The sequence below is a fragment of the Panthera onca genome, chromosome B3 (genome assembly GCF_046562875.1).
Source record: "Panthera onca isolate mPanOnc1 chromosome B3, mPanOnc1 haplotype 2, whole genome shotgun sequence".
NCBI lineage: Eukaryota > Metazoa > Chordata > Mammalia > Carnivora > Felidae > Panthera > Panthera onca.
This window is the reverse complement of record NC_138344.1, coordinates 137,109,187-137,231,082: the sequence shown is the minus strand read 5'-3', so window position 1 is coordinate 137,231,082 and position 121,896 is coordinate 137,109,187. Positions and strand designations below refer to the sequence as shown.

Below are 121,896 nucleotides of genomic sequence, written 5' to 3'. Positions count from 1 at the left end.
TCCTGGTCTCTCCCCACCTCTCCATATTGCCAACATCTCCCACATCGCCGGGGAAAAGGTTTTCATCATTTGCTTTACTGGAAAATATACTCTCCTTAAATAGTGTTCTAATGTCTGCAAAAAAAAAAAAAAAAAAAAAAAAAAATTAGCAGCACTGTCTCTAGGGAAGCAGCCTTTGACTATTCAAACCTGGAAGAAATGAAGGGTTTTATTTGTGGAAATTGGGACATCCGGTGCTGTCTACTTAGGGAAGCAGATTTTTTTTTTTAAACCACCCATCAACACCTACACATACCAGAAAAAATTAATAAAATCCCAGAGAACACATTAATATTTTACATTATAGGTAATCTTCCAAGTTGAGGGACAATTTTTCTTCTGAGTGTGGTTCATTTTATGCCATAGAAATGATCTGAATCTTACTGAAGACTTACCGGAGCATCTCTTCTCTATATATGTGTCTTTGATCTCACAGCCACCCTGCCAGGCAGGAACTCTTTTATCTTACAGATAAAAGCACAGAGGCCCAGAGAGGTTAAGAACGTGCCTGAGGTCACACAGCTCAGACCATTACCATCTGCCCACTGTCCACCACACCACATATCTTCCCTCCTTTTTGCTCGAGCCTGATTCCTTCTGCTTCTCAGCATCTCCCTCTGCCACCAGCCTTTGCATCATGTCCTACGGGATTCCTGGAGGCAGACAGAAAACATTGGGAAAGAGTCAGCAGGAAAAAAATTGGCAGAGAGCTGGCCCTCCTAAGGCATGGAGGAGACCCTGACCCTTCTGGGGAGCCCGGGGCTCAAAGAATTTTACTAATTACTGGTTGGTAAGGCGCTTGGGTGGCTCCGTCGGTTGAGCATCCGACTTGGGCTCAGGTCACGATCTCATGGTTTGTGAGTTCAAGCCCCATGTTGGGCTTTGTGCTGACAGCTCAGAGCTTGGAGCTTGTTTCGGATTCCGTGTCTCCCCCTCTCTCTGCCCCTCCCCTACTCGTGCTCTGTCTCTCTCTGTCTCTCAAAAAGAAATAAATGTAAAAAAAAAATTTTTTTTTAATAATTAAAAAAAAATAATTACTGGTTTGGTGACGTTTAAATAGAACATGTTGAGTCACACACACCACTCATACGGAGGACCGTCCAGCGCCGTGTTGGGCCCTGGAAATACAAAGATGGATTGGGCGGCCCTGCTTACAAGGCCTTCCTGAGGAATTTGCACAATGTAGGTGTTAACAGACATGCGCAAATACTAGAAGCAGACGCCACGATATTCCTAAGCCAGCCACAGGTACGGTCAACTCCACCGTCTTGAACAGCCGGAGAATCTGTCTCTACAGCCGCTGCACCCCTGTGGGTTACCGCCATCTTACCCCTGTGTCCCTGAGACCAACAGGGTCCCGAGCTCCTAGCCTCCACCTCCGACTCTTTCTCCACACCACAACTAAAGGGCCAATCTGACCCAGTTTTGTCCTCCAAAGGCTCCTCTCGGCCCTGAAGACAAAGTCCAAACCCCTGAGCAGGGATTCACAGGCAGATTCTGGGGTTTGTCCACTGTTGGGTCCCAGTATGGGGCCAGGGCATGGGTAGTCATTCAGCCAGTGTTTGTTCAATGAATAAATGAGGCTGCGGTGGGGGGGGGCGGGGGCGGTCTTCATGCTACAGGGAAGCCTTGTGACATCATAATGCAGACCCTCTGCCCAGGAAGTATTCTTGGTCTTTTTGAAGAATCACCATTGGTTAACCTATCTAGGATCCACTATAGCCTCTTAACTGGACTTACTTGAAATTAACTTGAAATTCCCAACAGGTTTCATACGGCGGCGAAATCTTTTCAAAAATGTCACGTAAACACGACAATACCTAAGTATACGTGACTAATACCAAATTGCTAAGTGTTCGTCTGGTCCACAGCCCAAGTCCAGTCGCATGTGGGTGATGTGGGCAGGCCGTGAGAAGTATAGTTCAAAGTGTGCTTTTGCCCTACCCTGTGACCTTGGGATGGCGTCTGGGCCGCTTTAAGCGCCACCTAAAAATGACCCTGCTCGGTTGGCCTCATGAGGTCACTGTGGAGACCAGCTGAGCCCTGGCCGCAGAGGGGCCATCCAAACCCACAGTGCTGTCTGTGCACGTGTAACGGGTCACGACCATGACCAGAGAAGGCAGCTTCCCACCGGCTGGAGCCCCATCACACTCCTCTCCTGCAAGTGGCTGGGGGTGGGGGGGTACTCTGCGGTTATGTTGTTCTTAATCCTTCCTAACGGGGGTGTGAGATGTGGATGCGCAAACCCTCTGTCCAGATTATCTGCCAGAAGTTATGCATCGCCATTAACAGAAGCAGGAAGATCCCTGGGCCAGATGTTTTAGAGGTCCTGGGGGTGCCTGGGCGGCTCGGTCGGCTAAGCATCCAACTTCAGCTCAGGTCATGATCTCACAGTTTGTGAGTTTGAGCCCCTCGTCGGGCTCTGTGCTGACAGCTCAGAGCCTGGAGCCTGCTTGGGATTCCGTGTCTCCCTCTCTCTGCCCCTCCCCCACTCACGTTCTGCCTCTCTCTCTCTCTCCCCCCCAAAAATAAATAATTACAAAAATAAAAAATAAAAAAAAGTCCTTACAGAGGGAGGGAGGTTGGACTTTATCTCTGAGGTCCTATCCAGGGATTCTTTGCGATTCTCTGACTCCACGTCCTTTCCCTTGGCAGAAGTCAGTTTTAAACAATGGCATAGATTCTAGCGGCATTGGGCAATTTCTAGAAAATCAGTTTCTGGAAACTCCCGGGAAGCCAGGCCTTCAGGCAGAGTACTTTTCCTTCCCCAAAATAAAAAGGCAAAAGAAAAATAGAACTGTTAATTCAGGTAAGAGGCAATAACGTCAATGCCCATGGATGTCACATGACCTTCTCTCCCAGCTGGTGCTCCAGATACAGGAAGTTGTACACACCCAAGGAAGGTACAGTGTGGTACTTGCCTGGGGCCCGGCAATGTGTGCTTTACCCGCTGCCGGTATGTGAATATTTTTTTTTTACTGCCTCTGCAGAAGTTGACTCGAGCCCAGGACACGGGGATCAACTATTTGTCATTTGGTCCTTGCTTTGTGAGTTCAGGCCTATGCTGGATCATCCATCCATCCATCCATCCATCCACTCAACATGAGACCTCATTTGGTGCCAGGCAGTGTGCTAAGTGCTCAGACAGAGAAATTAATGAGACTCAGCCCCTGTTCTCAACGACACAGCTTACGTGGGGAAACCACCAAGTAAACATAATCATGATGTGACATCTTAAGATAGGGGTTCATAGGATATTATGAGATTGTGCTGAATATTCTGGGAATTGTAGGAGGTGGGCACTCAGCTGGGCTTTGGGGGTTTGGAGGAGGTTCTCTTGAGATGAACATGAGTTAGCAGTGGCGTGCTAGGTAAAGCAGGAGTACAGAGCAGGGGAGGGCAAGGGCATTTCAAAGGGAACAGAGTGAGCCAACGCCTGCAGGTGACTGGGGTGTGGCCAGACCCTGCATGCAATCCCACATCCTGGGTAGAAAAGTGCAAAACCAGGATTGATGGGCAAGAAGGCGGCACAGGGACCAATCAGGGAGGGCCAGGGTCCAGAGAGAATGAAGGAAAGAGGGGTGATATTGACACACAAGCTCAGTGAATATTCAAGCACCTGTTGGGGGCCAGCCTCGCACTTAGTGCTGGTTAGTGTGCTTAGACGGGTCCTACTCCGTCTTGAAAACCACCTAAAATTCTCTGCACCTTGGTGCAAAGAATTTCTCTGCACCGACATCTAGTACACAGTTGGTGCTCAATCAGTGGCGATCACGGCCCTTCCCTGCCAGGGAGTTGTTACTGCCTACACAGTGTTCCTCACACAAATGCTCCTCAACGATGCAGACTTCCATTCACATATTTGTGTCGTGACAAATGGCCCATCCCTGCAGCTTAACATCCCCACCTCATTGTTTAAAGCCTTCTGTTCCCTGAGACCCGCCTCTGGATGGAGAGAGTCTGATTCTGTTGGCTCTTTGCTTTGTAAAGAAAACGATTTTCAGCCGAACTCCCCCCTCCATAGCAATTATGGAAAATAAATTGAAGTGTAAAAACGGGAGGTAGCTAGCAGATGGGGCAAAATTAAGTGTCTGGCTACTAGCACCCAGCTACGGAGGACACAGAAGCAGACCTTGCTCCCTGGACTGTGAAATGAACACAGGCTCTCAAACCCGGTCGGGGAGAAAGCAGCTCCAGCCTCGAATCCGGGAGGCATGCGCCCAGGCACCCGTGAGTGCCCATTGGCTCCATGGGCCTCCACTGGGCTTCCAGAGCCGCAGATGAGGAGAGCTGGGACAGGCTGGGGACTCTTGGAAAGGATCTTGAGAGGTTAAAAAAGAATTTGCTGGTCTTCTGCCTGATGATAAAAAATATGTGCTCATGGTGAGAAACTTGGCAGACAGAACAAGAAGAAAGGAAAATCATTCCAGAGCTTCCCAACTTGACATTGCATTTCGGTGCATCCTCTGGTTAAACTTCCCCACTGTCTGGTCAGCTCATCTGGCTTTGACGTTGGGTCCCCGTTGGGGCCCTGGCACCTGAAGAGGGCAGCACACAGGAAGCCACTGGGGCCTGTGCCCACTGGCCCTGCCCAAGTTGCTTGCCCAGTGGTGTCTCCCCTCATCCTTCCAGTCCAGCTCTAAAGTCAGCCCCACCCAGAGATCTCTCCAGACCATTCCCTATCCCAACTACTCCCTCCAGTGGATTTTCTCCCTTCTGGAAGTCCCCTCCATCTGTATTTTTGTTTCTTGGTTGTTGGCTGTCCACTCCACTGCCTACCCCCCACCCACCCCAACCTCACTCAGGAGTCTGAGTCAGAGAGTGGATTCACTCACCTTAAGGCCCTGCCTCAAGGACACAGGGTCTGTGTACCAGTGGGGGCTGCATAGTTATTTGTTAATTAGGAAATAGCCCAACCATCTGGGTTCCTAGCAGTTCAGTAGCATGAACTTGGCAATGATGAACACAACCTATGTTTATGCCCGTTTGTTTTTCTCTTGTAATACCCCATATATAAGCCATTCTCTGTCTCTGTGTGTGCGCCCACGTGCCTTCCACAGTTCTCAGGACAGGGTCAAAGTAGTGAGCTAGGAGCTTGGACCTCATACCCCGAGATCATTCTTCAGCCTCGGGTAAATTCCAAGACCCCGGGACCTCACTTTTTCCATGTTTGTGAAAGCAGCTAGGAACTCTGCCTGAAAGTCTGGGTTGTGAGCCCCAAACAAGATAAGATCCTGGAACTCTCAAGAGTTAAAAGAAACAGTAACAAACACTCCCCCACCTCCACCCGGAAGGCCCTTACTCATTTTCAGTAAAGCCCCAGAGAGGGTGGCCCCCCGGCTGCACGGGGTGGTGGCGATGGGGGTGTCGGGCTTCTCCCTGCTTCCCAGAATCTGGGGTCATCTTTGGACGGGATCCGCAGGGAGAAGGTTTCCAATAGCCAAACCTAGGAAAGAAGTCTTTCTCGCTGCGGCTCCCCAGTCTGGAGGCAGAGGAGAGGCTCCCCCTTAACTCCATCTCTGCATTCGTTCGCCCCTACCCGGGTTCTCACAGTTCCCCCCAGGTGCCCGCGGGGGCGCACGGCCTCGCACGGCCCTCCCCTCCGCAGAGGTGGCCTCTGAATTGTGCGGAGGCCGGGGACCTGAGGTGGAGGGCTGTGTGCCTGGCCGTCCCCGGGACAGGGGTGCGCGGAGGGGCCGGGGGCCGGGTGGCAGGGGGCGGGCGGGCCCTCCCGCGGACCAGGCGCTGGGACCCGCGGGCTCACCCCGCCCCCCCCACATCCCCCCCCCCCCCCGCTGCGCGGCGTCGCCCCGCCCCCCGCCCCCTGAGACATCACAATCTGGGGGCCGGGACCCCGTGTCTCATCACCGCCCGTTTGCGACCAAACAATCCAAGCAACAAACACCCCCGGGGCGGGGGGGGGAAAGAAACCGGCCCGAGCCCAGCCTCCCTCCCCCGCCCCGCCCCGCCCCTCGCCCCCCCCCCGGGGCCCCCGCCCCCGGACGGGGGAGTGAGCGCCAGCCGGGCGCCCCGCACCCGCCGCCCCGCGCCCGCCCGCTGCCCGCCCGCGGCGGGGGCGGCCCGACCGCGCGCCCGCCCCGCCCGCCGCCCGCCGCCGCTGCTCCGGCTCCGCGGCGCCCTCGCCCGCCAGGCTCTCCGCCCGCCGCCCGCGCCCGGCCCCGGCGCCCCGGCCCGCCGCCCGCGCTTCATGGCTGCGCACGAATGGGACTGGTTCCAGCGCGAGGAGCTCATCGGGCAGATCAGCGACATCCGCGTCCAGAACCTGCAAGGTAAGGCGCCCCGGCCCCCCCCTCCACCCCCTCCCCGACTCCCGCCCCCCACCCCCCGGGGAGCGACGCCCGGTCGGGTGGCCCCTCGCCCGGCCGACCCCGCTCGTGTCACTTGCTGGGGGAGGGGGCCGAGACAGCCGCCCCCGAGCCCCCGCGGGGCCGCCCCGGCTAGATTTGCTGTCGCCCAGGGGGTGGGGCGGCACACGTGCGTGCGTGTGTGTGCGTGTGTGTGTGTGTGTGTGTTGGGGGTCCCGCTTTCTTTGGGGGGACGTCACGGCTCCCCTGAAGCCCCTGCTGCGAGTTTGGCCAAGTTTGAACGTGTGGGCTCTTGGGGGCGGTGGCCCAGGTCAGGGAGGGAGGAGAAAGTGCGACTGTGTGTGTGTGTGTGTGTGTGTGTGTGCGCGCGCGCGTGTGCGTGTGTGTGAGCTTGCACACCTCCCAAGTACCTCTGAGGCTCAGGGAACGGGCTGGGGGCGGCGCTTGAGGGGGTGGGCCGGGGACCCGGGGCCAGGGGCACGGATGGGTGGGGGGGCGGGCTCGGCAGGCTCCCAGCCCATTCAGGCCACTTTGAGGCAGGGAGCGGCCCCTCCCTTGGCCGAGGCTCCACTGGGGAGTGGGCGACAGGCCCCGCCCGCCGGCCGGGACGCTGGGACCCGGGCTACCTTGTCACAAGGTGAAAGAGAAACTTGGGAGGTCACTGAGTCCCGAGGGCTAGGGGTGGCTCCCACCACACGTGAAGTGTATTAAGAGTTTATTCATTGTGGAAACTTCGAAAGCACAACAATAGTTAAAGGGAAAAAGTCACCCACAGTCGCCCGGTAACCCGTTCACCCACCCACCCGCCCAAAGAAAGCGGCTTTTCCTGGAGGTGTGGTTCCAGCCTCTCTCTCTTTTCATACGTGGGCTTTGCTGAACTAGAGTTCCACTTCCGGCCTCTCTTCAGACACATAGACCTGGCTGGGCCGGGGAACTTTCTTTAGCAGTTTCCTGGGCTGACCTGGGCTTCTAGAGATTCCAAGGTTGGGGGCGCTGCAGAGAGAAGCTGGGAAACCTGGACAGAGAGATGATAAGGCTGTGGGGTGTCGTCCTTCCCCGCCCCCGCCAGCAGGTGCCTGCCTTTACTGCTGGAGGGTAGGGAGCCCCAGCAGGCAGGGTGCAGTCGGGGGGTGGCGGGGTAGTCAGTAGAGTTTAAACATTACACCTGATGGAATGTTCCCTGGGAGTCCATTTAGACCGGCTCCACCCCTAGGCTGTGCGAGGACAGTGCAAGCAAAGGTGACCCGAAATAGGGTGGTGGGGGGGGGGGGGGCTAGTACAGTAGACACTGGACCCTGAGTTTGCTCTGGGTTCCCCTGATCTCTTCTGGCTGTGATTTGTGTGAAAGAAGGAGGATCAGGCTGGATCCCTTTAGATAATAGGCCTCACATCTGGATCCTGTTGCCCCAGAACTGACATCCTATTTGGACGTGGGAATTAGTGTCTTTTGCTGAGATGGCTCGTGGTTTGGGCCGTCGTGGTGTGTTTGTGCGTGTGTCTGCGTGCGTTAAGCAGTCCGTGGGTGTTTCATAAACACATGCTAACCAATTCTTAATGTAACAACTTCCTGCCTTGCTCTAAGATCAGCTCCAGGCATACAGGGGATCGGGGATCGACTTTTGTGAAGGGATGCTCAGCAGTTTGAGCAGTTATACCTAGAATGATGAGAGAAGGCTTCACTGAATGGGGACAATTTGAGATGGGTTCTGAAGGTTAGGTAGGAGTTCACTGAATGGCCTCTTCTCTCCGCTCCCAGGGAACTGTCCTCACTTTTAGGCAATGCCAGTTATAATTTGAGCATCCAAATGGCTTTGCTATTTTAAAAGGTAAACTTTTAAATGTGTGTATATGTATTATGTATACATCTTCTACGTGGCTATGTGTGTGTATAAAATGTGCATTAATTTTTAGTGCGAGCCCAGCAAATTTTTGCCTCCGGGTAACCTGTGGTAACCACCATCCAGATCAAGATGTTAATGATTTCCAGTACCCTGGATGGGTGCCTCGTCGCTCTTCCCAGGAGGTGACACACACACACAGGGCCACTACTATTCTGATCTTTATTACTATAGTTTTGCCTCTAGAACGTCACGTAAAACAGAAGAGTACAATCCATACTCTTTTGAACTGGCCCTTTTAACTCCACGGGATGTTGGTGCAATTCATCCACGTCCTGGCCTGTATTTCTTCTGTTTTTGTAGACTATTAAGGTACGATTCACATATCATAAAATTCACCTGTTTTAAGTTTACCATTCAGTAGTTTTTAGTAAGTCTCCAGAGTTGGGCAGACATCCCAACAATCCAGTCTTGGAACATTTTCACGGCTTGAAACAGCTCCCCGGTTGTCCGCGTGTGCATCTGTTAGCTCCCAGCCCCGGACCCAGGCAACACTTAGTTCCTTGTCATTGGACACTTCTGTCGCCTGGAAGCACCCCACTTTGTTGGTCTGCTCACCGCCCAGGGACATTTGGGTTGTTTGCGGTGTGGGGCTCTTGTGAAACTGTCCGTCCCCTGGGGGGATGCTTGCGCTGTGGAGGCGCTGGCCTGCTGGCCCGTGGCTTTGCTGCCGTGGGACAGGAGGTGGGGCCCGGGGTGCATCCTCTCTCTCCAATGTTCCCTTGGCTCCCCTGTCTTTTGACTGGATGCTTAGCAGATAGTTTCGCTCCTTGTCTCCGTGGTACTCAAGAAGTCTCGACCAAAGGGCCACGTCCAGAAGGCCCCGCTCGCTGTGCTTCGAGCCTCTGCCCAAAGCAGCTGGTGGGTGTCGCCGGGCCCAGATATGTCTGGCTCACCAGCTATGTGGGCCACGGGCGGGGTGGGGGCGGGGGGGCTCATTCATCTGAACGCCGTGTGGGTGGCAGTCAAGGGAGGGCAGGAGGAGCCCAGGCAGAAGGGTGGTTTGCTTAAAGCTGTGCGTTTGCTTACAGCACAGGTAGTCAAGAGCTGTTGTGGCAATGGCCATGGGCATTTCACGAGTCTGTAATCGGAGGGACCAAGGAGGATGTCCAGCCTCCTTCTGCCCGTGGCAGCTGTTGCATGGTCAGGCAGTCCTATTCTTCGTACAAAGCTTTGACGCCTGTGGTCCTGGGGCCAGGTGCATTGCTCCAAAATGTCAGTCTTGAGGACGCTGCATTTCAGGGAGGATCGGTTCCCTAGCACAGCCCTGTGTGTACATCTTTCTATGGACCTACATAGTGAAATTGACTCAGAGGCGTCTCGACCTCTGCACGTTTGCTCCTCGAACCCTTCGTCTATGTCCCTGAACTGGAGATCAGGTGTCCAAGCAGAGAGGACTGTGATGTCACCAGATCATCTCCCACGGAACCCTGGAATGAACACTTCCTGACCTGTCTTTGGAGGTCGGGGTGAGCTGGATAGAGAGCACGGTCTCTCCCAAGAGGCCTGTCACTCAACTTGCTGTCCCCGACACAGGGGCAGACGAAGCCCTCGTTGATATGCTCCCTTTGATGGCGATGGCTCATAATAAGTGTTTGCAGATCAAGGACTCGGTGGTGGAGAGCACAGGGGGGTGTCCCTCTGGGCAAAGGCTGCCCGTGACCCCCTCACAGGGTCCCTTTCAAGGAAACGGAGGTGGCCCAAGCCGTTGACCTTTCCAGGGAGGAGAAAATAGACTTGTAGGATGCTGGCAGCTTCCGCCTGGTGGCCCCACTTCCTTGGGGCCTTGAGGGGTAGAACTGAGGTTAGAGGTGGCCCGTTAACCATCCTGTGCCTTAGCTCGTGGCCTGGCCGTGGGTGGTGAGGGTTCTGGTGCTCTCGTAATGACAAGGCGACTCTGGCTGCCCCCTTTCCCCCTTTGACCCGACCTCAGGGTCCAGCTGATGTCCCACCAGGTCTGACCATTGCTCAAAGATGGGGGGGGGTGTTGGGCCAAGATTCGGAGGATGCTCCTGTTCCGGTAGGAAGCCTCCGCCATCCTCAGAATTCCCAGCACGTTTCTGTTCTGTTCAGCAAACGTGTGCCCAGCACTGAGCCGTGTGCAGGCAGCGAGAAATTCAGTTGGTTCTCGTCCCTGCCTTTGAGGAGCCTGAAGCCAGACGGGGTCCCACCCGTCCTGCTTCCGGCTGTCTCCCGTTGCTCTGGCGCCTGTTGGGTCTGATGCTGTGAACCTTGACCCCGGCAATGCAGAACAGCTTGGTTAAGAACCTGTTACCCGGAGCTGGGGGGTGCATGGAGTCAGGTGGGCCTGGGCGGACAGAAGTCTCTCCCCACTGCTGCTCTGGGGGAACGTAGGGGCGATGCCTCCCCTCCCCCCACCCCCCTGCCAGCTGGGCCCTGCTGGCTAGCACCCCCGGAGCAGCGTCCCCTCCCCTGCCTCCGCGTCTCCCTCAGTCCCAATCGGTCGGGAAGCCGTCCCGCCCGGGCTTGGCAAATAGGAACTGCGATTTGGGGCACTTGGGACTGACCTCCAGACAGAAGTGGTAGCAGTCTGATGGCTCGGTCCCCTGACGGAGTGCCAGGCACGGTCCTAACTGCCACCTGTAATGTCTTCCGCCGGCCTTTGAGGTGGGTGCTGGTTTTCGGAAGTGGAGAGGTCAAATGACGTGCCCGAGGTCGCAGGCTTGTAAGTGGGGCTGGGATGTGAACCCAGGTCAGACGGAGCCCGTGCGTCCTGTGGCACCAGCTCTATGAGTCATGTGCACTGGGCGCCCAGGGAGGAGCTGGTAGCCTCAGGGCGGGGAGCTGGGAAGGCCCGTCCGAGGAGGGCGTTGGCGGTCAGACCTTGAGTGCCGAGCAGGAGGAAGCCTGACTGCACAGAGTCTCCGGGGCACAGAGCAGGAAGGAAAGTCAGGAGAGCCTGAAGGCAGGCTCTGGGCAGGACGGTGCCTGTGTGGTGAGAAAGATCGGCCCCCCCAGGTGGTCCACCCCCATCCTGTGATTGCGATGGCTCCGGCCCAGGAGCAGGCCCTCCCCATGCTTGCCTCTTTATGGTGACCTCTTTATGGCTCTGGGCCCTGTGTCACCTCCTCCAGCCTACCCAGCACTCAGCCACCCGGCGCACGTCCCCGCTAATCCCTTCGGCGGGTCTCCGGGGCCAAACTGTGGGCCGAGGGCAGCACCCCGGTCCATCCCAGGATAATAGCATCATTTTCCGTGGACGCGGTGATGTGAAAAATGCTGGGCCACACTGGCTCACGTGGTCAAGTCCAAGCCCCTTAGCCTGGCACGCGGGACCCTCTGTGGTCTGGGGTGGGACGCCCACCAGTTTCCTCTCCCTCGGCCACCCACTGGCTCCGAGCCCCCCGGCATCCTGCCCTCCTGGCGCAGGGACGCTTATTAGTGGCCATGGCCTTCACGCCATTGGGTCCCCCCAGAGCTGCCTGGGGTGGGCAGCCTCGTGAGAGAGGCCAAGCTCCTGCCTCGATTCAGTGCCCTGGGGACGCGGCCCCTTGCCCAAGAGGCCCAGATTACATTAACGGCCCTCCCTGACCCATGGAACACTCTGGCATTTAACTTTTGACTGGAACAGCTGAGGCACTGGGCACGGTCCTGCCCGAGCAGCCTGAGGTCACGTCTGCCCTCTTCAGAGGGGAAGTGAGAAAAAGAAAGTAATTGTCTTTTTAGTGATGGAACCGTTCAAAGTGAACTCTCTGTTCCCATAGAAACCTTTTCTTATTTCTCCCACCCCCTCCCTGCACATCCTTTTTTTTTTTTTTTTTTTTTTTTTTTACAGTGGTAGACTGTCACAGAAGGAATTAGAGGCGGCATCACAAATCACAAATGTGGCTTTAAAGAATCTTTGGTGGGTTTTTGTCCCCCCTCACCGGACCCTCCTTTTCTCTCATGAATTGTATCAGAGCAGGGGGCGTGGCACTCTATGGTTTGCAGGCCGAATCTGGCCCGCGGGCTGCTTTGGTGAATAAAGTTTTATTGGAACACAGCTGTGCTCGTTTGTTTGCGTACTGTCCAGGGCTGCTTTTGCACTACGACGCTCACTACGTCGTTGTGACGGGGAAGCACCCACAAGACCGAAAAGGCTGGGGCGCCTGGGTGGCTCAGTTGGTTGAACGTCCGTCTCTCGGTCGCGGGTCAGGTCGTGATCTCACGGTTTGTGGGTTTGAGCCCCGCGCCGGGCGAGCCTGCTTGGGACTCTCTGTCTCCCTCTCTCTCGGCCCCTCCCCTGCTCGTGCTCCCTTTCTCTCTCTCAAAATAAATAAACTTTAAAAGAGAACCAAAAACATTTACGATTTGGTTATTTAATCTTTGGACCGTGGGAAACCAGAGAGCTTCCAGTGGGATGGCAGGGACCTTTCTTCTAAACCCAGACTTGGCACAGGACAGGTAGGGGATGCTTGGGATGACATCAGCAGGGGATGCCTGTTGCCTGTACAACGGCCCAGGCTTGTTTCCTGGAGGGTAGGTTTGTGCCTGGGGCAGGTTCTGGCCCTGCCTTAGTAAAGGACTTGTCCTTGAAGCCTGGCCATTCAGCCAAAGAGCAGTTACCGAGTCCTCCCGAAATCCGGGGAGCTGGCACAGAGGGGTGAATGGGCCACTGCAGGAGTCCCCAGTGCACATCACGAGGCTGAGATAAGCCAGTTAGGACTGAGGGTGCTTAAGGGGGGGTGCTGCAGGCGTCTGGGGGTGAGGCGAGACCCAATCCAGGGGGGATGCTGGGGGCGGGGAAAACTCTGTAATTGCAAATCTGCAGTCTGTAGAGTGCAACCAGGGAGCAGGGGGGGTGTATGCCGGTGGGTGGGGTGTCGGCTCTTCAGTAGGATCGTGGCCGGGGTGGGGGTCGGGGGGGGAGCACAGGGAAGTGGTCTCGGAAGTAGCCCGTGCAGCTGACCTTTTCCTCTTCTTCTTCCCCTTCCCGAGCCCTGAGACACTGCTTCCGGGAGATTATAGTCCAAAGTCCCCCGAGGACGAGGACAGGCCCGGGAGGATCAGGGGGACCTACAGAAGCCCTGCAGTCACGTTGGTGTGCAAACCTAGGGGGTCTGATTGGAAGGACCTTTAGGGCTCTGACGACGTCATGCCCCACTCCTGCTTCTCTCTCCTGGGGGGCTCTCCATGTAGGCAGGAACCTCAGCGATATTTATATCCCTCTCCTCTTTTAAACTATTTTTAATCCTCGATGGTATGACATACTTAAAAAGCAGGGTTCTGAGGCCTTGTAGCTGGGAACTGGGGCGGGGGGTGGGGAGGGGCCCGGAGATGACCCTGCCGGTTGGGTGGTGAAGTCACTGAGCCCTCACATTTGCATCCTCCGCTCGCCCTCCCCTCCCGCGTCAGCCCTGGTCCTCTGGCCTTTCCCTTCTCACCTGCCTCTGCCAACATCCTCCTCCTCAACTGCTAGGACCACTGCCCAGCTGCCTCCAGCACCTCTAATCCCAGTTCATCTGGGCGGCCCAAGATCCTTCCCTGGTTCAGTCTTCTTTGCCCTCAGGAAGGAGCCCTGCTGTGTGCTCGCCCCCGCCCCCGCCCCCCCACCCTTCTCCTGTCCTTCCTGGAATGAACCAGACCCCGCTGCGCTCCCCCCGACCCCCACCCCAGGCCCGCCCGTCCTTGTCCCTGTACGTTTGTCTGCATGACTCCTGCAGAGAATGACCACGACCTGGCCTAGAGCAGCCTCCCGGAATCTCGCCTGCACCTGCCTGGGCAGAAATCACAGCCTCTTCCTCTGGACACGGGAGAGACCCCTGAGTGGGTCCCTGAGTGGCTCATCCTGTGAGCCCCTACTATGGATTAGGTCTTTGGAACTGTTTGCTGTGTTGCTGTAGGCTGAGCCCCGTGCCCTCAAAGACAGTCACATCCTAATCTCCGGAACCTGGGGTTACGTTACCTCACTTGGTAAAGCGACTCTGCAGATGCGATTAAGTGAATGTCGACGTTGAGATGGGGAGATTATCCTGGATTATCCAGCTGGGTCCAGTGAATCCCAAGCATCCTTAGGGAGGCAGGAGGGCCAGAGGGGGAGAGAAAGAGAGGGGGAGGGGGGCAGATGACTGGAAGCAGGTCATAGTGATGCCATTGCAGGAAGGGGCCGTGAGCTGAAGCAGCAGCTTCTAGAAGCTGGAAGAGAGAAGAAATGGAGTCCCCCCTAAGAGTTCCCCAGAAGGAGTGCAGTTCCGCTGAGAACTTTGATTTTAGTCCGTCAAACCCATCGCGGGCTTCTGACCTACAAAAATGTTAGATAATAAATTGGTGTCGTTTGAAGCCACTCAGCATGTGGTAATTTGTCACAGCAACAACAGGAAACTAATGCGCGAATGAATTGCAAATGGCGGCTATCAAGCCTGGCCGACACCCAGGCGGTGGCATCGAGCCCGAGCTGGGAGTGTAGAGACCGGGGCTCTGGCCACAGGGCTGCCACCAGCTGACTGTGGGACTTGGGGAGGCTGCCTGGCCGAGGGCAGGAGAACAGGGTTTGAGGGGACAGGAGAGGGGGCTGGCCTGAGCCTGCAGACTCCACAGGCAGTGCAATCTCAGCGTGATCTGAGATACACGCAGGGCTGTGCACAGCCAGGGGACCATGTCACGGAGCCCATCCTCTGCTCTGTGGCCCCGGGCAGTGTGGATGGCTGTGGCAGTGAGAGGGTGACATCCCGGCAGCTTCTAGGCACGAACCCTGTTCTTGGGATTCAACACACTCTGGCAGCTGTAGTCTCCGTTCTAATCTCCATGTTCCGGTCGGGTTGAGACACACGAGCGAGTGGGTCCGGGCCATTTGAAACGGTCTTCTACTTCGTGTGACATATCGACGCCTGCTGAGAACCCGAGAGCACAGCATTCGGGAAACGGCTGATTGGCAGTTCCCAACTTTGGGTAACATTCCGTCAGGGGTTAAAAGCCGCAGGCTGGGCTCACGTTGACCTGGCACCCGGGAAGGAAACTGGACCAGCCAGGCTCAAGGATGTTGGGCAGGAATCGGCCAGCTTTGGGTATTGAGCCTTACCCGAGGGGACTCAGCGACTCAGCCGTCTATGGTCACGTACCTACCAGGTTCTTCACACTGTGACACAGTCGAGTCCAAATTCCTAACTGACGGTTCCTGATTAGTGATTCCCGGGAGCAGAGCTGAGAAGAGCGGGTGCAGGGGTCCCATTTTGAGAGGCTGACAGAATGAAATCCTTGTAACCTTGAATTATGGCAGGACTGACTGGAGGCCGCCACGGGAAACCAGCCTGTTATCTTCGTCATGGGTTGTGATAAGGGCAGTGGCAGATTATAAAGCAAGGTCACCTTTACCATAGCCTTTAATTCCACCATAACCCCTGAGGTTGTATCCCCTCTACAGAGGCAGACACCGAGGCCCAGAGGAGGTCAGAAACTTGACCCTGCCCTGCAGCCAGACAGCAGCATGTCTGGGGTTTCGTTTCACATTGTGCCATCTGAGACCGACCGTGGCCCTCCACCCTCCACCCCCACCAGCACTTGCTGGGGGCCAGTCTGTCCGAGGTTTTCACTTCCCTTTCATGCACACAAGGGACTGTGGAACTCTCCCTTGGAGAGCTGGTCTGGCCTTTGAGCTTGACTCTGATCTAAAACAAAACAAAACAGTGATACCTTGAAAATCAAAGCTTGGAAGCCTTGGGCCCCAGTAGCAAAGGTGTTGGCAGGCCCGATGATGGCCTGTCCGGTTCCCAGAATTGCTGTGGGCAAGTGCCATGAAATGGCATGTGATGGCTTACCTGTAGGGGGCTTGGGGGGAGGGGGGCGTGGGGACCAGGCGCCATGATGCCACGGACTGATGATGGGCTAGCAGAGGGGGAAGCTAGGAATCAGTCAAGTGTTACCCTTGATAGACTCTGCTTGCCCAGGGTGGGCACTGCTGTACTGGGATCTGTTATTAGTGACGGCTCGTTGACTGCTGGTTGGCCCTGGTAGACCAGAAAACTCATTGGGTTGGGCACTGGGGCCCATCCTGCCCACCACTGTGTCCCAGGGTCTGTCTTCCTGTTCCAGGCTCAGCATGTGCTTGGCTCAGTTTACGTTTGTGTAGTGTGTGATTGCAGACTCAAAGGGAAAGTTCGGACTCCAGAGTCTGGCAGAGCAGGGTTTTTAGTTTCAGACTCTCTAGTAATGACTAGCTGTAGATATCAGAGGCTTACAGCATCTTTTTGGTGACAAAGAATATTCGGTGGCATCACGCCTCCCTCAACGTGTTTCCCTGGACCTTGCCTTTTCGAAATCACACATGACTCTAGTTCTCCAAGGTTTGCAAACAAAGTAGCAGTTCCCCCACGTTGTCCCCTTTCCCAGAGGCAATCGACTTGCAGATTGTTTAGCTGATGATTTTGGTATTTTCCTCTTGGTCTCTGAATAACATACATGTATTCCTTTGTCTTGATTTTTTGTTTGTTTGGTTTTGTTTTGGTTCAGGGCTCTGGTTTCTGACCGTGGAAGGTAAGGATATAGATCTCCTTTTTACCTCTTTTAACTTCCGATCTTTCCTGTCCTCCCAGCTGCCTGGTATATCTTCATCGTAATTTTGGTAAGATTAGTGACTGGAGTTTACAATGCTACTACTAGGCGGGCACTATTCGGAGCGGAGGCACGTAGTGACTTATGATCGCTCTCCCTTTCCTGTTCTACTTTTGGTTTCCTTGGAGTTCAAAACTGTTAGAATTGGCACATGTGCTCATTGATTCATCCCCCCAGCTCTGTTGGTGTTCTGGATATCCCCTCAAGTTGTTTGGCTGCATCAGGAAAATTCTCTCGGTTTCCTCTTCTTGAGCACATCAGGGTCCTTTGGTCTACTCCAGTAGATCTGGAGTCTGGCTGTCACCTGGGTGCTCTATCACTGTCACCTGTGGCCCCCTTACCTCTCTCCTGGGTTAGCTCTCCCATTTCCTGCCTTCCTTTTCTGGCTTAGTCTGTTGAATCCAGGGGCATTTCCTTCCTGAGAATGGGCGCCTGAGTGGTCAGTTTTCTGAGAACTTGCACATGGGAAAATGAATTTATTCTCCTCTGATTCTTGATTGCTAGTTTAGCTGGGCATCAAATTCATGAGTTGGAAATCATTTTCCCTTGGAGCATAAAAGCCTTGTTCCACTGTCTTCTAGCCTCTGGGGTTGCAGTTGAGAAGTGTGAAGCCATTCCCGATCTTTTCTGTGACCTGTTTCATTCTCTCTGGAAGTTTATAGGATCCTCTTTTTGTCCCCAGCACCTCGAAACTCCAGGGTGACCTGCCTGGGTGTGGTCTCTTTTCATGCATTGTACTGATCACTGAGTGTCACATTTCCATCTGGAACTGTGTCCTTCTGTCTGGGAAATTGTCTTGGATTTTCTGTTTTTTTTTGGGGGGGGGGTGGGTCATGATTTCTGCTCTTTGTTTTTCTCTAATCTTCTAGAACTCCTTTTATTTGGACATTGGTCCTTTTGGACTAATCCTCTAATTTTCTTATCTTTTCTATTTTCCATCCCCTTTGCTTTTTGCTCTACTTTCTGGGAGATTTCATCAGTGTTTATATTCCATATTTTAACCTACCACGTTTTTACTTTGCAAGAGCTCTTTCTTATTCTTTAGAGGAGCCTTATTTCAGGAATGCAATACCTGCTGTCACACACTGGGAATATTCACGATGGACCGTGATGGCCAAGGCCTGGAGCCAAATAGCCTGGTTCGAATCCTAGCACTGCCACTCACTTGCTTTGTGACCTTGGGCAAGTTATTTAACCTCGTTCTTCTCCAAGCCCCTCATCTGTGAAATGAAAGTAATAACATTGAGATCTGCCTCAAAGGTTGTGCTGATGACATGAGTGGTTGGAGGCAAAGGGCATAGAGCCATGCTGGTGCACTTTGGATGTGCTGCGTGTGAATGTTACATCTACCCTTCTCTTTGCTTATGTGGGCTTGTTTGGTCTGGAGCTTTCATGTTAAAGGCTTCTTTGTTTAGCTGGCTCATAGCCCTTGATTGTTTTCTCATATTTAAGAGTTGGGGACTGGGGCACCTGGGTGGCTCAGTCAGTTAAGCGTCCAACTCTTGATTTCCGTTCAGGTTATGATCTCACGGTCGTGGGACTGAGTCCCGCATCGGGCTCCGCACTAAGTGTGGAGCCTCCTTGGGATTCTCTCTGGCCCTCTCTCTCTGCCCCTCCCCTACTGCGCTTTCTCTCTCTCCAAATAAATAAACATTAAAAGAAATAGAGCTGGGGACTGAAAAGCGAAAGCTCAGTGCCCAGGGGGTGGGGTTTCTTGGTCAGAGCCTCTCTCAAGGGTGCCCCGCTGGGTTGTGTCATGGGGAACCAACCCCTATGTCCGTATCTTTAGAGCTTCCTTCCTGGCTGGTCAGACTGAGTCTTGCAGTCTTCCGTCCGGAGGGTCCAGGCCAGGGTGCTGGGGTGCGGGGTGGGGGTCTGAGAGCTGGGAGAAGAAAGAGGGCGGGGGGCAGGGGCCTCCTCTGCTTCCAGTGTGCAGAAGTCACTCACTGTGCAGTCCTCAGCTCAAGTCATACTCAGAATTTCTGCTTTATCCTCTTGGAAGAACAAACTTCCAGTCTTGTGCCTGATGGAGGATGGAACTGACACCTGCCAGGAGACATGGGGGAGGGGATGAAGGGACCCCGTCTTTTTATTGCATCCCCCCCCGCCCCAACCCCATTTCCAAAGGTACCTGTCACCACTAATTCCTGAACCTTCGAGACCTCTGGGTTGTAAACTGGGCTGGGTGCCACATTAAAGTGTGGACGTCTTGAGATGCTAATCGGTCACCACGGGTCTCCCTTCTCTCCACCCTTTGAGATTTTGTTGTTGTCCCTCCTTCCATTCTCCCCGTCCTTGCGGGTTTACACTCTAAATACATAGTGCATGTAACAGACTCCTCCTCCGTGTGGAGTGGAGGCCCGAGTCCTCTGCAGGAAGGCGCCCCCTCGCCTCTCCAAGCATCTCAGAACGGCCGGGGAGGAAGCTGGCAGATGCGGCATTCACCCCAGCCTTGAAGGCTTGAAGGGTGAGGATACTTGCTTGGCTCCGTTCCCTTCCATTTTGACTGTTCCCCAGAGGCTGCTGCTGAGCCCTGTTTACCGGGAGAGATCAGGGAAATTACAGAGGGGTCTGGTCATACCTGGTGGCTGTTTTCCCAGCCGCACACTCTGGTTACCTAGAGTTTCGAGGCCTGGGGGGTTCTGGGGTCCAGGTGGGGTGCAGCTCTAGGGATGGAGGGATCTCTTCCAACCAACTTGCCGTGGACCTCCTCCCGGGTCTCAAATCCCCAGCCAGCAGGCTAAATCCCCTCTCAGCCGCGCAGGTGGGGTTTTAGCTGGACCTCCACCCCCCTGCGAATCATCATGCTCTTGCTGTTGTGCAAATTTCAGAACCGGAGCCTGTGCTTGCCCACGGGGTGTACTGGCTCCTTGGGAGAGAGAAACCAGCAACGGGTTGTTTGGTCTCTACATCGTTCGATGTTGGAGCCCTGCCTGCTTTTATAAAACATCCCAAGCCCACGGCCACAGGCTACCTGGGGGAGAACTGGCGGGTGGCAAGCTTTGAAAGTTAAGCCAGTCTTCGTGGCGAGATTAAAGATTATCCTGCCTGAGCCTCCATCAGACACTGCTAGACCGACTACCCTTGACCTTGTAGAGTTTGGAGTGGGTTGGATTACCCAGGAGGAGGGGCACTGTGGAAGCACCTTGGAGATACCGGGAAAGACGGAGTCAATACGTGACCCTCCAGGCCCCGTGAAATGATGCCTTTTTTTTGTTTTTGTTTTAATCCTGCAGCTCTTATCGAGTAAACATAGTTGTTGAATAAGAACAAAACCAGAGAAAGGAGAGCCTGCCTGGTCTCCAGTGGAAAGAGGTGTTTGAAGCCAGGTGTGAACTTGAATTTTAGCTCCTTCGCTTTGTGGCTGCAGAACTTTAGCCACATCGTGTGTCCCTGAGGAGTTTCGACCTTTTCTACCTGTGCTGTGACTTTAAGGATAGTAATGCCCTCCCAGGGTTTTTTTTTTTTTGGAGGATTCAGTGAAGTCATGAATGCTGAGTGCCCAACCCTCATCAGGACTTTTTATTTTTATTTTTATTTTTATTTAAAAAAAATTTTTTTTAACGTTTATTTATTTTTGAGACAGAGAGAGACAGAGCATGAACAGGGGAGGGGCAGAGAGAGCGGGAGACACAGAATCGGAAGCAGGCTCCGGGCTCTGAGATATCAGCACAGAGCCAGACGTGGGGCTCGAACCCACGGACCTCGAGATCGTGACCTGAGCTGAAGTCGGACGCTTAACCGACTGAGCCACCCGGGTGCCCCTCATCAGGACTTTTTAAAGAAATGTGTTCTTTCTTTTACAGAGCAATTTGGGAGGGGGGTATGCTGGCGGATATTTTGCTACGGGGTTCCACTGAATGATGGGAATGGATTGATCACTTAGTCCACATTTCAAGCTCGGATTTGGTGTCTATACTTGGGATCGGTGAAGAGCCACAGGGCAGTGGTTGACAGGCACTCAGTGAGTTTTCTAGTTGGAGGCCTGGGATCTTTTGGAGATGGGAGACGTGATCGGGGCTGAGCCATTCAGCAAGGTGCCTAGGGCAGCCTCTTGTGTTGGGAAGGGATTTAGAGGTCAGTGGAGATGAGCAGAGATGACCTCTGCCGGGGTGGGGGGGGAGGGCGGTGAGGAAGTTGTTATGAGCCTAGGTGCAGAGGCAGGAACGTGCCGGAGCGTTCAGAAGGTGACTGGTCTGGCCTGGGTGAGAAAAGGGCCCAGAGTGGGGCAGTGCTGGTGGGTGCTCATTAGTAATCAAGCGACCTTTCTGACTCATTTCCCTCTCTTACTGTTTCTCCCTGGGGACATGGCCTCCTAGGCTGGCTTGGGGCCAGAATTCCTCAGTGAGTGAGTGCCGGGGGGACACTATTGGCTTTTGGCTGGGATGCTGTATATGTTGCAGGTGGTTTCACGTCCTTGACTGAGCCCACGAAACGCTGCTCATGGGACCGGCAAAATCTTCCTCCACGCTTCTACCCGGGAGTGGTAGCCACCCATCTGAGACTAACAGGGTGACGTGTCTGCAAATGAGAGGGGGAAGCCGTGCTTCCCCCGAGCTGTCTCCACTTGGGGACACAGAAGAGTGGCGGTGACGACCCGTGCCCCTCACTCAAAAGACTCTTTGATGTGAGGCTCCAGCTTTGAGGCTCTCGGAAAATCAATAGTTGACGTAACAGTCATTCCGTGAATCGTGTCCATTCTGACCCAAGCTCTCTCCAGCTGTTGGAAGAATCCGGCAAAGTGATCCAATACCCCATGACCCTTTTGGATAATTCCGTGGAAAATTACGTATGGCATCAGGCACCGGTGCTGCAACTTGTATTTCTGTTTTCTAAAATACTGCCCATCTTCTCTCCGCGTCAAACCAACCGGCGTTCTACTGGTTCCTGAGTTAACTTCATGCCAGGAGAGCGCCCAGAAGGTATTTATTGAGTGTCTGCTCGATGTCAGGCACTCTCCCGGGCACCAGGGAGGTACTGACTTACCCCTGTCCCGTGGCAGGGAGTCGATTCCCATGGTCCCATTGGGGTATAATGACGGGAGATTATTCTAAGCGTCAACAAGGGAACCCCGTAGAGATGCCATGAGGGACTTTCAGACGAAGTGACATTTTAAGTTGAAATGGGAATTAGCCAGATGGAAGCGGGGAGAGGAGCATTTTGTGCGGAGGGGACAAGTAATCCAGAGGCTGGGGTGGCGGGAGCATGGCTCACAGACACAGCTCTGCCAACGTGAGCCGACAACGATGGCCTTAGGTGCTGTGTTGGCCCTGGGGCTTCTGGATCTTTTCCATTTGGCACAGCTGATGGGGCTTTGAGCCATCATCTGAGGGATCAAAAGGTCTGCGATTCACTTCCTTTCAAGCAGGCTCAGCTCCAAAGACCTGCTCCCCACTACTGATGGGACACAGATCGGTCCTGGTGCCGGGCCGTGGAGCTGGGGTGGACTTTGTCTTACTCTTCTGTGTGCTTTGGGGCGCAGCAAGCACTGAGACTCTGGTGCCTTGTGGGGTGTGTTCTCTCCTCTCCCCTTGTCCATCTCGTTTCCTTCTCCTGCCCCTGTCCCAGGCCAGGCAGAGCCACTAGGAGGGGCTGCTCCGTTCAAGGGCCGTTTTTCTGCGTCGGGAGGGATTACGGCCTAGATGACGAGGCCGAGGGTGGTGGTAATATATTCACCACCTGCATCCCCGTTGTGTCCCCGGATTAATTACCTAACACTTGCCAAGAACTCCGTTGGGTATTTTATATTTCATTCACACGTAAGCCGGACGAGGAGGAGAACTGCTCATTTTCCGTATAGGGCGTTGAGGCTCGGAGAGGTCGAGTACCAGGCTCGCGGTCACACAGCTCGTTATGGTGGCAGGATATTTCTTGCTCCCAAACCTGTGCCCCTCCCACTAAGCCACACCAGTCTCCTGCCAAAGTCGGGTTCGGCGAGGCGGTTCACAAGCATGGGTGGCTCTGGCCCCCTTCGGTCTCTTTCTTTTGACCTCAGTATCCGCAGTGTCCCCCAAGGGCCCGGATATGTGCCGTCCCCCGTGGTAGCCACCAGTCATGTGACTACCGGGGACTTGTGTCTGGTCCAGATGGACGTGTGTAACATGCACAAAGTGTGAAGGCCCACTACGTCCTCATAGGGATGTAAAACGTCTCATTAACGGTTTTCAAATACACGTTACACGTCGGAAATACTTTGGATACAGTAGGTTAAATGAAGCACACCGTTCAAATGAATTTTACCTGTGTTGTCTGACTTTCTGTAACACGGCTGCTCGAGGTGACAACGTAATTTGTGTGGCCTGCATTCTATTTTGACTCAGCAGGACGAAGGCAGACTGTGATTTCTAAGGACCTTTTAATGCTGCAGTTTGCGATCTTGGTGCCTCCGTTTTTCCCTCCCTGCGCCGTGTCGCGGAGCCCCAGGCCCCCTTCTGAATCACCTGCCCCACGTTTGTCCCTGAGACCCTCGGGTGGAACTCCTACCCTGCCTGACCTCTGACCCCATCACAGGAAGTGCCCTCCCAGCATCGCCTGCCACCCGGACAAGTTATTCCACTGTCCTGAGTCTCAAATGCCTCATCTATCGAAGGGAAGGGAATCTTGCCCCCGCCTCGTGGGGTTGTTCAGGTAAGAGGATATCTATCCGTAAAGCCTCCACACCTGGCAGGGGCTTTCGGTAGCTGACGTCTGTCACCCTCGTGACAGATGGCGGTTGTTATTGGCGTTGTCCCTGCTGTCGGCGGTGGTCATTTCTTTAGCAAAGTTTGTCGGTGATGGAATGCTGCAAGTCAAATGAGCCACCCGAGTCCGCTGGGGTGGAGCTGTCCCAGGACGTCGCGGGGGGGCGGGAGGGGGGGGCTGGATTTGACTTTGTACACCTGGCTCAGGGAAATCAGAGCCCTCCGAGCAAATGGGTCAAGTCCGCAGCCGCAACCCTGTCTCCAGTGGCCCCAGATGGCTCACTGGGGATCTGTTTCCTCAAGCGGGCTCGGATCTAGAGACCCTGGGGTCAAAGCATGAAAATGGCGGTTGAAGGTACTGGTGGGGCCATTGTGGCTGGTGATGGTGGTGAGGGGACAGGTGGAGAGCAGAAGGCAGGGCAGGAGAGAGGGAAGTTGTCAGCGCTGTCCTGAGAGTATCCTGTCTGAAAACAGAGCCTTCCTAGGCCATGAAAGCTGTGGATTCCAGGGCGAGCCCACTGACCCCCCAACCCCCCCACCCCACCCCGCCGTCCCGTGTCCTCATTTGTACTCAGAAGAAATCCATTCCTGCCCTATAGACGAGGTTTGTGAAGGCCTTGACACAACACGGCGGTGTGGTCCACAGCGGGCACCCCTGGGGTAATCATCTGTGGCAACTGCCGTTTTTGTGTCCACGTGGTTATGGAAGTTATAGAACCACTTTTTGGGGCCCCCCACCCTCTTCTTCTGCCACTGTGACTACCGTGTCATGCCTGTGGTCTTTTCCACGAATTCGTATTTTCCACGCTTGTGCTCATTACCCGTTTGAGCCCTGCTTTCCACTTTTTCGCGTCCCGTCTCATCCAGTGCCTTCTTCCACGCTGTTGGGCGGCCGTCCTGGCGCCCCGCGCTGCGTGAAGCCCCTCTCTGTCCTTGTTGTTGTGTCTCAGCTCTTGTCACTTCATTGTCACACTGCTGTGATTTGTGACGTGAGCCCTTTGCAGGAGGGTCTGGTCTGGGCCCCCTCGGTGGGTCTGGCCTAGAGATGGCCCAGAGGTGCCCATAGAATGCACATGCCATGACCACTCAGCGCCCTGGCTGGACTTTTCTAAACCAGCTCCCCTGCCCCCGACCCACCCCCGGGAGAGCTTTCTACAAAGCACGCCTCCTGGAGCATCTCAGTCTGTACAACCATCTTGACTTTGGGGTGGTGTTTCCCGAGTCCCTGAAAAATGGTGACCAGGTCAAACCTTTTAGGACTCTCTATCGCCATTTGTGGTGAGATTTTTAAACTTGGGGCTGCCCCCCACCCTTCTTTTTAGGAGTGGGGTTCCGGGTCCCCTCCCACTCCCTTGGCTGGACACTCACACAGAAAAAATCAATTGTTAAGCCGATTCTAATGGGAGCAGGTGGGAACCAAGAATAAAGGGGAAACAGAGCAGTCTAACTTGGGCTCTCCCCTCGGGCCCTCCCCAGCTGGCACAGGTCAAGGGGAGACCATTTATGGTGGCCCCGGGAGAGCCAGGCATGAAAGCAAGTCCCCCAGGGTGGTCCAAGTGGACAGAGCCTCATGGGTCAGCTTTGCAAGGAAGGGGACTGTACCGAGAGGTGTAGCTGGGGAGGGAAGGAAGGGAGACAGCCGGGAGGGGCAGGCAGGGCTGTGGGATAAGGGTCACAGAGCCCGAGGGCCTGGGCTGAACCCCGGCTCTGCGTCTTAGGAGCCAGATGTCCTTGAACCTTGAAGCCCCTGTTTCCTTGTCACTAAAACAGTGCCTTGCTCCCTAAGGAGCATCTAGCTGGTAACTCCAGCCCTGCGGGTTACTGTCATTAAACACAGTTCCCCTGGGGCACCTGGGTGGCTCAGTCGGTTAAGCGGCCGACTTCGGCTCAGGTCATGATCTTACGGTCCGTGAGTTCGAGCCCCGAGTCGGGCTCTGTGCTGACAGCTCAGAGCCTGGAGCCTGCTTCGGATTCTGTGTCTCCCTCTCTCTGACCCTCCCCCATTCATGCTCTGTCTCCCTCTGTCTCAAAAATAAATAAACGTTAAAAAAAAAATTAAAAAAAAAAAACACAGTTCCCCTGTAAGATCCTCGAGGGAGGGAGTCGGCTTCGTGCCCCGTAGAGCGGCGGTTCTCAAAGTTTGGGTCAGTTGTCCTCAACGCAGGGTGACTTTGCCCCCCCCCCCCCCCCGCCGGGGACATCTGACAAGGTGTGGAGCCATTTCTGGTGGTCACAGCTGCGAGGATGCTCCTGGCTTCTGGTGGGCGGAGCCCAAGGATGCTGTCCACATCCTACAATGCACAGGTCGGCCCCCACCCCAGGGAATGGTCCAGCCCCGAGTGTCCACCCTGCTGAGGCTGAGGGACCCTGCCGTGGATGGGTCGGAATCGCCTGCGGGGCTTGCTGGACCCCAACCGGCAGACCCCACCCCAGTAGGTCCGGTTGGGGCTGAGATTTCGCATGTCTAGCCGGTCCCCGGGTGCTCCAGGTCCCTTGAGATTGACCCCTGACCCTGGCACACATTCACCACCCTGCTCCTGGCTAACTAAGGCTCTCTTGAGCTCTTATGAGAGCTTGCCAGGCGCTTTGTGAACGGATTACCTGTGTTTCACAGCCGTCCTCTGAGACAGCAACTTCTGTCAACTCCCCCATTTTCCAGAGGAGTAAACCGAGGCTCACAAAATGCGATCCACACCGAGTACCTGCACGCCTCAACCCCTGGCAGAGGGGTGAGCTCTCGCTCTGGAAGGACCCGCCCAGAGTGGGTGGTCCAGCAGCTGCCAGGAGACAGGGTCTGCCTGCTTCTCCTCCTTCTTCCCTTCCAAGTTCAAGTTCTGCTCATCAGCTTCACGGGGTGGGAGGGAAGGGTCCCTGCACGTTGGTCCTGTGTCCTGGAGAAGAGTGGGCAAGGGGAAGCCGCCCGGGACCACCAGCTCTGGCGACCTGTCTTCTGTCCAGAAGTGGCCAGGCAAGACCCTGGGACTCAGGTGGGGGCGTTCAGCCCCTTCAAGCCCCCTTGTGCCTGTGGGATTCGGTGTTGGGAGCTGCAGCCTGACGGGCCATCCCAAAGAGGGCAGGGGGACAGGTATATGGGGTGGCCATGCTGGGCACTGGGCTGCAACACTCATGCAGCCTGGACTTAACACCTTGGTTCCCCCTCTGACTTTGCACAAGGCACTTTTTCACGACAAAGGGGGGCAATTCTCATAGCCCCCCAGAACAGTGGTGTGGATAAGCTGATGCTCCCCACGTGTGTAATACAGCATCCCCTCCAGAACCAGCAGCCACTGATTCTTGGCTAGAGCCACGGGACCCTACCTGGCTGCGTGGTCCTAATCTCCTCACCCAAGAAGGTGGTTTGAAATGGCCGGCCTGTCTTCCTCACAGAGTGGCCCAGAGGGGTCCGACGAAGCCCGGGTGAGGCATGCCCCTCCCTCCATCCCCCATCTGTTGATCTTGCCGTTCACCACCTCCAGGCAGCCCTCCTTGATTCCCCAACCCCTATTTCCAGTACCCCGGCACTCAACCCACTTCCCCCTAGGGAGCGTTGACAGCTGTCCTCTGTGAGTTGTGAGTCCTCCTGGGCACGGGCTCTGCTGTGGTCCCTTGGGTCCTCCCCAGTGCCTGGTGCAGAGTGGGTGGTCAGCAAACACCGGAACTAACGCATGGGATGGCTGTGTGCTCGGGGAGCACTCTCGTGCCTGCTTGCAGAGCACCTCCTCTTGTGATGTGGCTCTCAGTGGGGGCTGGGCAGCAAGGAACCCAGAATATTCTCTATGGGCTCTGGCTTTCCCTGGCTGCTCACTCCTGACTTGGGCAAGCCTCTTTGGGCTGGGGGAGGGCCTGGGGGAACCACGGGGAGGACCCCGGGCAGCCCAAGCCTGGTCCATTCATGGATGTGTCCCAAAGGTCTGGAGTGGTGTCTGACACATAGAGGGCACTCAGTAAGCATTTGCATGAACGAACGAATGAATTCTAAAAGTTTCTGGAAGGCTTTCTGTGAGGCGTTAAGATAGCTGGAACCCGTGGTAACATAGGAGCTTTAAAAAGATTTTTTTTTTATGTTTATTTATTTTTGAAGGAGAGAGAAACAGAGGGTGAGTGGGGGCAGGGCAGAGAGAGAGGGAGACACAGAATCGGAAGCAGGCTCCAGGCTTCGAGCCGTCAGCCCAGAGCCCGACGCGGGGCTCGAACCCACGAACCGCGAGATCATAGCCTGAGCCAAAGTCGGACGCTTCACCGACTGAGCCACCCAGGCGCCCCTGGTAGTTTTTTTATAAAATGACACCTACACTACCATTTGCCTCAGTAATTTCCCCCCCTGGATATTTCCCAAGAGAAATGGAAACATGTCCATGTACACAACTCTCTCTCTCTCTATGTAGTCCCACGTCACTGTGTGTCCTGTCTTCACAGAAGCCAAAAAGTGGGAACAATCCAAATGTCCCTGAGCTGGTGAATGGATACCCAGAGCATAGTGCCTCTTACAGAGCTGTCTTGCTCAGTGGTGAGAAGGGAAGAAAGACCTTGCACGTGACCCAGGTGGATTGCACACGCATGCAAAGCGAGGGAAACCAGATGCTGTAGGCTCCCCGCGTGGTTCCTTTATATGACATTCTGGAAAAGCCGGAATCCTAGAACAGGAAAATGGGTCCGTGGTTGTCAGGGGCCGAGGATTGACCACAGTGAGGCCCAAAGGAAGTTGTTGGGGGTGATAGAATATTCTGTATGGCGGTTACACAACCGGACTCATCAGGGTTCGTGGAACTGTATGCACGAAAGGGTGCATTTTGCTATATGTAAGCTATGCCTCAATAAACCTGACTTGTAATGGGGGGGGAGGGAGAGAGAGAGAGACCATTAACAAGCTGAGAGTCTCCTTATCATAGGTGTTTTCATGATGCTGGCGTGTCCATTTAAACGGGACGCTGCACAAAAGTGGCAAAAGTGGCCTTTCTTGGTTCTGTGACCATTGATGTAGGTAAGCGCTTTCTAAACTGATCTTTGAAATCTCTTCCTCATAAAAGCCGCAGGAACCCCGTGGAGCCCCAGGCATAGATTTACCTTGTAAATGAGACTTTACAGAGTTCTTTCAAGCCTAGGAAAGTGAGACCTGCAGAGAGAGGCACAGGTAGGAATCTGGCAGCCTCCCTTTCACTCTGGCCCCCAGCAGGCACCAAGCCCAGAGCCCTCCCTGGAAGCACACTGGCTGGCCTGCTTTTGTCCTCTCCACCCCCGAGAGAGATGAACTTAGGGTTGATTCTGGAACAGTCGTGATTAGGTTTGGCCGTGGGTTACAGAAAGCCCCAAATAACGGTGTCGCAAACAGGTGCGCATTTCTGCAGGGATGGTCCAAAGCTGGTATGGCAGCTGTGCGCCACAAAATCTGAGGGACCCGGGCTTCCTCTAGCTCATCGCACTGCCTTCTCCTGGTATGGCTCTTGACCTCATGATCCGATATGGCTGCTAGAGCTCCAGCCATTACTATTAGTGTCTCAGGCAGCAGGACGGAGGAAGGGACAATAAATCAGGGTCAAGCAAGGGATGAATGCTAGATCTCTGTTGTTGTTTTTTTTTTTAATTTTTTTCAATGTTTATTTATTTGTGAGAGACAGAGAGACAGAGCACAAGCAGGGAGGGGCCGAGAGAGAGGGAGACACAGAATCCAAAGCAGGCTCCAGACTCTGAGCTGTCAGCACAGAGCCCGACGTGGGGCTCGAACTCACAAACCATGAGATCATGACCTGAGCCGAAGTCGGACGCTTCACCGACTGAGCCACCCAGGTGCCCCTAGATCTCTGTTAAAGGAAGTTTCAAGAAGGTAGCTCTTGGTGTTTCAGCTTATGTCTCATTGGCCAGCACTTGGTCACGTGGTTGCAGTGAACTTTGAGGCCAGCTAGGAAATAGGGTCTGTGGTACCCACCTAAGAATGGGGTTCTAGTTCTACAGAGGGAAGAGAGACCGGATGCTTGGGGTGAAACAGGAAACCACTGGTGTCCACGACCCCTCCGAGCTCTGCCACGGTTTTGCTGTGGGGCCCGGGACCAGCGTCTGACCTCTTTAGGTCTTAGTTTTTCTGTCCGTAAAGTGCTCACAGTAACTCCTTCTGTTCTTGCTTGTTACGGGAATTAAATAAGATGATGTGTATATCATCCCTGGGGCACTCAGTTTCCCCATGGTAACCATTGTTACTCCTGCGTTTTCTCTCGAAGTGGCCTCTGGTCCTTAAGGGGGCACTTCAGGGCATGCCATAAAAAGAACACACACTTTGAAGATGCCCAGGATCCAGCCCTCCAGCCGTGTTTACGCAGCAGTTAACTCTGATAGACCCACAGGACCAAGGGGCTAGCTTCCTGGTATCGCCACGAGCTTGCCAAGCACGGAGCTCGCCAAGCACGGAGCTCGGTGCCTCCCTGTGCCCTGAAGTGATGCTGTTGTCATCCCTGTTCGGCCTGAGGCACCGAGGGGATCAGAGACTTGCCCAGGGCTGGCATGATCAGCGAGAGGCGGGCTGGGATTTGAGCCCAGGGAGCGTGGGGCAGGGTGTGGGCTCCCTCGGTGAACCGCAGGTGCCCACGGCTTGGTGCAGGGACAGACAGTGTGCACAGCAGGGCAGGGCAAGGGGACGCAGGTGGAGGCCGGGGCCCGTGCCCGGCAGAGGGAGATGATGGCGAAGGTGAAGAGTGGGCTGTGCCCCCCGGGAAGGACCTAGATGAGGTCATGGCAGTTTATTCTGTTTGCTGTTGAACTGTTGGTTTTCTGAATAAGTAGCACAGCTGCGGGGAGGGCGCCGGGCGGTCACTGACACTGACTTTGCAGGGTGATGCAAACCCTAGCCCTGCCACTCGCCAGCCTTGAAACCTCTCTGAGCTTCTGCTTTGTTTTTCCTCCCGTCGTGGGCCTGATGCCAGGCCTGGTTGAGAAGACTGGACATACCCACTCCAGAAAGCGCCTGGCACCTATTAGTGGCCGGACCCGTCGTGACTGTGGCCCTCACAGGCTCTGTGACCTCCGCGCACCCAGGCTGAGGGTCTGCTCTGCAGACCGGCCTCCTTCAATGTCAGGACCCACCGGGTTCTTTGCTTTGGGAGCAGAGCAAGACCTCTGTCCTGCCTCTGAACCAGACTGCCATGTTTGGGTGGTCAGCACCCAGGTGGGTGGTCAGCGCCCAGGTGCTCAGGGTGGGAGGAGGGGCTGAGCCCCTCACTGTCACATCTGATTGCCACGGGCACCTTTTGTCGGTGATTCCTGCCCTCAGGAGAGGGGAGGGGAGCAGGTCCCTGCATTTAAAAGCCCCCTGGATGGACCCCAGGCCGCTGGCAGTGGCTCTCTCCCGGTGGTAGAGACACCAGTGGGCGCCTGCTGTTTTCCTCTTTCCGCTTCGTGTGTTCCCTAATTTTTCTAAAAACAGTATGTTGAGTTTTACTAATAAGAAAAAATGGTTTTCCAAGAATGAGCTTCCAGCATTCTGCCGGTGCAGGGGCGGCTCTCAGACGTTCTTTCCAGCCCTGCCCCCAGCCCTGCCTTCCCCGCAGACACATCCACCCAACTAGAGTTGTCTTTGTCTCCGTTTCAACCTACTAGATGCAAATGCAACTTCTTAAAACTCATGAATAATTCACACTACAAAAAGAGTGTTGGCTTGATGGCGATCTGCTTTTGGAGTTCGAGGTCCTTGTTTGACAGAGGCTGCCTGAGAAACCTAAAAAGTTAGCCAGCCAGAGGGTGGAGCCGCCCCCTCTGTGGGTCTTCAGCAGGTCTCCCTGGAGACCTTCACTGGAGAAGTGGAGGGTTGGATTTTGCTGCTGACTCTCATCTACTGGTTGTGACTGCCTAGGTCAGGGGCGGGGCCCTCTGGGCTCAGTGGGATGGTGTGCGGGGTTTGATTAGCAATGTCTGCCATGGTGCTGGATGGGGAGTATTTCACACAGAGTGGAGGAGTTACTGTCCCAGGGCTAGATTATCTCAGTCATCTCTGTGACAGTCTATCTATGACCCGTACCCGGGGCTGGCCACCTAACTGGTAGAGTCCGGCGCAGAATGATAATTGTGTCCTGGCTGAGAGTCAGAAGTGAGTCTCTCCTTCCCGGGAGCTCCCTGCCCCAAGCCCTCAGACAGGAGCTCCCTGGAGCCCAGGAGAGGACTGGCCCTGGGCCCTGCTTCCTGCTTGCTTAGGGTCATCCCTTTGGTGCCTACAGATGCCTGGGCCCCAGCCTTATAATGCCCTCTCACCCCACTCTCCTTCCACTATCTTGTCCTTGGTGCCCGTCCATTGTGTCTGGGTCGAGCTGTTTTTCACCCAGCTGGCTCCTTGTCTGCTGGCTCTCAGCTGGGCTGGCTCCTCCCTCTGTCTAATGATCCCTGACTGTGAACCCTCCTCCCTCGGCCCAGAGCCTGATTGTTCTAGGACGCCAACTTTGGTAACTTTAGGAGAAGGTTGGATTCAGTGACAATGGCCCACCTGAGGCAAGACCCAAGTGACGTTCAGGCTTTTCAGAACTGCTACTTCCCAGGACAGAAAGGAAGGTGTAGGGGGGAGGCGGGGGGGTGGGGGGGGGCTTGCCAAGGCTTGACTGGCGGCTCTCCTTCGCCTGCCCTCCATCCCTTCCAGCGCCCGTTTATTGAGCATATACTACGTACCAGATGTCGTTCTAGGTGCTGGGAACACAAGGTGGGCAAGACCGATAAGACCCCACCCGTCTGGAGCTTTGTATCCTCGTGGGCGAGATAAGCCATCAACGAGTGCATGAGTAATCCGAACCTGGGTGTTTGAAGTGCTTGGAGGAAAATCAGGGGCGGGGGGAAGGGAAGAGAAAGTGGTGGGTGAAAGGTAAGGGGAGTGTGGTAGTCAGTGGAGCGGCCCTCCAAACATGTCCACATGCTCAGGCCTAGAAGCTGCAAGCGTGGCTTTCCCGGGCACAGAGGCCTCTGCAGATGTGATTAAGTTAAGAACCTTAAATGGGGAGATTAGCCTGTATCATCCGGGTGGGCCGATGAGGCCCCGAGGGTGCTTCCAAGTGAAAGAGGCCAGAGCCGGGGACATAGCCTGAGAAAGCCTTGACCAACTGTTGCCGGCTTTACAGCTGGAAGGAGCCCGTGAGCCGAAGGATGTGGGTGGCCCCTACGAGCCGGAAAAGGGAAATGCATTTTTCCCAGAACATCCAAAAAAGAATAGAGCCCTTGGTTTTGGCCCAGTAGGACTCGTTTCAGACTTGTGACCTCTGGAACTGGGAGAACTTGTGTTGCCGTCAGCCACGACGCTTGGTGCTTTGTTACAGCAGCAACAGGAAACTCATCCAGGGAGCTATTCACCATCAGGGGAAGCCTCTGAGGTGGACAACGAGCAGGAGCCACTGTACAAAGATTTTCAGAGAAAAGTGCTTTGGAAAGAGGAAACGGCAAGTGCAAAGGTCCTGAGGCAAGGGTATGTTTGTGGGTCACTCTTCGGTTGTGGCCAGCCGTCGCTTTAAATGACGAGGTCCTTTGGACGGCATGAGAAGGCTGACTTTTGCCCCGCCAGGCGTCTCCCCTCCTTGTCTGTGCTCATGTTTGTCCCTCTGCCCTGAGTGCTCTTTAGCCCAGCAAACTCTCCTACGCGTTCGGAGAGGCTCTTCTTCGGAGAAGCCTCTCCTGACCACCACCCCTATGCGGACTAACAGCTTCTGCCCCCCTTGCAGTTCCGGGCTCTTATCACACTTAGCCCATTGTGTACTGGTTTACAGGCTTGTGTCGCCTCTGCAGGGCTGTTTCTCAGGAGTAGGGGCTCTTAGCCACCCACCCGGTGCAGTGCCTGGCCTGCAGGACGTACAGGGTGTGCGGAGATCGCTCTGACCTCAGGACCGATTGTGGCCTCCTGCTTACCCTTTCTAGCTAGCAACTCCTTAGATTAGACTGAACTATCCAGCTTGGAAGCATTGCAGCCCGAACACGTTTTCCCTGGATGGGGGGCGGGGGGATATCTTCCACCCTGCCATCATGACCCAAAGGATTGAGCTTGTCACAGGGGCTTGATCAGTCAAGAACCCAGCAGGGGACTCAGGGAGGTGAGTGCAGGGTGGGAGAAGGGCTGTTCCAGAGGCGGGGGCAGGAGAAAGGCCCCCCCCCCCAGCAGGGAATGTGCAGCACTCAGGGGGCTCACATCGGGGGGGGGCTGTTGTGGGCACGGAGAAGGCGGGGAGCTGGAGGAACCCCAGAAAGCCATTGCCTGGTGAGGGGTCCCCCCAGCAGGAGCCGTGGGCCAAGGTGGATGAATGCAGCCCTGGGCAAAACCACAGCTGGGGAGGTGAGGATGGCTGTAATGGGATCAATCATCTGACCCCCCCCCCCCCACCCACCCACCAGTGGTCCTGCCGGTATCTCCCATCGGAAGAACCTAGCAGGTGGCCAGAGGACAAGGATGCCCAGGGATGCAGCCTGTGGAGCGATCAGCCTCCTGCACGGAGGATGAATTGGTGGGAGGGGAGGTACAAGTGGAGACGGAGCCATGCAGGGACTTACATTCTACTCCTCGACAGGGCACTTTGAAATAAGTGTTCTTTCTGCATGTTTTTATAGACCATGAAGTAATTTACAAGCTCACACGGCTTAGAAGGCGAGGGAGAGGGAGAGGGAGCTGGGGTGTGGACACGGGTCTGCCTCCAAGGTCTTTCTGCTCTGTGTGACCCTTCCACCCAAAAGCTGGTGGCCTTGGGTCAACTTTGGTAGGTCCCTGAGCACCGGCTGTGTGCAAGGCCTGCCCCGTGCATGCCAGACAAGCACCTCGGCCCTTCTCCTTCCAGAGGTATCCTGGGGTTTGATCTCCAAGAGCCAAGCTTTTTTCTCCTTTATTGCAGCCATCACAGTTGGTAATTCTGTGGTTGTTTCTTTTTTTTTGTTTGTTTTTTAGAGAAAGACAGAGTACAAGTTGGGGAGGGGAAGAGAGAGAGACACACACACACACACAGAAACCAAAGCAGGCTCTGGGCTCTGAGCTGTCGGCACAGAGCCTGACGCGGGGCTCGAACTCACAAACCACAAGATCGTGACCTGAGCCGAATTCGGACACTTAACCGACCGAGCCACCCGGGTGCCCCTATGGTTGTGTTTCTTGATTAATACCTGCTTCCCCATGGCAAGCAGGGGCCATGCATCTTGCCTGTCATTGTAGCCTCCTCCAGTGCCTGGAACATAGCAAGTGCTTGGCAAATACCTCTAGAAATAGGGAGGTGTTTATGGACTCCTACCTGTTCATTTTAGATTCTTCAGCAGGCAGGCTGGAGGTTTGGGGAGGGGGTTGCCTGGGGAGTTACCCACCCCCCCAGCATCTCATGGATCTATTCCCAAGGAGGCTGTGGACAGCACCTGCTCCCTCTGTGTGCGGCCCATGCCCACCCTCCAGCCAGGCTGGGTCGGGCTCCCTCCCTGCTGGCATTCTGCAAGCCTTTAGCTGCAGCGTTAGACGAGAGACCGAGGAAGGAGTGGGCTTTTTCCTTCCTTTCTTTGTGCTGCCTCCTTTCTTACCGTTTCGAACACCAGGCCCGGTTTCAGGAGAGAACGGTACGTTTGTCTGATGGCCCCAAGGAGGGAGGGAGGCTCCTGGAGCCCACTCTCAGCCTCACCGGAAAAGCTCAGCCAGGGGATTTGTTGCTGCTACGGATTCAGTTTTTCATTTCACGAACCAGACGGGGCCACGTCGAGGGCCGTGCACCTGCTTGGCTGTGCCCCTTCGGCGCTGGCTTACTCCTGCCTGCGAGGTCAGACACTCCGAGTCAGCTGGAAACCGCTCCTGGCCTTGGGTCCAGAAAGGACAGAGAAGAGACAGGAGCCTGGCAGACTTCCCATGCAAACATGTATGTTTGTCTGATTTGATTTCAAAACAATTGAGAGCAAACTTGGGAGTAGAGAAAGAAAGGTGTCTTCAAGCCCATTCCTTCTGACGTAATCATTGCCGTCTTACGTATTTATGTATTTTAATGATCTCTCAGATACATTTATATTTGTTCTCACAGCCAGGAAAGGCTACGTGCAAAACTGCCTTCTCCTCTGTGCCACCTGCCTACCTCTTTTTCCTGCTGCCTGCTTGCCTCTGATCACGTTCGATGGCTGGTTGGGGGCGCTGGGTTGAATTAGCCATGTCCTTGGAGGTGCACAGACTCGGGGCCTCCTGTCCCCACGCCCCCACCAGCATCCCGTGTGTCCTCCCAAGCTTGTTTGGGTTAATCCTTGATGATGTGTCTCTAGCTCCCAGCAAATCCTGGCTCCCGGGAGAGCAGGTGTTTTCAGTGGGGGGCCAAGCTCAGTGACCGCCCCCTGCCCCACACACCCCCCCACCCCGCCGCTGCCCTGCCTCCAGCCTGGGAATCCAGGGAGCAGGTACAGAGGGTGCCGCCTGCCCCCTGAGAGCACGGAAGGGGAGAGCTGTTCTCAGGCTTCTTGACCTGAAGCTATTTAAAGTCAAGGGCACGGTCTCCCAGGAAGGAAAATCAATGTGTAAGACAGTACAGCTTTTGCTCACACCGCCCAGGGCTGTGGGGTCGGGGGAGTCCTGGGAGGGCAGATCTCCTCGCATTACTGGTCTTTGTTTGTGGTGTTGTTATTTAAACCATCTAGGGAAGGTTATGAAATCTCTGGAGCCTTTTAAAAATAGCCTGGTTTCTGGCTTTAAAATAGCCCATGTCCACTGGATAAAATATGGAAAATACCCAAAATATAAAGAAGAAAATAAAAATCATCCCCCCCCCCCCCCCCCCCCCCCCCCCCCCCCCCGCCAAGGCACCGCCGGGAAATGACTCCTGTTAACGTTTTGATACATTTGCTCTTTCGGCTTTTGTTTCCTGAAAGGTGCTGATGGTTTTAACCTAAATGGCTTCACACGCTGTCTTCTAGACCTGCATTCCGGTCCCAATGTCACTGCTTAGTGATCTTGGCGCCTAGCCATGTGGAGCTAATGACTTAGTCTCTCGGTGCCTCGACCCCTTCATCTGTGAAATGGGCCTGAAGTCGGGCCTTCCTCACAGGCTCGCTGCAAGGCTGAATGAGGTCATGTGAATACATGTCCAGCCCAGCCCAGCCACCCAGTGAGCTCGTGATAAACTCTCGTAGTCACCATTAGTGATTTCGGTCCATCAGATGTACAGTTTGGGGCCCTACTCTTACTCCTTTCGTATTATGCTCCCAGAATTTTCCCAGGTCTGAAATGTGGGGTCAACGTCGCTCTGTAGCCATGTGAGAATTCTCCTTGTGCTGTCTTTAGCCACCGTTTACAGTTCATCTCTCTGCGTTTTCACCCTTTTCCGTCCACCCTGTGATGATGGATTCCCTTGCACGCTGATTCCCATCCCCGGTTCTGATGATCTTTTAGGACAGACCCCGAGAGGCAGACGTATCGGGTCACAGGCTAGGGGAATTTATTTCGGAGGCTCGGGACAGAGACCAGATTGCTTTTCAGAAGGGCGACGACACTTCGCGTCCCCCAGCCGGAGCTGCTGGGGCCACCTCCCCCCCCTCCCCCCCTCACCGGTGTTCTGGTTGGGTCGATGTTTATTTGCCAGAGTGATCAATCCCGGCCATGCCTGTAACCAGGAGCCTCTGGGGATGAGAGGCGGCTACTCTGGCCAGTGACATTTCCATGGAGGGTGTGGGTGGCCGGGTTTTGTGTTTTTGGCGTGGGCAGCACCCAGTCCCGGTTGTCAGGCAGCTCTGAGAAGGGCAGGAGCCGGAGGACGCAGATTGGCGTGGGCGGGAGGAGGCATCTGTTTACAGAGCCATCGCTAGGCTGCCGGGCACCCAGTTAGCAGGGGCGCGGCAGCAGGTGGTTTCCTGGACGGCGAGCCGAGCCCCCGACAGACAGGAAGCGCTCGCCTCCCGCTCAACTTGGGACTGTTTCATCGGTAACCAGGGACACCACAGCTCCTGGGCTCTACAGCCCGCTAAAGCCTGTTGCACGGCGGTGTCTCTTTTAATTACTCTCATTCTTTGGGGGAGGATGAAATGCGCATCTGGACGCAAGAGCTTGGTCAGGTTGGAGCCTAGCAGGTGGCTGGGAGGACGTTAAGACCGGCTGGGGACTACAACGTCGGTAGCTGGGGGTTCAGAGGTAGTTTGCCGCACCCAGCCGCTGTCCCCGCCTTGTTTCTGGGCACCGCTGTTCCTGAGTTTTTCTTTATTTGGAAAAGAAGCATGGCGGGGGGTGGGGGGGGAGCCTTGTTTTAATGAAGTGCATAAAATCAGCCACTTTAAAGTGTACAAGCCAGTGGCGTTTAGCACACTGACGGTGTGTCCAGCCATCACCTATTTCCAAAACGTTTTCATCACCCTAAGAGGAGAGCCCCACGCCCCTTAGCAGTTCCTCCCCGTGACCCACCCCCCCACCCCAATCCTCGTGACCCCTAAAATCTGTTCTCCGTCTCTAGGGAATTACCTGCTCTGGATGTTAAATATAAATGGAATCGTACGATACGTGGCCTCGGTGTCTGGTTTTTTTCGTTTTGCGCGATGTGGTCTGGGTTCATCCACGCTGTAGTATGGGTCAGGGCTTCATTCCTTTTTTATGGACAAATAATGTTCTGCGGTATGGCTATTACATTCCTCCTCCCCATCCTCCTGCCTCACTATCTGGGACTTAGCATTTTAAAGTAAATGTCAGGGGCTAAGCATCTGACTCTTGATTTCAGCTCAGGTCATGAGCCTGAGGGGCTCAGGGTCGTAGCACGGAGCCCTGCGTCGGGATCCACGCCGAGCATGCTGATTCTCTCTCCTTCTCTTTCCCTTTGCCCCTCTCCCCAGCTCATGCTCTCTCTCTCTCTCCAAAATAAAAAGAAATAAATTTCAGACATTGCACCCATCCATCCACAGATATTTTAGTATGTTTCTTTAAAAGATAACGACTCTTTAGAAAGCGTGGCCGCATGTAAACCAATGAATGAGGGGTTCTGAATATCACCAAACGGCCAGAGGTTTTTGCAGCCTGGCTCTTGACACCCAAGCCTTCCTCATCCTCTCTCCTCCTCCTCCTCCCACAGATGGGAGATCTTGTGTAGACTTTATCACGTGGTCCCCTGTGGCTCGATTGTCAGTGGCTGTCTGGAGTGCTCCGCACAAAAGGATCTTGAAGTCAAGCCTGGGATCGGTGGGAAAGAGTGCTGTGGTTGATTAGCGATGCCTGCCATGGGCATGGGTGGAGCCTGCCCCTTGGCCACAGATCCCAGAGACTGTCTGCCTTTATTCAGGACTCCAGTCACCTATACACTTTCTGTGACATTCCACCTGCTCCCCCCTTACCCCCCTGCCCCAGATCTTTCCCTGTGTAATACCCAACTCAGATGTATGCTCTTCTAAAAGGACCTGATAAGTTCAACCACCCATCGTTAATCTTTTCCTCTGTTGGACTTCGTGGGTCTTGTCATTGGTCTCCAGAGGAGAAAGACATGGTCTACAAGTCATGCAGTGTTTACCAAGCACTGTGTCAACAGCACAGAAGAAGCTGCATTGTTTCCCAGAAGCCCCAGCATCCAGACATGGGCCCTGCCTTCCTGGGCTGATTCATTCTCTCTGTCTCTGTCTCTGTCTCTCTGTGTTTCTGTGTCTCTGTGTCTCTCTGTCTCTGTCTCTCTCTGTCTCTCTCTCTCTCTCTCTCTCTCTCACACACACACACACACACACACACCTGAATTTCATGCTCCCGTTTCCTGGAGAGAGTTCAGTGACCCAAAGGAATGAGTCTAATGGGTATAATTTTAGGCACCACTTAAGGACTGGTGGTTTAGGCTTTAAGTTTCCATCCAGTTCAAAATCAAACTCTGAGGCTATAGCATCCTGTGACAGAAAACAGCCCTGGAACTGAAGCCTCGAGGATGGGTCCCCCTCGGCTCCCCTCTGTGACCTCGGATGGGTCACTTTCCCTCCCCGGTTCCTGTGCTGCCCTGTGTACAAAAAGGGCGTGGGCTCTGCGCGACGCGATCCCTCCACCAGCTCAGCCTCTGATGGCTCTGCTCCTGCTCCAGCAACGTGCAGGCTGGTCCTGCTGAAGAGAAGACTTTAATAAGCAAAGAGAAAGCAGGGGGGTGGTTAGAAATGGCCACTGTTGTTCCTTTCAGGGCCCCCGTCTGGTCTTCTTGGTGGCTGGCTGTCCTCGATTGGGAGGAATGTAAAATTTCCAGCACCAAGGCGGGAAATGCCTTGGAAATTGGGTCTCTTAACTCTGCCCTGGGGTGGGATTCCCGCCCGGTGCCTGCCTGCATCCTGGACACAACTACCCGTTTAAGCCTGCAACACCTCACCCCACGCTGCCTCGCGGTCAACCCTGAACGAATCATGGGTCTTTCCTCAGATCTGACCCTTCCCCCCTCCCCCCCAGCCCCTGCTCTTTCAAGACCCCATCAGTCATGTCTCGTTTCACGTTGATTCCTAAATGGCTACTCGTTGCTCGTGTTCCAGTCTCCTCTCCATTTGCCACCAGGGTAGTGTTCATGAGAATTAAGTCTTGGCCATTCCCCATGGGGGAATTCCCCATGGGGGGGGGGGAGGGGCGAGGGGTGGAGCACCTACCTGCCCGCTTCTCTCTCCCCCTTCATCTGCCAGTGTTGGAGTAGCTCACCTCCGTGCAAGGACAGCACACTGTCACACAGGCTCATGGGAGGTGGCAAGTCAGAACTCCTCCAACTTGTCTTCCAAGGTCCCATGCGTAGAAAGATCTGTAGCTAAGAACGCAATCGAATGGGACTACCTTCATCTCAAGGCAAGAACTGTGGCCTTAGCAGATGACAAGGAGTGTCAGGACCGTTTCCCACACTTGATGCTGGCCCCGTGTGCTGGTGGATTGCACCTGTGGAGCATGAAATACCTGCCACCTTATTCCCACCCCCCCCCCCAAGCCCCGGGGCCCCTCTGGGTAGGGAGAACACTTTGCCTTTGCAAGGTTGAGGGATTCCTGCATCCGAGCACTGCCCTGGGGAGCACGTATGCGTCCCCAGCTCTGCCAGGCATCACCTCCTCAGGGAATCTTCCCTGATACCCCCAATCAAGGGGGTGAGGAGCTTCCTGCCACCAGAGTTGGTAGCTGGAGCTTATCCGCCTCCAGTCCGTGAACCTCCTGGAGGGTGGGGAGGGTGTGTTTGCAACCATTCTTTCCTGTGTCTAACACAGTGCTGGGCACAGAGCTAGTGCTCGGAGTTTGTTTACTGACCGATCATCCTGGACTTAGGGGAGATCGCCTCGCTGTCCCCTCCCACCCCCCTCCCCCAGCCCACACCTGTTTCGCTGGGTTTTGCCCTCATTTCCCTATTTCAAGGGTTCACTTCCGGTTCCTTCTCCTCATGAGCCTCACCTTCTCTCAGCACAGCCCTGAGCTGTTGCACCAGAGTCACGGCCACTTTATATCGGAAACATCAGAAGGGAACTAAGTGTGTTTACAAAGGTTGCCATCAGAAGAAGTTTGTTTGGATCACTGGGAGATGCAGCCTTGGTTATCTCGAACCTTCTCTGTCCCAGTAGCTGCCTACATGAAGTGCCGTTTCCTTGAGATGATTCAGAGGCGGCGCAGGTAGGACGTGAACTTGCACCTAAGCGTCCTGACGCCCTCTCATTGCCAGAATGTCAGTCAATCAAGAGTCTGGCTTCTAGGCTTGGTTATTCTTCTTCAGCCAGGCCTGGGTCCCCGGTCTGTGAGATGCTCACCGTGGCAGGGGACCGGGAGAGCTTCCTGGGCGCTTGGCGAAGCTTCTGGGCACCAACTCTATTTTATTGTGGGGCCACCTTGAGATGGCCTGCCCAAAAGGCCAGCCTTGGGCTAAGGCCTTGCTCAGCCAGGAAGGCAACAGAGTTGTCCCAGCAACAGGGGCCTCAGGGAAGGTAACAGAGTTGTCCCAGCAACAGGGGCCTCAGCGCTGTGACAGCCACTCCCTCCCGTGTCCCTGTAATTCTGGCACCAGAAGGACCGGTTTGGGACCCCAGGGGAGAGATTCCCTCCCCCCGCCCCCCACTTCTGCCTGCCGGGAGGGGATGAGAAAATTGACCCCCAAGAACTTTTCTTAGAGCTCCTGCATAGCTTAATTCCTATTACTTCTAAAAACATGATTCTGGAATATCTCAAGTATTCCCCAACATAGAACAGGACAGTGACGTCCCTGCGTCTTCACGCTTGAGCAGTAACGGAGCTGTGACCACTCCTGTGCCACCGGTAACCCGCCTGCCTGCCCTGGTTATTTGGAAGCTGATCTCAGACATTATATCATTTTATCCACAGACCTTTGAGTGCAAAGTCTAAAGGAGGAACGCTTTTGAAACTTAACTGCCACAACATCATCACACCTGAAAACCAAACAGAAACCCTTTAATATCACCCAAACCCAGCAGCGTTTCGACTCCCCCCCCCCCCCCCCCCCCCCCCCCCGCTCAGGATTGGGTTTTGGTTTTGTTTCTTGCCTTTGTTGTTTACGTGGGGATCCAGATGAGGGCTGCACATTGTACTTGGTTCTTCGGTCTCCCAGGTCCTAAGTTAGAAGTGCTTCGGGGGGCAGGGAGGGGCTTGGAAATTCTCAGAGGGTCTAGAGGGACGGGGTGCCTGCCTTGCCCCGCCCAAGCTCCTGGACCTCCTGCTTCTGTGTCCTTCGGCCTTACATGACAAGCGCCTCCTTACTCCTGTGTTTACTCTATTGCATACTTTTTTATTAAATAATTTTTTTAATGTTTATTTATTTTTGAGAGCGAGATCGTGGGAGCGGGAGAGGGGCAGAGAGAGAGAGGGAGACACAGAATCCGAAGCAGGCTCCAGGCCCTGAGCTGTCAGCACAGAGCCTGACGCGGGGCTCGAACCCACAACCTGTGAGATCTTGACCTGAGATGAAGTCAGACGCTTAACCGGCAGAGCCACCCACACGCCCCGATTTTATTGTATCCTGAATGTCCCCCCAGCATGCGTGGTCTGAGCTAGACACAAAGATGTAGAGGTGAGGCTCACAAAAAACACATAGGTGAGGTGCCTGATGTCTGTCAGAGTCTGTTCACCTGTATGCACGTGTGTGAGCCTACACACGAGTGTGTGCGCGTGTGTGACCATGAAAATCTGGTACGTGCTCCTTGTTTGAGTCTTTACCCAAATGTCACCTTTTCAGTAAGGCCCTCCCTAGCTGCTGTATGTATGTATTATATATGTAGTTTCTGAGAGAGAGCGAGAGAAAGAGAGAGAGGGAGAGAGAGCACGCAAGGGAGGGGCAGAAGGAGAGAGAATCCCGAGCAGGCTCTACGCCCGGTGCGGAGCCCAGCTCGGGGCTCGATCTCAGTACCGTGAGATCATGACCTGAGTCAAAATCAAGAATGGGATGCTTACATGCCTGAGCCACCCAGGCACCTCAGTAGCCACCGTATTTAAATCAGGGTTTCTTGACCTCAGTGCTGTGGTCGTGTTTGCTGGATAATTCCACGTCATGGGGGGGGGGGAGGGGGGGCTGCCCAGTGCAATGTGGGATGTTTAGCAACAACTGGAGGCCAGTAACGACCCTCCCCTCAGTTGTGACAATCAGCAACAGGTCTAGGACTTGCCAAATGTTCCCTGGGGGCAAAATCGGCTCAGATTGAGAACCAATTTAAATACGAATTGGGGAAAAGAAAAATCAGCACTTTCCACCCATTGCCGGCTCCAAACTTAATCTCTGTCCCCCTTCCTTTTTGTTTAAAATTGTTCTCTTTATCCCTTATCCCCGGCTAACAGAGTAGACGTTTTCCATCCCTATGCAGTGGATCATTGGCTTCTCCATCCTAGACCGTAAGTGCCACGCGTCTGGGACTTTTGTCCGTGTCGTCTGTCCGATACTCATCTTTGCGTGTCCCCCGTCACCGGCTGGGCCATAGGAGGGATCGTAAGGGCTGAATGAACAAGGGACTGTTCAGTGGCACTGCAGGACACATGTGGAAGGAGGAAGGCAGTCAGAGTCTCCCCTGTGAGGAGGCTTGGAGACTTCCTTCCGAGGCCACGCGCTGAATGGGACCGGCTCCCTGGGGGCTCTGGACGGTGGCCACGGCCATGTGCCCTGGTAGGAAGCGGACAGGAAGTGCACCTGGGAGCCACCCCTGGGCAGGGGTGAGTGTGCCACTGACCACATGGTGACACGATGACGGCTAATCTCGAGGCCATGATAACAAGGTTTGGACAGGGGTGGCAGTTAAAGTGTCGCCTGACTTCGTGGTCCTGGGTGCCACGTAGCCCTGGAAAGTTGACAAGGTCGCTGAGTTCAGAGCGAGCCGGTGTCGTGAGACTCTGAGGGCAGACGTGGGTCTGGTGGCAGGTCTTTGAGAGGTTCGGGAGGGTCACTCACGTGGTCCTTTCATCGTAGGACGGGCTGTGGCAAATAGTGAGGATTCGAGAGATCGTAGCTGTTATCACTGCCGTTGACCTAAGGTGCGTAGTCAGAGTGGAGATGAGGTAGGTGAGGGCAGAGGAGGTACATGCAGAACCAGAGATCAAGTGCACATGCACATACACCTGCCCTCCCTTCTCCACCTCCCCCAGCGGCAGGCTGAGACCTTCAAGGTTATGACCTTCCCGAGAGGCAGCCAGGGGCGTGGGGAGTGCGGGACGAGGGTGATTGTTATTGATCTGTCGCAAAGACCACTGAGCCTTTCGGGGCTGTTCCTGAACGCGGCTCATTGCATTGGGAGTATTATTTATTTAGGGGTGAGCCAACCTCAGGTTGACAGAGCGGGCCACGGGCAGCTCCTGGTTATAAGTGAACGATAGTGTCATAAATGCCGCCTCCTTCTCCTCGCTGATAAGCACACAGCCCAATCAATACCAGATGATGAACCCTCCCAAGCAGGGGTGAGTAACGGATAAGCTCACCCCGACGTCCGCAGGGTCTGAATGTCCTCTGGGGCTTTCCACCCGCTGGTCCCTCTTTCTGGAATGTTCTTCCCACCACCCTCTGCAGGAATGACTCCTCCTCCCCCTTCAGGGTCGAGTCCTTCCTTTAGAGTATGCTAAATTGAGGGGTAGGGAGGGTGGGTGTGTGTATATATGCATTTGTTTATAAAAGCCAAAAATATTTCTGGAAGAGATCATACAAACCACAGCGAAACTGTTTGCTTTGGGGAAAGGAAATTGGCTGGAGAGAGGGAGCTCACTTTTATTGTCTTCTTATTATTTATTATTTTTTTATTCACTGTGGTTATACATTTTGGATTTTGAACCGTGTGAATGTTTATTCAGATTTACATTAACATCAATGACAGAAGATTTTCGATAATTTGGCCCCAGAGGGTTTTACCTCTGGAGCCATATGAACAACTTACAATTATTTTATTGTTCAACTTGAGTTTGGCTTTTCATCTGTCCCTCTAGAATATGAACCCCACACAGGCAGGGCCGTGTCAACCTGGTTCTTTAGAATCAGCCACAGGGCTGGGCACACAGCCTGACTTAACTGTTTGGTAAATTAAGAAAGAGTGAACTTGAGCTTCTGGGTGGCTTAGTCGGTTCAGCGCTCTTTTTTTTTTTTTTTTCTTTTTAATGTTTATTTATTTTTGAGAGGGAGACAGACACAGAGTATGAGCAGGGGAGGGACAGAGAGAGAGAAGGAGACACAGAATCCGAAGCAGGCTCCAGGCTCCGAGCTGTCAGCCCAGAGCCCGATGCGGGGCTCGAACCCACGAACCGTGGGATCGTGACCCTAGGAGATCATGACCGAAGTCAGATGCTCAACTGACGGGGCCACCCAGGTGCCCCTCGACTCTTGATTTCAGCTCAGGTCATGACCTCACGGACTGTGAGATCGAGCCCCACGTTGGACTGCGCACCGACACCACGGAGGCTGCTTGGGATTCTCTGTCTCTGTCTCTGTGCTGCTCCCCTGCTTGCTCTCTCTCTCGCTCTCTCTCTCTCTCTCTCTCTCTCTCAAAATCTCAAAATAAATAAACATTAAGAAAATTAAAAAAGGAAGGAAGAATGAACTGACTCAGGACATAGGGCTTGATGATCGTAGTGGTGAACTTGAATTTGTGCTCGCCAAACTCCACGCTTTGAATGCTGCCCCAGGTGTGAAGGAACACGCAGAGTCTGATGAGTTTACTCCTGCCTGGCGCGTAGTAGGTGGACAGGAGAGATCTGTTGGGTGGTGCACGGATGGCTGACTGCTGTCCCCGGGCCCCACTGAGGCTGGGGCTTCTGTGTTACAGAAGCTAGCGATACTTTAATGCCTCCCCCTCTTCCGGGGCGCCCGGGTGGCTCAGTCGGTTAAGCGTCCTGCTCGCGGTTTCGGCTCAGGTCATGATCTCACAGTTTGTGGGTTCGAGCCCCAAGTCGGGCTCTGCGCTGAGAGTGGGAGCCTGCTTGGGATTCTCTCTCTCCCTCTCTCTCCGCCCCTCCTCCACTTTCTCTCTCTCTCTCTCGAAATAAATAAACATTAAAAAAAATACCTCCCCCTCTGCCTACGGTGCCCTCCCCCTCCCCTGCCACCAGCCACCTGCCACCTGGCAGACCCTCTCCCATCACAGCCCGCACTTCCTTCCTCCTGCCATGCCACTATCCATGAAAATATTCATATTTTTCTTTAAAAGAAGGCAGGATTAGTGTCTATCCCCAGGAGAACGGATAAACACATTGGGCAATAGTTATACGATGGAAGGATATACAGCAATAATAATTTTTAAAAGACCACAGTATCGGTTCACGTAATAACCTGGATGACTGTAGAAAACATTCATGGAACAACAACAACAAAAGAGATAGAGATCATATACTGTGCGATTCTATGTACACGAAGCTCAAGAATAAGCAAATTTAATCCAGGGTGACAAAAGTCCAAAGAATCCATACCTTTGGCCTGGGCCAGGTGCAGAGGGACTGGGAAGGGACACAGGAGAACTTACTGGGTAATGGAAATATTGTGTATTCTTGATCTGGGACGCGGTTGCACAGATATATACGTGTGTGCAATTTCGTGCGGCTATCTACACGTAACTTTTGCATGTGTTATTATACCAAGTTACGCCTCCGTTGGGGGAAATCAAGAAGAGCCTGTGTTTTACAGTTGCTCTGCTCCCTGATGCTTGCACTGCATCTTTGGAACGTTCTGCCATGCCGTAGACCTGCGTCGCGATTCTTGTGGCTGCGTAACATTCCGTTACGTGCGTGTCATTTGTACCCTCAGACCAGCTTTGTTCCCAGTAGAGCATCCGTTTTGAAATGATGTAAGAGGAGAGGGGGCGCCCAATACCCGGGAGGTCGTCCTTGTGCTTTTAGAGGATGTGGCCTCGGCAGACAGGGCAGGACTGTCCCTTATTGTTTGGGGATTGAATTGTTCCGAAGAATTTAGTTCATCAGGAATAACGTATGAAATGAAACGGGTACCGGGGGGTGGCTCAGTTGGTTCAGCGTCTGACCCTTGATTTCGTCTCAGGTCGTGATCTCGCGGTTCGAGGGTTCGAGCCCTGTGTCGGCTCTGCGCCGACGGCATGAAGTCTGCTTGGGATTCTCTGTCTCCCTCTCTTTGCCCTTCCACCCCCCCCCCCCGCCCCCGCCTTGAAAATAAGTAAACATATTTTTAAAAATGAAACAAGTGTCATCAAAATTAAACACTTTTGTGCTCCAAGGGACACTATCAAGAGAGTGAAAATGACTCAGAATGGAGAAGATATTTGCAAATCATATATCTGAAAAGGGACTTGCATCCAGAATGTATAAAGAACTCTTGTAACTCAATAGTAAAAAAAAAAAAAAAAAAACCCAACAACACAATTTCACAAATGGGCAAAACTTGGGGCGCCTGGGTGGCTCAGTCGGTTAAGCGTCCGACTTCGGCTCAGGTCATGATCTCGCGGTCCGTGAGTTCGAGCCCCGTGTCGGGCTCTGTGCTGACAGCTCAGAGCCTGGAGCCTGTTTCGGATTCTGTGTCTCCCTCTCTCTCTGCCCCTCCCCCATTCACGCTCTGTCTCTCTCTGTCTCAAAAATAAATAAACGTTAAAAAAAATTAAAAAAAAATGGGCAAAACTTTTATCTGAATAGATATTTCTCTAAAGGAGGTGTACAAGTAGCCAATAAGCACGTGAAAAGATGCTCACTATCATTAGTTATCAGGGAAATGAAATAGAAACCACAGTGAAATACCACATCACACCCACTAGACGGCTAAAATAAAAAAAACAAAATAACAAATGTTGGCAAGAATGCGGAGAAATTGGAGCCCTCAGGCACTGCTGGTGGGAACGTGGGTGGTGTAGCTGCTTTAGGAAACCGTCTAGCTGGGGCTCCTGGGTGGCTCAGTGGGTTGACCGAGCATCTGACCCTTGATCTCGGCTCAGGTCGCCATCTCACAGTTCGTGAGTTTGAGCCCCACCTCGGGCTCCGTGTTCATGGCGTGGAGCCTGCTTGGGATTCCGTCTCTCCTTCTCTCTTCCCCTCGCCCACTTGTGCGCGTGCTTGCGTGCTCGCTCTCTCTCTCTCTCTCTCAAAATAAACTTAAAAAAAAAGGACTGAAGCACTGATTTATGCTACAACGGGGATGCATCTTGAAAACATTATGCTGAATGAAAAAGCAAGTCACAAAAGGCCACATATTATGACTCCCATTTAAATGAAACGTCCTAAATCAAGGGAGAGAGTATAATAGTGTCTGACTGGGGCTGGGGAGGGGATGGGGATTGGGGAATGACTGCTACTGGGCATGGGAGTTCTTTTGTTGAGTATTCTAAAATTAGATTGTAGTCATGTTTGTAGGACTCCATGTATATACTAAAAACCTCTGAGCTGTGTTTTCAATAGGGAATCGCACGTGAATTATATTTTTAAAAAATGAATAAGGCACTTTGCAGACATAACGGGAACTAAAAGTTAACACTTAGGGTTTTTATTATTATTATTATTATTATTATTATTGAAGTATAATCGACGTTCAGTGTGAAATTAGTTTCGGGTGTACAACGTAGCGTGGTTCGACAGTTCTGGGCATCACTCAGGGCTCACCGCGACAGGTGCAGCTACCGCCTGTCCCCGCACGACATTATCACGTTATCGACTCTCTTCCCTGTGCTGTACTTTTCATCCCCATGACTTATTTACTTTATAACTGGAAAGCTGTCAATCTTAATCCCTTTTGTCTGTTTCTCCCATCCCCCCATCCACTTCCCCTGGGGGCAACCACCCGTCTTCTGAATGGAAGAGTCTGTTTCTGTTTGCTTCGTGTTTTAGCTTCCACACATGAGTGAAATCATACGGTGTTTGTCTTTCTCTGTCTGACTTACGTCACTTAGCCTAATACTCTCTAGGTCCATCCATGTTGTTACAAACGGCAAGATCCCATGTTTTTTTTTATGGCCGATTAATATTCCACTGGGTCTATATACCATATCCTCTTTATCCATTTACGTATGGGTGGACACTTGGGTCGCTTCCGTATCTTGGCTATTTATTGTAAATACCGCAGTAAACATAGGAGTCCATTTATCTTTTCGAATTAGTAGTTTTGTTTTCTTTGGGTAAATACCGGCAGTGGAATTACTAGATCATATGGTGGTTCTATTTTTAACTTTTTGAGGAACCTCCCTCCTGTCTTCCACAGTGGCTGCACCAGTTTGCATTCCCACCAACAGTGTGCGAGGCTTCCTTTTTTCCCACCGCCCTGCCCACACCGGTTATTCCTTGGCTTTTTGATATTGGCCATTGTGACAAGTGTGGTATCTCACCGTGGTTTTGATTTGCATCTCCCTGATGATTAGTGATGCGGAACATCTTTTCGTGTGTCTGCTGGCCATCTGGACGTCTGTTCAGGTCTTCTGCCCACCGTTAATCAGATTATCTATTTTGTGTGGTGCTTAGTTCTTTACGTATTTTGGATACTAATCCCTGGTCAGGCACGTCATTTGCGAACATCGTCTCCCGTTCAGCAGTCTGCCTTGGCAGAAGTTCATTTCTTACTCATGCAAAGTCCACCTTCCAGCCAGGATAGGGGACGGGAGAGCACACGGTAGGGGGTGTCGTGGCCAGGCTGGGAGTGACACACATCCTTCCATCCCATTCCATCGATCAGAACTCTGTCATGTGACCCAGCTAGCTAGAGCGGCCAGGGATATACTTGCCTCCTGCGGATGTCTCCACGCTTTGGAGGGGAAGCATGAACCTTTGTGGGCAGGCAGCCAGGTTTACGGATCCAGGTGGGGAGGCTGGCAGGGGGTCAGGTCCACAGAGCCTTTGGGCCAGTCAGGAGGCCACGTTACTGTCCAGCTGGACCATGGGAATAAGCCCTTTGATGAATTGGAAAGCAAGATAGGAACACAAAGCACTATAACCTTAACCATGGGTTGTGAGCTAGGATAACGTCTTTTGGGTTCTGACTTGGGTCAGACCGTCTGTCCACCTTTCAGGTCTGCCAATCAGAGGGGAAGCATGTTTTTACGTGAACACCTATCAAGTGCCTAACCCAAGGCTTGTGGCAGCTGGCCTGTCCCCCCTCCGTGCTGGTCTACAGCTGAGGCCTGGATGTGACCGTCCCGTTCCGGGGTCTGGTGTCTCAGGTGCTGGTGGCAGCTTCTCTTGTGGCCTGCGTGTGATGTGTTTCACCAGGAGATGGCCGCTTGCGGCCCCCTGGAAGGCTCGTGTTGTTGGGCCGTTGCTATAGAGAAAATCTGATTATATTCAAACTCAAATTCATTAAATCAGCATGTTCTTTTTCCTCGGGGCTGGAGAATATCACAGGGAGGCCCTTCCTCCTTCCTGCCTCCCCCAGGCTATTGGAAGGTGTAGGTTCAACAGTGCTGTGTCGGAAAGAATGCTCTATTCCTTCTGATCTCAGCTAGCCGCTTGAAATACGATTCACCGAGACATGGAAATGAGATTCACCGAGACATGGAAATGAGACGTGAGGGTTGCAAACTATTGCAGATAGGAGGTCTGAAACCCAGGTAGTGCCTTTCCCCACCCCTTTCCTGCCACTCATACGTGCCATAGTTCCTACCTGGGTGCGTTAGGGTTCTCCAGAGCAAGAGAACCAATAAGGCATATATATAGAGAGAGATTTATTTTAAGGAATTGGCTCATACGATTATGGAGGCAGGTGAATCCAAACTCTGCAGAGCCATCTGGCAGCCTGAGGACCCGGAAGGAGCTGCAGGTCAAGTCCAGAGGCCGTCAGCTGGCACGGGCCCTTCTTGCTCAGATGAGTGCAGTGTTTGTTCCGTTGAGGCCTTCAGCTGATTGGGCGAGGCCCACCCGCATCATGAAGAGTAACCTGCCTTCCTCAGAGCCTGCGAATTTAAATGTTAATCTCATTCAGAAAGCACCTTCGCAGAAAAGAATCCAGAATAACCTTTGACTAGATACCAGGGGGCATGGCCTGGTCGAGTCAGGACATGAAATTAACCATCACACTGTGCTTAATCCACCCGTGTTCACAGAAGCAGCAAACTGACTTGCAAAGTGCACGGATGATGGGAAGCCGGGGTGTGAACCTCTCCGCTTGAATTTTCTAGGGACGTGACTTTGACCTCTCTGATCCTCTGCGGCTTTGTGAACATGCTGGCCGTGGGTGGAGCCTGAGTGTGGCGGGTTCGTGATTCTTCCCCGGTTTAAAGGCAGAGGGCATCTTAAGGGACCGTCCCGGCCGTTGTATTGCTCAGAGTGGAAGAGGGGTGTGGAAGCCAGGTCTGGCCCAGAGGTCACGGTCTCCCCGCCAATACGCACCAGGCTGGGTGAGGATTAGTTCGATCAGATGCGAGTGTGTGCCTAGACTACCAAGCACAAGGCTGGCACCTGCCTGGCACTATCAGGAATAGGTTTCTTTTCCAAAAGGCCCCATCGGGAATGGTAGACTTGAAAGGCCACCTGATGATGGTGACGATGACAACGGCGACCAACGTTCCCCGGGCGTTTGCCGTGGTGGCCGTTTGTGCAAGGTCTTACAGGCACTGACCCATTTGGTTTTCCTGGCAGCCCCACGAGATGGGGGCAGCGATTACCCTCATCTTGCAGGGAATTGAGGCTCAGCTTATGTGACTTACTTGAAGTCTCCGTCTTCGCCCGGCACGGCCACCTCCTCGCCTGTGGCCGTGCCGGGCTCTGCAAAGCCTGCCTGTCTCGGGCTATAACGCAGTGCCACGGATGAGGTGGCTTGCAAACAACAGAAATGCATGTCTCATAGTCCTAGAGGCTGGAAGTCTGTGACCCAAGTGGCTGGTGAGGGCTCACTCGTGGCTCCTAGATGGCGTCTTGTCACCGTGTCCTCACAAGGAAGCTCTCCGGGGTCCCTTTTATAAGGGCATTAATCCCATTCGTGAGGGCTCCACCCGCACGTGACCTACTCACCCCCCAAAGGCCCCGCCTCCTAACACCACCCCACTAGGGGGAAGGTTTCAACGTGTGAATTCTGGGACATTCAGTCCTTAACATTGCCCCCTCCACCCCGGCCATCCAACTCTAATATGCAATTATTCTAAACGTGTGATCACCTCGCAAGTAAAAATGTTACGGCTTCATCACTGAGATTCTGCACTTGGGGTGAAGTGAGCAGACCTTCCATCCACACCGGAGCCCTTGTTCTGGATGTGTGTGGCTGCACCGTTCTCCCGTCGGTATCCGGGTCACTCGGGCCTGCAGGGTGCCTGGCCCCAAGGAGCCACGTGTGCACAGGGCTGCTGATTTAGCCGCCACAAGCCGAGCGGGAGTGGCACCCACTGCATGATTGTTAAGGGCCGGACTCGGGGACCCAGCCCTGGCTTTGCATCCCTTGTCCCAGAAGAGCAAGCTTTGTGGCCTGGGGCCCGTCCCCAGGCTCTCTAGGCCCAAACTTCCCATCCAGAAAAGGAAGAAAAGAGGATCACCCACCTCGAACTTAGCAAGATCAGGCAAAGTAATGTCCCTAAAGCACGTAGCACGGCGCCTGCGTGCCCACGGCAAGCGCTCAAGAAATGGTATCTATTTTTATTAGGCATTTAATAAATACCTCTTGGCCGACACTCTGCTTGTTCTAGATTATTTTTCAGGCCATAGCTTGCTGAGCTGTCCTCTGGTCACTGGAATGTATTGTTTGTCTTTTGCGGAGGGAGGTGGGGCTGGCCTTCTGGGGAGCAGAACAGCTGGAGAAAAGCTACATGTTCAGTAGCCAGGCCAAAAACTGGGTTAACCACGGGCCAGGTACAGGGCCCTGACCAATGTCGGCTTCCGGAGAGTCCCCCAGAGCCCGACTCTGAGAACAGGCGATGACACTTGATCGTGGACGCCCCACGCGTCTCAGGGAACACGTGGAGTTCACTGTGATCCTCTGGGATGTTTGGGAATGCAGACACTGACCCGGCTTCGGCACCTGTCACCCAGGGTTTTGATGCTAGCCCTCCTGAGCCATGGGCTGACCTGTTGCCCGGAGGAGAAAGTCCCAGAAAAGGCATCTGGGACAGGGAGTTACCTGCAGGTTGTCAGGATTCGTTCCTTCTCAGAATGAAGCCGATGTTTGCCTTCCTTCGGAGGCCAGGGCAGAGGGGGTGGGGGGACGGCGTCCAGGTCCTGGCGGTAGGTGGACAGGCCTTGGTGGGGGGGGGGGAGGGGTGTGGGAGGAGCCAGCACACCTGTGGGCGGCCACGGACAGCCACTGTGTGCTTCACTGGGTCCCGGTGCAGAGACGTGGGTCTCTGAGACCTCGGTGACCAAGGTCAGGGGGATGTCGTTAATTCCAGGAGACGCTCATTATTCGCTCATTCCGTATTTGCCGTTCGCTCCCTCGCTAACATTATTGGTAACCCTAAGATCAATAGTCGTGGTGCTCTCTTGGCCATTCACAGGCGGGCACGGTGGCAAAAAGTTTGAGTCATCTAACGCACGTGGCCCCAGCCGAGTCAGAACAAAGCGACAATCTGTCTTTTGTTTCAGCTCTCAGCCCGTAAACAAGTGTCTCTTTCGAGATCTAGTTAGTGTCACATTTTTAGCATTTTTGTGCTTTTTGTTGGCGATTTTGCTGTTGAAAACGTCCCTCCCACCCCTCACACAGCGCTAAAGTGCAAGAAGGCAATGACATACCTTACGGAAAAAATACTTGTGTTATGTAAGCTTCGTTCAGGCTGCAGTTATAAAGCTGTTGGCCACGAGTTCAATGTTAACAAGTGAACAATATACAGTTCACCCTCGAACAACACAGGAGTCAGGGGGCTGGCGCCTCGCGCAGTCAGAATTTACGTATGAATTTCGACCACCCCCCAACTTAACTGCTAATAGCCCACTGTTGACCGGAAGTCTTACCCAGTAACATAAACAGTTAATTAACACATGTTTTGTATGTTATGTATATTATATACCGTAATCTTTTTATTTTTATTTTTTTTTAACGTTTATTTATTTTTGAGACAGAGAGAGACAGAGCATGAACAGGGGAGGGGCAGAGAGAGAGGGAGACACAGAATCTGAAAGAGGCTCCAGGCTCTGAGCGGTCAGCACAGAGCCCGACGCGGGGCTCGAACTCACGACCGCGAGATCGTGACCTGAGCCGAAGCCGGCCGCTCAACTGACTGAGCCACCCAGGCGCCCCATACCGTAATCTTAAAATAAAGTAAGATAGAGAAAAGAAATTTGTAACTAAGAAAATTGTAAGGAAGAGAAACTACGTTTTCAGTGCTCTGCTGGATTTATTGGCAAAAAATCTGTGTACAAATGGATCCCTGCGGTTCAAACCCATGTTACGTATTGATCGGTTGACAAAAATGTTGCGACTAGATGTTTGCAGGAGCCCAACGCTGTATTTCTCCCGGAGCAAGCGTTCGGTATTTGCTAATTCAGTGTTTGAGGCGGCTTTCTGGAGCATCACTATTGTGAATAATGAGACTCAACTGTATTATCTTTAGTCAAAAGGGATAAAATGGGTCACGTAGTCACTCAAGACCTGACGGAAAGCCACCTCCTCCGGGAAGCCTCCCATGGTCTCTCCAGCCTCCAAAGATCTGTCCCCAAACCTATTTCACCCGACCACATGTTTATCATTGATTCAGCACATGATATAGACTGCATGATGTTGGCCATTATCCCCATACATTTATTTCTCCTATTGTGTGACAGTAGCATGCCCTCCCTGAAGGAGAATGTGGAACGTGGCCTTTATAATTCTTTGGACCATACCTTAGAGGAGAAAGCAGGAAAAGACCTCTCTGACCTCAGCCGTAGCAATCTCTTACTCGGCACATCCCCAAAGGCAAGGGAATTAAAAGCAAAAGTGAATTACTGGGACCTTATGAAGATAAAAAGCTTCTGCACAGCAAAGGAAACAACCAACAAAACTAAAAGGCAACCAACGGAATGGGAAAAGATATTTGCAAATGACACATCGGACAAAGGGCTAGTATCCAAAATCTATAAAGAGCTCATCAAACTCCACACCCGAAAAACAAATAACCCAGTGAAGAAATGGGCAGAAAACATGAATAGACACTTCTCTAAAGAAGACATCCGGATGGCCAACAGGCACATGAAAAGATGTTCAACGTCGCTCCTTATCAGGGAAATACAAATCAAAACCACACTCAGATACCACCTCACGCCAGTCAGAGTGGCCAAAATGAAGAAATCAGGAGACTGTAGATGCTGGAGAGGATGTGGAGAAACAGGAACCCTCTTGCACTGTTGGTGGGAATGCAAATTGGTGCAGCCGCTCTGGAAAGCAGTGTGGAGGTTCCTCAGAAAATTAAAAATAGACCTACCCTATGACCCAGCAATAGCACTGCTAGGAATTTATCCAAGGGATACAGGAGTACTGATGCATAGGGGCACCTGTACCCCAATGTTTATAGCGGCACTCTCAACAATAGCCAAATGATGGAAAGAGCCTAAATGTCCATCAACTGATGAATGGATAAAGAAATTGTGGTTTATATACACAATGGAATACTACGTGGCAATGAGAAAAAATGAAATATGGCCTTTTGTAGCAACATGGATGGAACTGGAGAGTGTGATGCTAAGTGAAATAAGCCATACAGAGAAAGACAGATACCATATGGTTTCACTCTTATGTGGATCCTGAGAAACGTAACAGAAACCCATGGGGGAGGGGAAGGAAAAAAAAAAAAAAAAGAGGTTAGAGTGGGAGAGAGCCAAAGCATAAGAGACTGTTAAAAACTGAGAACAAACTGAGGGTTGATGGGGGGTGGGAGGGAGGGCAGGGTGGGTGATGGGTATTGAGGAGGGCACCTTTTGGGATGAGCACTGGGTGTTGTATGGAAACCAATTTGACAGTAAATTTCATATATTAAAAAATAAAAAAAAAAAAAACAAAAAAAAAAAACAAAACAAAACAAAAAAATAATTCTTTGGACCCTACTCGTAGCAGGCACTGGAATCATTTGATTCTTTCTGCGAATATTCGATTCATCAATTTGAGTTGCGAGTTCAATTCCTCTTAACGAAGGACTACATGCGGGACCGACTGAACGAAGGAGGGAAGGAATGATGTGCTCCCTGAATGCCTGGTACCCATTATACCCAGAATCTTGGGTGCTGCCGAGAGTGGAGAGCAGAGAGGAGGTGCTCTCCCACCTAAGGACGGGCACAGAAGGCATCCTGGGAAATCGGACCGGCGGGTGGAGAAGTGCGGGGAGCGCGTGCCAAGCAGCATGGGCAAGCACGTGCAAAGGCCCAGAGGCGTGACCAGCAGGTGGTGAGGGGACCTCAGAGATGCGCAGCAGCAAAGGGGATGAGGTCCGGGGGTGGGAGTGGGGAGGGGGAAGGATGACGCAGTTGCACAAGCAGCGGGGCCGGGCCCCAGGGGCCGAGTGTTTGCACGGGAGCGGGTCCCGAGTTAGCAAGAACCTTTGAGGGGTTTAAGCGCTCAGTGGTTTGCGGTTGGACACGATACTTTTATCCTTAATTAGCTCAGCAGCACATGTGCGCAATGAGGAGCAGGTATCTGTCGCGTGCTGGCCGGTGGGAGGGCCCACGGGCACACGGCATCCTGGTCCTCCTCCCGGTCCTCCTCCCGGACCCCCTCCCGGAGCTCACACCCAGGAGAGGGCGAGCCGCAAACTTCTCTCCCAGCCCAGCCAGCGAGGCCTAAAAACAGGATCCCCGAACAGATCAAGATCTTGTTTTTCCGGCCCTTTCCCAGCGGCTCTGTGGGAACCGCCGCCATCTCGCTTCCTCTCAAATGTTTCTTGAAACCCCAGGAGGGCCCCGGCGGGGGAGGGGGGGTGTCCTTCCGTGTCCTTGTGAAGCACTCCGTTCTGGCACCTGCCGGGCTTTTCCATGCAGCACTTCCCCCCTGCGCCGTGCCTGGGGTCAGGCCTGGGGTGGGGGGAGCCGGTGGATGACGGGGGTGGGGGGGGGGCCCAGCCAGCCAGCCGTTGAGCTCTCCAGATTTGGCCTGTGTCACAGCCAAGGGGACACGCGTCATGTCCCTCCCTTCCTCCCCACAGGGGGCGCTGTGAGCTGCTCCCTCTCCTTCCCCAGCCCTGGTTGGCCCACCCTCATTGTTCCCGTGTCCGGCCCGTAACAGCCCCTGAACGCGCGTGCACACACACACACACACACACACACACACACACACACACGAGATGCACTGTTACCCGAGGCCACAGTGCCAACCCCCACCTGCTCCCTACTTCCTCAGAGATATTTCCTGTCAGCGCTTTCTTTTCCCCACTCTCTTTAGAGGGGGCGCCTAAAGATTCTGGCCGGTACCTGTTGCTGTCAGCCACGTGGACGCCCCCCTTGGATTTGAGGTCACCCCTCCCCTCCACGCCGGGCTCTTTGGGGGCAGCCAGTGAACCACGCACCCTTCCGTTCCCTCTTCTCTTGGGATGAGCCAACACCTGGCAGCGTTTCTGTCCCTTGTACGCAGAGACCCAGGTGGCTCTACCGAGAGCCCTCCGGACCCGAGCAGTCTCTTCAGGAGAGAGGGACCCGTGTCACCTCCTGAGACCTTGCTACCGAGGAAGCAACGGGATTCCTAGAAGGACTAGCAAAGGGCAGAGAAACGTCTGCGGCCCATTGGGCAGCGTCATTAGAATGTAAACAGCCACCGCCGACCGCACCCCGATGCTATCATTGCCTCGACGTCTGTTTTTTAATTCTTCCCACGACACCCCCCGTACCACGGGGCCACACGCATTGCTTTCGTAATCCCGCGGTTAGAAAGGATGGCATCTCTGAGAGCCCAGTAGTCACAGAGCGCCTCGTGCTTTCACAGGAGACATTTATTTACTCACGGATCTGGAGGTCCCGTCGGGGTTGGTTCCTTCCGAGGGCCGGGAGGCCTGAATCCATTCTAGGCCTCTCTCCTCGGATTGTAGACGGCTGTCTTCTCCCTGTGTCCCCACAGGCTCTTCCTTGTGTGCGTGTTTAAGGACACCAGTCATCTTGGATGAGGGCCCCCCGTAAGTGACCTCATTTTAAACCTAATTCCCGCTGGAAAGACTGTATCTCCAGGGCGGTCAGTTCTGAGGTGCTAGGGGTTAAGACTTCAGCATATGAATTTTTGAGGGGACGTAATTCAGCCTATCGTAGAGAGTTTGCCCTTGACCGCAGAGCTGGGTGGCGGGGCTGGGAGAAGACGAGCTTCTGCCAGACGTCAAAGGCCGTGTAGGGCCAGAGCAGCACTCAACGGTGGCCATCTTGACAAGGGCTTTGGGGGAGTGGTTGGGGTTGGGGGCACTTTTTAAAAATGTTTATTTATTTGCGAGGGAGAGAATGCAAGCAGGGGAGAGGCAGAGAGAGAAGGGGACAGAGAATCTGAAGAGGGCTCCATGCTGACAGCAGAAAGCCCGACGCGGGGCTCCAACCCACGGACCGTGAGATCGTGGCCTGAGCTGAAGTCGGGCACTTAACCGGCTGAGCCACCCAGGCTCCCCGGGTGGTTGGGGGGGGGGACTTGATGGGAAAGGATGGTGCTGAAGCCTCCCATCCCCGCCTTTAGTTCCTTGACTCCGGGGATCCCCCCACCTTCCAACCAGAATGACCCCTGGTGTCAGTCATGGAGACTGTTCTTTCTGTTGGATGTACCCAAAGGTATGTTGAAAAACGAAAGAGATTCAGGGGTCAGATTCCGGTTCTGAAACTTCCTAGCAGCAAGGGCTCAGGCAAGCATCCCAAGCCTTGTTTCTTCCCTGGTGAGATGGTGATAATTAATGATACCTGCCCGTTAGGATTCTTGATGTGAAGTGACAGAAACCTAACCGGAACTCACCTAAGCACAAAAGGGAGTAAGTCTGGTTATGGATTTCAAGGAGGAGATACTGATTGGGCCACTAGCAAACCAGGGATGTGGCTGGGCCCCAGGGGTAAAGGAAACCAGGACTCCGACATCGACAGCTGTTCCCTCCTCGACGCATTCGGTCAAATTCCCTCTTATTCTCCAGACCGGCTTTCGCCACCAAGTGGGAAATATGGCCGCCATTAAGCCCCAAGTTCACGTCACAACCCCAGTCATGGGAGACATCTCTCGTGGTCTCCGTAGTCCCAAGTCCTAAGCTCCCAGGAAACTGGTTGGTTGGCTCAGCTGGGGTCCCGTGTCCTCCAAGGCACTCTGTGACCAAGAGGGACCGGGTTCTGACATGGGGCAGGGTCATGGCCTAGGATGTGAGGTTCCCTTAAAACATGGCAGCTCCTTGGGGCGCCTGGGTGGCTCAGTTGGTTAAGTGTCCGACGTTGGCCCAGGTCACGATCCCGCGCTTTGTGGGTTCGAGCCCCGCGTCGGGCTCTGTGCTGACAGCTCAGAGCCTGGAGCCCGCTTCGGATTCTGTGTCTCTCAGTCTCTCTGCCCCTCCCCTGCTTGCACTCTGTCTCCCCAAAATAAATAAATGTTCAGAAAAAATTCAAACATGGTAGCTCCGTATTCCTCAGAGCCACACGGAGGTGGCCTGAAAGAGGGAGCTCGCTCACCCAGCACTGCAGGAATGAAATGAGTGGTGTTCAGGGGCGCCCTTAGCCCCCTGCCTGCCTCTGGAAATGTCGGCTCCTTTCTCCCCTACCCGCCCCTAATGGAATGCGAGTGGATTGAAGGAGATTAATTTGAATTAATGAGGTGCCGTTGAAATATTTTTAACATCAAAACATAGCTGTTCTATTAACACAATATTTTAAATGGCCGGTGCTGGGTCTCTGTCGGTGAATAGATACTTTCATGTACGGGTGGCGTCCTTCACATCCCAGAGAATGACTTAACACCCGTTCTTGGTAGAGGATGGAGACAGAAAATGAATAAAACCAGCAGCAAATCGCTCCTCGTCTAGACGCAGCTGGCAGCGGGTACTCGACAATTGTTTAATTGGATGAACGATGTATAAATCATCTAATTGACTCTTGCCTCTTTTGCCTTTGGCGTACTTCTCAAATTCTAACTAGCGTGATCTGCAACCCAGAATGAAAGGTCACACATTCTGATTTAAGGAACCCAGATAAAGAGTGGCCTCATTGTATATTTGGTCCGAAGGAACCCCTTGGGTGGCATTCAAGGCTCTCCCCCAGCGTCCCTCCTCCCCTACCTGGCACGGAGCTGGGCTTAGTGAGTCTCAGAACCCATCGTTCAGTGTTTATGTCATTACTGTTACCCCACTTCCCCATCTGCTGAGGGCCCCCAGGACCTCCAAGTCTATGCTCCAAATTCACTTTCCACCTGGGACATTCCTGAGGCTGGTGGCCCCATCCCCCGGCAGAGCCCTTCTCCTGCCGTCCACAGTTTACCAGTGTCCCTGCCCTGAAGGGTGTGGACTGGGACCCAGTATGTGGCAATTCTTCTCCCGGACCAGCAAACAATGCATGTTTGGGTCCAGGCCCTTGTCCAGTTTCATCTTTAAGTAAATAAACTAAGGGACATCTAGCCCCAAGCCACCCGCTGTTCTCTGGTCATTTAAGAGTCTTGAGTGAGTGTTTAAGAGATGGTTGAGGAGAGAGGTGTGGAGCCCTCGGGGAGCACAGGGCAAACGCCCTCCCCTGGCCACAGCAGGTGCGGTGTGCTCCCCATGGTGGCCTCTTCTCAGGGAGCAAAACTGTGTTCATAAAGACAGCGCTTTCTACAGGGTAAACCCTGCCATTGGCCTGCAGGTCGCCGCCTTCTGGCTGTGTCCTCACATGGTCTTACATGCACCTGCCCTGGTGTCTGTGTATCCGGATTGCCTCTTCGTATAAGGACACCAGGGCCCATCCTAACGGCCCCATTTTAATTAAACCGCTTCTTTTAAAGACTCCTATCTCCAGGGCGCCCGGGTAGCTCAGTCGGTTAAGCATCCAACTCTCGATCTCGGCTCAGGTCACGATCTCACAGTTCGTGAGTTCGAGCCCCGCGGCAGGCTTTGCACGGACAGGGCGGAGCCTGCTTGGGATTCTCTCTCCTCCTCTCTCTCTCTCTCTCTGTACCCCTTCCCCACCCCCACTCTCAAAATAAATAAATAAACTTAAAGAAAAAAAAGACTCCCGTTTCCAAATACAGTCACACGCTGAGGGCCTGGGGGTTAGGACTTCAGCAGAGGAATTTGGGGAGGACACTAGTCAGCCCGTAGCAACTTGTATCATTAGATGTGGATGCGTGTGGCTCATAGCACAGGCAGTGAAGAAGGTAGCTAGTAGATGTTTGAGGTGTGCACACATGAGCGTGTGTGTGTGTGTGTGTGTGTGTGTGTGTGTGTGTTGTGTATTCCCACGTGGCTCTATTTAACCGATCGGAGCTAAATAGAGCCACATAGGAACGCATAACACACACACGTTTGCATCAGCAAATGCAAAATTCGTGTCATCCTTAAACTGTTCCCTAACATACCCATCGCGCTGGCAGGAATTCGCCTTTTTAGCGAGCGTCACATGGGGACTGGCCGTACCCCCTGTCCTGCACGGCAAGTGCTATGTGCTGCTGCTCTTTGGGACTGACCGTGGCTCCTGGCCACGGTGCTGGCCGCGCCCGAGCGTCTCATCCTCGCTGCTGTAGGACAAGGGAGAACGAGCAGCCATAACTCCCACCCCCATTTGCATAGAGGGGGAAACAGAGGCCCAGGACCTGAGGCCTGTCCAACAGTTGTGCTGTCGGGGGTTTGCGGGGGACCCAGGCCCCTCTGATCGTGACAGCAGTTCTCAAATCTGCCCCTGCAAGAGACCCAGCCCACAGGGGATATTAAACCTGCAGATTTTCCCAGGCTCCCCTGTTGGCATTTGGATCCTGTCAGGGCCTGGGCCTGGGAAGCCCCCAGGTGACTGTCAGAACACGACCAGGCAGTGTTAGGGGACGCTGTCCTACTTCTCCCAGTGTGGAGGTGACGCTTGGCCCATATTCGCAATCGTGATGATTCAGATGTACGAGCCGACATTTTCCATGTGAGTGAGACCTGCTCCTGAGGGTGGGCCTGTCTCGCCCCCGAGCTGACCTCAGCCAGCAGAGGTGGTTAAAGCTAAGTGTTCCGGCCGTCGAGGTGAATCGTGTGCTTTGCTCCCTAGCTGTGGGCCCTCAGGCCTGGAGAGGTGAGCAGCCTGGAGAGGTGGGCGCGGTGGGTCCCATGTTACAGATGCATAGACCGAGGCACCCGTGAGTTGGCCTCTGGAAAGCGCTTCACTTAGCGCCGGCACGAGCTCCCTCGGCACCCTCCCTGCACGCCCCCCACCCCCAGCCCCATCCTTCCCAGTTTGGGTGGTTGGGAGTGACAGCGGGCATGGAACTCAGGAGGCTTGTGTTTTAGAAGTTTCCCAGGGTCGGCGGACTGCTGAGGTTGAGGGAGCGGTCTCCCCATAAGACTGCCCTCATTCCCGACACCAATCGCAAGTTCAAGGGGTTCCGAGAACCAGCCGCCGGTGGGATCATTCGTTAGAACAGCACTCGCTGAAAGCTGCCGCACTCACGTTACCCTCTGACACCGATGTGTGACCGACACGCAGAGCATTGCCCGTTAGGGAAGCTCGCTGAGCTGTGGTGCCCACGCTCTTGATCGCGGCACGACTGATTGATTGATTGACTGATCGCCCTCATTGGTGAACTCGGTGTCCAGGCCAGCCGATACTGTGTGACCCCCCTCTGTCCCACAGTCGGTCTTTCTGGCACGGCCAGCCCCACACTGGGATCGGGTGTAGTCAGCCCCTGCCCTAACCAGACACACTCCCGTCACATACACCGAGATCACCTCCCAGAAGCCCAGGGCGCACGCCAGACCTCTCTTTGGCCAAGGCCAAATCCTGTGCTGTTCAGCAGCGTCCCGGCGGGAACTGGCTTTGGCTGGTCTGGTGAATGTAAGTGCGGAGGGCTGGAGCTGAACCGTCCGTGGTCACTGCCATGTGGCAGTTCTCGGCCCTCTGTGAACTTTGCCAATCATTTCATCCTCCACGCCAGCGGCACGGGGCCGTAGACGAGTCCCCTCCACACACACACGCTACAGATGGGGTCAGCGAGGGGAGGGAGGCGCCTTGCCCCCCATCGCAGAACTAGCCAGAATGCTTTGACCCCTTCCAGTTGGCGATTAGTTTTAAAACTTTTAAAAAACATTAATACGTTGCTGGCCTCCTTCAGATGGCCTGTTCAGCACCCCCTGGCGTTCCTTGGGTAATTTCCGGCCCCTTGGAGAGGGAAGGACCACCCTGAGTCCTCCAGTCTCGGGGCCAGACTCAGCGAGAGCTGGAAGAGGTGCAAAGCCATAAAGCAGCCTGGAGGGAAGTTATTTTTCAATCAAGTTGGGCTTTGCTGCGCTAATCCTTCCCTTCTGCGGGGGCCAAGGGCAGAAAACTCTTCTCTGCGTGAAGAGACCCCAGGCCTGGCTCGGGCCCTCGGACCCGCGTGTGGAACAAGGGCCTGCAGCTTTGAGAACAGCGGCAGTGCAGGAATGTGTCTCAGAAGACCACCAGGCCGGAGGAGCCCCAGCTGCTCCTTCTGGAAGAAAAGAATGAATGCGGGAGGAGGGGCTGTTTTCCCACGAAGGCCCCACCAACCTCTCTCCGCGATTCCACCGCTGTGGAATCAGAGCGAATCTGCTCCCCACGTTGAGAATTTCCCTTCCTCCCTCTGTGACCCTGAGCACTACCTTCCCTGACCTGGCTAAGCCTCGGTTTCCTCCTCTGCAAAATGGAGAAAACAACACCCACCTGACGAGTACCCAGCACAGTGCACGCACCTTAATAAACTGAGGTTTCTGGTTTCCACGACGGAGGGGAACAGATGACGCTTGTGATCTCGACGCCAGGCCCTCCTCGTTCTGTGGCACATCAGTTCTGTTTCTAAAACTGAAGACGTTCGGAATGGCGCAGGTAGGGAAGCGAGGCGGCTGAAAGACGGCAAAGACCCCTCGACTGGGAGATGAGTCTCTGGTTTTATGGGGTCAGTTCCTGAGGATACGGGGTGCATCTTCCAGCCGGGGTGACTGGATCCCGTTCCCAAAACGAACATCAGCTGCACCAGGATGCAAGACGGCCGGTGGCGGTCCTGTGGTCACCGTCGAAGAACCAAGAAGGTGGACGTTGCCTCTGGCTCTTCAACACCCGCCCCCCCCACCGGTCCCCTTCCCCCCACACACGTGGGATCACTTCGTGCAGACGCCGAGCGCATATACCACATGGGAAATAAAAAGTGCACGCGGGAAACCCAGAGGTTAGAGGGGGTGATGTTTGGTTCCAGGTGGTCCCCCGACCAGATTTCCTGTATTGTCGTTAAAAGCCTAATGCCTTTTCAAGATCTCACGGTCTTTGCCACCTTCTCTAATACCTGTCCTTCCCAATGTCCCCCCCTACTCCACCCGCTCACCCCTCAACACGCAGAACCAATTGGCTCATCAGCTCCGAGGCTTTTGTCCAGTCCCCCCCCACCACCCCCCACCCTGCCCCGTGTTGTTCAGAGGCCCGAGGCAATATACAGTCCTTATGAATCCTTCCTTGTGTCTCAAGCTCTTGCATTCGTTCATTCGTTCTTTGCACCCTGCGGAGAGACACAGGCTTCCTGGCTTCTCGGGCCGACCTCCCGTAGGGCTAATCCGCAGGGGTTCAAACCTAGACGACGCGTCCCCAGCTCTTCACCGTCTGTAACCGTTTCTCGCGTCTCGCGTGGACGTGTGGAAGTTGGATGGCTTTTTGAGCACAACTCGGATGTGTGGGGGGCGGGGGGGGGGCGACATCAAGGAGAGAAAAGACATCATGGAGAACCCACTGCCTGTCATGTGGTCGCTGAGCCATTCTGTCCTGAATCATCTTCCCCTGGCTTCCCCACCGAGGACGGGGTACGTGTGTAAGAGTTTTGCAGGCTGTAAGGTGCTGTAGAAGCGTGTAAGGGCCCACGAGTGCTCCTCGTGACGGTGCTTATTCCTGAGGGTTAGTTTTTAGCAGCCCAAGACGGTGCGACTGGCCTCCCTGCCAACGAGGGGGACGCGGGTGAGTCAGCCCTGATGGGTTTCCGACGGGCTCGCGAAAGCGGGAGAACGCGATTTGCGCCACTTCGGGCCGTGTTGGGCCGCAAGTGGCAAAAACCCAACGTGCGGCGACTTCACCCAAGAGGAGCTGTCTATCTCGTGCAAGAGGAAGCCCAGAGACACCAGCCTGCCACCCAGCAGGTCCACGTCTGGCCGCTGCTTAACCAAGAGCTCTGGCCCTTGTGTTTCTAGCTCCATGGCTCCGTGACGGGAAGCCAGAGGGTTAGCAAAGAGGCAAAGAGGGCACACTCCAGTGTTCTCCGCTGACCTTCTGTCGGGCACTCCTGGAAACCCCAGCCTAACCTCCACTTGCACTTTGTGGGCCAGGCCTTGTCCCAGGACGGCCCCTGACCAGGGAGGTGGGGAAATGATCGTTTTTAAACTAGGCAGGGACAGGTGCCTGGGCGGCTCAGTTGGTTGAGCGTCCGGCTTCGGCTCAGGTTCGTGGGTTCGAGCCCCGCGTCGGGCTCTGTGCTGACGGCTCGGAGCCCGGAGCCTGCTTCGGATTCTGTGTCTCCCTCTCTCTCTGGCCCTCCCCTGCTCATGCTCTCTCTCTCAGAGGTAAATAAACATTAAAAAAAAAGTTTTTTAAAAAAATAAATAAATAAATAAAAAATAAACTTTAGGGGCACCTGGGTGGCTCAGTCGGTTAAGCGTCTGACTTCGGCTCAGGTCACGATCCCACAGTCCGTGGGTTTGAGCCCCGCATCGGGCTCTGTGCTGACAGCTCGGAGCCCGGAGCCTGCTTCGGATTCTGTGTCTCCCTCTCTCTCTGGCCCTCCCCTGCTCATGCTCTGTCCCTCTCTGTTTCTCAAAAAATGAAATAAAATGTTAACAAAATTTTTTTAAACTAGGCAGATTGCTGGCTCAGAGTTAGGATCCTGTTAGTTGAGAAGAGGAAAATGGTTACTGGGGAGGCACCTAATAGTGTTTGCTGCAGCCCTCCCTAAGCTGCCCATCATCCGTACACAGCTTCTCGCCCCATCAGAACTCATTCACCTTCCTCCAAGGGGAGAGCCACAAAGTTTCATCCTGCTGCTGCAGTCAGGGGTCAAGATCCAGGATCGGGAAGAGCTGTGGCAATTTCCACGCCAGGTTTGAACGCATCTGGTTCCTTGTGCCTATAAGCGAAAAGACAGGTTATCGGCCTGCTTCCCCTAACACAGCCAGTGGACAGTGATGGAGAGAAGGAGCGGGATAAATAATAGCGGCAACAATGAGTACCATTCAGGGAAGGTGAGAAGAGATACTGGCGAGGCCACACAGAATACCACACTGCAGGCGTAATATGGTCGAAATTATGTTCAAACAAGCAAGTGAAAATAAAAACCCCGTAGAAGGAAAAATGGAAGGAAATAAGCGGTCTTGGAATAATTCATGTTATTGACTTTTCCAATTTTTGTCTGTTACGGGTATTTATTTTATGAACAGAAGATCCTTCTGTCGAATATCACATTCGTAAACGTTTCACCCCGGTGGTATTGAGGACAGAAGAATAGGACGTCGTGCTATGCACGGAGTTGAGTACATAGCAGTTTTTTTTAAGTAAAACATAACATTTCTGTATTCTTTTTTATTGTGTTTATTCTCAGAGAGAAAGAGAGAGCGAGAGAGAGAGAGCAGGGGAGGGGCAGAGAGAGGGAGAGAAGAATCCCAAGCAGGGACTGTGACATCATGACTTGAGCCGAAATCGAGAGTCAGATAGATGCTTAACTGACTAAGCCACCCAGGCGCCCCAAACTTAAAATTTCTACCAGACGTAGGCATGTGGTTAAAAAGCTGAAATATACAGATGAGCTTGTAATGAAAGCTGTAGCCTTCTCCACCAGCTCTCCCCACCTTCTGGCCTGTTCCCATCGGGAAGCCCTTTTACAGCTCTTAGACTTTTAAGATAGGGTTTGGGGCGCCTGGGTGGCTCAGTCGGTGAAGTGTCTGACTTCAGCTCAGGTCATGATCTCACAGGTCGTGAGTTCGAGCCCCGCATCGGGCTCTGTGCTGACAGCTCGGAGCCTGGAGCCTGCTTTGGGTTCTGTGTCTCCCTCTCTCTCTGCCCTTCCCCCACTCACACTCATGCTCTCTCTCCCTCCTTCCCTCCCTCTCTCTCTCTCTCTCTGTCTCAAAAACAAACGTTTTTAAAAATTTTGAGATAGGGTTCTTCTCTTGCCCAGGTTGTGGTTCTGTGTGGAAGAACTGGGTAAAATATGTGAACTTGCTGATAACACCCCCCCGCCCCCCGCAAATACGCATCCATCCGCAGGGGGACCCGCCAAGGTGGCAGGCAGTGTGGCAGGAGGCGGTGACCTAAATTGCAAGGACTTGGAATAGTTTCGTTAATGATTTCTGTCCCGGTTTACCGGGAAGTCTGAGTCGGTCATGGGCAAGGTCAGGAGGCAGCGTCATAGTTAGGACCACAGGCTTTGGGACCAGGCCTGGGTGTGAAACCTGGCTCCATTTTTTTTTTTTTTTTTTTTTTACCAGATGGGGTGACCCAACCTGTCTCTGCCTTGGTTAGTGCATCTGTCGAATGGGAATCGGGGATGTTCACAGCAAAGACTCTTTGTTGTGGTTGTTGTTTTAACATCTGTTGATTTATGTAAATTCCTTACTTCCTCTTGCCCTCGTTTTGACATTCTGTGTTTTTCCAGGAATTTATTTTAGTTATGTTTTTGAACTTTGAAACCACAATTATTTTGTTTTGTTTTTAAACGTTTGTTTGAGTCGGGATCCACATAAGGGGCCAAACGTTGCATTTGGCTGGTGTCTCTTAAGCCTTTAAGCCTTTCTTAATCCATAGGTGTTCCCTCATCTCCTTCTTCTTCGTAGTTTGCTCGTTGAAGAAATTAGTGAGGATGCTTTTAACTGTAGCCAACGGAAACCCACGAGAGCATGAGAGCTAAGAAAAACTGCCTTTAAGAGAAAGGCAGGGGTCCACCGAATCCAAAGGCCAGGGTGTAGCAGAGCCTGAGAAAAAGCCAGAACAGAACCGTCCTTTGCACACTTTGCCCCACTCTCTCTTTCTCCTGACTGTTCTTTTTGCCCTCCAGTCTGCGTGGCAGCAAATGGCTTCCAGACCCCCGCTCCATTCAGGGGACCAGCCAGACAGAGGCTGGATTCAACCCCAGTCTGGATTCCCAAGAAGATGCTTTGATCCAGTGGCCGTGTCATTGGCCTCCAACCTTCCACTGCCCTTAGCCCCTGAATCGACGGCAGAGCGCTCAGGGTCTACGCAGCACAATGATCGTACCCGTCTCGTGGGGCCACTGGGTCAGAGAAAAGAGACGAGACATGCACGGTGTGGGGCACTTAGTGAGCCCAGAATACACGGCACCGTTAGCCATGAAAAACCAGACCACCAAAACCTCTCAGGAGTCATGAAGTTCACTTCAAGGGCAAGGGTGCTACGCGGCCCGGCGCCCTACTTCCTGAGAGCCAGTCAGACGCAGCTTCTTAATTGGCCGTTCAGTTAAGCCAAGTGCCCAGTGCTAACGTGGGCCAGTCGTGACCCTTGGCCGCTGTGCAGGTGGGTGTTAGGCAGTCAGGCTCATCCTCTTGGTTCTTGAATGGGTGTGCAAAACATGCCGGCCTGGGAGAAATCCTTTCGTGGCAGCTCGGTGCCTCCAACAACCCCATGGACTTAGACTCCAGCTCAGGCTCCCATTGGTAGAGCCTTAGTGACCTACCCTTCCAGGGCCAACACACCGCAGGGCTGGCCTCCTCACTGATTCCTGGGTATCCTCACCCGGGCTTTCTTGGTTCCGGCCCGTCGGGTCCACCTGAGGCTCTGGCTCACAGGAATGGCCTGAACAGTGCTGGGAGCTGGGAGCTGCAGGGAGCAGGTACAAACAGGGCGAAGACCCAGATTTTGTTCCTAGAGCCACGCAGGTGAGGGTCGATGGACAGATTTGAGGTCAAGGTTGCAGCTGGAACGTGAGTGATCCAGGCTATATCAGAACGGGTGTGGTGGTTTTGGAGGCCAAGTGCAATGAGCAGACTGGTAGATGGGTTTTCCACTCATTGAACAACATCTATACTCATGTGCCAGGCACTGGGGTGTGGCGGAGTAGGGGGCAGGGGCAATAATAATGTATGAGAATCTTTCTATTAACATATTTACTCATTCACGTGTTCATTCATTGAGTGTACCCTACCTTCTTTTTTAAAAAAATTTTTTAACGTTTACTTATTATTGAGAGACAGAGCATAAGCAGGGGAGGGGCAGAAAGAGAGGGAGACACAGAATCCAAAGCAGGCCCCAGGGTCTGAGCTGTCGGCACAGAGCCCGACGCGGGGCTCGAACCCACAAACCGTGAGATCATAACCTGAGCCGAAGTAGGACGCTTAACCGACTGAGCCACCCAGGCATCCCAACCCTACCTTCTTGAACAAAAACATGTAAGGTGGCTTACCCGATCCATAAAACGAAAGGAAAATCAACGGGGGCGCGTGGTTGGCTCAGTCAGTTAAGCGTCCAACTCTTGGTTTGGGTTCAGGCCGTGATCTCGTGGTTTTGTGAGTTCGAGCCCCACGTTGGGCTCTGCGCTGACAATGCGGAGCCTGCTTGGGATTCTCTGTCACCCTCTTTCTCTGCCCCTCCTCCATTTGCATTCGCTCGCTCTCTCTCAAAATAAATAAAATTAAAAAAAAAAAAGAATCTCTTAACAGCAAAGCGAATAAAAGGAAATATACCTGGCTGTGAGATTTTGGTTGCCCCCAACGAGGAAAACCTGAATATTTGCAGCAGCCCCTGCACCTTGGATGCGAAGCTGTTCCAGGAGCCGTTGGCGATAGGATCTGTCCCTTCTTTTGGTGGATTCCTGTGTTTTCGTCTGCTGCAAAAATGCACAGCTTCATTTTCAAAGAAAAATGTGCCCCTGAGAATCCTGTGGCAAGAAACCTGCGACCAACCTGTGCCCCCTAAGAAATCCTCCCTATCTGGATGGAGGAATCGTAATCGTTTTCAGAAGTAACAAAACCTTGTCAACCTCGTCGCTCACTAGGTGTTTCAGCAGCCTGAAAACCATCTACCAGGCTTTCTATCCAGTCAGCTGCTATAGAGTATCTGTGAGTTTTTGGTTTCTTTCTAAAATGCTAAGGTTTGAAAGACTGGAGGGGCACCTGGGTGGCTCGGTAGGTTGGGCATCTGACTTCAGCTCAGCTGGGAGCCCTTGGAGTTCATGAGTTCGTGAGTTCGAGCCCCACAACAGGCTCACCGCTGTCAGCCTGTCAGCACAGAGCCCACTTCGGATGCTCTGTCCCCCTCCCCCCTCTCCGTCCCTCCCCGGCTTGTGCCCTCCCCAAAATAAATAAATAATAGTAATAAAAGAAAGCCTGGAAACGTTTGGCCTCTGCTGGTGGCCCTTGCGCTGTTGGTCACCTCCGATGGCCTGCCTTCCTGATATCAAACTGAAGGCCGTCTATTTTGTTCTCTGTGTCCTCACTGTTGTACCTGCTGAATTTGCCCCTTTTCCAAAAGGTAGCTTTGAGCTCGTGGAAGCCTGCTTTTGGAGAGGTGCTGAGCACCTCGTCCTGAGAGGCATTCCAGTACACTCTGGATGACAGCCTTAACGACAGGGTTGGATGAGAGGCAACCTTCAGTAAGCTTATTTAAAGACCTCTCCAACCGGAACACTAGACTGCCCTGAGGAAGGAGTAACCCTGGATTCCTCTTGGTGCTCAGAACATGGGAGAGAAGATTACGGTCCTTGAACAAAACTTCATCTACTGAGAAACTTGACCTACAAGGTGGAGGTAGCCTATTTGATTAACTGCTTTTTTTTTTTTTTACCTGTTTCCATTTAAACTTTACAGAAGAGGAGGGGAAAAAAAATCAGCGATGATTGTTTGGGGCCCTTTTTCTTCTTGCTTCCTTGGGCTCCTCAGACAAAGGAGGCCTTCAGTAGGGGTGAGGGAAGGGAAGAGCAGGCGCTATGAGTCTTGGAGAAGGCTGGCTGCTGAAGAAGGAAAGCAAAGGCAAGAGGCACGTCCAAGTCTGGTTGCCCAAATGTTCTTTTTCTTTTTTCTTTTTTTTTTTTTTTTTTTAACTTTTTGACGTTTCTTTATTTTTGAGAGACAGAGCATGAGCAGGGGAGGGGCAGAGAGAGAGGGAGACACAGAATCCGAAGCAGGCTCCAGGCTCTGAGCTCTCAGCTCAGAGCCCGACATGGGGCTCGAACTCACGAACCGTGAGAACGTGACCTGAGCCAAAGTTGATGCTTAACACACTCAACTTGTCTGCTTCTTTCATTTCCCACATGCCTGCCACCCCCCACCCCCACCCCACCACGGCTCTTGAAGCCCCAAAGCGAATTTTAAAAGTTGGGCTGTGAGGTCCGGCCACCAGGAAGTCGTAGGACGGCCGCTTAAATCGGGCGGCGGAGCCTGTGCAGTCTAGAGCAGGGCTTGGCCGACCGCAGCCCACTGCCTGTTCATATAAATAAAGTTTTATTGGAACACAGCCATGCCCATTTACGTATTGTCTTGGCTGCTTTCCCACCAGGACCGCAGAGTTGACAAGTCGCTGGAGACCGTGTGGCCTGCGAAGTCTAAAACGTTTACCGTCTGGCCCTTGACGGGAAAAATTGCCAACTCCTGGTCAAGAGCGGTGACTCTCGGCCCTGGCTCAGTGTCAGCATCACCTGGGGAGCCTTAAAAAATGCAGATGCCTGGGCCCCGCCCCCAGGGGTTTGGATTCAATTAGTCTGGAGTGGAGCCCAGGCATCCCTACATTTTAGTTTCCCCAGGTGACTGTCCTTTGCAGCCAAAGTTGAGAATCACATGTTTAGTCTCAGTGGGTTTTTGTTTTTTGGTTTTTTTTTTTTTTTTTTAAGATTATAGAACTGGGATTTGCCATTCTCCAGGATTTCTACCCAAGGACAATGATCCAACCTTGACCTCGATGTCAGAGTGCAGCCCTTAGGTCTGAGCCACCTGTCTATTGCCTGAGGGAGACCTCTGATGATAAAATCCCTACAGTGACCCCGGGGACTAAATGTGCCTGAAGGGGGTTGGAGGTGAGCCGCGTTACGGTGAGGGGCCGAGTCTGTCCACATGCACGCCTGCACGCACACGGGGACACGCAGCAGGGTGGCTCGTGTAAGTAGGTAACTGTTGTCCGTTTTCGAACGAACGCGTCTCGAGAAGGAACCAGTGTTGGGGCGCCTGGGTGGCTCGGTACGCTAAGCGTTTGGCTCTTGGTTTCGGCTCAGGTCACGATCTCATGGTTGGTAGGTTCGAGCCCTGCGTCGGGCGCTACGCTGACCGTGCGGAGCCTGCTTGGGATTCTCTCTCTCTCCCTCCCTCTTCTACCCCTTCCTCACTTGCGCGCGCTCTCTCTCTCTTTCCAAAATAAATAAGTAAACTTTAAAAAAACAAAAGGAACCAGGGTTTCGTGACAGCGTTCATAATTGTCACCTCGGCACAGCTCGGTCCCAGGGCCCCAGCCCAGGCAGCTGGTCCTCTCTCCTGCTAATTAACGTGAAATGTTGGTGACACTTCCAGCTGGAGGAGAACCTGACACCTCTTGCCTTCCCCCATCACAGGTTTCCAGCCCTACGTCTCTTGCTCAGGGTAGGAATTTAAAGTCACACTGGTGTCACTTTTGTGGGCAGGCGAGAGTTGTAAATGGGAATTTCACAGTTTGCTTTATCCCTCGCATTTAAAGCAAATATTAACCACCTTGCCTTCCAAGGTCTGTGTCTCCCATGTGGAGCCCAGTGCCTTCTGCCCTCCCGGCCGCTGTCCCCTTGGGGCCTGCTCTTTCTGGAGGCAGAACCGTGTCCACCAGCCAGAATAACCAACTCGTCCCGGTTGGCCAGGGCCTTTCCCTAGTTTTTAGCACTGAACGCACCGCGTCCCAGGACCCCCTCAGTCTCCCTCGGCGAAACGGGACGGCTGGTCACCCTGATACTTGAGATTCTTGCAATGGGTTTGCCTTTGTTCATACTTGAAAACGTTGGTATTTCAGGTCAGGTGTGGGGTTTGTTGAAGACAGATGTGCTTAAAAATGCAAATTAAGGGACACCCGAGTGGCTCAGTCCGCTGAGTGTCCGACTTCTGCTTAGGCCGTGATCCCACGGTCTGTGGGTTCGATCCCCATGTAGGGCTCTGTGCTGACAGCTCAGAGCCTGGAGCCTGCTTCGGATTCTGTGTTTGCCCCTCCCTCACCCTCTCTCTCTCTCAAAAATATATAAACGTTAAAAAATATTTTAAAAATGCAAATTAAGGTCAAGAATAAGTAGCTGAACCCAGAGGTTGAGCTGATTCTTATGAGGCCTGTTTTGTGGATAAAACACCAGGTCAGCCTTTATCCCTCAGTTGGACAACCTGGGCATGAAACAGAATCTTCATGAAGGTCCTTCAGTAAGATGTTAGCTCTGAAGGAGTTCGACCAGCCCGGTGCCACCAGGAGAGTTTTGGCTTATGGTGACCGGGCTAGGGTCCTCTCCCAGCTGTACCGCCAAGGCTGGGGCAAGTCACGTGTCCTGGCTGAGGCTCGGCGTCCTCGGCCACCTCCGCAGGTGGCCGGGAGAATTCAACGGCGGACATCTGGTGATTCTCACTGTGTCAGGAAGAGGCTTAGCGTTGACTTCTTCCCTTCCTTCCTGGGGAGCCTGGTTCTCACTCGAGACGGATGTTAGGGGCACCTGGGTGACTCAGTCGGTTAAGCATCCACCTCTCGGTTTCGGCTCAGGTCATGACCTCGTGGTGTGTGAGTTCGAGCCCCACATCGGGCTCTGCGCTGACAGTGGGGAGGCTGCTTGGGTTTCTCTCTCTCCCTGTCTCTCTGCCTCTCCCCCACTCACACCGTCTCCGTCTCTCTCAAAATAAATAGATAGATCGTAAAAAAATGTCAAAAAGGCAGGCGTCCACTAGGGTAGGCAGCTGCCCCAGCAACAACCCCAAGATGCCTGTGTCTTCGCTCAGTGACCACGTATTTCTGACTCACTGGGGTCCAACAGTGATATTCATCATCGGGCGGCGCGGCTGGGTGATCCTTGCCCGAAGGGGAGGCTCAGGAGTCCAGTCTCCTTCCCTCTTGTGACTCCGTCATCCTCTGTGTCCTTGGAACTGTCCCCGTGGGGGTGGGCACAAAGCACCGAAGATCGTACAGGCCTTGTCTGAAAGTGGCGTACCTCAGACCCACTTACCTTCCGTCGGCCGGGACTCCGTGGCGAGGCCCCCACCACCTGCTAGGGGGGGCTGGGAAATGTAGTTTGGCTATGTGCCCAAGAGGAGAAGGAAACAGGCTTTGGCAAACACTTGGTAGCCTCTGTCACAGGACGTGTAGCCGCCTAATTCATTGGCCGTCAGGACCCCGTGGAGACATCCCCCGTTAATGAACATCTCTGTGTTTCCAAAGTAGGCTCCTACAGGAAGTCGTGGTTAATTTTACACAGGAAAGGGGTCTGGCTTCCAGTGATCTTCAAAATAAAGGAATCTCTTTATTGCAGGACTTATCAGGGCTTTTACTATACCGCTATTTCTCAGACTTATTGGACTCCTCTTTGGAGAGAGGCCTTTGAGAACTAGCAGTCTACAGAATGTGCTCCAGAAAACACCGCTTTAGAAGTTACTCAGAATTCAGAAGGCAGAACACTTTCACGAAAACACTGGTGTAAAAACAACATCCCCAACATTTGTGGTCCGTGATGGAGAGTTCAGTCCCGCAAGGATCTCGGTGTCAAGGGCCCATGCGGTGAGCCTCCGCGGTATGTGAAGAGAATACTTTTGTGCCTTTCCTTCCTTCTTCTTTTCTTCCCTCCCTCCTCCTCTCCCTCTCTCCATCCTTCCTTGTGGGACCTGTCAGGACAGGGGTCCACGTCTTATTATCCGTGGCTGAGCATCGTCATCGTTATCGGCTCCCTGGATGCGTATGGGAAGGATCTGTCCCGTGCCACTTAAATCCCCATCTCGATTTCAGCTGGACACGTCGGGGCAGCCGACCCGGTCTTCCCATCTGGGTGGATGTTAAAAATCCCTTTTCCTCAGCTTGGGTTTTTATGGCCGGCTGGCGTCATCCGTCATCATAAAAGGGGACTGAGATTTAGCACTGAGGTTAGACAGAATCACTCACAGAAAAAACTAGAGAGGGTTTATTTATTTTTTTTATTTCTGTTACAGGCACCAGCCTAAATATATATAAATATATATAGCTTAAAACTTAATTTGCTGTGTAATTGGGACTAGTTCTTTGGAGCCCTGGGTTATGGGTTTTGGAGCAGCCGAGAAGCAAGGGCACGGCGGGGCAGGACGTGGTATGTTAATTGGTGGCCTCTGGGACCTGTGAGAGAATTGGATTTAAGTCCCCAGTTAGAATGCGCTTGGCAGCTTTCTTGGGGTCTCCCCGGGTACATACTGGGGAGACCACCAGTCTGCACCGGCGGCTCAAGCAGGTACCCGGGCTCCATCCCGATGCCCCCGGGCGCATCCGCGACGGGCACGAGGGACGGAGGAGAGCAGGCAGCACGGGAGTCACAGAGAGGGTGACGGAGCTCTGGCGGCTCTGGCCTGCCGCTTGTCTGTACGCTTGTCTGTAGTAAGTCTCGCGCCGCTCGGCCTCCGGTCCCGGCGAGGGTTTTGCATTTTATTACCAGAGTCTTGATAAAAGGGACGCAGGTCAGAGCAAACATTCGGGGAGGAAAAACAAAGGAAATTAAACGCAAAATCGCTGCTGGTGCAAACCACATGGAGGCCTTGGCTTTAATACCACCAGAGCCGGTGGGGGGAAGCGGCCCCCAGGAGTCGGAACCAAAGGGACGTTGGCCTGGTATTCCTGAAGCCTGGCCCCTCTCCTGTTTAAAAAGAAATTGCCGTTTAATTTGTTTCTGAGTTTTATGTCTCAAGTGAACCAGCATGGGGCCACGTAATGAGGTTGTGTTTCTGGGAGGTGTTGAAAGACGGGAAAAGAGCAAAAACCGCGTCCAGACGGGGTGGCCGAGGGTTCCCGGGGGGGGGGGGGGTCCAGCAGCCCCGGGGCCGGAGGGGCCGGTGGGGGCTTCCCCGGGCGCTGGCCTCCCTGGGTGCCGGCTTCTGTGGGGCCAGAGGTGCCCTCGCATGGTCTGGTGGCGGTCCACCTGGCGACCAGCCGGAGGGAGCGGCCTCTCCATCTCTGTTTAAAGACCCCCGCGGCCAGCCCCAGCCGATGGAGGAGGGTGGCCTGGCTGAAGGGGGCCGAGGAGGACTCTTCGAATGAGAGAGGGTCTGAGCCACGGAGAAGAAGAGCGTTTGGCAAGAGTGGGAGAGTCTCTGTGAGCATCTCAGGGGGCCGCTGACGTAAGGTTGGGCAAGAGCTTGCCAGAGGAGGAACCCCTTAGAGATCGTCACAGGCGGGGGCTGTGGCTGTCCCCCGGGGCTGAGATGGCCTCTGTATAGTGCCACGCTTCACGGCAAACAGTGGCTGGGGGCTGGGAGCCGGTGCAGGCCGGGGCCTTGCCCCCGCACAAAACAGAAGCAGAGGTGGGAAGGTGTCGGGCCTCCCACCCCCCTGCCTGCCCCCACCCTCCCTCCTGGACGGAGACGGGTGGGTGAAGCCTTGGCCCTCAGCGCCCCTCCCACTGGGGACGGGCAGAACCCACCAGCCGTAGCCCCTGCCCCGGATGGCCTCGCTGTCCCAGTCCTGTGTGTGTGACCCCCGCCCCCCCTTCCTTGCTGCCGCCTCCCGAGCACCGACCCGCCAGAAAGGAGCCCGTCCCCGTGAGGAGTTAAGGAAAGCCACCTGCAGGGCCATGCCTGTGCCCGTGACGGGCCACGAACTGTGAGGACAGGTAGGTCTGGCTCCTGAGCCATGACACATACCTGTCGCGCTGCCGGGTGACCTGCCGGATAACTTTAACGCATGGTGCCCTCCCCGCACCCCGGGGAAGCCCTTCCGTGGCGGGGTAAGGCCAGCTCAGGTGCATCTGACCCTCACAACCCCGTGATGCGGGGACTATGACCCACTGTGTAGATGGGTAAACGGAGGCACTCGGGGACGATACTGGCAGACCTCTCGTTTGCTGAAGCTTTTCCCCGTATTCTGCGGCAGGGAAGGCTGACACTGGAGCAGCCTGGGTGGTCCCTTAGGCCCTCCAGGGCTTCTCACCCTTGGTGCCGCTGACACCCTGGGCCGGAAAAATCTGTTTTGTGGTAGGGGGCCGTTCAACAGCATCCCTGGCCTCAACCCACCTAGATGCCCGTCCGAACCCTTCCGCTTGGTCGTGACAGTCAAAAATTCTCCAGATGCCACCAGATGTCCCCAGGGGCCGAGGCACCTCTGCTGGGGCACCGCTGGGGACACTCCAGCCTTTCCAGGGCGCTCCCAACATGGGGAGTGGGGCGAGGGCAGCTGGAAAGCCGGAGGACTTCCTGGAGGTGGCTTTGGGGCACTGAGACCACCAGCCTGGCCGAGGAGGAGAGCGGTGAGGCCACAGCCCGTCCATCTGCCTCCTGCCTCTCGCCAGGCTGGGTGGCTGAAGCTGGAAAGAACTCCCAGCTGCCCTGCCTGAATGGACGTCACAGAATGAGCGTCCCCTGCGGGAATTCTGGTCTGCAGTCCTCCTCGTCAGTTCTGGTTCATCTCGCAGGGGAGTCAGAGACCCCCCCCCCCCAAACTGTATGAATTCAGTGACTAAAGGCCACTATCGGGAAGAGCCCTTTGGACGACGAAGGAAAAAGAAATGACGTTTGTCTTGCCCGTTGCCGGTAGGCAAGCCCGGGAGACATATGTGTGTCCCCCTTTTTTCGTCTGTGGTGGGGCTTGTGTACCTGGCTCCGGGCCGCCTGCTCCTTCTACGCCAGGTGGCACGCCAGTCACATCCTCCACCCTGCCTGAAGATGGCCAAGAAATTGTGCCACTTGTCTCTTCCCAGTAAGACCAGGTTTTCAAAGTGTGCAGTATCTCCCTACAAGCTGGTTGAATGCAGGTTCTCAGGCCTTGGGGCCAGAGAGCGTGAGTCAGCAGGTCTTGGATAGGGTCCAGGGATTAGCATTTTAAACGTCACCCCAGAACCTCTTGATGTTAGCGATCCGTGGACCAGACTTTGAAAAATGCCGCGGCATTAGCTGATCACACTGAATTGTGTACATGAATATCTTGGTGCTTTAGCTGTGTGTGTGTGTGTGTGTGTGTGTGTGTGTGTGTGTGGTTCTAAAAGGACAATCAGTAAAATATCAATAGTGGTGATCTGTGAGTGTAACGTGATTTCAACAGATTTTAGCTACGTCTCTCTATCCCGTCTTGTTTTAATTTTTTATCATGAGCATATGTTTATAAACAGATAAGCCATCAAGCCTTTCTCGTGGGTGGGGAAGGGCAGAAATATGATAGAGGAAATATTACCTAGGAAAGAGGTTTAGCGGAAGTGTGGACATAGGGAAAAAAGGGCACGGTGTCAATGAATCTGTTTTAACTCCCAAGTCAGCGTCTCCCACTCCGTGGCTCCCGAGTCCTGAGCTGGCCACCAGTGGTGGCCTGGAGAAGGGAGGAAGGTCATATTTTGAAATTATCTGTTCTTGGTAAAGCAGGGGCCAGAGTCACACGAGGGGATTTGGGACGGTGGCCTTGAGCCAGAAGGCTGTGCCTCCCTCTCTGTCTCTGTCTCTTGGGGCCCCTGTCCAGCCAGCTCCTCCCGTTCCACGCTGCCCGGGCACTTGGACGCGCCCCGGCCAGCCAGGCAGACCCGGTGATGGCGATTTTACAGCCCTTTTACTGCCCCGCCGTTGCCCCGCAAACCCGCACCGGGCCCCACAAACACTCCGTGAGAAGGCCAGACCCTTCCAGAAAAATGGTTCCCTACACCTTTACAACGTGATAGGTGCGGCGGAAAGAAAGGGGCCACTGGGTTTATGGAAACTATATAAAGTTTACGGAGTCTTGGCAGGCCAGAAGTAGAAAGAGCCTGCAGGATGGGGGTGGGCATTTCGAAATGGAGAAGGTCACGATCGGACCTTTGTGGTGAGACACCGAACGAAATACTGCGATTCCAGGCCTTGCTGTGTGGCTGTGAGGTCAACCACCGGGGCTGCCTTTTGGGGTGATGCCCTGGAATCTTCACCGCATGCCCGCGAGGAAGGCACAGCTTTCCCCCTTCTGTAGAGGGGAGACTGAGGCAAAGGGATTTTGAAAGTCAGGAACTTGCCCAAGGTCGCACAGCTAGTGGTGTGTGTGGCTCTCAGCTGGGTGTTCTGAGGCAACCCAAATTCTCACCGTCTCTCTCTCCCCTGTGTATTGAGTGATGTGTCCCAGTTTCAGGTTCAGAAATTATGGTCTCCATTCCCTATTTCAGTTTGGGACTCATCTGTTATTTGTGATTTAGTTTCACGGTCCCCTGGTATCTTCAGTCATCACATTCCCCTCCCGTGGGTCAGCTTTGCTGTCGAAGCTAATCTGTGCTCAGATTCCCGCCCCCCCCCTGCCCCCCAGGCCATGGCTGGAATGGAAATGAGGCCTCCCACAGGTTGACTGTGGACCAGGGCGGGGCTGGGACACTGCCCTTGCCTGCAGGAGCCCCTCCGTGTCCCACTTCTACTGTGAGATCCTCATGGGGCCCCCGGAGGAGTACCCCCTGGGGTCTGAAATCACCTCCCCTCATCCCCATCAGCCCTGGAAATTTCTTATTTCTCCTTGCATATGTGCCCTGTAGCAACCATGTTTTCTCTCCTACTTGGCTGTGAATTCTTGGAGTACAGATTCCAAGCATTTTTTTTTATTCTCTGATTTTGCCCACAGGGTCTGGTGTAGTTCCTGGCATGTAATGGTTATGGACTAAGTATCAGCTGGGAGAATGGAAGGATGGATGGATGGATGGATGGATGGATGGATGGATTGAAGGAAGGAAGGAAGGAAGGAAGGAAGGAAGGAAGGAAGGATACATGGTTGGATGGATAGATGGATGGATGGATGGATGGATGGATTGAAGGAAGGAAGAAAAAAAGGAAGGAAGGAAGGAATGAAGGATGGATAGATGGATGGATGGATGGAAGGAAGAAAATAAAGAAGGAACGTTGGATGGGTACATGGTTAGATGGATGGATGGATGGATACATGGAAGGAAGGAAGGAAGGAAGGAAGGAAGGAAGGAAGGATACATGGTTGGATGGATGGATGGATGGATGGGTTGAAGGAAGGAAGAAAAAAAGGAAGGAAGGAAGGAATGAAGGATGGATGGATGGATGGAAGGAAGAAAATAAAGAAGGAACGTTGGATGGGTACATGGTTGGATGGATGGATGGATGGATACATGGAAGGAAGGAAGGAAAGATACATGGTTGGATGGATGGATGGATGGATGGACAGACAGATGGGGTGGGTGGATGGATAGACACCCACTTCCTTCCACACAGTTAAACCAGCCGTCCAAATGAGGTTCTCTCAGGCTTTCACTGAATGCACTTCTGTTTCAGGGGACGTCCTTCGCTCTCCCTGAAGCCATATGGAGAAACCAGCCTGAGTGTTTGAATGTGTGTGTAAATACTTTACAATCCCATAAACTTGTTTAAAGACAGGTGGGGGTGAAAGTATACACCGGGGCAGCCTTTGGGGAGGGCAATTTGGAAGTAGCTATTAAAATTGTAAATGTGCCCACCACTAAGACCCTGCAGCCCCGCTTTTAGCTGTCAGGCCTGAGACATAGATTCGTCTGCTTGTGCACAAAGAACCAGGCAGCAGGACACTCGTGCAATCGTGCTGGCTGCAACACGGCCCGTAACAGTGACAAAGTGGAAAGAGCTAAGTGCCATCAACCGAGGGACGGCGGCTAAGCTCTGGAACACCCACGCCATAGCAAATGATACACAGGCAGAAAGGTCTCAAGTGGGGCCGGGGTCAGGGCACTCTCCAGTCTTCTGGAAAGCTCCGAGACTCTGTACCTCATGGCCCTCAGCAAATGCTCCCCCCCGCAGCTCCGTTTCTACCCACCTCTTTTTCCTTCTTCCTCTTCTACCCACAAAACACAGTTTACTGGGATTAGCTCTTGAGTTCTTACACCGACTTACTAAGTGACCTTTTCTTACAGCAGAGGAGGAAAAATGAGAGAAAAGCAGTTACGCGCCTAAGTACTGTCTGCCAGATCTTCAATTAAAAAGATTGAAAGCCACAATATTAAAATTTGATTTATGGGCACCGCTATCTACCTAATAATGAGGCCGAGAGGAAAAAAGAACCATAGCCATTACAGAAAACCGTAGCCCTTTTTCTCCCCCCCGGGAGATAAATTGCCTCCCATTTTCTTATTGCTAAAGAAACGTGAAATGGTTTTAAGCGTATGCGACGCGTTCTTCCAAAATGTTGAAATCCAGAGCTGAGTGATTCAGGAGTCATCTGGCTCAGACATTTCAAGGAAGCTTCCAGAGTGGCCTAGCAGCCTGGGCTGCGGAGGCTGCTTCTGTGTCCGGCCGAGCACCCAGACCTAGGCGCTAGCCCCCTTACCCAGGGTCCGGGTCCTGGGCAGCCAGCCGGCCAATGCCACACACAGGATCCAGGTCCGGGTCCCATCTTGGCTGTATTTAAGCTATTTAATCCTCCGTTTCTTAATCTGTAAAATGCGAGTAACCTTACTAATTGCGTGACAGTTTTGTTCCGTGTGTCTGAATTCATGGCTATTTAAAAACCATTGTTTGAATGTTTATTTTTGAGAGAGAGAGAGACAGACAGAACAGACAGAATGTGAGCAGGGAAGGGGCAGAGAGAGAGAGGGAGACACAGAATCCGAAGAAGCAGGCTCCAGGCTCTGAGCCGTCAGCACAGAGCCCAAGGCGGGGCTCGAACTCACAAACCGGGAGATCGAGACCTGAGCCGAAGTCAGATGATTGACTGAGCCACCCAGGCGCCCCTGAATTCATGGTTATTTATTCCAGTGAAGATGCTGTGGGGTTGGGCTGGGGATGAGCAGGGTTTCAAGCGTTTTGCACACAGTTCTTTATACCCAGCTAATGGCTTTTCTTTGTTTTCAGTTGAGAGGGAAAATGTGCAGAAGAGAACCTTTACTCGATGGGTAAATCTGCATCTAGAGAAGGTAAGCGGGGCGCGTGGGTTTTTGTTAAGTGATAGATTCATCCGTGACCGAGCGCACAGCCCTGTAGTGCGGGGAGGGGGGGAAAGGGTGGCTCTGTATTTCCGGCTGTCGTTTTCTGCGCCCGTTCGTTGAAACGTCTGCTTGAGTGCCTTTAACCACCAAGCGTCAAGCTCAGTGTGGGAACGTGGTTCTGCCATCATGGGGTTGTCAGCCCAGTTGGGGAAGGAGAGGGTCTATCTTTAAATAGGAATCAATGAACAAATGTTAGAAGACACTTATTCCTGAACACCCCAAGGGCTTTCCTGGACACAGGGACTGGGGTGGGGACAGGGCTGGGCTTCCCGTACTGGGAGGATGGCAGGGGATTCTCAGCCAGAGCCATTTGTAGGTATCCGGATTGATGTATGCAAGGACTCGACACCTTGTGACAAAGCCAGATCCCCTGGTTAGTCACATAATGTTGCTTTCGATCAACAGTGTGACCTGCCCCGTTTGGTGCATCAGGCACCCTGCTTAGTGCAGCACACATCTCCTTCTATCCCCATGACAACCCTCATCCCCCGGCTGGGGAAGGAGAGATTCTTTTTCTCTTCACAAGACAGCTGATTTATCAGGATTCATTTCACTCCTGTCATTTCTTCTTAAATTCCATGATCTGCTTCTCCACATAGACGCAGCCCCGTCGCCTCGTCTCCTTGTAGAGCTGGTAGCGTTCTCAGTGAGGTTAGGCGTATGGATTTTCTTCTCTCCACCTGAAAGGTACGAGAGCAAGTATTGACTGCCCGTGGAGGTAGCCCCAAAGAAAAGTTCATGGAGGAAATCGCTGAAATGATTAGATCCCCGAGAAAAGAACGGTGGTTTTTCGGAAGCGCAGCGCTTGACCAAAATTCTAATTCGTGTAGTTTACCTTTAGACCCGTAATATTTCCCGAGCAGCCCTTGACCACCCACACCTCTACCTGGCACCTGGACGATGGGTTCCCCTTGACCCAGGAGGACTCCCGACCTCCTTGGGATGAAGCACCGTAAATCATTTGCCACTTGTTTTGACTATTGGTACATTTTCGGCAGTGCTCATAAAGCGAAGTGTTATTTTTGGAAAAAAAGGAAAACCGTTCCCCCGATCTGAGTTCGCCGAACTCCTAAATTAATGCCTGATGTGCGTCAGGATAGCTGGAAATTCCTCCTGGTGGATGGAGTGTGGCTATGGCATATTTCTTTTTTTTTCTTTCTCTTTCTTTCTTTCTTTCTTTTTCTTTTTCTTTTTCTTTTTCTTTCTTTCTTTTTTTTCTTTCTTTTTTCTTTCTTTTTTTTTCTTTCTTTCTTTTTTTCTTTCTTTCTCTTTTTCTTTCTTTTTTTCTTTCTTTCTTTTTTTCTTTTTCTTTCTTTCTTTCTCTCTTTCTTTCTTTCTTTCTTTCTTTCTTTCTAATTGAAAAATAAATACAGAAAAGGACAGCGGGTAAGGCCCCAAATACCCACGCACTCACTCACCGCCCTCGGCGAGCCTCTGTGAGCATCCTCCTATCGGGGGTTGCCTCCGTGGCCACGCTCCTGTCCCTTTTCCGGGGCAGGTGGGTAGCCCCGCTCTGAGGATAAATCAGATAGCACCTGAAACCGATGCCTAATAAACAGGGCAAAATTAACAGCCATGTTTCCAACCCTGAGACTTTCAAGGCCAACCTTTCATGTCAAGGAAACCCGGGAACCCCTCGGGGACTTGGGCTTAACTGAAATTTGAAGGCCGTTAGAAATATTTACTGAGTCTCGGGCTTCTGGAAAAATTCCTTAATTTACCGAAGGAGTTAGATCATGAAGAAAGCCCTGGGGGTGCTGTTTACTCGGCCATACCGATCTCATGAAGCCCGTGGAACGTTTGGGGCCCGAGCAGTGTTTTCGCTGGAACAGGTTCAATTTCTCCTTCTGCCATCTCGCAGGATGGACTCTGGCCAAGGCCCCATTTGCTGCCGCCGAGGCTCTTACAGACACTGTCAGTGGAAATTACCCTCCAGATTCAACTCAAAAGCAAGGCTTGGCCACGGCCGGGGCTGGTAACTGGAAATTTTGTTAGTCCATCTATCAGGGGGTGTTCTGTTCGGGCATCACGTTTTCTGCCTCGCATTAGCAGGAACAACATTTCCGTAAGAGTCTCCGTAACCCGACGCCGTCATGTTCCGTGTGGAATGTGCCCAAGGATCTGTGGGAGTTTGCAAAGAAAATAATTTGCCTCTTGGTTCAAAGTCGCTGTTGCCCTTGAAGCAAATCCCTCTTCTGTGCACCTGTGGGAGGAATCGCCCTGTATTTGGACAAACTGGGGGTCAAGGGGCTCGTATATGGGGTAAGGAAATGCCACCTTCCTTAATAAAAAAATTTTTTTTAATTTAAAATAAAAAAACAAAAAACAAAAACAGGAATTCTCCAAAGCTGTCACGGGAAGGAGGCCTTCCCGGAGGGAAAAGGTGCCCAGACCAAAACTCCTCCATGTTTCTGAGACTTCCCTCACCCCTGGGTCTCTGGCCGGTTACAGAGATCGTGTCTCCTGTGTGAACACCTCATTCATGTACCCAGGAGCGCAGAGAGCGCCCTGCCCAGCTGTTCTAATGTTGCCAAAAACCCCACTACCAAAAGGGAAACAGAGAATCATGCTGGGGTTGGGGCTTATTAAAAATACACATTTCTGGGGCGCCTGGGTGGCTCAGTCGCTTGAGCGTCCGACTTCGGCTCAGGTCATGATCTTGCGGTTCGTGAGTTCGAGCCCCCGCATCGGGCTCTCTGCGGACTGCTCGGAGCCTGGAGCCTGCTTTGGATTCTGTGTCTCCCTCTCTCTCTTCCCCTCCCCTGCTCTCACTCTCTCTCTCTCTCTCAAAAATTAAATAAAATTAAATTAAAAAAATACACATTTCTGGAACCGCCATTCCCTGAGATTCTGTACAGTAAGTTCTAATCATACTGCATTAAAGGAAGTATTATCAAGCTGGTTCAGTCAACAGAAACCTTTCTTCAAGCAAAGTGTTACTCGGAACCCTAAAGAAAGGCCAGTAAGAACGGAGCCTCTCTGATCAAAGGGGGTGCAGCAGGTCAGACTCTTTCTCGGCACCCCTCGGTCCCCACAGGGGACCCTGAAGCTGCTCCAGTAAAGTCTAGGGTTCCGGGAAACACATTTGCAAATCCCGGTGCTGGAGTGTCTGACCGACAAGTTCCAGGCAGCCCCGGGAGCTCCAGGCCACACGTCCAGCCAGACTCTCGGTGGACACAGCATGGTGCCAGTTCCCCTAGACAGTGGACCTCTCCGGCTTTTCCCACCCAGGCCCCCTTCACGCTCCAGTTCATGTGAGCACAGTTGCCTCTGCCCCCAGCGAGAGGCCGGAACTTGGGCGAACCCGGTAAACCCAGAAAGAGAAGCCAGTGGGGCGGAGAGAGGGTGATTCAGGGCCGTTCCCTGTGGAGGGGTTCCAGCCAAGGATCATCTCCTTTTTCCCACTTATAGCCATGAGACATGCACCCCCTGGATGAAATGCCTCACTGCAGAGAACACCCCAAGACTCTGCGGGAAAGAAGCCACTTAACAAGCTGGTTTTCCTGACTCGTTCATCTGGGAAGGCAGGAGTTGTGCCAGGCACTGTCCCTGCAGGATCTCGTTTCATTTTAGCCCCTGTGCTCTGAGATCTTGCAAAACAGGCCTCTAAGGCCCAGGGAGGGTCAGGAAGATGCCCGAGTCCCTGTTGAGGGTAGATCCTGGACTTGAACTCAGGTATGTCTGACTCCCTTGCTTCTCAGTGGAGCAGGTAAGAAGTTCGTCCTGAGATAACATTGGTTTACTTAAGAAGCCAGTTTTGTGGAGGAACAGAGAGAGTGGCATTCAGAATGCTGATGAACTTTTTAAGGGGCTCCTGGGTGGCTCAGTCGATTGAGCGTCCCACTCTTGATTTCAGCTCAGGTCATGATCCCAGGGTCATGGGCTCGAGCCCCAAGTCTGGCTCCATGCTGAGTGTGGAGCCTTCTTAAGATTCTCTCTCTCTCTCTCTCTCTCTCTCTCTCTCTCTCTCTCCTCTGACCCTCTCCCCCCACCTCTATCTCTAAAATTAAAAAAAAAATGCTGATTAACTTTTTAGTATGATTTTAGTTAGTTTGATCGGTAAGAATGTATTATTTTTGTATCTAAACATATAAATAGACAAGAACATCTACAGATAAATCAGCCTCCCAACCTTTGACTTCTGAACAGGCCTACACATTTGGTGGGGACGAAGGGTTCCCCCCCCCCCCAACCGTCCAGCCACTCGGGAGACCAGCAGTCTGTCAACCCGGCCCCCACTGCCCCCAACTGAGTCACACACGCTAGCGACCTTCCTGGCTTCCTCTGCCAAGGGTCCCACTGCCTCCGGAGTTAGACTGAATCTTGATGTGTCAGCCGGCACCTCAGGAAGATGCACATACAGAGACGAAGCAGTATCGGAGAAGGGGGGGAGGCTGTGGGAGGGGGAGCCCTGCTGACGTCTGTACCGAGGCCCAGAGGGTCACTGACCCAGGGTCATGCCATCATGGTGGGGATCTGGGCACCGCCTGTCCGCAGCCAGTGAGTCCCGATGAAGAAACAGGACTGACTGTACAAAGAGCCGATTTGACCACTGGGCATGTCACCTAGCCTCTTTGAGCCTCAGTGTCCCCAAATCTAAAGCGAAGGGCTTACACCAGGTAATTTCACGTGAGTCCTACTGGCATTATTTTAGTCTTTGGAGGCCTGTCATCAAGACATGCCATTCTTTTCTCCCCTTAAAGAGAAGCGTGGATACAATGGCACTTGGGGCGGGGGGTCTCAGATCTCAGGGTCCCAGCGCCCTCCAGGGTCACTTGTTTGAGCTGCGCTCTGGTGCTGAGTCTCCCCCTTGATTTGCCGGCACCCTCTCGCCCCCCGGGGGCTGCCCGCAGACAGATCTGGAGGTCCGGACATCTTCCCTTGGGGGAGAATTGAAGCTTGGGAACAGTTTTGGGGATTATACGGGTCACTAATCAGCTTCCTCCCCCCCTTCTTCCACAGTGCGACCCACCCCTAGAAGTTAAAGATTTATTCATTGATATCCAAGATGGCAAAATCCTAATGGCTTTGTTAGAAGTCCTGTCTGGGCGGAATCTGGTACGTATGTCACGAAAGGGTCAGGGAGAAATAAAAGGCGAAGGCAAACACTGATCAAGGTTTCTTTGCAGCACAGAACTGTACGTAGGTGCACCCACCTGGCCATGCGTGGTCCTGTGACAAACTTAGGAAGGGTGACATTCCTTTCCCAGTGACCAAGAGTGATACAATCATGTGTAACGAAGCAGTGTCCTCCTTTTTTTTTTTAAGTAAATATACTTTAGTAAGTAAATAAATAAATGCCCAGTGTTTTCTGTAAGTCTTTAAAGGGTAAAGATTGGAACTAGATCTTAGTTAAACTTTAGCTCTTCAGCCATTGTATTAACATGAAGGATAGGAAGGATCCGGAAGATTGAGGAGAAAGTCGTCTTCCCAACTGAATTCCATTACAACTGCTGGCTTCTAGAACCTTCTCAGTAGTATAATCATTCCCCTTATCTGCGGAGGATACATTCCACGACCCCCAGTGGATGCCTGAAACTGAGGACAGTACTAAGCCCCATATATACTGTTTTTTCCTATACGTACATCCCTCTGATTAAGTTCAATTTATAAATTAGGCACATTAAGAAGCACCCGGGGGGCTCAGTTGGTTAAGTGGCAGACTTCGGCTCAGGTCACGATCTCAAGGTTGGTGGGTTCGAGCCCCGCGTCGGGCTCTGTGCTGACAGCTCGGAGCCTGGAGCCTGCTTCCGATTCTGTGTCTCCCTCTCTCTCTGCCCCTCCCCTGCTTACACTGTCTCTCTCTCTCTCTCAAAAATAAACAAACATTGAAAAAAATTAAATTAGGCACATGAAGAGATTAACAATAATAAATTAGAAGAATTACACCAATTCACTGTAATAAAAGCTATTTGAATATGGTCTCTCTCAACGTACTGTACTCGCCTTTCTTGTGACAATGTGAGGTGATAAAAGGCCCATGTGATGAGGTAAAATGAGGTGAGTGATGTGGGCTCTGTGACATAGCATGAGGCCACTGTTGACCCTCTGACCACTCGTCGGAAGGAGGATCATCTGCTTCCGGGCCGCGGTTGACAGACTGGTGAAAGTGAAAGCACGAGTAAGGAGGGGCCGCTGTATAAGCCACATTGAATCGAACCAGCCCATCTTGAGGTTCATTGCATTTGGGACCCTCACCATACATGTCCATGTCGCTTATGTCTGCCGTGTATGGGTTGGTTATCTCTCTCCCATTCCCCGAGCGGGGAACCTCAATGCTGTTGACATTTTGGGTCCGACATTTGCAGTCCTGGGCACTGCATTCATGGTCTCTACCCCCTGGGTGCCAGGAGCACCCCCAGGTGTGACGGCCAAAAATGTCACTGGATACTACTGCCAGATGTCCACGGAGAGGGCACAATGACCTGGCCCAAATGCCAGTGGTGGTGATGTCGAGAAACCCTTCTGTGGAGTCTAGCGTTTGATGTGGCATCCGTGAGCCGTTGTGGCTAATGCGGGTCCCGACTCTACCAGCCCGCTGCCCAGATCCAGTTCTAGCTACAGGCTTGAAGTCAAGAGCCCCTCCTGTTTTCAGATCTAATGTAGCTAGAATCTCATCACACCCCTTAACTCTTCCTGTCTTCACCCTCCCAAAAGCAAAACGGGAGACACCTGTTAGCAGTTCCGGGGGGCTGTGCAGAGTCACGTCATGAACTCTCACGAAGGGTGGACTCGTGGAGGTAAAAACAGTGTTGGTGTCTCAGCAGGTCCCGCAATGAGCCAACAGCACAGTCCCCACAGAGCTCCCTGAGAAAGCGTATCCAGTTCCTTGCTCTGTGTTCCCAGCAACACAAGCTCCCACTTTGCTGCCGGGCCACTGGCTGATAGATGCCATGTCCTTGCTGGGCCTGTGTTGGGGGCCTTCGGTTCTGGAGCCTGGCTGAGAATAGGCCTCTGCTTACCCATGAGCTTGGCTGGCAGCTCACAGCTGGTGCAGCTGGTCCCCACTGGTTTGCCTTGTAATGTCGGCCACCCGTCTGGAGGTGCTTCGGTGAGCTTCAGGGTGGCAGAGTTTCCTTGGGATATTCAGCTGCTGTTGTTAAAATTTTAGCTTCTGCAAGCACCTCTCTTCCTCTCTGTATTTGCCTCCTAGCTCTCTGTCTCTTTCTATCTTTCTGTTTCTGTCTATAGTTCTCTCTCCTCTATCTCTCTCTGCCTGCCTGTCTCTCTCTCTGTCTCTCTTGTCTGTCTCTCTCTCTCTCCACCCCTCTGTTTCTGTCGGTATTTCTCTCTCCTCTCTCTCTGCCTGTCTGTCTCTCTCTGTCTCATCTGTCTCTCTCTCCACCTGTTTCTGTATTTCTCTCTCTTCTCTCTGTCTCTGCCTGCCTGGCTTTCTGTCTCTGTGCGTATCTGTCTCTTGACTCTCTCCATCTCTCTGTTTCTGTCTGCATTTCTCCCCTCTCTCTGTCTCTGTCTCTCTCTGTGTCTCCATCTCTGTTTCTCTGTCTCAGTATCTCTGCCTGTCTGTCTGTCTCTGCCTGGCTGTCTCTGTCTGTCTGTTTCTCTCTCTGACCTGGGATAAGTGTCCACAAAGCTCTCGGCCGGAAAACTGAAACATCTGCCACCTCTAGGAGGGACCTGCCAGGTGATTTAGCAGCTGCGGGGACGCCCCGGTCGATGCTCCCTGCCTGACAAAACCGTCAGAGCAGCGAGGAGAACACATCCCTGGAGGTCTCCAGAGAAGGAGGAATGTCAAAGCCAGTAGCCGGGTCAGAGAGAAAAATTTGACAAATCTGTCCCCTGTTTAACCTGCCTGGGCACCCCCTTCCTGCACAGACTCAAGTGAGTTAAGTCCTCAGAACCATAAATAAGCTGGATTTCAGCTGCGAGCCCCAAACTGTCTCTTGAGATTAATGCGAACATGGTAAAGACAAAGAAAGGCACACCGCCACCCCCCCAGCACCACCGGGCATTGAGAGTCTCGTAGGGCTCACTTCTCCTTTGCTCTGTTCTGTGTTGCAGCTGCATGAGTACAAGTCCTCATCCCATCGTATTTTCCGGTTGAACAACATAGCGAAAGCACTTAAGTTTTTGGAAGATAGCAATGTAAGTATTTGAAACACACATGCTTTTCTTGGGACGAAAGGGACATAGTTTGAAGTTCAGTGCCGGTCGCGGGAGAAAGCGTGAAAGGGGGACCCTGTGAAAATGGCAGAATGAAACTAAGTTTCAACCTAATGGGACTCACTCAGGTAATCCTTCAGCTGGAGAGATGGTCCTGGCCTCCCTGCCCGCCCCTCTCTGATCACCTAGACGCCGACTCAGACGGACGCCCAGCCTGGAAAGGGCGGCCCAGGGCACTGACTGGCTCACTGGCCCTTAGCAGCTGACGTTTGCTTCTTTATCCCTTTGAATAGTAGGACCGTGGGCATGCCACCTTGGGCGACTCTCTCTTAGAACACAGACTATCTGAGAAGCAGGAGCAAAGCGGGGCTAAAGGAGACGGGGGCAGAATCCCAACATGTCTTCTTGGATAGAACTCTCTAGATTTAAATTGGTTCTCTCTGTGCTTTCGGCTCTGTTTCGTGTCCTGCACAAACGAGCAGGGGTGGTCTAGAGGGGAGAAATTTCCAGAACTCCTCTTTCGTTAAGTTTCACCTGTTAACCCGGGTAAAAGGCCCTCTCGGCTTGCCCGATGCATCGGCACGTGCAATAAGACTTCAGCAGGCGTGGTCCACTTGGGGTTCCTGATGGTGAGCAACAGCAGCTGACCTTGGCTGACGCCAGCAGAAAAGGAATTTGTTAAAAGGCTGCCCAGTAGTGCACAGAATGCCCTAATAGACTGCGGAGTCGGGGAGGGGGCCCAGGAATTCACGGTGCCAGAACCGCTGCAGACCCGCCTCCCCCCAGCGCACAGCCACTGCCATTGTCCCCGCTGCCTCTGGGAGAAGAACGTCACTGCCCCCCGCCCGGGAAGGAGCTCTCAGCGTCACACATTCAGATTCGAAGGCCTGGGCTGCCGTGTCTGGATCCCACGCATGCTCCCGCTGCTGCCATGGGGGAGAGAAAGCACTTCCGGCTTTTGAAGAAGGAGGTGGGCACCGTCTCCCGTACCGTGGGGAAAGCCCCAGACACAGGAGGGCCTTCCGATGGTGGCAGCCAAAGAGCATAGTGCAGTTCGTAGCAGCATCGTTCATGGTAGCCAGAAGGTGGAGGCAACCCAGGTGTCCATCCGTGGATGAGTGGGCGAACAATATGGCGTCTGTCCACGCCGTGGAATATTACTCAGCCGTGAAAAAGAACGGGGTACTGACACGGGCTCCTGCATGGCTGAATCTTGAAAATGTTACATCGAGTGAAGGAAGCCAGACACAAAGGACCACTTATTCTATGATTCCATTCCTGTGAAGAGTCCAGCACTGGGAAATCTGGACTCAGAAAATAGAGTCGTGCCTGCTTAGGGACTGGCGGGGGTGATAGTTAAAGGGTAGGGGGTCTCTTATGGAGGCGATGAAGATGTTCTGAAATTGTGGCGGTGGGCGCGTACCTCTGGGAATATGCTGAAAACTGTTGACTGCTGTATCTTAAATGGGTGAAGGGAACGTGAGTTACAGCTCGATAAAGCTGTTGCAAAAAAAAAAAAAAAAAGCGCATCACATATTTGTGAAAACGGCTGGCCTGTCTGTGGAGTTGGCCTCACCTTGGCCTCCTCCGAGCTCATGGGGCTGCTACTTCCAACCTGGGAGAATTAGGCAGACTCCCCGAGCCTTGGTTCCCTCATCTGTAAAATGGAAGTGAGAAACCACAGTGCGCCTCCGAGCGTCGTTGAAGGTTGAGGGTGTCCGGCCGGGTCGCCTTCAGCCAAGCGCCTCGGCCCGGGACGAGGGCTCTGTTAGCACCTGCTCTGACCGCCTCCCTGCCCCCTGCACCTCTGCTGTGGGGAGGGAGCTCTGGGCATGGCTCTTCTAAGCAGCGCCTCCCCTCCATCCCAAGGAGCTTTGTTTCTGTGACAACGTAGGGCCTTGGAACAGCTGCCGGGGGTGGTCCTCGCTCTTCCGGCTGGTCAACCCCTAAGGGCTTCCCTGCCCTATCAGCCGCCTCGTCTTGATGGGCCTAGAATGTAGGCAGCACTCTCCCACTGCATCTGTCAGAACCACCCGTGTAGATGGTGGGCTTGCTTCCAACGGCCCTTCAGGACACATTGAGCAAGTGTCTTCTGCGGGGCCGGGGACGCATGTGTTGGGGACACGTAACTGCGTTAGAAGCACATCTGCACGTTTAAGGAGCTTTGAGCCCGGTGAAAGAGGCCTCCCGTGGACAGGATGCTGCGTGTGCTGTCACACCAGGGGCACATAGGGCAGCAGTGAGCAGAAACCGGTGGCAGGCAGGTGAGGACGGCGGGCAGCGCGGGCAGGACTGGCCCCCGCCCGGGTGTGGCCCTGGGGAAGCCCACAGCTAGCTCAGGAAAGCCTGGCCTCTGTCACCCGCCGGGGGCTGGCCCACCGTCCTACTCAGTGCCTCCCTACATGGCAGCTCTGTCATTTCCTCACTTCGGAACGTTTCCCCCGAAGCTCAGCTCCGAGGGCCACGCGTGACTTCCTCCCGGTAGGAGCGAAGTCCGGGACGATCACGTCGAGCGCTTTGATCGCCCCGCATTGGAAGAGTGCAGTGAGCCACCGAATGGAGGGGGCTGTCAGAGCCTGGGGGTCAGGAGACAGCAGGCCGCGTATGAGTCATCACATGGGACAGTGACCTTCACGTGGGACACCCCTGACGTGTGTGGAGGAAACGCTGGACCTGAATTTGATCAGCCGTGTTATTTGCGATGTTGACAACTCGCCCCGGCCTGCCGGTGATGAATTCCCGCTGCCCGAGTTGTAAACTCTCTGCGAGACAGACCTCAGCCAGGGAGCTCGGGAGTCTCTCCCCGCTGCCTAGGAAAGCCCAGCCCTGCTGATCGGGGTTGTCAGAAGTCCCTGGCGAGCTGATAGGATCGGAGAGCGGTGTGGAACGTTTGTAAAAGGCCCGAGGGAAAGGGAGAAAGGAGTATTTGTGCGAGACGCTGTCCCCGTGCTTGCTTCCCGGAGTCTGCTGGCAGAATTTTGCAGGGTGGGTTTGAGAGCATACCTTGACTTACTTTGAATTCTCCTCTCTCCCCACCAAAGAATGGTTTCTCGCTTTTGTAAAGGACTTGTGAAGGAAGAAGCAGCGAGCGTGATAAAGGGCTGCGGTGGCCCGCGAGCTCTTAAGTGTGTATTCCCCAGCCCTTTACAGAAGAAGTGTGCAGACGCCTGATCTGTGTACTCAGATTCTGTTTGCAGGAGAAAATGATGACGTGGCCAGAGGCCCTTGAACCTGAGCGTGCACATCAGAATCAGGGTCTTTTGTGGTTCCATACAAACTTTAGGATTGCTTGTTCTAGCTTCGAGAAGAATGCTGGTGCAATTTTGATTGGGATTGCATTGAATGTGTAGATAGCTTTGGGTAGTGTTGCCATTTTAACGATATTTATTCTTCTGATCCACGAGCACGGCATGTTTTTCCATTTCTTCGTGTCTTCTTCAATTTCCTTCATCAGCTTTCTATTGTTTTCAGCATACAGATGTTTTACATCTTTGGTTAGGTTTATTCCTAGGTATTTTATGATTCTTGGTGCAATTGTGAATGCGATAAATTATGGGAAGAGCCTAAATGTCCATCCACGGATGAATGGATAAGGAAGCTGTGGTTTATATATACAATGGAATACTACTTGGCAATGAGAAAGACTGAAATATGGCCTCTTGTCGCAACGTGGACGGAACTGGAGAGGGTTATGCTAAGTGAAATAAGCCATACAGAGAAAGACAGACACCATATGGTTTCACTCTTATGTGGATCCTGAGAAACTTAACAGAAGATCATGGGGGAGGGGAAGGAAAAAAAAAGTTAGAGAGGGAGGGAGCCAAACCATAAGAGACTCTTAAAAACTGAGAATAAACTGAGGGTGGATGGGGGGTGGGAGGGAGGGGAGGGTGGGTGAGGGGCATGGAGGAGGGCACCTGTTGGGATGAGCACGGAGTGTTGTATGGAAACCAATTGGACAATAAATTTCATACTAAAAAAAAAAGTCAAATGCAGGTTCAAATGCAGGTGCCTGGGCCCTACTCTGGGACTTCCTGATTCAGTAGGACTAGGAGAGAATTTGCCTTCTAACCAAATCCCAGGCAGTGCTGTTACCCCTGGCCCGGGGAGCATAGTTTGAGAACCAGCGCCTTCGGGATTCACCAAAGCATCATCCTATGGTCAGAACGTAGTTAAATAAATAGGTAATCCCCTGAGGGTGTCTATAATAGATGCATTTTAACCGGGATATTTTGGAATGATGCAGAAGTCCGGGGTAGAAGCCTTAGCCCAATACGCTATTTGTAATGAGCAATGGAGAATTATCCATTGCGGTCCACGATTGCTGATGTTGGTGCTCTGCGTTTGTCCAAAAATGCGTTGAATGTGGAGGTTTGGTGTTGTTAGGGTAGCATACAGACAGACCCGGTGGACACGTAACCAGCCCTCCCTGAAAAGAGTGACTCAGACCTTTCCTGGCTGTGTGTCCCAGCCACATTGCACGTGGCCTCTGTGAAACTTCCTCCCCTGAGATGTAGGGATAATAGGAGCACCTGCGTTGTGGGCTTCTTGTGGGTCGAACCGGGTTCATCCTTACAAGGAGCTGAGGCTAGGGTCTGCACGTGGTAAATGCAATATACGTGTTTATTAAATACAATCACGTTCGCTTTGCACACTGGGGTCCCAGAGGTGGCCTTGGGCAGCACTGAACGATACAGACGAGAAGGAGAAACAGGTCCGTGAGGGCATCAGAAAACAACAGGTTACACCCCGTGTTAAGCTCATAAATTGCTTCTCCCCAGGTAAAACTGGTTAGCATCGACGCAGCGGAAATAGCAGACGGCAACCCCTCTTTGGTTCTTGGGCTGATATGGAACATAATTCTCTTCTTCCAGGTAAAGTAATTTCCTCTCCGTAACGCACGGTAACGATCTCCTTGAGCCCGCTTAGTGCCAACAGAACAGAGCGGGGCCAGATCGAGGGAGACTGGGAGATCCTGCCTCTGATATATTTTGACTTCTCCGTTTCTTGAGAAAGAACCAGAGAAACCCGGCTGCCAAAGTCCGTGTGATTTTAATAGTGATGCGAGCTCTGTTCTCCAGAAGAGTCTAGCCATCCTCTTGGGACTTAAAGAGTTAAATATTTGCTTCAGAAAATAATTTTGTTCTGAAGTGTCACAAACACTGGGAAAGGCTTGTGATCAAAAATCGAACTTGGAGTTACTTTCCTAAAACGACGCGTGCGCGGCAGATGTAATTAAAAAGCCGGAGTGAAAGCAGTAGGAAGAGGCTTCTGTGGTGTCCTCTCTGTCCTTGGCCAACTCCAGCCTCTGTTTGGAGACGCAGATTCTATAGGGAAGCACAGGATCTGTGGCTGGAGTTCGAAGGTGGCGTTTAAAACTGCTCAAGTCTCAGGGCGCCTGGGGGGCTCAGTCAGTTGAGGGTCAGACTTTGGCTCAGGTCGTGATCTTGCGGTCTGTGAGTCCGAGCCCCGCGTCGGGCTCTGTGCTGACGAGTTTTTATCCCTGAATAGGAGAGAGTAAGCTGATGTTTCAGCTTCTAAAATGCCCTCTTCTGAAATAGAAAATCCTTATTTAGCTGCCCTCCTAAGAGTAAAAATGACCTGCAGGAAGGTGATTCGCTTGAGCTTTGGTCTCCTTGCTTGTGTTGCCGAGGGGAATGTGTGCAAACAAGGTTCAGGGACAACAGACTCAGTTCTATGGGAGCCTTGAACTTAACACATCGCAGGCTGTCTCTCCGAGCCTCAGTTTCCATATCTGTGAAATGGGAGCAGTGGTCAGCTCTGTGGGAAAGCCCTGTGTCAACCGTATTGTGTTATACACAGGCTTCAGCGACCAATGTTTGTTATTAAACTCTTGTATAGATTCTGGAAACATGCTGTGTGCAAAGGCAAGGCCTTAAATCCGGCCCAGATATCCATCCATCCATTCATTCGGTAAATGTCTGTTGAGTTTCTCCTATGTCGGGCTCTGCACACACAAAGTCCTGCCCTCCTGACTCTCTGGGATCACAGAGGGCAGTCCCATAGCATAGAACCCTGTGGTGCAGGTTGTGGTCAAGCTATGAGCAGAGTGCTGTAAGAATGTTCAGCGGGGGCAACTACCCCAGAGTAGGGAGGGGAGCGAGGAGGACTTCCTGGAGGAAGTGACATCAGAGCCGGGTTTTGAAGGATGAGTAGGAGTGCGTTAGACCTGTTCGCGGACTTTGCTGTGCGTACGGATTCCTTGGGAGTGGTGTTGAAATGCAGATTCTGATGCTGTGGGGCAGGGGCAGGGCCTGGGACTCCGCATTTCTCACAAGAGCCACGTGTTAGGAGCTACGTTTTGAGTAGCCGGGGATTTGCTGATGGAGGGAAGGGACATCCAGAGAGCGGGACCAGGATGCACATAGGCATGGGCCTTGAAACAGCATCATGCATTCTGAGACCGATAGGCAGGAGAGGAAAGGGGTAGGTGGAACCTGGTCAGGAAGACCGGTGTGTGTGCGTGGCCAAAGCACAAAAGAGAGAGATTCCAGAAAGAGGTGAGCTTTCCTATGAGGTGTCGGTAGGCACCACGAGTCACATAAAACCGGAAGCATCTTCTGCCCACGTGGAGACCCAGTTGCACGGGCGCTGGTCCCTCCAGCCAGGCTCCCTGTGGCCCGGGGTCAGACGAGGATTTGCGCCAAGTCTGTCCCGGGGGGGTCTGAAATGCCATTTTCTTTCCAGATTAAGGAGCTCACGGGCAATCTCAGCAGAAACTCGCCATCTTCCAGCCTGTCACCTGGCTCGGGGGGCACAGACTCAGACTCTTCCTTCCCACCCACGCCCACCGCGGAGAGGAGTGTGGCGATATCTGTGAAAGATCAGAGGAAGGCTATCAGGACCCTGCTGGCGTGGGTGCAGAGGAAGACGAGGAAGTAAGCCATCACTCCCTCCCCCCTCATGCTGTTGTCAGGCAGAGGGAGGGGGGGTTCCCCTGGGAGAGGGCAGAGGTTGGGGGCACCAGCATGTATTAGGTTATGTGCCTGTCACTTCACACAGACTCCGAGAGCAGGGAGCGCTGTGCGTTTTCAGTTTCTGCACGCGCAGAGCTGTCTTCGCAGAACGTTTGGTTTGCAGAAAAGTGACGGGGGAATTTGAACACGAGATCGAAAGGGCTTTGCCCCCATTTAATCCCAAAGCGGGAAGGGCTCTTGGATCCTTATAACACGTACATATTCGTTGTTAAGCTTCGGGGTGACTTTCAGAGTCTGTACCTACTAAACTCTAATAACAGTGAAGGCTGTGACGTGCTGTGACCCCCGCACCAGCAGGCCAGGGCTCTCAGCAGTGCTGTATCAGGGTCTTATGCAGCCAGTCGACAGCCCCTGGGACCCTGGGACCCTGGGCCGTGGCGGGGACAGCTGGAAAGCTAGGGGAGAGCCACACCCGACCCGGGGCCACCCGGCTCTGCCACGCACAGACCGGGGGCCTTCCTGGTGCATCACGGCCACGTCTGCGAGATGGTCACTTATCACTGCCTGCCTTGCAGGACAGTTAGGACGACGTGGAGTCAGCTCGCGAAAGCGCCTTGTGCTTTACCAGCACTTAATAAGCACTCCCTCACACGTCGGGTCCTCTCTCCCGGGTGTATACGGAAATAAACCATGAAAGAAAAAAGAACAAGAAGAGAGTTGGATCCTTGGGTTTTGACTGAGGGATCAAGCATAGTAGAGTTGATTAACGTAAACATCTGTCAGATGTGGTTTAAAAATAAAGCAACCCGAAGAGGGCTCGTTGCCAGGAGGTAGGGTGACCGTCAAGGAGAGGACGTGTTCCGTGGGGGTGATGGAACAGTCCTGGGTCTCCGTCGTGGCGGTGGCGGCCACAGGGTCTGTCCTTGACAAAGTGGCCTGGACTCTATACCACCCCCATGGGAGTGACGCTGGACGGATCCAGACAAGGCCTGTGGCTCAATGGCTCGTAGCACCTGCCTTTGATGATGCACTTGGTGATGTGAGGTGCACCGAGGGAGGCCAGTTGGACGGTAGAGGAGAGCTCTGTACCGCTTTTACAGCTTCTTAGGAATCCCAGATGATTGCTAAATACACAGATTTTTTCTAAGAGAGTTCAGTGGCCACCGTTGGAAGATGGGCGGGGTCTCGGGATGGATTCAAAGGAAGTTGGCGCCTGGCAGGATTGTCTCTCTTTGTCCCTCACGTTTAAGTTGTTGACGTTATTTCTGTGAAATGGGATCGTTGGTGGCTTCCATGTGCTACCCCGCGTCACACGTTAGGTTGACCTCGTGCCATGGCCGTTCTGACGGGTAAGATCTAACGCTTTGCCACAACAGCTGCCAAGCGGTCACAGCCAGCCGGGGTCCCCGCGTTACAACGGAGGAGTCTGAGGGCCAGAGAGATGTGACTGGCCCGAGGCCATCGCGCTGGGAACACGCGGGGCGGGGGGGCGGGACGGCCGGGAGGTGAACTTGGGCCTTTCTGGCTCCATTTTTATCGCACACCCTTATTTGCTGGTTTGCCTGCCACTGAAGAGTGAGCAGCGTGTGGAATTGCTCCTTACGTGTCTGGGAATCTGGGAACACAAGGTCCCGTTTGGCTGGTGTGGGTAACATACACCTTTCTGTTCTGTGTCTCTGGGAACGGAGGGGGAGTGCTGTGCACAGCTGTCCCGGGACTCAGGGCCTGAGGCGCCCCTGGCGAGCCCGCAGCTCCTGGCCCCGCTCGGAGGACCCTCGAGGCTGCCGCGTGTGACCTCTCAGGGGATTCACCTCCTGACCTGTGTCGCGGCCACCGCGGCCCCTCTCCTTCAGGTATGGCGTGGCGGTGCAGGACTTCGCGGGCAGCTGGAGAAGCGGGATGGCTTTCCTGGCCGTGATCAAGGCCATCGACCCCAGCCTGGTTGACATGAAGCAGGCCCTGGAAGACTCCATGCGGGAAAACCTGGAGAAGGCCTTCCGTGTGGCGCACGAGGCCCTTCACATTCCCAGGCTCCTGGAGCCGGAAGGTGACTCTGGTTCCCTCCCTTTCTCTTTCTGTCTTTTGAATAACTTGTATTACAGCTGCAACACACGCCGTCCGTGGAGAAATATTGGGAAAAGACAGGAAAATCGAATGAAGACATTGTTATGTTGCCTGTACTTCCACCCCTTAGTATTTTTCGATGCATCTCATTATAGTCTTTTTTACAGAATTGAGATCATTCAGTATATGTATATAGTTGACCCTTAAACGACACGGGTGTTAGGGGTGCTGACTGCCCCCTGCCCACGGTTTAACGTGCATGTATAGGGGACTTGGGTAGTTCAGTCGACGGAGCACCTGACTCCAGCTCAGGTCGTGATCTCGCAGATCGTTGAGTTCAAGCCCCCCGTCAGCCTCGCTGCTGTCAGCACAGAGCCCGCCTCGAATCCTCTGTCTCTGTCTCTCTTCCCCTCCCCCACTCACACGTGCTCTCTCTCTCTCTCTCAAAAATAAATAAACATTAAAAAAAAAAAAGAAAATCCACGTATAACATCTGGCCCCCCAGAAATTGAGTTTCTAATAGCCTACTGTTGACTGGAAGGCGTACCAATAGCGTGAACAGTTAACTAACACGTGTTCTGTATGTGATACGTGTTATACACATAAGCCAGAGAAAAGGAAACGTTACTAAGAAAATCGTAAGGAGGAGAAAATACATTTACGGGACTGTACCGAACGGTTCCCAAAAAATGCACGTAAGCGGACCCACACAATTCAAACCCGTGCTGCTCAAGAGTCAGCTGTGGTTGTGCATCTACGACTTTTTACTACGTGTGTAAAATTTTAATTCCAGTAGAGTTAACACACGGTGTTTTATTAGTTTTAGGAGTGCCGTGTAGGGGTTCCACAACTCTACCGTGCTCCGTGGTCACCATGATAAGCGTACTCGTCATCCCCATCACGTATTTGTAGCTTGTTTCTACTCACCATTGAGTGAATTGATTAATTAATGAATTAAGTCATTAATGATGACCTAAGCCCTTCGCCCATTGCTATCGTGTCTTTGTTATGTGTTTTTAATGGCTGCACAACGGTCCATCTAGTGGGCGTCCCCAAATTTACTTAGGTCTACCGCTGGTGGACATTGAGGTTGTTTCGAAAAGAGTCATGTTTCTATACAACACGCGGCAGACCTCTTGCTGAATAGAGCTCAGTGTGCATCTCAAGATTATTTCCTTCGGGCCCAGGTCCCATCCGCGGAATACCAGAGTTGGAAAGTACATGCCTTTTTAAGGTGCTTGGCTGTCTGTCAGATTGATTTCCACACGACTTGGGCTGATTTGGGACTCCCTGCAGCAGTGAGTAAGGGTCATGGCTCACCAGACTCGCTGATGGGGCCAGCTGAGAGTTGGCTGCTCCCGCTGGGGGAATTCAGACCGCAGGGAATAATGGACAGCCTTGGGAATGAGGAATCCTGGGTTCCACATCCCGCCTCTTCTCTTCATCAGCCGGATGTGAGACTTTAGCCAAATGATTCATCCTCCCTGGGTGTAAATTTCTCAAGCATAAAATAAAGAGAAAAAACCCTCAATGGTCTGCAGGACTCTTCAGCCACAGGTGTCCCTCGATCCTGTTTAAAAATCACGTGTTGATCGTCCTACTAACTCCTGCGTCTCTCTTAACAGACATCATGGTTGACACGCCAGACGAGCAGTCCATCGTGACTTACGTGGCACAGTTTCTGGAACATTTCCCGGAGTTGGAAGCTGTATGTTTGTTTCCTTACCTTTAATTCAGAAACAATTTACACCCGCCGGCCGTCAGACGAAGCGCTGATGAAATGAGCAGTAATAATCAAAACTGGGTCTCAGGTCCCTCGAGTGTTGCCTTGGCACATTTTAATTTCAGAATCATGGATAAGATGCTTTACATTTATTTTTTTTATTAGTTTTAAAGGTTTATTTTATTTTTGAGAGAGAGAGAGAGAGAGAGAGAGCACGTGTGAGCAGGGGAGGGGCAGAGAGAGAGGGAGACAGAGAATCCCAAGCAGGTTCCACCCTGCACACCATCAGCACAGAGTCCGACTCGGGGCTCGAACCCACAAACCGTGAGATCGCGACCTGAGCTGAAATCCGGAGTCAGCGGCTTACCTGACTACAAATCACTGTAAATGATTTACATTTAGAAGCAGGATGGGAAGTTGGGCAGCCATCCCTCTTGCCAACGTCTTCCCAAACCAAACTTTGCTAAGACTGTAAACGATGCTCCCTTGTGATGTGGATTGGCCACCTGATACTTTAGCCGTCAGATGGAACATTCTAGCAGTTTACCAGATTTTATCCGAGTGTGAAAAAATATGGAGGACAATGACATTTCAAAAGCATGTCTTCTTTAAAGAAAAAAAAAAAAGGCATGCCTTCTTATTTTCAGAATCCCAGACTATACTTGGAACAGAATCAGACCTTTCAGAAGTTATCGTGGCTCCATTGAACCTCCACCCACCCCGTGCCCAACCTTGAGATGGTAATAGTGACAGCAACAATGTGACGATAGACCTTTATTGAAATCCTTGGTAATTTACTGGGCTCGCTCAGGGCGACTCAGCAGTAAGCTGGATGGATGAGGTCCCTGACCTCGTACGGCTTCGCTCTCATAGCCCAAAGAGTCGACAAGTGAGCAGACACAGAATGTTGGGTAATGGGAGGTACTAGCCAGAACCAAATTAGCATGAAGAGCCAATCCAGGGGGGGACAGGGCTGCACTTTGAGCTGGAGGCTGGTCAGGTAAGCGCCCTGCATGCATCTGGGCTGACTGCCCCCTACGTCCAGACGTGGCTTTGTGTCACGATCCTCGTGTTATAGATGAGAATACAGATGGTCGAAGAAGCCTACGGGCCTCCCCAGGATCGCGGCTACCAAGTAGAGAGCTGGGGTCAAACCACACTCTCTGTGACTCCACGCTTCTGGCTCTTGGGTCCCTTACAACCACTGGCTGGAACCCAGGCCCCACTTTGTGCAGCTCCGAAGAGCTAGTCCGAGGCTACGCCTTTGGTTCCATTCCCTTTCTGTGTGCGTGTGTCCTGTCTGTCCCTGCACCACAGATCACTTCCCAGGGTGCTTTAGAAGCAGGAATTCCATGGGCTGGAAACGGCAGTTCTGCCGCTTGAAGCTGTGTGACCTTGAGCTGCTTACTTAACGTCTCTGGTACACGTCTGTGAGAGGTGTCCGCAGTGAAATGAAAATCTTACCCACGCTTCAGAGTTGGGTCAAGAGTAAATAGACGATGTGGAGTATGCAGTCTTCTGCCTGCGACAACAGTCAACGCTCAGCAAATGGCGGTGACTGTCACCGTTTTTGTAATTCAGTTTTCCTAGGCCCTCATGAAATTTGGAAATACTAGACTCCAAGGCTTTTATTAGCCCCGAGCTCTTAAGCTGTAGGCAGAGTTTGAAACCGGCTGAAACTTACGTCTGTGTGAGTTAAGGTCACCGCCAGGCTTCAGCAAATCCTACCCTTGGATCTCCCCCAGTGCTGGGGTCAGAGGCTGGGGCTGGGACGAGAGAGACTGAAGGAAATGTGACCCCTGGAGAAAGCGGTCCCGATTCACAAAACACCGTGTACCGCTGCGGCACTGGCTGTGTCCTTGCCCCCAAGGGAATCCAGATGGGCTGTCCCAGCTAATCTAGACACCCACTGAACTCTTCCTTAACAACTCAGCTGAGTTTAGTTCATTTTACTTACTTATTTTAAGCGTTTATTTGCTTATTTTGAGAGAGAGCACGCAGAGGAGGGGCAGAGGGAGAGAGAGAATCCCAAGCGGGCTGTGTAGTCAACGCAGAGCCTGATGCAGGGGCTCAATCTCGTGAACCCCGAGATCGTAACCTGAACTGAAGTCAAGAGTCAGGTGCTTAACGGACTGAGTCACCCAGGTGCCCCAAGTTTAGTTCGTTTTAATAAATCTCTGCTAAGCCCTGGTCAGCCATGTAACCAGACCCTGGACCTAGCTTTATGGCCCAACGTACGGTTTATTTGGGTAAATATATCGTAGGTGCTTCGAAAGAATGTGTCTTAGGTAGTGACACATTCTGTCTCTCTCTCTCTCTCGCAAATAAATAAATAAAAGGAAAAAAAGAATTGGCATTCTTTAAATACCAATTAGATTGAGTTGGTTAATATGCTCTTCTAATATTCTGCACACATACGGATGTTTTTCCTACATTTCCTATCAATTAGTGTGAGGGGAAAAGGTTAAAAATCTCCAACTTGTGGTTGTGGAATTGTTTCTCGGTTGTTTGTTTTTGCTTTATGGTGTCGACGCTATGCTATCATGCACGTTTAAGACTGTTGTATCTTCCTGATGGCTCAATCGTTGTATTTTCCCGCAATTTCGATCTTTGCCTGGAAGTCTGCTTTGTCTGATAGGAAGATAGCCATACCAGCTTTCTTACAATTAGTATAGTCGTGGTGTATCTCTTTCTCTTTTCCTCACAGTGTATGTGTGCTTATAGTTAAAGCATATCTCTTGGGGCGCCTCGGTGGCTCAGTCGGTTAAGCGTCCGACTTCAGCTCGGGTCACGATCTCACGGTCCGTGAGTTCGAGCCCCGCGTCGGGCTCTGGGCTGATGGCTCGGAGCCTGGAGCCTGCTTCCCATTCTGTGTCTCCCTCTCTCTCTGCCCCTCCCCCGTTCATGCTCTGTCTCTCTCTGTCTCAAAAATAAACGTTAAAAAAAAATTTAAAAAAAAAAGCATATCTCTTGTAAATAGTATACAGTTAGGTCTTATTTTTTAACTCTTCTGACAAAAATTAGTGTGTCACCTTATTAGTGAATTTCTCAACTATTTACATAGATTTAACCTACCATCCTGCTTATTGATTTCATTGGTCCTATCCGTGCTATGCTCTTTTGGCCTTCCTGTTTTTGGATTATTTGATTATTTTTTGGTTTCTATTTTATCTCCTCTGTTGGCTTTTTGGCCACATCTTCTCGTTTTATCTTTGCAGTAGCTTCTCTAGGGATTATAAAACTCATCTTGAACCTACTTTAGCCTACCTTGAATTACTATTATACCACTTACGGTAAAACATGTATTTTATGCATTTTTACGTAACAATGTAATTCCCTTCACTTCCCTATTCCCTTGTGCTGTCATTGTCATTTACTTTACTTCTGCATATGTTTTAATGGCCAGTGCTTTGTTATTACTGCTTTCAACAGTCAGGAGACTTTTTAAGAAAAGCGTTTAAATGGCCATCAGTATTGACCATATAATTTCCATATTAGGTACTTTTCATTCCCTCCTTCAGACCCAAGCTTCCATCTGTGGTCACTTCCCTTCAGCCTGCAGAACCACTTTCCTTTGTATTTCTTGTGGTCTTCAAATCATGACCTTTGGACTCTCTCATTTACTAACACTGGGTCATATTTGAGTCTACTTCTAATGATGGTTGTTTCTCTTGATTGTGGGTCTCATTCTCCTGCTTCTCCATGTCTTAAAACTTCTTGTTTTATTCCAGGCTTGGTCTATAAGAGTAGAGATTGAGGGCCTGCCATCTTTTTCCCCCAGAGAAGGTAGCCTGTTCCCAAACAAGGACCTGACTGAGGAGCTGACTGTGTTGACCTTCTCAGGAGTCAGTAACGGCGACACTGCAGGTTTATTTAATGTCAGCTCTCTGGTTTCAAATGATTTGAGGATGGGGTCAGCCAACTCTCCACCAGCACGCTGGGAGCCAAGCACTACAATACCACCAAGCTCTGTGCTCTCCAGCCCTACTCTCACTCTCAGCTGTTTCTTACTTAACAAAAGTCCCCGTGTGTCGAGAATTTGTATATGATGAGAATTGGTTTTGCATTTGGGGCCCTTCTGTGTTTGATCCCTCACACTGGCCCATGCAGTCAGTAAAGATTTGGCTAATCTTTCCTTATCTTGGGTCAGTTCACTCTCCTGTCCCTGCTCAGACTAGGCAGGAGCCCACCAGTCTGAAGGAGCTGACAGTCAGGAAGGGCTCATCCTTCCCTAGAGTTCCATTCATTGAGATTTCTTTGCATCCATAGCTTTTAAAAACACATTATTATTTTTTTTGACATGTCTGGTGTTTTCACATTTCAGCAGGAGCAACCGGCCCCATCTCTTAATTAGAGCACTTCTTGCGTTAGTTCTGAAATGGCTTTGTCCACACTGGTTTCTGTTTTACGGGGCGGGGGGGGGAATAGATGTTGCACTCAAACACTCCTCTGATTTCATGTTGCCCTGTGTTCCTTCACAGGAGGATCTCGTGGATTCGGATAAAGAAGCCCCTATTGAATCCACCTTTGTCCACATCAAAGAAACCCCTTCTGAACAGGAGAGCACCGTCTTCCTTCTGACGGAGAATGGGGAGCGAGCTTACACCGTCAACCACGAAGCCAGCCACCCACCGCCCTCCAAAGTCTTTGTCTGTGACAAGTCCGAGAGCGCGAAAGAATGCTACCTGAGTGTCATGCCCAGCCAGGCGCTCTCAGACAGCTCCACTGACTTCATGCGCCAGATCATCGACCAGGCCCTCCAAGAGGTCCCGGGGAAGGCCAGCAGCACCGGTGAGCCATCTCCGGAATCTTCCATTTTATCCTCCAGAAAGGACAACCGGAGGTCCAACTCTTTGCCAATCAAGAAGACCGTGCACTTTGAGGCTGACACCTACAAGGAGGCTTCCTGCAGTAAAGACCCTTTCTACAGTCAAGACCTTCGCTTTGAGGGGAGCCCGAGAGGGACAAAGGACTCGCTGAAGCAGGATGGGGACGTCCTGGCAGCTGAGATTGCCGAGGAAAAGCCGAAGCAGGAAGCCCCGAAGATTCCGGAAGCGGCCTCTGATGAGTCACCGGGGGTCGAGTCTTTGGTGGACAGGAAGATCAATCATTCGCAGACTTCGGAGAGTTGTCCCTCCTGGAACGGGGCGCCAGAGGGTGCGGCCGGTGGGGGGAAGGAGAGCCGTCCCCTTTCACCCCTCGGGGACAACGCGGTTATGGCCGAATCCTTGGAGATCAAGGTCCAGCTGCTGACCGTAGAAGCTATGGCTGAGGAAGACTATTTTGAAAGCACACCTTTAAAAGCCTCTAAGTTCAACAGCGACCTAACAGATTTTGCCTCAACCAGCCAGGCCTTCAATGAGGTTCCTCCGCCTCGTGAGAAAAGACCTGTCGGGGAAGAGGTTCCGGAGGATCACGCTGAGAAATTGGGAAAGAGGAGAAGCAAATCTGCGCACCAGCGCAAAGACTCGGACGAGTCCCCGGAGAGGCCGGACAAGCAGGAACCCCACAAGGACCCTGAGCGAGAGGACCCAGGCTATTCTCCGGCCCCTGAGGAGGCACCGGTGGAAAAAAAGCCAGAGGCGTACGAGAAGCCCAAGCGCAAGTCCGCGCGGCGCCGTCGGGGCGAGGACGAGGGGGAGGCCGCGGGGCCGCAGGGGCCGGACGGCGAGCTGCCCTCCGACCCTCCGAGTGGCAGCCTCAGCCTGGAGACCCTGCACAGCCGCAGCCAGGAAGGCCTGGACTTCAAGCCCTCCCCGCCGCTGTCCAAGGTCTCCGTCATTCCCCACGACCTTTTCTACTACCCGCACTACGAGGTGCCCCTGGCAGCGGTTCTGGAGGCTTATGCGGAAGGCTCGGAGGACCTGAAACACCAAGACCTGGATCCAGAGGAGCCGGAGGACTATCTGTATGACCTGGGGGCCGGGGCCGAGGCCGAGGAGGCCAAGGAGGCCGAGGTCTCTTGGAACAGCTGTAGCTCCTCGGGGCCGGGCGAGGAGGGCCCTGAGGCCAGCATCCCGGCCCCGAGTACCGACGGGGGTGCAGAGGGCACCAGACCAGCCTCGGAGCCCGCACCCCCAGCCCCTCCAGAAGGCCACCAGCCAGGGGAGGCCGAAGAGGGCGGCCCTGTGGAGAGCCATCAGGTAGGCGGTCGCCGATGCGGGGACCCTGGGCCCCGCACAGGGATTCTGCTGTTGTCGCAGCTTCAGCCTCCACAAAACGGGGAAGCGGACGCGTCCATCGCAGGCGGTTCGGCCAGTTTGAGGAGGCGCTCGCTCACTCAGGCTCGGGCACGGGCAGGGCTGGCCCCCGAGAGGAGCTCTCCTGAGATTTTGAGGCTGGGGGGCCTCTCTGGCCTCCAGGAGCCCTGCCCCTGCCCACGAGGCCGCCAAGAGGATATAGAAAGAGGCTGTGTTGGAGGGCCCAGCATCGTAGCGGTGATACTTGGAAACGGCGATCAAAGCACTTAGCAAACCTTAGCCCCCGCCTCCTGCAGCCTGAGAAAACCAAGTGGGACCTCATATCTGACTCCGGCCTTGGTTTTTGGTGGCACAGTTATCCTGGGCTTAGAAGTGGGGGGCACGCACTTCTGAGTTTTAGCGGCTGGGCACAAGCCATGTGGTATTCCCGTTTCAGCTGGCCCAGCAGCTCGAGGGGCCCCCGGAGGGGGCAGTGAGAGGGTGCAGGGGACCCTGACCTGCTCCTCCTCTTGGTCCGCTCCCTTCCCTCCCCTCCAGCCAAGCCAGCCTCCCCACTACCTCCCGGGCACGCCCCACTCTGCTCTGCCCCTCCCCCCATGCTACACTTGGCAAGTACTCATTCCTCTTCGAAGCCCAATGCTAATGACACCTCCTCCTAGGAGCCTTCCCAGCTTCTCCCCCGGAGGCCCTTGCTTCTCATCTATAGCCAGTGACACGGGACAGCTCTCTGCCACTAGTCTGGTTGTGATTTTCCCTCCCAGGAGAGAGTGAGCATTGAGGTATTAATGTTCAGATTCTGGAGAGCAGCCTGGCAGGGCTTGCAGTGGAAAGGAAACAAACGTGGATTGCAGGATGGTTTGGGGGTGTAAGGTGGACACGGGGTAAATTAAACACCAAGATAAATGGTGATGCTCTGGCTAACGGCAGGGGGGAGTCTAGGCTGAGTGAGGGGCGGAAAGATGCTCAGAGGAATGAGAAATCCTTGCACCTGGAGGGCTGCAAGAGAAAGGGACAGTATCAGTGGCCTTAAAAGACATTTAGGGTCTAGATGGACCGGAAGCGGTGGCTTGGTGTTTTCGCCAAACCCAGACGATGCGCTGGGCAGAGCAGAATTCTCAGTGACGAACAGCCTAGAAGCAAGCGTGGCAGGGCCACCCGTGCTGGGTCTGCCTTTGGATGGAGAAGAGAGGGGGGCGTCCCACAGGTGCCAGGACCCACCTGCCAGCTGCCGCTTCTGCCCCCAGGGAGAGGAACCCAGTCCCCGGCCCCCACCACCTCCCACCTGCTGTCTTCTTGGAAGCCAGCCCGGCCGAGCAGGCCCTTCCAGCAGGGGATTCCAAGATTCAGTGGGGTGGATATGGCCCTCAGTGACATCATGTCTTAGAGTCGCCAGGTTGGGGGACCATGACAGCAACTGTGGCGATTTTCTGGGCAGCAGATCTTTTAGGGGACCGAGTGGGTGGCAGGGAGATAAGCCTAAGTGGCATCTCTGCCGCTCCGTGCTATTTAAAATGGCTTATCAGCAGCTCAGTTCCTCTCCCTGGACCCACTGAATGCGGCCTGCACACAGGCCGGTTCATTCTCTTCTGCTTTGCAAAGAGGAAGGTCATTTGCCAAGAGCAGGTCGTGCAAGGTGTGTGTGCCCAGCATGCGGACAGGTGATTTGGGGTGGGGCTGAAGGGGTCCTGGGCTGGGAATGATACCCGGAGATGTAGATTTCAATCTACCTTACGCTGAACTAAGCGTGAGCCCTGGGGAGAGCTTCCGTTCCTGGCTACGGTTTGCCACCGTCTGCCTCTCTGGGCTCTGAGCTGCCTCCTCTGGCTGCCCCCCATCCGGTGAGCAGGCCCCCACTTGTCCCAAGTGAGACCAAGGAGTGCACCCAAGTGAGTGCAAGGAGGGCTTGTCGCCAGGGATGACAGGTGAGGTCTGTCTGGCAGACAAGACAACACAGAAGCATTTCTCTGATACCTGGCCCTTCTTTTAAAAAGGAAAAAAAAAAAAACAAAAATAAAACACGGGGCCCCTGGGTGGCTCAGTCGGTCAAGCGTCCGACTTCGGCTCAGGTCATGATCTCCCAGTTTGTGGATTCGAGCCCCACATCGGGCTCTGCTGACAGCTCAAAGGCTGGACCCTGCTTCGGATTCTGTGTCTCCCTCTCTGCCCCCACTCCACTCACGCTTCTCTCTCTCTCTCTCTCTCTCTCTCTCAAAAATAACTAAACATTAAAAAAAAATTTTTTTTAAAAAGGAGAAAAAAACCTTCCAATGAGACGAGAAAATGGAAAATTTCTTCTTCTTCTAGTCTTTAAAAAAAAGTCTTTTCAGTTCGCCTTTCAGAGAAGGTAGCATTGGCCCATGGATGACGGAGGGGAGATGGGCATTCACACTGCTGGGAGCAGATTTAATTCCTGCACGGAGCGTTGTTCTCCGGGGTGCACGGGACAGGCCACTCTCATCCTCATATTCTGACACCTGCAGAGCAGTGTCTTACGGCCCCCGAAGGGATTCTTGAGAGGTGGCTCCGACCACCCCCACGCTTCTCGATTTCACTCGGGAACGTTGCCGCGGGGTTTCGGAGTGTCTGGTGTAGACGGTGGTCGAAGCCACTTCCTTGTCAGATAAATGCCAGAGATGTCACACTATGATCCAACAAAGGCACGGGGAAGATGTCATCCCACAAGCTGTCTGTTTGCCAGTGTGTGCACCTCTCCCAGCCCAGGGGTCGCCTTTGCACCTGTTGGCCCACTGGCTTCCAGGATTCGCTCCTCTCTTTAAGTGGGTGATGGTTGTGTGAAGGGCCCAAGCATCGCCCAACTGTATGGCCCATCCTTCATGGGAAACCCGGTGTGGTATCGTGAGAAGAGATCGATAATTATTATACCCATTTGATGGATGAGGCAAGTGAGGGAGAGAGAGGAAGAAAGCCGGTTGCTTAAGGTAACTAACACAGCCAGATCTCAGTGACTCTGAAACCCATGCTGTTTTTTACAGTCTGTGGCCTTGGCACTCTAACCAGGGGTGGGCTTCTCTTCCACGGCGGGCTGTGCTGGAAGGAATCCCCGGGAGGGGGCGCCCTAGCTTCCTAGAATTCAGGTGGAGCCGAGCGCCGCTGGTGGGGGGGGGGGGGGGGAGGGGGTGTCATGCACTCAGCACTCAGCCTCAAATGCTGACTTGTGTTTGGTTGTCTTTGTCCTTAAGTCCCAGGAATCTGAAAACTCGGGAAACTTAGCAAACTCTTTAGAAGAAAAGGTAACGGGAGAGTCAATCAGCAGTAAAAAAAAGGAAAAAAGGAAGCACGTGGACCACGTAGAAAGTTCAATATTTATAGCACCCGGCACCGTCCGATCCTCAGAGGACCTGGAAGGAGACACGGGTGACCACAAAGTCCTCTCCAGGTATTTTATCACCGTCTTCTCCCCCTAGAGACCGAGCTAGAGAGTTACTGCCTGAGTGCATGTCATTCTTGGTTTCTGATTTGGGGGGGGGCGGGGGGGAGTGGGTGGGGGGAACACAGGGACGGGACCGGACGGCAAGGGAAACACAGGTTCAAACAAAAATGCATCCAGCCAGTTGGTCATTCATTTGCCAGAATCAGAAACGGATCGGTCCTCCTTGTCTGCACCCTGCTCCCCGGCCCTGCCCGGCCTCCCCGTTACCAGGCCCGCTCATACGCGGCCGGGCCCGGCGGACACCAAGCCCGCCTTCTCCCCTTTCCGAGTACCTTTGGGCGGAAACTGGAAGTAGGGGGCATGATGGCAGAACCGGAGTAGGTGTGGGGTGTGAGACGGTGCAGTGTCCAAGGCTCTGCGGACGCCCCGGCCCCCGGATGCCCCCTGGCTGGGCTAGGGAGAGAGCCAGCCTAGCCATTTATAAGCATCTCACGGAATTCAAAGCAATGTGCTCCCTAGGCACGGGGGGCACCTTTCGTGGCTGTCACACGGAAGCCAGACGTGAATGACGTGGCTTCACCTGTGAGTTTGGGTCCCAGGAAGTGAGGCCGGTTGACTCGTCTCGGGGGGGGGAGGAAGCTCGGAGCGCCCGTCTGCTCGGTCACTCCAAGGGCACCGGGTGAGCCGGACTGGCCCCAGGGAGAACACTTGGCTGCTGAAATGTCAGAAGATCCTGGTTTCTCCCCGCCGTCCCTCGTCGCCACCATGGCCACTGTCGAACCTGCCCTAATGTGTTCTAGCATTTTGCATACGGTCCCTCATCCGTTCTCACAGCAGCGCCTTAGGCGGGTAGGAGGGACCATGCTTCATCACCGTGGGTGCGGTGGGGGGGGGGGGGTCTGGGGACACCTCCCAGCCCAGGAGATGACAGAGCTGGGGTCTTGCACTCAGACCCGTCAGGCTCCGTGACCCACATTCTTTCCGTGACCCCTCATTGCCGGCGGCGGGGGAGCCACACTGGCCGCGAAAGGGAGGTTGTTGAGATCGGCATTTGGGGAGGAAGTGGGGAGAAGCCAGGGCAGACAGAACCAGAAGGAAGAGTTGGCGGATGTCCTGCCTTCCATCTCCCCTCCACTTTGCTTCTGCTCCTGGGCTACAGGGGACAAAAGGAAAATAGGTGGGGGGGGGGGGGGGCCCAGGTGAGGAGGGGCAAGGCACAGCAGAACGCTGCGTTCCCACTTTGCCCATGACCCCCGGAGTCCCTCTTCCTGCAGAGACCTGGTCGTGACCGTCCGGCAGACATCTGTGTCTTGGCGTGCAGCCCGGACCCAGCTCTAAGTGCAGGTGGCCCGCATGGGCAGGTGGCCCAGGCTACCGTCTTCCCCACCACAGCTCGCTTGAGGAGGGGCCACGGGTCATTTCCAGACGGCTGTCCCTCTTCACTAGGGGAAGATGCAGGCGTGGCTCCAGCCCCCCGGGGGCTCAGGCAAGCAGGAGGGAAGGCGCGCCCCCTCTTCTGTGCTGGAACCGAGGGGAGCACCTTAGGTGCCAAGAGGCACGCGCGGATTTCACCTTGTGGACCTCAGAGGCAGGTGGAGAGAGGGTCAGGGGCACCTGCAGGCTGAGATGTCCTTCGAGCTCGGTACAGAAGGATAGTGGGATCTGGACTTGGGAGAGGGACAGAAGGCGTTCCGGGTGGGAGAAAGAGCCTGAGCACCCAGCTGGCACACAGCAGCCACCCCAGGACATGCAGGTCGGATGTGAGGGGGTCAGGGAGAGGCAGGGGAAGGAACACTGGGGGATCGATCATCTGGGACGCCTGCTGCAGCCAGACATCAAGCAAAACCCGTCCCAGAGGAGATGAGACAGAGGGGGCGGATGTTCAAAAGGCAACGTTCTGTCGGTGTGTGTGGGAGTGAGGCCCGGTTGACTTTTCCCGGCAGAGGTTTGAGCGACGTGCACGTCCCTCTGTGTAGAGCAGACAACGGTCCCCTCGGCGGCGGCTTCCCATCCCACTCGGGCAAAGCTGTAATCATTCCGTCGCATTTCAGCCACGGGGAAGGCTGCGTGCCAACGCACGCAGAGGGCGCAGGGGTGTGCTCATGGAGAGAACGAGTGAGGCCCCCTGCGCCCCTCCCCTGTGCCAAGCCGTTTCACCTGCAGTCCGGCAGGTACCACCACCCCCCTCTCGTGACCGAGAACGTGAGTTCGGAGAAGTCAGTGCCTCGCCCAAAGCTCTTGAACTGGACAGAGCCCCGGGCACCTCCCTGCCAGGCACACACAGCGCGTTTTCCTGGCTGTACCTTGACTGGGGCTTCCCATTGTTCTGGGCAGAAGGGGCCATTGTTCCCGAGCCTTCCCGACCGGTCTCCCCGGCTCTCATCTGTGTCCGTTCTTGGTCACCTGTGTCCTCCTCCCCAGCCCGCCAAGCACCTTGGCTTTAGTTGAGATCCTTGAATGGCCCCTCGAGCTCTTTTGCCTTTGAGGACCCTCTGTCCCCAGCCTGTTCCCTGTCTTGCTCCTGGGTTTCAGCTCCTGAAACCACTTCCTCCAAGCAGCCTTCTTAGATTCCTCCAGGCTACTTTTAATCCCCCTTTATAGGTTCTCACGGTCTCTACTCTTTTTCTTCACCGCATTAACCCAAACGGGAATGTCTCCAATTATTTGTGTAAGGATGTATTTGTCATCTGCTTTCACCCTAGACGGTGAGGCAGCTCCCTGGAGGCTGGGGAGGGCACCCAGCAGAGGTCCAGTGCTGCAGCTGGCCTTTAATAAACATTCTCAGGAGTGAATGTGAATAAATAAATGCATTGCTCTCTTATTAGTCTGTGGAGGGCGGGCTCCTGAGGAGCCGGGCCCTCAGCCGCCCGGCCCAGTGCCCGGCACACAGTAGGCGCTTGATGATGCTTGCTGGGAGGAGGGAGTTCGGGATACAAACCTGAATCGGCCTCCTGCGGATGGTACCAGAACAAAGAAACCACCCGCAAGAAGGGACGCCGAAAGCTAGCAGAAGAAAGAGCAGGAGCCCTTCCTGATGTTGACCCGCCTTTTACTAGAAAATAGGATCCGCAGGTGGGAGTTACCTGTGTCTCCAGGTACTCCCGTGAGTTGAGTCAACACTTAGGGGACATTGCTGGGGCCCAGGCACCTGACGGTCTCTTCTTTTTGTGGTGCGTTTTGTGTCGTGTCCGTGCCGTGATACTCGCTCGCCTAGGCTGGCCCAGTGCCTGGCACGTAGTAGGTGCTTCATGCCTATTAGCTGGAAACATGCCCGATGCACGGGAAGAGGTTGGTGAGGGTCCAGTGGGCGGGAATAGCCAGGCTGCCGATATGAATTCCCTGGCAATAAGCTCGTGGGTCAGATGCCTTTTTCTTGGACCCCCGGATGGCCACATGGTACGTCTGCCTTGAGGAAACGGAAGTGATTGTCTCTGATCCCCAAAACCTCGTTCTCCTGTTGAGTGGCAAGACAGGGCCACCGGGACCTGGCGTGTATACCGTACTTCCCACCAATACCGCAGCCCCATGAAGTAGTCGGGGTGGGGATGATGATCCATTTTACAGATGAGCTAAACTGATCCGAGACATAAAAAACACTTGGCGAAGGTTGCCAGTTAATCGACCAGGAGCCGGGACACAGCCCAGGCCACTGGCTGGGCATCTTCGGCCGCCGCCCTGGGTGAACCAACTTTGAGATACGTTCCCCATCAGCCTCAAAGATATGGTCAGAAAATCGGCCTCCTCATGCATGAGAGAAAAAGAGGTACAGACCCCCGAGAGCTGGACAGAGAGCAGCCTTGTGCCTAGAAAGCACTAGAAAGGGAGTCTGGATAGCAGGTCTCAGCCCATGCCTGACATGAACGTTCAGAGGACCTTTGGCAATTCCCAGATCTTGGGATGCTCAGAGAAGGCCCTCTGTTTCTTCCCTGAAACCCTATGACTTTTAAAACTACGTGGTCGGCTTTCTATTTAAAATTCTCAGTTGCTTTTTTTTTTCTTTCTTGTGGATGAGGCCACAATGTGTCTCTCTCTTATCCATCCTACTGTTTGTAAGCACACTCCAACCCAAGTGGGCATGTTGGATACAACTGCTCCTTTCCGTGGCTGGGCCTGAAGTCATAGCTGGCCTAAACCCACGTGTGGAAGACTTGGGGCGGGGGTGGCCGTACAGGGGGACCCGAAGAGCTCCCGGTGGCACCAATTCAAAACGTGTGTTTATTTTTCAGGACTAGTCACAGTGACTCCAGCATTTACATTCGACGACATACTAACAGGTCTTTGGAATCGGTTAGTATGGGAATTTCTTCTTCTTCTGCGTGGCCCCTGCTAAACCAATCCCTTCCCGTCCTTCCTCCTCCCAGCCCAGAGCTTTGAAATTACTGACGTGCAACCAATGTACTTTTGGATAGAAGACAAGCAAATTCACACCTTGTCGTTGAGCACAGTCCCACCGGATGTCCAATTGGGGTTCTAGGGGATGTAAATAAAGTGCTGGCTGTAAACCTCGAAGTCCTCTTTGTTGTAAAAAACGCATCCAAGACCTGCCACCCAGCCCCGCACACGCACCCAGAAAGACCACCCTCAAAGACAGAAGCGCAACGTAGGTGGAGGTTCCAGTCTACCTTTGCAGCTACTTAGCCCTGGATGTGTTGGGGCCCAAAGCACGGGGGCGGGGGGGCACAGCCCGATTCGGGTTGTGGGCGGTGGGGCACCCGCCGGGGGCTGGGGGAGAGGGTAGAACACCGGTAGAGAATCAGTTAGCAGTTTGATTTTGGAACTTAAATGCTTGCGATATTGAAAAAAAGCGTGGCATGCTCGGCTTCGTATGTTTAAAATCGTTTTATTTTCTGTTTCAGAGATTTCATCTTTACTAATTGGGTTGCGGGGGTTTTGTTTATAAATTTCACTGTAGGACCACTTTAGCTATGTTCAGTTGAGGAACGCGGCAGATCAGGATGACAGAAGGAACCGAATGTTAACCAGGTTGGTGGCTTTAGTCCGAGTTTTGCGGGGTTTAAGATTTTTTTCCTTTCCTGTTTTAATTGTGCAGCCTCCCTTGGGGGCGTGGCTACAACTAGGCTCTGTTGATGGCGATAGTCGTAGTCGGAGGTCATGCAGGAAACCATGTAGAGCAAGCGAATGTAAACCGAACATACGTAGGAGGGCAAGTGGGAACGGATGAACGTCGATGGGCGGGGAATGGCTCAGAAAATGGGCTTCCGTGTAAAGCCGGGTCTGGGTCACCAGCCCCGCAGCTGCGTAGATGCAGGGGTAGAGCCAGGCAGTAGTGACGTGATGCTGTGTGTGTTCCCCACGTGTAGCACCTGACCACCTGTTCCTTCTGTGTCGCCCCTGCAGGTACAATACTCAGAAGCTCACTGAGCTGATATTACAGTTTTATGGCATCAGAGCAGATATGAAGAAGGAGTGCAAACATACCAGGATGTCTATGAAAGTATTTCTTGCCGTTCGAGAACTCGATGGCCTTGTCCGATATTGCCGAATTGGCGTAAAACCGCCCACTTAGGACCTAGGAAACCCGAACAATCTCGAAAACTCTGACAACTCTGAGATGCTCCTATCCCTCTTAAAGATATCGAATCACTTAATGTCATTGATTTGCTTTTTTTAAAATACTTGCCACGGATTTCAATGGGCGGGGAAGGCCTTAGATTATTGAAATGGAAAGCCTCTCTGAATCCAACACCCACGAGTGTAATCCTCAGAAGCTCCCCCGTCTGGCTTTTAAAAAAGAGGCAAGACATGTTTCCCTCCCAGGCCGTAAGATGGGAATATTAACTCACGTCCCACCAGGCATGACGTACTCCGAGGACAGGAGTGCGTTTCGCTTTTAGGAGATAGAGACCTCGAAAATTTAAGCTAGAAGGTTGAGAAATGCAGTCATGCTTTCCGTGTTTCTGGAGCGTTGATTATTAGCTTTGTAATAAAAAATGGAGTTTAAATTTTTTCTAGAAACGGCTCTAAGAAAGAGAAATTCTGTCCGTTGTCCATTGTCACGAGTGAATCCGTTTCGAGGCCAAAAGGCAAACGTTTAACCCACTGTTGGCCTCGCTTTTCTGTATCAGGAGATCGTTCCGGGATGAGCTGGTTTCCACGGCTCATAATCTCCACCGCACGCCCCAAATGACCACCCTAAGAAGCTTACGCTCTAGGCTTCTATAAGCAGAGACCCCCAACCCCTTTGCAACCGGATGATGGCCCCCGCCCTTGCCTTAGGGAGAACTGGGCTTTAGCCGCCAGGGAAAAGCAAAATGTCACTTTCACCCCACCTTCTGTAAATGAAAAGAGGGAAGACAAGTCTGACCAGACGCAAATCTAGTGATTATTTTTGAGGTTCTGTTCCAAAGCCAAAATCAAAAACTTGGTGGGGGTGGGGCGGGGGGGGTAGAGAAGCGGGGAGGGCGTGCCTTTGTTTCTGAAGGCTGTTTTTAAATGATCTATAATCAGGGAACTCTATTCCTTTAGATTACAAAAGACATCCCCTCTGTCACACACTAATGGCGCAGTGCCATCAGCCCCCAGCTTTGCGTTAAGGGCACTGTGGTATAAAGGAAGGTGTCCCGAACGGGGGAGTGGTAGTTGTGTGGCCCCGAGCAAGCCCCGAGCCCCGAGTCTTAACATGCCCGCCTTCGCAATGGGGCCGACCGCTTTACCCCCTTAGGGTCGTGCACAGTTGGGTCTCTGCATGCGCCCCTCGGGGCCACTTGACTGGGACGCCACTGGGACGCCCTCCACTCTCCGGTTGGGCAGTGAGGTTGCAGGCTGGGGAGGCAGGGGAGGCCCATCCCCCCGGGGACCCGCTTGTGACTGCCTTGCCTGTGTCTTCCCTTCTGCAGGAAGGCCAACGACTCTGGCGAAGCCGTGTTGCAGGAGAGCCAGAGCTCACAGAGCGACTCTCTGACCCAGTTTGTCCAGCAGCCGGATATGATGTATTTTATTCTCTTCCTCTGGCTCCTGGTTTACTGCCTACTGCTGTTCCCACAGCTGGACGTCACCAGACTCTGATGCGTGTGTCTGCATAATAAAAAAAAGGCTCCTGACCGGGGGGCAGGAGTCTTGTCACTTCCCTTTTATTGGGGTTTGAATGGGCCACTCTGCAGACAGCCGAGGGCCTCCAAGGAAACAGCGTCCCTCTCCCTGCTGTCTCCATGGGTTCCCTTCTCTCCTGCAAGTCCTAAGCACGCTTTTCTCTTCCGCCGTGTCCTCAAAACTCAGGTGTCTGGCTGGAGTCCCTAAGCGGAGCGTGTTCCTGCGTGCCTTGCTTTGGCAGGTATGAAGCGTCCTTGCTAATATTTAGCCATAGCCCGGGTCATAGCTCGTCCTGCGTGCAGGTTTTTAAGGCCTGGGATGGCTTTGAGTTACTTGCCTCTGAGAGGAGGGTCGTCCTGATGGGAGGTGGGGGGAGAGGGGGTGCCCCCCGCGCAGAGCCTCCATTGGGAGGAAAACTGCCCCATGTTCCTCCCAGAGGTGGGCTTCGAGTGAAGGTGCTGGGTGTCTGTGCACCTGTCGGGGTCTGGCCGTCTCCGGGACCGTCCATCTGGGAGCGGCAAACCCAAGGAGGAGAGTGAGGGCTGGTGGTAGGCTGGTCTTTTTTTTTTTTTTTTTTTGGCGGGGGGACAGAGATGTAAATTCAGTTTTGTATTGATTGAATTAAGGTTAAAGCTGTGATTTTCAAAGAGTTTCCGCCAACAGCACCCTCTTTCAGATGAATTCCTAGCAGGGGAGAGTCTGGCTGGTACATTAAAAGCCGAGCTCAGCCGACACAGGGCCGGGCCTGGGATCCCTCCCGCTTTGCCTGGGCAGCGTCCCCAGCATCCACGACAGCTCCTGAGGCCTCCGGGCCGATCTCCAAGGCCCCACAGGGCACTGCAGAGAGCTCTTTAAAAGCCCCAGGAGGAGTGCAGGAACGGCTGGGCTCAGAATCAGTCCCGGCTGATGTCAGAGCTACAAGGGGTCCGGCAGGCTCCTGCCCCTTGTGCACACCAGTCTCGGCACAGACATCCTTACTGGTCGGTCATAATGGGATCCTCGAAAAGACTTTCCGGAAGGTACCCCAACAAGTAGACCGGAACAGGCAGTTTGTGAGGAGACCCCCCCCCACCCTCCCATCTTCCTTCAGCCCTGCACCACCCTCCACCCCCGTTTCCTGCCAAGATGTAGGTCCAGGTGACTCGGTTTTTCTTCCTCCCCCGCCCCGTGGCCCTCCCCTCTCCAAGCGGGACTCATAAAAATCACAGACTCTTAGGTCAGGAGAGGCCCTCAGACAGCCTGTTGTCTGCTGAACCCAGAGAGGCAGAGCGGGTGGACCGAGGTCACACAGCAGCCAGGAGCAGACTTGTAAGCACACTCGTGCCCCCTGATGCCGGGTCCAGAGCTGTCCCCTCTTTGACAAACCTTGTATCTGGCCCATGAGTATCCTGGAAAGAAGATGAAATGATTAGATAAAAAGGTCCTCATTTAGACAAAACCAAAATGTGGGGCCAGCTACAACCTTTGCCTTGTTCTCGTGTTTTTCCCGTGAGGAAGCTGCATTCACTTTCACGCTCGTCCCCCGTGACTTCTGGAGTGCCGTTGATGGCTCGGATAGCTTGATAGGTGACAAGCCAGCCGTTGCTCCTCCTGCAGAGATCACGGTTCTCTGTTGGCAAGCCCAGAGGCTTGCTCACTTCAGGGAATGGGTTTCAAGTTTACAGAATCCCAGCACGGCCAAAAGAATTTACAGAGCACGTTTTAGTCAATGACATTCCAAGATCCCATTCCGGTGACAGCCTGCCTCGTCTCCTCCTCAGTTCTTAGAACGAATCCGAGCCTTCCGAGCTGAAAGCTGCCGGGAGCTTGGAGTGGTGCCATCGTGAAGGCCAAATGTGCCATGGAAAATGAGCTAATTAACGAGCTCTTTGGCATCTCTGAAAGCTAGGATACAGATAGTAAAGAATACGTGTGTGGTATTTTATAACCCGGGACGCCACGCGGGCCTTGCCTAAACTAGATGCTGGAAAAGCCAGGGAGGAGCCCATCCAAACACGAATTTTACGGGTCTAGACCTCGTTCAGAAAAAAAAAAATCTCTGCAGGCTTCTTCTGTCACCCATTACAACGTGTAATATTGTTCAAAACCACCCACTGGGGATGGGGTGCCTGGGTGGCTCAGTCGGTCGAGCATCTGACTTCGGCTCAAGTCATGATCTCGCCATTTGTGGTTCAAGCCCCGCGTCTGGCTCTGTGCTGACAGCTCGGAGCCCAGAGCCGGCTTTGGATTCCGTGTCTCCCTCTCTCTCTGCCCCTCCCTTGCTCATGCTCTGTCTCTCTCTGTCTCAAAAATAAATAAAAAAATTATTAGAAAGAAATTTAGAAATTTAGAAATTAAAGAAAAAATTTTTTTAAACCACCCACTGGTGAGATGCCTAAAAATCGTTTGATTCAGGTTGGCTGTAAACAGATTTTTTTCTTTAAAGGCAAAAAAAAAAAACAAAAAAACAATTCTCCATTTGAGTATAGGCTTATACGGAAGAGAAAGTTGGGTATAAAAGGTGAATACAGAAGCCCGCAAGACAAACCACCCATGGCTCTGCTTTGCTTTTCTTTTCTAAGAATCGATTTTTAATTCTTACCCGAGTAATACATATTCGTAGTTTTTTAGCCAGCGTAGGTGCATAAAGACCGTTTGCTCCTGGGCCAGGTGGCATATAACCGTGGGTACACAGCCTTTCTGGCCCAAATTCTCCCCCCTGGTTTGATCATCTTTTTGTGTGTCTTTGTGTTTGCTTGTGTGTTCCTTTTGGTGTGGCACATTCTGTAGTAACTTCCCGAGAAATGTAACCTGGGAAGTCAACATTTAACTGCCTTGAGGTTGTGCATACCTTAACACGTCTTGATTCTGCCTGTACCCAAGTATAACTGGGTACAGGATTTCTGGTGGAGAATAACTCTCTCTTACCCGCCTCCCTCAGGGCAGTTGTTGACATTTCTGGCCCCATCTGGATGCCCAAGCCTCTACGTGCGACTTGGGCTTCTCCCCACCTCCCAGGAAGCATTCAAGTTCCCTTCTTTCTTCGTGTTCCGAGCTGTCCTGATGGGTGGTGTATCCTCTACAGTGTGAACCTCATGTTGGGTTCTCTTGGGAAGTTACTTAAGTCTTCTCATAGTGGTTCACATCCTTTCTTTCTGGACCACCTGTTATTCCAACGTGGGACCTTCTGCACCATAATCCTTTAATATTTTTTTTTTCTTTTCCACTTGTAGTCTTTTTATTTGGGGGATCTGGCTTCAGGGCAAGGTACTCAGCTCATCTTCTCACATGCCTGATGAATGGTAAATGCTTAATTTCCAGAACATTTTGTTGCTGTTCTCTTGTTTCTGTTTTATAGTGTCCTGTTCTTGGTTCGTGGCTGCAGATCTTCGCCGTCTGGGGATGCTCATGATAGTGGGTCTGGGGAAGCTCTTTCCTGCTCCCTGTATTGGCTCTGTTTTCTCGACGTTCCCTCTCTCTTGGTTAGTCTCAGGCTCCGTCTTTCACATCACAGGCTTTCTTCAAATATCTGGTGGTTCTGTGGATCCATTCGTAGTGGAGAGTGACACATCCGAAAACAGGCTGGAAGACCTTTGTCAACTGGCGGGCTTTTCTGTAGGGGCACCCAGTTGGCACCTGACGTCTTCATGAGAAGGCCCCCATATCAACTGTTGGTCTTTTCTCTGGGGCTAATTGTTTCTTTACAGATATTTTCACTTCTCTCCTGCCTGGGAAAGAGGAACATAATAGAGCTGCTATGAAGTGTCCTCTTACAGTTTCTAAAAAAGGCATTCCCCCCGGGTGAACGGCTTCAAGAAAGATGCCTCCGCCGGGCAGAAGCCACCCATAGGCACTTGGCCTGGCTGGCAGATGGCATCTTTGGCCCCGTTCTCTAATGAGATGTAGACCTGAGCGAGGGCAGGGCTTTAGGAGCAGAGCAAGGACTAGATTTGTACCGCCCAGTCATTCCCTCAGCCAAGCGCCTTTGTGCAGTGCTCAGACTGTATGGCCGCACCCGGAGATCCTAGCGCACACCCGCGTGCTCGCGTCCTGACCTCAGCGGGCAGTCTCTTCACAGTCCGTACTTGGACTCATTGAACTGCTCCTGCCTCGCTGTGCCTGGTGTCCGTGGGTCGCAGCTCCTCCGATCCCCCTGTGGAGTAGGACCGCAGCTGTGACAGCTCAGTGGCATGTCTCTGCCCATGTGTGGTGGTCGGGTCCTCTGCCCTGCCCTCCTCTCCAGCGGCGCTGCCCCTGCCACCAACGGGGTGGCATCTTTTACCCCCTCTCATCCCCTGTCCGTCCCATCGTCTTCATGAGCGCAGAACCTCTGTTCCTTTGCTCTTATTCTCGCGGGGTCTCACGAGGGATGAAAGGAACCCACGTGTTCAACACCCCACCTTGAAGCTTCCCGTCCGAGTTTCAGAGCTTCCCGTCCTGTCCTGGCCAGACCTGGCCTCTGTGGGGAGAGGGGCTCCCGCCAGGACCTGGGACCAGGGAGTTTACTGTCACCGCCCAGGACAGCCACCTGGGCACGCAGTGTGTGCCTGCTCCTTGTAAGGCGACCGCACTTTAGAAGGCTGCCTCT

The 121,896-nt window shown here is 53.3% G+C and overlaps 1 protein-coding gene and 1 long non-coding RNA gene across 9 annotated transcripts; one reads left to right on the top strand and one right to left on the bottom strand.

The window, feature by feature from the left end:
- Positions 1-313: 313 nt before the first annotated feature.
- LOC132670269 (uncharacterized) lies at positions 314-5,792 on the bottom strand. 2 transcript variants are annotated; one of them, XR_009606562.3, is made up of 4 exons: positions 5,591-5,792; positions 4,172-4,396; positions 2,609-2,801; positions 314-692 (listed from the first exon to the last, which is right to left on the bottom strand). It is a non-coding gene; the product is annotated as an uncharacterized LOC132670269 (long non-coding RNA). The 2 variants fall into 2 exon arrangements; XR_009606563.3 differs by lacking the exon at positions 4,172-4,396 and having other exon boundaries at positions 5,591-5,788.
- Positions 5,793-6,163: 371 nt separating this feature from the next.
- Positions 6,164-117,362, top strand: CLMN (calmin). Of its 7 annotated transcripts, none has more exons than XM_078447877.2 (15): positions 6,164-6,329; positions 23,321-23,437; positions 81,706-81,767; positions 86,802-86,897; positions 89,862-89,945; positions 94,745-94,837; positions 96,672-96,862; positions 98,755-98,948; positions 100,591-100,673; positions 105,170-106,831; positions 110,089-110,285; positions 114,506-114,566; positions 115,192-115,262; positions 115,638-115,734; positions 117,141-117,362. In XM_078447877.2, the coding sequence occupies exons 1-15, from the start codon at positions 6,248-6,250 to the stop codon at positions 117,303-117,305; spliced, it is 3,255 nt and encodes a 1,084-aa protein (XP_078304003.1). In that variant the 5' UTR covers positions 6,164-6,247; the 3' UTR covers positions 117,306-117,362. The 7 variants fall into 7 exon arrangements, 6 of the variants coding, with proteins under 6 accessions (XP_078304003.1, XP_078304002.1, XP_078304004.1 ...); XM_078447876.1 differs by having other exon boundaries at positions 117,137-117,362; XR_013555966.2 differs by lacking the exon at positions 117,141-117,362 and having other exon boundaries at positions 115,136-115,262; positions 115,638-115,690.
- The last annotated feature ends 4,534 nt before the right edge of the window (positions 117,363-121,896 follow it).

Excerpts from the sequence above, each read along its gene's own strand:
- CLMN (XM_078447876.1), top strand. The coding sequence starts at position 6,248 with ATGGCTGCGCACGAATGGGACTGGTTCCAGCGCGAGGAGCTCATCGGG. Across the intron at positions 106,832-110,088 it reads GCCCTGTGGAGAGCCATCAG|TCCCAGGAATCTGAAAACTC; the intron begins GTAGGCGGTCGC and ends TTTGTCCTTAAG. Across the intron at positions 110,286-114,505 it reads GACCACAAAGTCCTCTCCAG|GACTAGTCACAGTGACTCCA; the intron begins GTATTTTATCAC and ends TTTATTTTTCAG.